Below are 144,179 nucleotides of genomic sequence, written 5' to 3'. Positions count from 1 at the left end.
CATAAACATTTATTAAAATAATAATAGTAGATTTTTAAGAATCCAACTTTATAAAAAGGAATTTGCTTCTTGTAATACCAGGATTATCCAAAATCATGGTATATTAAGGGAGAATGGGGTAAATTCAGTTGTAGGCTAAGTTCGTTTTTGTTAATAGCTTTATTAAAATGAATATAAAATTCAACTGTTTTTAAGACGAAAGTATTATGTGGTAACAATAATAATTTTTAAATTAACCTTCAAAACATTAATTTTTTTATTTTTGAATGTTAGAAAAAAATACTCATCACTTACAGATATGGATAATTTTTATAAAATTATACTTTTGATACATAAAAGTTTATAAAAACTATAATTTTAATATTAAAAAAGTCGTAAAATAAAAAAAATGTTTAAATTGTTATTGTCGGGTTAGTTTATGCGGGAAACTTCGTCAATATGTAAGACGCGCAAGTGAAATACGAAAAATGAAACTAGATGTGTTCTGGTAGGTTGTATGTATGAAGATGTCAAGTAGTTTCAGACAAATGAAAATTCGACGTCTTAAAAATTATATCAATTAAAAATTAGAAATAAAAATTCGGTTAACTGGAATTTCCATCATTTAAAAAATTAAATCACATAAAATTTGATTGAATGAGAGTTCTGTTAAATTAAAATTGTTTAAATAAAAAGTCATGTAAAAAAATGACTGTAAAATAAAGAATCCGCCAATTAAAAATTTGGTAGTTAAACATTTTGTTAAGTAAAAATTAGTATAAAAAGAAATTCTGTCAAATACTAATTCAAAAAATGAAAAATTCTTTAAAAAATAATTATATCGAATAAAATTCTTTAAAATGAAATTTCTAATTAATGATTTTTGTGCTCCTCACTCGAATTTTTAAGATGTCAAAGATTTAATACGTAGAACAAAATAATCAAAAGAGTTATTTTATTTTTACATTGAGTATAAAATTTTTTTTTAAATATTAAAACATTGTTGGTTACTAATAAATAAAAATGTCTTTTTATTCCCTGTAGGCAAAAACCATGTTGGTTCTACAAACGTTTTAAGAGCGTTTTTGGAACGGCCAGGGTTTTTTGGCCACTGGGCTGTTACTACAATTTATTTTTTCTTTTATCTCTCAAAACTTTAAAACTTAAAGTAAATAATTATTAACGGAAAAGAAAATAATTTTGAAAACACTTGCATTATAATTTATTAAATGTTTTTCAAAACGCATAATTTTAAATAATTTTTTTCTAATTCTTGAATGTCGTCTTCTCACTATAAAATAGTTTTTATACTTAAACAATGTAATTAAATAATTTTTTTTACTCTATCTTTTTTTTGGTCGAACTTACCCGACTCTCCCCTATTTCTTCAAAATTTATACATATAACAAATACGTTTTACTTTTATTCTTGTTATTACCAACACTTATCTCTCTTATACATTATATCTTTTGAGACAAATTTGAATGACCCCTACGTTACCTGTATTTCACTTGAAGAGACAACGACCTTTTCAACAGTTGCGTCCATAAGTTTGACTACCCTTTGTAGCTTCGTCTAAAATTTTGAAGATAAACAAGAGGCAACTTAATATTAAATAGAATATTCTAATAATTTTATTTATACAATTGTGCGTTAATTATTTAAACAAACAAGTTGTACATTTACGCGCACAGAAAAAAGTAAATCTTATATTAAGACAATTGTTAGTCTTAAATTAAATGAATCTTAAAAATCAAGATACTCTTAATTACCAGTAATGCTTTAAAATAAGATTCTCTTTTTACCGTATTGAAACTGGGAATTGTTGTCATCATTTTGTGAACAATATGATATTTCTTAGGCAAAAATTTAAAAAGGTTTAAATATATACCTTATATTTATAATAAAATGTATGTATAATTTATTATTTATTGAAGTGATATCAAATTTAAAAAACTATTTCCTACCTAAATTAATTAAAATTTAAAAATGAAGAATTTGTCAAGAACTTGTTTGTCAAACAATATCAGATTTCAATTAGAAGTTTTTCATACCCAAAATAAATTTTTTTTTAAATCATTAAAATTTATTGGCAATCCATACATACCACATACAGTATATAAAAACCTATACTTACACTTAAACTAGCTTCTAAGCAAGCAAAATCCATATTTTTCACTACTTGCTTTTTAGCCTGATTTACTAATTTCTGAAAGAAGTAACAACTAGGTATTAAAGAAATATGTATTCATGAGTAAATATAAATTTGAATTTCAATTACAACGTACAAGCTGTGCTTTTGCTGCTGCAGTTTCCTCTGTTGTCACTTTCTTTGGTTGTGTTTGGTTAGGAGGAGGGGCCTCCCCCTATTGAAAAAAAACACGTATAATTATACGTATAATTACACGCATAATTATACGTATTATTATACGTATAATTATATGTATTATTATACGTATAATTATACGTATAATAAGACATACGAATTTGAAACAAGAATTATACGTATAATAATACGTATAATTAATTATACGTATAATAATACGTATAATAATACGTATAATTATACGTATAATTATACGTACAATTATACGTATAATTATACGTGTTTTTTTTCAATAGGGCCACCTCTTCTGCAGATGGTGTAAACGGCTGCTTCTCTTTTTTTTCTCGCATGCCTCTTCCAAAATACTGAGCCACTGTCTGGGAAATTTGAGAAGTTGTTGGAGTTTTAATAATATTATCTATCTCCATCTGATAAATGTATAAAAAAAATGTTGAGTGTATTTCATACTTTAATGGTACATCATTTGATCCGTTATCGCAAGAGTTTAACCTTTAAACTGATTTAGCGGTCTGACAGACCGCTATTAAAACTTTCATCGCTTATAACTTTTTTTTAAAGTACAATAAGAACTTGAGCTTTTCAGTAGTAAAAATAAAAAAATTAAAACGAAACAATATAGAAATTGACTTTTTAATCATAAAAAATAAAAAATATATACAACAATTGACTTTACAAAATTTAAAATCAATAAAATAACATAAAAAAGGAATAGCGGTATGACAGACCGGTAAAATCAGTTAGTGTGATTTTTCGGCACGTATCAGTTTAAAGGTTAATTTTTAATGAGAACTTACAACTTGTATGGTAGCTGCCACAGTCTTCTCCGTCGACGCCTTTTTTTAAAATTTCTTAGGAAGGGCTTCCTCCTCCTCTGCAGACGGTGTAAATGGTTGCTTCCTTTTCTTTTTTCTCATGCCTCTTCCATGTTTCTCAGACACCAAATCTGTTTGAGACGTAGTTGGAGTTGGGATGATTTCATGCATCGCTATCTAATAAATACATGAAAAATAAACGCTTAAAATCTTGTTCTATTTTTTGAATTTAAGTGTTATTTTGAAGGGTATCTTGAATTTGTAAAAAGTGACAAAGTGCGATATAAAGAGCTTTAGATACCGTGACGAAACACGGTGCAATTTAAGGATTGTCGCTGGACTTTTAAGATAATAAAAGAAAGTTACCAAATTTTCACAGTTTGTTCTTTAGATCAAGTTAGGAGGTCATGATTCTTTTAGGAATTTCCCAAGAAGCACGTAATATAACCTCAATATCAAGGTAATATTACACGTGAGATTCGTAATATAACGTTGTAATATTACAGTAATCTTACAGCGATATTAAAATGTCCGCCTCAAGGTAATATTACCGGGAATATTACTGTAATATTAACAGTAATATTACAGTAATATTACAGACTGATTTGAGTTATTCATAAAGCATAAAAAACGTAAATATAAATATATATATATTTCGTACTTCACAACCATTCTTTATCATATTTGGAACTTCTCCATAAAATTTCAACTTAATCCATTCGGTATTTCACGAGAAAAGTTGCAGACAAATTTATATTGCAGACCTAACATTCACATAACCTTAAGAGGCTAGATGAATCACGAAAACAAGTTTATTTTATGCCAAGTTAGCTTTCTCATCTTGATACACTTATATTCAATATTAAAAGAAGGATTACAACTGAAATAGCGATCAATTTTACAAATATTAGTAAAATATAAACTTTATATACATGAATTGATTCATTTTCATGCCAGGAATATAGGTTTGACAAAATTTTCATAAAGAAAAAAGTTATTTCAAAAAATACGAAAATACATTTTTTCCAAATATAATTTATAGATTTTAACTAAAATAAAGACTTTATATAGGTTAATCAATTCGTTTTAATGAGAGAAATAAGTTTTTTTAACAAAAAATTATACTTAGTGTGAAAAAAATTTTTGTTAAGAAACGTATTTTTGAATTTTTGAAAAAGTGACATCAAAAATTATGTGGATATTTTTGGAAATCCTTGCGCCTGATTTTAGATATTGATGACTGTAATAAGCCTAAAAAATTTCAGGACAATCCATTGAAGTGTATTAGAGATAATTTGTACACAAGATTTTGTAACATATATATGTCGTAGGCGAATAGAAGAATCCGTCGTTTAGCTTAATGCCTAGGCTTTAAGCTGAACGCGGGCGAATAGAAAAATATACACGTAATAGATGCTTATTTCTTATTAGACTAGATTCATTTAGTCGTTTAGGTTAATGATTATTTAACCTAAACGCCCAAAGCGCGTCAGGCGAATAGAAATATCAAATATCTTATTATGAATCAGGATAAAAGACTGCAAATATTTTTCTCTGAACTGCAGTAATAATTTATGGTTATTAATTATAGTCAAATATGCACAAAAATATATGTAAGTCAGTCAGTAAACAATACTAAAATTACTTATGACAGCACGATAAACCTTGGTGACATCGTGAACTACAAGTTAATTTTAACTTGAAACAAATTTCGAGTACAAGCGAGATTTAAGGTTATTTAATAGAATACAAGAATGTTTTCTGATGAAAAAATCTAAAAACTAAAAAATAATCCGCGGATGACCTTTCAAGAAAAGTTACATTGAATGCTTTTACATTAGAAATGTATTGCACTTTTCATAACATTAACTATAATAATCTTGGTATTCATTCATTCATTCATTCATTCATTCATTCATTCCGTCCGGACCCCTGCTGGGTTTTCGGTGACAGAGAAAAGAACAAGTTATGGAGAGAGAAAGATATATCTTTATTTTGCAAATAAGGGTTCGCTTGACCTGCAATCTTTTAAAGAGGATTAATTAATAACTATGAGGACCCAGGTAATAATTTCTTTCTCCCTTTATCACGTGAAAAAACTATAAAGAAAGTCTAAAACTGAATAGGTAACGCATACCTTTCTTTCATACACCAAGGAATATAACATAAGTACTTCTTCGTTTAACATTGCGTTTCTCTATCTAGACAATTCAAAATGGCATAAGATCACTTTTTTTCAATTTTATATATTTTTGTCCACTTTTTGGTATTACCATATTTGAACTCCTTTCCACATAATGCATATATTCTATTTAAATTATATTGTGATTAAATAGAAAAATTTCAAGTTTTTGGAATTTGATACATTTTTCTTCTTTTCAAGGTTTGTGTTAAACAGTGGGACACCTATTATTAAATAATGAATATTTGTTTCAATAATAATATTCTGCTTCATACTTTATAAATATATATGTTTTGCATTAAATAACGTCAACAAATGTTGCAAAACACTTATATTTTAATAATATTTTACATTTTTATAATACGATGTCAAGTTTCATATAAAAAATTGTTATTATTTTTTTTACGTTTACAGTACTGCTGATTATACGTCATAATTTGGTCATAACATAAAAACAATTTGGAGGAAAATTTGAATAGTCGTTCTCTTATCAAGTGTTATTTTTCAAATGTTGCCGAACAATAATTGTAATAATTATAAATTTTGAATTTTTTAATGTTTTTTAACATAAAAAAATCACATTTTTAGTCGCTGTGTAAGTATAAATGCGCATGCGTATAGATAGTGTGTTGTCATAAACATGGTTATACATTTAAATTTTGGTCGAGTTTCTTTAGTAGTTTTTCAGAAAATTAAAGTGACCTACTGTTTAAACTGTCCCACTGTATATCACTCTCCCCTACCTGTATTAGAGCCCCAGAAAATTTTAATAAAAAATTTAAAAATTATTACCTGGCCCCTCAGAATTAATTTTCATTAACAAAGGCTCTATTGTCCAAGGATTGGTATTGTTTGTGGTAATTGTTCTGAGAGTCTAATACTGGTATATACATATTTTTTTTATTTTGAAAACAGAAAGAAAGAAGAGTAAGATTTGTAGGCGAAGATATTCTTATGTTATTTTGAATCCTCTAGATAGAGAAATGCAATATTAAATGAAAATTATATGTTATATTCCTTGATGTGAGAAAGAAAGATATACATTACCTCTTCAGTTTTTGACTTTTATCTTTATATTTCCTTGTGATAATTGGGATCTGAAATACTGCGATACGCCATCTGGTGTGAGCCTTGTTGTGGTGGCCATGTTTTCATTCCGTGTTTCTCTAACAAATACAAAAGAAAGAGATAAAAAACCAAGATGGTTGTCACAAGAAGGCTCAGGGGTGTGTCAGTTTCGCGTGATTTCTGATCCCAATACACGGAAAAAATTTCGAGACGTCGGACGTGCCGATGTCAATGTAAACTTACTGTACATTTCATTATGTACTCAGAGTTAATCTTCATTAACAAAGGTTCTATTGGCCAAGGGTTGGTACATCTTTATTTTTCTATATAATAAATGTGAAAAAAGAAATTATTACCTGGGTCCTCAGAGTTAATCCCCATTAACAATGGTTCTATTGTCCAATGGTTGGTTTTTTTGTGGTATTTGTTCCGGGGTTTTAATACAGGTATAAATACGTATATATGTTATTTCTAATGAACTACTGATTACTCATATAAGAGTGTCCTTTTTGCACTTATTGGCTGATCAGTAGTTACTGATTCATAGTTACTCATAGTTCTCTCATTCTTTTGGATATTTGGTAGTTTTATTGGATAAAATGCAAAATTGGTTATATTGGATTAAAGGAAAAATTGGTTATATTTAGTAAAAGGTAAAATTAATTGTATTGAATTAAAGGAAAAATTGCTTATTTTTAATAAAAGGTAAAATTGGTTGTATTGAATTAAAGACAAAATTGTTTATGTTAGAGAGAGTGAGCGAAAGGGTTAAAGATATTTAGATTTTCATAAATCAAAAATAAAATTAAACGAAGTATACTATGCACAACATAAAAGAGTATGTTATTTTAAGTGATAAAGATTTAAAAATTATTGACAATAGAAAGAAATTGTTAAATTACATGCATATGTTCAAATTTGAAGATTTATTAAGAAAAGATTCCAATTCTTTTTTCAATATGCAAAGTACTTTGTATGTACAAATGCTTGATTTTATTGTCCCAATTAGAGAAGGTGATAAAAATATTCAAATACTTTTTAGCGGTATTAACAATTATTGTCATTGAATTTGTGTCTATTACGATAGAGTAAGGCTTTATATTTTTGATAGCCTTAATAAGGGGTGTTTAAATGTGCATCAAATAAAATGTTTAATTAGATTGTTCCCTTTTAAACCAACAGTAGTTTTTGAAGCTGTTAATCAACAACCTTTTGTAGTGTTTAGTGTGAAGTATATGCAATAGCATTTGCAACATCTATATTATATCACGTAACGCCAAACCGTGTAAATTATGAAACTGATAATAACAAAATTTGAAACCATTTTAAGTCAATGTTTGAAAATAATCGTTTATATCATTTTCCGGCAGTAAGAACGTCTCACAATAGGAATTCGATAATAGAGAATGATTAGAACCGTCTTTTCATAAATTGAACTTAGGAACATAAAAATTATATTTTAAACTCTTGTTCTGTTTTTAATACTTTGCACAGTAATAATATTAACAGAGTTCTATTAACACAATATTTAAAAATTAAACATTCTCTAAATGACACTAGTGAAAAGAAAATAATTCGTACAACTGATAATAATGTGAACAAAATTTCACCACATGAATATTTAAAAATGAAGAATTTTCTGAGTAAAGAAAATGATAAAAAGATAATTCGAGCAATTAAAGAGAAGGAAAGAAAAAGGAAGGCAAGGCGCGAAGTTACATATGAGCAGAAAATAATAAGACAGGAGAATGAGAAATTGAGAAAACGTAATGGTAATAAAACAGAAATAAAAAAGAAAGAGCGCAAAAAAATTTGACATGCAAAAAAAAAGAAATTATCTATAAAAACTGAAGATGAAAAGAAAATACGCAAGGATAAAAATGTAGCATGTAGGAAAAGCAAAATATCAATGGAAACTCAAGATGAAAAGAAAGTGCGTCATGAAAATAATTTGTCATGTAAGAAGAAAAAATTTTCTACGGAAACGGAAGATGAAAAGAAAGTGCGTCAAGAAAAGAATTTGGCATGTAAAAACGATAATTGGAATAAAAAAACTGCAGGAGTTGCAATAATGTCTTTTAAAGATTTCAATGAAAGTAAAGTTCCACAGAATTATTTAGGTTTAATAAATGTCGAATGTAAGTTTTGTAATGCGTTACATTTTTTGTGTGAAAGACCGTCACATAGATAAATCACCGAGGAATGTTCCCGTAATGTCACAAAAATATTCCCGGTTGATATCAGCTTGACATTCAAGCAATATTTCGTGTTACTTGGGTAGTAGATCCTATATAAAGAAATTTTTTTTTACATTTCTAATATTAAATTTTTTTGAAAAAAAAATGAATAAAAAATATGGTTAATACACACCAGCAACGTAGTCGGCCGCTTGCGGACGACAAAGTTGCTAGTTAATTATTAAGGGTAAATACTTTCCCAGTGGGCGAAAAACCATGTTCATTCCAAAAAAGTCCTTAAAACGTTTTTAAAACATTTCACCTCAGCCAAAAAGTGTTCTATAATATTATTTAAACATCTATGTTTTTAAAATGTTTCATAACATTATTTGGCGGACATAAAACATTACAAAAATGTCCTTAAAACGTTTTTAGAACGAACATGGTTTGTGGCTCACTGAGTTACCCATAAATTATTATTATTAAACTTTATTAGAAAGTGTAGAGAGCGAAGAAAATTAAATATTGATGAAATATAAACAGTGGATTTTTGAAGAATCATAACTATATAAAAGAATGAAAAAAAATTTATCTATATAGATATGTTTTCGAAAGGTTTTCTCCTGCTTTTTCATATGGTCAAAAGTTTTCTTAAAAAATTCTAAATTTCCCCTTTTTTAAAAGATCAAAAATATTTTTGAAAATTAGTTAATAACTAATTGTCACTAATCTGAATAACAATTAGTAGGTTTTTTGAGTTAAGTAAACTTAAATTTTTTAACAGTATATTTTCTTACAGATCGCTAAATAAGATATAAGCAATGTTATCTGCAGATAAAATTTTTGCACTGTAAAATAATATAATTTGACACATCTATATCATTTTATTTAAAATGTATACATTTTGAATGTAAATATATTCAACATAACTTTTTTTAAAAAGCCCCTTACGCATTGTTTGTCTATTCACATGTGTAAATTTTATAAGCGTAAAATAAAATCGTCTAAAATTCTTTATAAATTAAACTTCCGAAATTAAAAAATGTAAATAAAAATTTATATTTATCCGAAGTTTTACTCAAAAGTATTTTTATTTGCAGCATTTCCTATTAAAAGAATATCTATACCAAAAAATACTTACTTTGAAATCTTGACATATTCACAATTTTGACACATTTTGTTTCTTTCGTCATGTTTGAATTTGCGGATTTTTTCTGCATGTAATATTATATATTAATTATAAAAGGTTCCTAATTTTTTTGCGTTATATTCCAAGTGGAAATGTTTCAAAAAACCATGTGAAATTCGCGTAGGTAAATGAAAATCCACGTAGATTTTGACAATTTATACATGAATTTCTACATGCATTTCCACGTGAACATTTTCACCTGGATTATTAAACGAACATGAAGCAGATCACGAATAACACATTAAAAACAAACGCCCCTGCCTCGACTTTCAAGTTTTTGAAAAAAACTTCGTTTTTTACCCTCCTGGCTCTTTGCGCCGCGACCATACCTCGTCTTCTCTTTGGGGTTCATTAAAAACAACCACAATACCACACATGCAGAATTAACTTAGTTGATTCCTCAATAACACAGTAAAACACAGAATATTTTGACACAGTAAAAACCTGGGTTCATTTTTTATGCGGTTTAAAATGAGCCAATGCTAAACGACATAGAACGTGGCGCCACCTACTTGACTCATTTTTGCTGCAGATCAAAATGATCCTGCTGACTGGATCATTTTGAGCCCGGGTTTTTACTGTTACATCCAAAATATACAGTGAAAAGTATTTTTGATTTTCCAGAAACAAAAATCTTTTAAAATGGGAAACTCGTAAATGAACGTTTCTTCAATATTTTTTACAAAAAAATGTTATAGTTTATGGAATTGAAAAAAAGCAAACCTTAAAGTGTTCAATATAAGCTATATATAATAATTTTTTTATATAAAAATATTACATATGCAGCGACGTTACAGGCGTTTAAAGTAGATCTTTGGTTTTGCGCCGTGCAGCCTACTGGTCTCAAATCTCAACCAACATCAAAAAAATAAACTTTTTATCGTTAAAATATACAAATACGCGTTACAAATGCAATACAAGAAAGTAGTATGCATTTGAAGTTCTACACTTATATGTATACTATAGAGACATTTATACTTGATACATTATATTAATAATGTATTATTAATTATCATTCTACAGATAGTAAACTAATTTTTAAAGCAAAAAAAATGTAAAGAAATTTTTTTTACGGAAACATAACTTATCATTCGTTTGCTCTTAATATACCTTTTTCCAGAGCGCGTCATACTTTGTACAAAAATAGTTAGGTTAATGTAAAATTAGGTGAGGAGGGGGATTGTTGATTGAAAAAATATCAGAGGGTTTCGAGGCAAAGACGAACAGTGATTAATCAAAAAATATTTCAAGTTGCCATGGTACGGTTTTCAATGGAAAGAACTACTATGGTAACGGTTACTATAACCGTTGACATGTTTCTATGGTGTATGATGGTCAAATGGAGGCCAAAGTGAAATTATAAGGGTACCAGCCTTGGGCTATGAAACTCTAAAAAGGGTTTTGTTTCTTTCTATTTCAGAACGATCCCCCCTTCTACGTAAAATATTTATTTATTTATATATTATATTATTCAATTATAAATTTTTTTAGTTTAAGAATAGAAATCAATTACAAAAGCGCAGTAGTATTATTATTATCATTATATAGAATAAAACGCAGATGTGTTACAATGAGAAACGTAGGAAGGTTGTCTGTTACACAAGAGTCTTGTTGGATTTAAATCATAAAACAATAAAAAAAACAATTTTAAGAATTTATTTAATTTAAAACTTAATTTTCTAAATAACTCAAAAAACAAGATTTTTTTAACACGAATTTAGTGTTTTAGGTGATATTACGAATTTGGATTTTGTTAAATGGGAAAAAAGGTGAAAACTGTACCCGGCTGAAGAAACTTGTACAAGAAAATGTACAAGTTCTTGTACATGTTCATTAATGCCCTTGTACATTTTCTTGTACATGTTTAAGTAATGTTCTTGAACAAGTTCAGCATCCGGAATTGAGACATATTCTTGTACCAGAACTTGTACATGATCCTGGTCAAGAAAATGTACATGTTCTTGTACATACTTTTTTGAGCAGGTTTCATGTTCTGGTACAAGAACATGTCTCAATTCTGGATGCTGAACTTGTTCAAGAAAATTACTTAAACATGTACAAGAAAATGTAAAAGTTTATTAATGAACATGTACAAGAACTTGTACATTTTCTTGTACAAGTTTTTTCAGCCGGGTAATGTCGAAATTCAACAAGCTTTAATCTTGTTGATATAATTAAGTGATAATTACTTTTTGCAAAAATATTTTGCATAAAAAATATTCAAAAATATCTATGTTAAGTATTATTTACTGTTAATTTACAAGAAATATGTGCACAATAAGATTTCAAAAAATATTTTGATTGATTCAAAAAATATATTACTTAATTTAAGAATTTTTTAGTTTAAATTATTATAATTGAGCCGCCGGAAAGTAAAAGGGCGCATAAAATTTGTACGGCCGTTCGAGTTGGCCCCTGACGCTTGAAAAATCGATTTAAAAAAAAAAATTTTTTTTATTACTACATTACTGGAAATTTTATTCCGCATCTTTTTTCTTCTATGAAAAAAATCTCTATCTTTTTCGGTTTTCGAGTAAATAAAAAAAAACTGGATTTTTAAAAAACACAAATTTAATTAAATTTTTCACTTCAACTCGCTCTAAAAAACAAAGTTATAAATATTTTTTGACAAAATTTACAGGAATTATAGTTTAAACTATTCTTAAGACGACAAACTTTGTAAGAATGTGATTTTTTTATTTCGAAAAAAGTTATGAATTTTTTTGTTTCACAGTGACAAATTTACGTTTCCAAATTTTCAAGGGCTTCGTTTATCTGAAAAATTTTCAGTCAGTGAAAACTTATCCCGAAAAAAATGTTCACTAGGTTCTTACAAACATTTTTGTAAAATATTTTTGCAATTAGAATAGCCGTTTACGAAATATTATTGAAAAACTATTTTTCGTCGAACGCGCGCGAGTAAACATAAACGACCTTGGCAGCCATCGCTGAGTACTAGCCGGCTCTACACAAACGGGAAGTTTTTGACTCGCGCGCGTTTGACGAAAAATAGTTTTTCAATAATATTTCGTAAACAGCTATTCCAATTGCAAAAATATTTTACAAAAATGTTTGTAAGAACCTAGTGAACATTTTTTTCGGGATAAGTTTTCACTGACTGAAAATTTTTCAGATAAACGAAGCCCTTGAAAATTTGGAAACGTAAATTTGTCACTGTGAAACAAAAAAATTCATAACTTTTTTCGAAATAAAAAAATCACATTCTTACAAAGTTTGTCGTCTTAAGAATAGTTTAAACTATAATTCCTGTAAATTTTGTCAAAAAATATTTATAACTTTGTTTTTTAGAGCGAGTTGAAGTGAAAAATTTAATTAAATTTGTGTTTTTTAAAAATCCAGTTTTTTTTTATTTACTCGAAAACCGAAAAAGATAGAGATTTTTTTCATAGAAGAAAAAAGATGCGGAATAAAATTTCCAGTAATGTAGTAATAAAAAAAATTTGTTTTTTTAAATCAATTTTTCAAGCGTCAGGGGCCAACTCGAACGGCCGTACAAATTTTATGCGGCCTTTTACTTTCCGGCGGCTCAATTTTGCTTTGAACCAACCAAATATGAATAGTAAATATTCACTAAACATACATGTTTTTCCCTGAAAGTTAGACCTCATTTGATAATTAAGTAAATAATTTTTTTTTGCAAAACTATTCTCCATATAAATTTTTTTGTCTATTATAGAAAAACATGTGCCAAAAATTATTTAAACAATAAGCATCTAAAATATTAGTAAATAATATTAAAACTAAAAGAACAATAACTAGAAAATAAATGATACACAAAGCATTCACTTCTAATGCAAACTAATGTTCTTTAAGGCTTCATTACATCCAAAATATACAGTAAATACTACTTTTTGTTTTTGGAGAAACGGAAAATTTAAATAAGGTAAAACTGTCTTAAACATAACCTATAATTTGTTTGCTTCTAAGATATCTTTTCTCAGAGCGCGACATAGTTTTAAACAAAAATATTTAGGCTAAACTATTTTTTACTTTTTAAAAAATTATACTTTTTAATCTTGAAAATTTTCTGTAAAATTTTTTCATGGCAATAAAATTCTTAAAATATTTTAAGTAAAAAATTATTTTCTTTAACAATTTTTTAATTAAAAAACGTTATTTAAATATTATTTATAGAAATTATTCGTTTTTAATACACAAGGGAAAAAATATGTCAAAAAAATTACTATTAAATGAATTGATTTTTATATCTTAAAAAGGTATACAATATTTTTTATGAATTCAAACAAATCAAATTCTGTTAAAAAAATTTTTATTGTATAATTTTTTTAATTAATTCTTAGTGAAATTATAAGTACTTTTGTTTGAAAAAATAGCCAATTTATAATAATCAAATACTATACAATTTAATCAGATTTAAGTTTATTTAATTTATAAATTAAAAGAAAAAATGTTTACAAAACTAAGATTTGTTTGTGGAATATATGAAAAATGATGAACAGTCAAAAGTAATATAAAATTTGCTAACCTTTCGCTCTCCTATCACTCGTCTATGCGGACTTTTTCACAAGTTTTCCACAAATTGGAAAAATTTTCTTTGTAACACGATACACTGATGCGACTGCACGATAAGTATGCACGTATCCAAATGACCGCTTCAGTTATCACACCACTTTACCCTGCTTCACATCTTCATAAGTAGGGGTGTATTAGAAGGCGCCGTAGTTGAAATGTAAGGCGCGGAGAAGACAAGAATCAATCTGTTTTCGGGAATGACCGCCTAATTCGCTACTATACTACGGTTCATAATCGCATTTCTACTTCTATGTACCGGCAAACTTGTTGCTCCCTTGCGGTGTTGTTTATACCTCGTTTTTTGTGCTCTATGTTCTTTGGAATCCTTTAACATCGTCAACTGATTGGAAAAAGGTTAGTTTTGAAAGTTGAAGAGTTATTCCAATAGTCAATAGATTATATTTATTTAAATGCAAGTAAAGAAAAAAAAGTAGAGTACCATTTAATTTCAAAAATATAACGTTTCATTTTACTATATATATATATACATGGGTAAAGAAAAATATAAGAAAGAGAAATACTGTTTTCATGAGTACACTTGCACTCAGGAGAATGAGTATATATATATATATATATATATGTGTGTGTATGAATGTCTAAACTATACACTAATCCAGAAATCCTAAAAATATAAAAATGCATAGATAAAATAAATTCAATGTTTAAATATTATATTAAATAATTAACAATATATAAATAAAATACCCTTTTACATTATCTTAAATATCAATAAATAAAATAATAGAAATTATTTTATTTTGCAAAATTATTATAAAAAATTAATTAATTATTTTAAAAGAAAAAAGTTTAATTATTAATAAAAATTAAAGAAAAGAAATATTAAGAAATGAATTTAAATCTAGAGAAATGGAATTTCGGAAATAATAGAAAGAGACAGAAGACATTCATAGATAACACTGTATAAGAATACCTAAGGAAAAATAATAGTAAGAGGCGAAAGATATAATTTCGAATATAAAGAAATTATTAATTTAATTCAAATTTAAAGATTTTTTATTAACAATATTAATAAAATAAATATGAAACAGTTAAATTAATTAACCATATTTTTCATTTTTTTTACATAAAATAATATAAATTATTTTATTTAATTGCTTAAAATAATAATATTAAAATAAAAATTATATGTTAAATAAAAGTAAAAATTATTTAAAAATTTATGGTAAAGGTAAAATTTTTGTCAAATTATTATTTTTTAAAATATTAAAGATTTAAAGAAATTACAGTAATAATTGAGAAATGATTGACAGCTGAACAATGGCATTGTTCTCTGTATACGTTACAACGGAATTAGAAAGAGAGAAATCGCTCTGTCCTTACCAAAATAATTTAAATATTATTGGCTAAGAAAAAAGGACGCCGCGAAAAATGCGATTAGAGGGAAAATTTGGCGGTAAGAAATATACAGCAAAAGTATACGAAGAAAGGTAGGAAGGGAAAACCGCGGATTGTCAAGCAATCAGCTGTCAGAGTCTCTCTAACACACTTACTAAATTTAAATATACAAGGGATATAGAGAAATTTGGGGGATGAAGCGTCTTCTCGAGTTAATAAATAGAGAAGGAGACCCAAATTTGGACATAATATCTGAGAGGCTGGTGTAACAACCGTTCCAACTCAGAATTATATAAGAAATAAAACATTTTAACAAATAATAAATTTAAATTCAATATTAGGAAAGTAGAAGAAACAAAAAAGTGAATAATCACTTTAATTGAAAATACATAATTCTACAAAGTCACGCCATGGAGAAAGACTTGAGGGGTTTCTGGTAACTCGGAGTACCACCTCATTATCTGGATCCTTAAGTGGTATCAAAAGCAAATCGTAAGTCTCTTGAAGATACATATATCTCAAATTCATTGCAATAGGCGATCAATTTGTTAATGTGTAAGATTCAATTGAGGAGCCGGATCGTAGAACCGATTCTTCGCTCGAACTCACGCAGAAGTATTGTCCGCCCCTCCACTATACCATCAAATTTTAAAACTCATAAATAAAATATTTAAAAAATATTATGTTATGCAGAAGAAAAAAATACATATTTTATCTATTTGAAACTTTTTTCTAAAATGTAATTTATTAGTACTAAAAAATGAAAACTGAAAAATTTTTTTTTCGAAAATAAATTACTTTTTAATAAATATATCGTCCTTTTTCGGTCAAATATTGACGAAATTTTGTGAAATTTTTTAAGCATACACAATATACACAACAGAAGCCTACAAGCTATAAAAAATAAGAAAAATCACATTATTTATTTATTAAAAAATTTTAAAAGACGTCATTTACAAATAGAGGAATTTCACTTTTCAACACAAAAAAGTATGCGATGAATTTTCAAATTATGAAAACTTCTCGCGAGAAAGTTTTTCCTTTACTAATCAGGAAGTTTTTCCCACAATTTCAAACTGATTCGTATATGAATAAAGAAAATACGAGGAAAATAGCGAAACCGTACTTTCGTTCGCAACGAGAATGTAAAAAGGCAGACATGTTTGTCGTCGCAACGTCGCGCGCGCGAACACACACACACACACATATATGTAAACAACTTGAGGAAGCCTTAGTTGCTGCTGTGTGTGTGTGTGCGCGCGTGTCATTGCGACGACAAACATGGCTGCCTTTTTACATTCTCGTTGCGAACGAAAGTACGGTTTCGCTATTTTCCTCGTATTTTCTTTATTTATATTCGAATCAGTTTAAAATTGTGGGAAAAACTTCCTGATTAGTAAAGGAAAAACTTTCTCGCGAGAAGTTTTCATAATTTGAAAATTCATCGCATACTTTTTTGTGTTGAAAAGTGAAATTCCTCTATTTGTAAATGACGTCTTTTAAAATTTTTTAATAAATAAATAATGTGATTTTTCTTATTTTTTATAGCTTGTAGGCTTCTGTTGTGTATATTGTGTATGCTTAAAAAATTTCACAAAATTTCGTCAATATTTGACCGAAAAAGGACGACATATTTATTAAAAAGTAATTTATTTTCGAAAAAAAAATTTTCAGTTTTTATTTTTTAGTACTAATAAATTACATTTTAGAAAAAAGTTTCAAATAGATAAAATATGTATTTTTTTCTTCTGCATAACCTAATATTTTTTAAATATTTTATTTATGAGTTTTAAAATTTGATGGTATAGTGGAGGGGCGGACAATACTTCTGCGTGAGTTCGAGCGAAGAATCGGTTCTACGATCCGGCTCCTCAATTGATTATGAATCCCTGTCCTCCAATCAATAGTTAATTTAGGAAATAAATAATTTATTTAAATTATTTATTTAGTAATTTTCCAGAGAAGTAAATAAGTTTTTCATTTATTTTCCGTTTGACTTAGATCATTTTAATATGTTGTTAAATTAATAACATGTTAAATAAATTTGCGTTTAAGGAAAATATCTGCAAAATTAATTTACTTATGATAGATTATTGAATTTAGGGAATAGGGAATTTGACCTTGATAGCGGTTAGGAATTGTCAAGTTTCTTTTATTTTATTTAAATTTTATTTTATATTTTTTTATAGATAAGCCTACGAGGTAATTTAGAATCTCAATTGAAGAATAACAAAATAGTTGGAGAGAAATTAAATAAAAAGGTGAAAAGTTTAAGCTAAACAATAAAATTATTTCATTTAATTTTATTCAGAACGAACTCACAATAAATTATTTAAACCAAAATAATTGATAAATAATTATATTAGATGATTGATTGCATATTTTATTTTTCTATTAATAATTAATATTTATTTTTTTTGTAAAGTAAAAATATTCAGCTTTGAAACGATAAATGACATTAATTCATTTATAAAAGTAAAAGTGAATAAGAAAATAAACAGCTGATCTACCGAATAATTACTGGAAAGATTCCTCTAATTTGGTAAACAAGCAACAAGTTTTCTAAAAATAAAATAAACATTTTACTTTTAACATATTTGTAGAAACAATAAATTTAAGGATTAGTCTAATTTAAATTACTCTATTATATCATTACAATCATATCTGTTGATATAGCTGGCACGTGTCTATTGTATCAAATAATTAAATTATAAAATATAATGTCCCTTTAAATTTAGACAATAGCCATTCTTTCTTTTGTATAAAGTTACGTAACGTGGGTGATTGATATATAAACATTTATGTTTGTGGTCATTCAACCACATTTTTGAACTTATTAATTTCTCAGAACCGAATCAAATCAGGGCTAAGATAGATAAGGTAAACACAAACACGTATAATAGTATATATCCCCGGTGTGAGAGTTAATAATGCTTCAAAGTAATAAATTAATGAGAAATATAACATGAGGAACATTTGTCTGCATGTATGTGAGTGTTTATGGATGTGTGTATGGTACCGCGTTTTGTATACAAATTATCTCAAACAATTGGTGTTCTAAAAAAAAATATTTTATGCTATGAATTTAACTTTGTTTATTATAAACGTATTTCTAACATTAAAATAAATTACTTGATCTTTATAAATTATAAATTTCACCTAAATTTATAAAATTAATCGTTACTTTTAACTTTAATAAAATTAAATTTTTCAATCTTTTAATATTTCTTTTAGTTTTAAATTGCTGTTAATATTTACTTAATTATATTAATATTTAATGTTTATTTTTTTTAAACTTATCTAGTTAATTTCCTTAATGTTTTCATATATCAAATGAACATATTATTCTCAAAATTGAATTAAAAAATTCATGGCATATCACATAAATTAGCAAACTGCAATGTTTCCTCCGCGAGATAACAAAGGATATCTGCTTAATATTATTATTACATATGTCTGCAGAAAAAAATTAGTTTATTATTTAGAAAGCTAATTTTCAGCTATGTGGAAGGTAGTAATTAATTGTCACAGCTCAATATTTTAAATGTAAAAATAATTATTAACTATATTAACTAAAAATTAGAAACTATCTACAAATAGAAATTACTTATTTACATCCTAGATAAATGTTATCTGTGACAGCTAAATTTTTTTTCTATATATGAATTATTTTCAGTCATGTATTTCTTACAATTTATATTTATTAAAGTGACAACATGTTGGGACATTTAAAATTAATTCATCCGGTATTGAAGATAAAAAATTTATAAATTATATTTATTATTAATATTTTTATTATTAATGTATTATTACAAATATTAATTTCATAAAAATTAGTTTTTTTTATAAATTTAACTCAATAATAGTTCTTTTTAAAAATGTTGTTTTACATAAATGTAAAACTTATTTTTATACTATAAATGTAGCGTTTAAAAAAACTATTTTAACGAAAATAATTAATTTTCGAAAATGAAGTTTTAAAATAAATTTTCAATTTAAAAATGCTAATGAATTGGCTCAAATATTCGTCTCTTCTAATAAATGATAATTTATTAAACCTCGTAAAAACATTATTGCATATTTGCTTATATTCAGATAATTATATAACTGTCATTTTTTAAATTTACATCCTTTTGGACAATTGTGCACAACTTTTAGAATGAAAATTTTTTTGATACTCAAAATTCGCTTATCGAAGTACACCGTAAACATATACATAAAAATGGTTCTTATTATTTGCGTTGAAAGCATTCCCCATCATTCTTAATAACAGTAATGATGGACTCTTGAAGCAAAAGTACTTCATAGGCGTTTCTTAGAAAACCAGTTACCAGTTTTTTACTTAAAATAATTTAAATTTAATAAATGGAGAGAGTGCTAAACTTGATCCCATTTATTTTTAAGGCCTAATCAGTGTGCATGATAATAGCTACACGGTTAAATCTTAAGCACTAATTCAAAGTTTTTTTTCAATTTTGCTTTATATGATGTATGATTTTTTTATAATATCAGTTTATAATATTTTTACAGCTAACTGCAATGACTGATACTCCAGTAGCCACTGATAGTGTCAGTAACCCGAAAGTTAATGTAGAAACGAATAGCCCTCCAACTGGCTCTAAGTCAGGTGAAGAAAATGTGAGTATTCTGGAATTAAAATGACTCTTTTTAGTCTACTAATAAAGAACCTTTTCTTTCTGCATTTTTTAAGATAAAAGAATAAAATAAAAAATCAGATTTTAGAGCTGATTTACAAACATTATAAATTTACTAAAATATTTTTCTGATTTAAGAAAGATAAAATTTGTTGAATGTAGAGGGGACCAAACTTGGTCTCGTTTATTTGTCAAGCTTAATTAGTGGGCGTGTTCGGAGTTAAACAGTTTAATCTGCAGCACTAGTTCAAAGTTTTTCTGGATTTTTCTTTCGACTTTGTAAGATTTTTTAAAAATACCAATTTATAATATTTTTTTACAGCCCGGTGCAGTGACTGATACTGGCACTGATGATACCATTAACTCGAATGATATTCTCGAAACAAATAGCTCTCCAATTAGCTCTAAGTCGAATGAAGAGAATGTGAGTATTTCTAAATTAAAAAGATTATTTTTAGGCTTCTTAAAAAAGAACAGGACTTTTTCTTTCTGCATTTTTTAAGATAAAAGAATAAAGTTTAAAAAAAACATATTTAAGGGTTATGTGGGAACCTCCCACGTGACCTAGTATGGGAAAATGTGTTTTGGTAGTATACATTTCACTCTGAAATGAGAAAAGATTTTTGTCTAAAATTTTGAGGGATGATAGATTGGGGCACAAGGAATCTCGCTGTTCTCCGAAAAATACATAATTTTGAGTTAAATTATTAAAAAATGATGTTTAAGAAGTGACATTTTTAAACGAAAATGAAAACAAACATGGCGGCGTATACACAGACGTTGCTTGAGTGTGTCAGTGCTCCAGTAAACAGCGCCAATTCGAGCGAGTGGCCGCTGAATGAACTATGATAAAACACATTATTTTTCTATTTATTGCTTTATTTTTATTATTTTCGCGTTAAGTTATAGTAAATGAGAAAAATAGCGAGATTTCTTATACCAAACTAAATCATTTTTCCAAAATTTTAACCCGAAATCATTTTTTATTTCAGAGAAAGTTTCAAACCACAAAAAAACGTCCTTTGCCCACATACCCTTAAAACCTTATTTACTAACATTATAAATGTACAAAAATATTTTTTTAACTTTAAAAAAATTGAAATTTATTGAATATAGAGGGCTCTAAACTTGGTTCTGTTTATTTGTGAGGCCTAATTAGTGGGTATTATTGCAGCTAAACAGTTTAATCTGAAGCACTAATTTTAAGTTTTTCTGAATTTTGCTTTCTACTGATTAAGATTTTTCAAAAATATCAATTCATAACATTCTTACAGTCAACTACCAAGACTAATACTGGCACTAATGATTCTAATGCCTTGAAAGAAAATACCGGAAGTCAAGGCCCTCCAAGTACCTCTAATTTGGGTGAAGATACTGTAAGTATTCCGGAGTCAAAAAGACTCTATTTACACTGAAAAAAAATTACTCTGATCAAATAAAAATTACGTTATTTAAGAAAATAATTTACTTGTAATATAATATAATAAATTTAAATAAATATCAAATAAATTTATCATTTATAAAAATTATTTCATTCAATACTGCTTGAGTAGCCAAAAGTTTTGCACATTTAAATGAACGAAATTTTTTTGCAACTTCTTTAAGTACGAATTTTATTACAAAATAATATTTTAAATATCTAAAAAGCAGATATTAATTTAATAATTTTTTAATTTGCTGTTTTATAATTTATAACCATCATAATTTTTATTAATTTATAGATTGAAAAAAATATTTAGTTCATTTGAACAATCAAAACTTCTTTACATATCAAAATCTATTTATTTCATCCAAATATTTTTTATTAGTTTTCATAGAATCATTTATTAAATATTGCGTTATTTCTATTAAATAAATTAGTTTTCTTGAATCAATCAAATAAATTTATTGTGTCAAATTATTTTTTATTTGTATCAAAAAACAAAATATTTGAGTAATATAAATAAAGGAATAGTTTCAAACAACACTATTTATATTCAAAATAAATATTTACTTGCTAGAAATATTCTTTTTTGTTTTCATAAAATAATGTATTAGTATTAAATACTGCATTATTCGCATTTAAAAAATTAGTGTAGTAGAATCAATAAAATAAATTTATTCTGTCAAATAATTTTTATTTGTATAAAAAATCAAATATTTGTGTAAAATAAATGAATACATTATTTTAAATAATTTATTATTTGTTAAAACTTTCATCTGTTTCAAATAATTTGATTTACTTAAATCAAACCTTTTTTTTATTGTGGAAAATGATAAGTTAACCATTTTTTTTAATTCCATTTCGGTCCAATTCTTCTTTGGTGGGGCCAAATTTCACCCAAAAATTAATTCTAATCTGCAAAATTCGGAATTGATAAAATTTGTATATTTAAAAAAAATGTTTTATTGATTCTTGAACAATTTTCAATTTTATTTATGTGCTGTTTTTGCATAAAATAATTTTTCTTTTTATTTATTATAATTGAGTAAGTTACTTAAATATAAACAGAAGTTTATGCGTCCAGATGAATGAAAACTAATATTTATATTTAAAGGCAGTTAATGTTTGTAGTATAATAATTAAAACTTTATTTATAAATATGTCTTATTTTCTATATTCTGTAAATTAGATTGCGTTCATTTTTACGATATATATAGAAAATAAACATTTACAGGTAAAAAAAATTAGATATAGATCGGGTCGCAGTGGAGGAGATGGTAAATTAGCTAGAGCAGCAGCATTTAAAGTAAGTTAAGAGTGTAAATCCAGGGTGTCTACTCACCGAGAATGTAAATTAACCAGGAAAAACTGGGATTTAGCCGGGAATTTTACGTCAAAACAGGGATTTTTCTTACTTACGTTTAAATCAAGTTTTATGAGTTTAATTATATATTAATTTTCTTTATGGATATAAAGGCTAGAAAAATAAGGAATTTTTTGAATGTTAGGTCATTTCGTTTCCAGGTCTACATTAAAAAGTTTATACCTAGTCAAGAGGTACAAAAAGCAATTTTCTGAGAAATTTTTCAAAGGAAGTTTTTGCATTAGATTATGTAACTTTTGAAGTAAAAGTAATATTTTTAATTTTGCAAAAAATATTGATTTTCGTGGTTGCTGCAATGATTTTCCCATGGCTTCTCTAAAAAAGGGTCTTACGGTGAGCAAGATATTTTTTCACTGGACAATCTGAAATAAAAAACAGCAAAATATTTGTTTAATATATAAGATCAAATCTTGTTTTTTAAGGAATAAAAAGTTCTACATTAACAAAGTTGCAGCATCTAAAAAAGTTTTTTTAATTTCTTTTTTTTAAAGCTGCTTTGTGTAAAAGCTTTGTGTAAATCTATTATTTTTTCATTCCTTCAAAAAAAACAAGATTTGATCTTATATTAACGAAATATTTTTTTATTTCAGATGATCCAGTTAGAAAATACCTTGCTCATCGTAAAACACCTATTTTTAGAGAAGCCGTGGGTAAATTGTCGCAGCAGTCACGAAAATCTACATTTTTATAAAATTACAAATATTGTTTATACTTTAAAATTTATATACTCCGATGGAGAAAATTCCATTCTAATAAATTAACAACTTTCTTAAAAGAAATGGCTTTTTTGGCCTCCTGGTATCATATGCTACCAAGTTTTATTTAAATTCGTTAGCTTACTCCGAAGAGATATCTATCCGTCCCGGGACTTTTGATATACCCTGTATAATGATTACTCTTTATTATATACCTAATCATTATTGTAATTGTGTAATAATTAAAAAATATTTTTTAGGTTACTAAAGAAGCAGAAAAGTTAAAAAAGAAAGAAGAACAGGAAAAGAAGAAAAAGAAGGAGGAAACGAATAAGAGAGAAAAATCACGAGATAGAGAAAGATCGAGAGACAGGAATGCAAGAAGAGATAGAAAAAGGTCTAGAAGCAAGAGCTCTAAATCAAAACAAGAACAGGACCAAGCACGATGTAAGAAAATTTTACAATTATGTATGCAGAATAGATTGGTTGTCATTATATTAATATATTTCCGGTTATTTGCAAAAACGTGACTTTTCAAATAAAATTTAAAAAACCTATCCTTCCAGATGAGATTTAAGAAATATTTGCAAATAATGTATGTAAATTACTTCATTTTCAAATAAAAATTACGAAAAAAAACTTGAAAAATAATTTTCGGGAAAATTTTCAACTTGATTAAATCTTTTTAATACTAACAATCCAAAAAAATAAACGTCATTTTTGCATTAGCAAATTTTGCAAGCCTTATCTGGAATTACAGGTTTCTCAATTCTTTCTTAAAACATGACGTTTTTCATCTGAAGAATCATGTTTTTGCACCTAATCGATAAGAATATACTATGAATATTTCAAATTAATAAACTATGCTACTGGTAATTTGTTATTTATGGTAATAGTTACTGGTGATATGTATTAAATAAATAAATAGTGAAGATAGATTATAAACAACATTTTACTAACTAAATTGTATTTTCTACCGCGAAAGGGATATTTTACTTTAAAATGGATAAAAACAACTTTTTGTGAAATTTTCGGAACCATAATATTTATTTACAAAATTTATTTTAGATGATATAGGGTCAGTTGGGGTAAATGGGGACAGCTTGTTATTATTAACCAAATTGACAAAAATGAAAAATTCATGTGAATTTCTGTTATATGAGTCAAAAATAAACCTGCAAATATTACCTTTTAAAGAAAGAAACTTGCGTAATTTGTGAAAAATGAGGATCGAAAATGTCGACGATCGAGGGCACCTCCAAAAAAGTTTATAAAATAATTTTCTCTAATCTTTGGTAATTTTTTTTAACAATTAGTAATATGAATTCTTAAACAAAAAATTTTTTAACCACAAAAACTGAAAGTCGAAAATATTATATTAATTTTTTATATGAATGATACACTTCATTTTTTTAACGAAATCTAAGTTGTTTCCAAGAAGAATATATAGATGAAAAAGTGGGCCATATAATGTTTCAACGTTAAAAATTAACATTTCTCACTACTTTTTGCTATTGGTAAAAAATTTTAATTTTCTCGTTTTAAATATTCCAGACCCACTTTTTCAGCTATATATTCTCACTGTAAAAATTCTAAGTTTTAGTTAAAAAAATAAAAATTTATTTTTGAATTTCATTTAACAAAGTCTTCTTAGTTAGTCATACATGCGATAAAAAAATTTTAAATTGAACGATATACTCCAAAATATACCAAAACGTCTACACCTTTCACACACTAAACATTAGTCTAAAAAAATTTTTTCTTTTATCATTTGAAAAAATATTTATAAAAAGAAAAAACGAATTTTTAAATTTTAATTATTTTTACTTGATAAACAATTAAATAAATTATTATATCAGACACACTTGGTTGCAAATTCAAAAACTTAAATTAAATCAAATTTTCTTCTTTTCAGATAAACCTAAATATTGGGAAAATGGGAAAAATAGAGGAGGATATCGAGGAAGCAGAGCAAATGGAGGAAATAGAAATGATAAAGAACAAAAAAAAAATCATTATAGTTAATAAGGGAGGAAACATATTTTGTTAAAATTGTATTTGAAAATTCAATTAGTTCATATTTTAAGGGGTTGGGTGGGTTTCAACTTTTTATTTTTTTTATTTTATTAAAAAATAGCTTAATATGGCTAGAATACTGTCCCACAATTCCAAATCGATTGGAGTTAATATTATAAGAGATACAGCCTTCGGAATTTCTTGAAAAACTGGAAAAGTCCTTGAATTATTTTTACCTTAAAAACCTGAAAAAGTTCTTAAATTTTGCATCAGGTACTGGAATTTTCATATTTCATGTAAGAATTTTTTTTCCCACCGCGTTTAGAAACACAAAATTGTAACCTTTTTTTGAATATACTCTTATGCAAAATTCAGGCCTCAAATTACACGATTTTTTTGACTCTTTTCAATGTATGAGACTATTTTTAACATAATTTAATAAAATGAGACATTTCCGACTTTTTTAAAATGTTTTTTAAAGAAAATACGACTTTATTAGAATAAAATTAAAATCGTCCAAAATTGAATTATTTAAAAAAATATTGATCAGAATTCTTCGCAAAATTAATTACATATTTAATAATTTTAATCATGTTCTCTAAAAATTCCAATATTTAAAATATTTTCGAATTGAATGTCCTTTTAAATGCAATTATATAAAATGCCTATGTAAAAAAAATTCATGAATTAAAATTGATGTGAGTTTCAATTATAAAAATTTCCTGAAATTCAATTATTTCTAAAAATTTTTACTTGAAATCTCCAAAAATTGATTTACTTCTAAAAATGTTAACTGAAACTTTTTCAAATTTCAATTATTTGAACATACATTTTTCTGAATAATATTGTTAATAAAGTTATTTGAAAATTTAATTATTTAAAACATTGTCTAAACTTCTGAATTCGAACAAATTAAATAAATCATATTTTGAACATTTTTTTAAAAATTATTTTTATTTGTCTTATAGGTACTAAATTGAATTTTTGACAAATTTGTCTCAGTTTAATTCTGAAATATTGTAATTTAAATTTCTTAAAAATATCCCTTTTAAGCATTTTTATTATAAGGAATTAATAAAACTTGTTTAATAATAATAATAATAATAATAATAATAAAATATTTACAAACTAATTGTTTATATTTAAATATTATAGAAAGGCCTTTTTTTAGTTTCCTGGTAATATAAATCGACGCTAAAATGACTTTTTTCTTCCTCCAAATTGGTTGCAAAGCCTGAAAATACAAAAATTTAAAAATATTAATTACTAATTATAACCTGGAAAAGCCCTAGAATTTTATTTGGCAAAAGCGCGAGACACCCTGCCTCTGAAACCCACCTAACCTCTTAACAGAAAAAATCGAATATTCAAAATTTTAATAAATTTAAAATTCTAATTCCAATTCTAAATTGTAACTAATTAAAACTTCAATTACGTTAAATTTTAATCAATAAAAAAATTCAATTCAGTTAGGGTACGCGACAAACGGTAGCTAAACTTCTCGGCTAAATGTTTTTCTTTCTGTTTCAAATACAATGTGATTACATCTATTCGTAAATAATTTATTTATGTATGTGAGATTAATGCTTTTTATATAATTAACATAATTTTCTTGAAGTACTCTGCCTTTAAGGATAATATTCTCATCACGCCACTCGCGTTTGACCCTCGAATAATAAATGTAATACTTATTACACATTATAATGAAAAAGTAAGTAGAAGAAAAAGACGATATTTATATTTTAAGCAATTCTATGTTTTAGCAAAAAAGTGTTCAATTTTACTCATATTTTTAGAAAAAAAATTGAAAAAACTTTTTGTTTGAAAAATGAGAATTTTTAAAATATTTTTAAATTCAAAATTTGAATATATTTTTTGTTTTCAAAATAAAGTTACTTTGTCTAAAAAAGGTATAACTTTTTTATTCAAACTCGAAGCAAAACATGTTAAAGAGAGAAAGGTTTTATTTTTACTCGCATTTTTCGAAAAAAAATTTAAAAAATTATTAATTTCTAATTATGATGAGAATGTAATAATAATAACCCCCCACAGCACCGAAAATTTCCTGAAAATTTCCTAAAGATTTATTTGCAAACTTCGGAAACTTTAATTGCAAAGTTTAGAGAAAATTGTATAAAGATTTAAATGTCCAATATGAATAAATGTTTGGCGTAAAACTTGAAGGAAGATTTAAATTAAATTTTCCAGAAATTTTCGACGCGAAAATTGAGTGAAGATTTAAATTAAAGTTTCGTGAAATGTTTGGCGTAAAAGTTGACTAAAAATTTAAATTAAATATTTATTACAAATTTATACCGAAAGTTGAGTGAAAATGTAATTTAAATATTCAGTCAATTTTTGTGACGAACATTTCCTAAAAATTTAAATTAAATTTTCAGAAAAGGTTGGACGAAAATATTTGTAAAAAATACAAAAATAATATTTAAGAAGTATTAATATTATTATTAATATTAATAATAATAATACATAGATAGATAGATAGATCTTTATTATTATTATTATTATTATTATTATCAATAAAAAAAATTTACTATCTAGGATTAAAAATAAAATAAATAATATACAAACATTGTTGCTCTGTTTTGATTCACATTGAATCAAGCACTGCATGCTTGTTGAGTAAGAACTTTTGAAAACAAATTATGGGGTGCTGGGGATTGAACCTACATTCGCCGCGCGCTAGCTAAAGACCCTAACCACTACACTACAGATATCTGGCTGAAAAAAAAAATCTTCCACACACTCTACAACTTACTGATAGACAAGTGATCCTACTTATCGACTGAAAAGTCGATAATATAAAGTTGTAGAGTGTGTGGAAGATTTTTTTTTCAGTCAGATATCTGTAGTGTAGTGGTTAGGGTCTTTAGCTAGCGCGCGGCGAATGTAGGTTCAATCCCCAGCACCCCATAATTTTTTTTCAAAAGTTCTTGCTCAACAAGAATGCAGTGCTTGATTCAATGTGAATCAAAGCAGAGCAACAATGTTTGTATATTATTTATTTTATTTTTAATCCCAGATAGTAAATTTTTTTTATTGATAATAATAATAATAATAATAAAGATCTATCTATCTATTACTATTATTAATATTAATAATAATATTAATACTTCTGAAATATTATTTTTGTATTTTTTACAAATATTTTCGTCCAACCTTTTCTGAAAATTTAATTTAAATTTTTAGGAAATGTTTGTCACAAAAATTGACTGAATATTTAAATTACATTTTCACTCAACTTTCGGTATAAATTTTTAATAAATATTTAATTTAAATTTTTAGTCAACTTTTACGCCAAACATTTCACGAAACTTTAATTTAAATCTTCACTCAATTTTCGCGTCGAAAATTTCTGGAAAATTTAATTTAAATCTTCCGTCAAGTTTTACGCCATACATTTATTCATATTGGACATTTAAATCTTTATACAATTTTCTCTAAACTTTGCAATTAAAGTTTCCGAAGTTTGCAAATAAATCTTTAGGAAATTTTCAGGAAATTTTCGGTGCTGTGGGGGACAATAATAAACAACTAAAAAAGGATAAAAATAAATAACAAAAATATATAAATTATATTATATTATTATGTATATAAATTTATTAATATTTTTTATTTCTATTAATAATTATTGTTTACTTACCTATCATGAGAAATTCGGATTCTCGCGACAAAAAGTGTATTAAAACATTATTCACAAATAATTAAGAACTTAACTTCAAACTGTAGCGCCATCTGTTATGTTCAGCTGAATCTAAAACTAACCGCTTACCGTCAAGCACTATCATGTGGTTGCGCGGTATTCAACATGGTAACTGGTCGACCAGTTATTACTACTTACCGGCAGTGCATTCTATATATTCCCTCGGAAAAATGTAAACATGATATTTTTTATTTATTTTAACAATAAGTGCAGTATTAAGTGCCAGTTTTTTTGTGTCAATTGTTGCAACAAATCATGCAGTTTTAATTGCATAACAATAAAGTGGTCAAATTAGTTGTTTCTTGTGTGTTTTTAACAAATCCCTGACTAACTTTCAAACCCCCTGAAAATAACACTTTTTTAAAAATTAATTTTGCAATAACAAAAAGTGTTATTTATATTGCAAAGTGGTCTTTTCTTTTGTTTAACAATTGTTTTTAAACAATCCCTGACAGTCCCTGACAAATCCCTGAGTTCAGGGATCTCTCAGGGATCACAATCCGCCAGGGGATTCACTGGAAAATGGTTGAAGTATCCCCTATTGAAAATCCACACATGGGAAACCACATGGGAAACCACATGGGATCCTATGTCAAAAACTATGTAAAACCCCATTCCCCATATGGGAAACCACATGGGATCCCATATAAAAACTCATGGGAAATTGGGACAGGAATTGGCATAGGAAAATATCAAAACGAGGTTCCTCCATGTCATTTCCTATGTCAAATCCCATGTCAAATATCATGTTAAATACCATGTTAAATACTAATTGAGATCCTTTATCACTTTTTTAAAAAATTTTCCCATGTCAAACCCCATGTCATTTCCCAAATAAAAACCTTTATCATTTTTTTGAAAAATTTTCCAATGTCATTTCCCATGTGAAATCTTTTATCATTTTTTTGAAAAATTTTCCCATGTCAAATCCTCTTTCGCCTTATCGAAAATACCCACATAGGAAAGCATATGGGAATCCACATGGGACACCATATTGGAATCCACATGGGAAATGGAATACGATTTCATGTGCATTCTTCCAAATGATAAAACAAATAGATTTAAGCATAGGAAATCATATAAGATTTCATATAGATTCTGAAATTTCAACCTAAGATTTCACATGGATTTACATATAGGAAACGATATAGGATTTTATTCGGGAATTTTTTAGTTGTCTGCTTTATGCAGGCAGCAGATTACAAAAAAAATTAATTATTTGATTAAATATCAAATAATAATACTTCAACTCATCTGAAAATAAAAAAAAGTTTACTTTACTTCTGCCTTAGACTCTCAGCTTTTATAGTATTCCAGACTGATCTCAACTGTGAGAGAAAATATTTTCACCATCTGGTGGTGAAACAATGAAACTATAATGACGATCAACATCTATATTGAAATTTCCTATGTCATTTCCCATGTGAAATCCTCTTTCATTTATTCGAAAAATTTTCCCATGTCATATCCCATGTGAAATCTTATCATTTTTTCGAAAAATTTTCCCATGTCATTTCCCATGTGAAATCCTTCATCATTTTTTTGACAAATTTTTCAATGACAAATCCTCTTTCGCCCTATCGAAAATACCCACATGGGAAAGCATATGGGAATCCACAGAGGAAATGGAATACGATAAAGGATTTCACATGGCAAATGACATGAGGTTTGACGTGGGAATTGATATGGGAAAATTTTTCCAAAAAATAATAAAAGATTTCACATGAGAAATGACATGGGAAAATTTTTTGAAAAAAATGATAAAGGAATTCACATGGGAAATGACATGGGAAAATTTTTCAAAAAAATGATAAGATTTCACATGGGAAATAACATAGGAAATTTCAATATAGATGTTGATCGTCATTATAGTTTCATTGTTTCACCACCAGATGGTGAAAATATTTTCTCTCACAGTTGAGATCAGTCTGGAATACTATAAAAGCTGAGAGTCTAAGGCAGAAGTAAAGTAAACTTTTTTTATTTTCAGATGAGTTGAAGTATTATTATTTGATATTTAATCAAATAATTAATTTTTTTTGTAATCTGCCGCCTGCATAAAGCAGCCAACTAAAAAATTCCCGAATAAAATCCTATATCGTTTCCTATATGTAAATCCATGTGAAATCTTAGGTTGAAATTTCAGAATCTATATGAAATCTTATATGATTTCCTATGCTTAAATCTATTTGTTTTATCATTTGGAAGAATGCACATGAAATCGTATTCCATTTCCCATGTGGATTCCAATATGGTGTCCCATGTGGATTCCCATATGCTTTCCTATGTGGGTATTTTCGATAAGGCGAAAGAGGATTTGACATGGGAAAATTTTTCAAAAAAATGATAAAAGATTTCACATGGGAAATGACATTGGAAAATTTTTCAAAAAAATGATAAAGGTTTTTATTTGGGAAATGACATGGGGTTTGACATGGGAAAATTTTTTAAAAAAGTGATAAAGGATCTCAATTAGTATTTAACATGGTATTTAACATGATATTTGACATGGGATTTGACATAGGAAATGACATGGAGGAACCTCGTTTTGATATTTTCCTATGCCAATTCCTGTCCCAATTTCCCATGAGTTTTTATATGGGATCCCATGTGGTTTCCCATATGGGGAATGGGGTTTTACATACTTTTTGACATAGGATCCCATGTGGTTTCCCATGTGGTTTCCCATGTGTGGATTTTCAATGGGGTCAAAAACAAAATTGATTAATTTGTATTTTAATTTAATTATTATTTAATTTTAACAATTATTAAAATGTCATTTTTCTTTTATTTTTAGAGGGAAAAATCTACGGAATCTCAAGACCACGCTGCTAGGATTTAATTTACTGAAGATTTGAAAATTAAGGATTTTCTAAATTTCAACCTCCGAGGGATCACCATCTACACCAAGGACTTCTATAAAAGACCCTCTTACAAAGAGCGTCTCAAGAATCGACTGTCTCAAAAGGGACTGTCTAAACATTTGAGTTTTTTTTTTTTATTTTCACCTCCTCATTCTTTCTCTCCCCTTTTTGTGTCTTTTTTTCTATAATCTTAGAAATGCGGATTTTACGCGATTTAAATGTACAATTTTGCTTCCACCCGGTTTAGTTTGTATTTCCAAATTATATTTATCTAAAACTTTAATTATTTTAAATAGGCCGGTATAGTGATCACCGAATTTACTAGTTCTATTTTCATTCGTTAAATAAACATATTCCCCTTTCTTAAAATCTTTTTCATTTAATTTAGCATCATAATATTTTTTACATCTTTGTTAGGCAGCTAACAATTTAGTTACTACCATTTATTCTGTTTCGGATATTTTATTTAATAATTCGTTCACATAAAAATCGTAGGTCAATGGTATGTGTTTTTCAGCAAATTCTGATGGGATTCGTGCTCTTTTTCCAAATATCATTTCATGTGGGGTTACTTTTGTTGATTCATGAACAGATGTATTAAAAGAGAATATTGCTGATTGTAACCAGCAATCCCAATCGGATTTTTCGCAATAGTGTCGTAAATATTCAATAAAAGTATGATGACTTCTTTCTAAAGCTCCTAAATATTGTGGGTGATAGGCGATTGATTTAAATTGCTTAATTTTAAAAAGTTTAGCTATGGATCTCATAATTTCACTTATAAATTGTGATCCTTGGTCTGTGTGAATTGCTTTGGGGCAGCCAAACAGACAAATAAAACCATCAACAAATGCTACTGCTATTGTATTAGCGTTAATTGTTGATAACGGAATTGTCCCTGAATATTTACTAAAGCAATCTTGCCATGTAAGAATATATTTATTTCCCGCTGTAGTTTCTGGCAAAGGTCCTACAATGTCCATTTGAATTTTCTCGAAAATTCTTGTTGGTGTATCAGTAATTTTCATAGGTTGTCTTGTTTTTACTCTAACTAATTTTTTTCTTTGACAGGATTCACACGTCCTAATATAATTTTGAACGTCCCTTCTCATATTTACCCAAAAATATCTTTCTTTTATTCTTTCTAACGTCTTCATTTCTCCTTTATGACCTCCAATTACGCTATCATGGCATTCTTCAATTTACTGTCAAATGTTTCTTTTATAAACAAATTAAAAACTCTATTATCCTTTTTACCTGAACTGAGAATATCACTAACTTTTACCAATATTTTTTGTAAATCCAACAATCCTGCTTCTTGCAATTTAATATTTTGTGGTGTGGAAATAACATAATCACAAGACATAAAGTTTATTAAGTTATCGTTTCTCATCCATAATTTTTCTTTTGACATTTGAAATAATTCATCGGGAATTGCCAATATTTGAACATCTTTCTCTTTAATTCCTTTTGAAAATTTAAATATTCCTTCAATTTCATCCCTATTTTCTAAACTATCATCAGAATCATTTGAACCACATTCACTCCATTTTTTCATTCTTTCTTCTGTCGATTCCTCTGTCTTATTTGTCACGTTCTGTCTATGGCCATGTATATTTGTCATTTCTGGTGTTCCGGAGGACATGCCATTTTCATTTTCCTTGGCATCCTCCCCTAACACAATCTTTTCAAACTCCGGCTTCTGAAAAGGGAAATTCTCATCCCTCTCTATGGGCCGGAAAGACGCCCCTGGCTGAGCCGAACCAGCACCTGACTTTCCAGGTGTTACCGATTTTATTTCCGGAAGCAACAAGGAGACATCCTTTTCACCCATATCTACGGTATTCAACTGCCCAATCAGAACCGGTGATGATTTACATTTAACACTTCCCTTTTTGAAGTAACCTTGACCTTCCTTTTCACTTGCACAATCGAAATTCCTTTTTCTTTTGATTGTGTCTGCCTTTTCAAAAAGGTATTTTTTCTTTAAATTTTTTGACGTTAGATTTTGAATTTATTTTATTTCTAGTATTCCAAGATCTCGGCGAGGATGGATCCATGTCCTCTCCGCTATCAATAGAAATACTTTGATTAATTTGATTCTTATAAATAACATTATACCCCTTTGAAATCTCTGTCCTTTTGTAAATTGTAATCGTATCGTCATTTTCATTGTTTTCGTCTATTTTCTTACATTCACCCTCTTTTCTCTTATCTTTTTCAATTTCAGTTCTCATCCTCATTTCTTCACTTTTCATTCTTTCAATTTCATTATCTTCCATTTCCCTACTTACATATTTAACAAAAACCCTTTCAATGAAATTTACATTTAATTTTCTATCGAGATCAAATTCTTGTTTTTTTTAATTTTCAATTAAATGTTCCTTTAACCTTAATTTTTTATCATTAGATATAGGATTTCGAAAAAGAGCATCGGCATTGGCATTTACCCTTCCTGGTCTGTGCACAATTTCGTAATCATAATCTTGTAATTTGATCTTCCACCTCGCCAATCTAGAATTTATTGTTGGATCTTTTAATTGATTTAGCCAAACTAATGCCCTTTGATCAGTCACGATTGTGAATTTATTACCAAATAAATAAGGCCGAAATTGTTTTATTGCATAAACTATTGCCCACAATTCTTTCTCTGTTGTACTATAATTTAACTCTGCTCCAGCTAAAGTTTTAGATGCATAAGCAATTGGCAAATCTTTCCCGATTTCCCCCTGACTTAATATTGCACCTATTGAAAAATCAGAGGCATCGGTCGTCACAATAAAAGGTTTATGAAAATTAGGATACTGTAATAAGGGTTACGTACACAGTTTTTCTTTTAATTTATTAAAAGCTGATTCTACCTCCAAACTCCAATTAAATTTTACATTCTTTTTTAATAATTGTGTCATTGGTTTTGCTATTTTAGCAAAATCAGGGACGAACCGCCGATAATAAGCCTACTACCTCCAGGAATTGTTTAATATTTTTACAGTTTTTGGGTTGTGGAAAGTTTTGAACAGCTTCGCCCTTTTTTGGATCTGGTTTTACTCCATTTTCAGTTATTACATGTCCTAGATAAACAATTTCTTTACTCAAAAAAGAATCTTATGTGACCTTCTTTTCCGCATTTATAACAAACCTTAATTTTTTGTTTATTCGGATATTCTCTTTTCATGTGACCTACTTGCCCACACCCATAAAATGTAAATTCTAAATTTCCCTCCTTTTTATTTAAATTTTCAATTTTTTCCATTTTTACTGGTAGCTCTGAAATTTTCTCGTTTTCTTTTCGAAATTCTCTTTCCCGATTAAATTTTCTTTTTGACATAATTCGAATTCTTGGGTTTTCGCGATAGGATCGATATTTTTGATTTAAATATGACTTGGAAATTTCAGGTTTTGATTCATTAATTTTATCTTTTACTTCTCTTGATAAGGTTTCTTCAAAATTTTCCTCCCACTCGGCCTTTTTAGCTATATTAATTGCTTCTAACAGATTTTTCGGTTTTTCTAATCTTACACGTAACGCTAATTCTTTTCTTAACCCCATCATAAAATTTTCGGTGGCAGCATCTCGAGCTGACTTTACCATGCCGATAGCCACTTCAGTGTCATTTTTCTCTTTAATTAGATCTATTATTTGATTTAAAATTTCTCCCACTCTACTTCCATAAACATGAACTGTTTCCCCAATTTTTTGTGCTACTCTGGCTAGCATTGAATTTAATTGTCCTATTTGTTTATATTCACCAAAGGTTAATTTTAAATATTTTAAGAGATCCTCTAAGTTATTTATTTCTTGAGTTTCTAAAGAGGATTCGGCATCTCCCACTATCCTTGATCTAATCATTTGAAATAAATGATAACGATCATTGGAATTAACCGAGTCCTCAGCAAATCGACAATTTTTTATAAACTTTGTTGGTTTATTCGCGCTCTTACTGTTTTATCTCTTATAGAGGACTCTTATGTAGTATATACATGCATTACACTCACACATCTATGATTCTCACACAGTCTAAAACGATTACTGTAACAAGTCAATTCAGTCAATTTCCTTTTATACGTTTATATTAAATAAATCAAGTATCTTCAAATAATTTCGTTTAATGTTCGTTATCCCACTCACGCTCGCTCCAATAGGTTATGGGCCCAGAGCTCTATTCGACGCAGTGTTGCCAGACTCGATTTCGAAGATTGCGGAAGCGCAGGCGCGAAAATGCGGGTTTCAATTTCAAAAAGCGGATTTTTTAAAAAATTGTTTTTAAAGATTATTTTAGTTACATATAGGTAAAAAACTAATAATTAAAAAGACTTAATTTATTTGTAAAGTTTTTTTCTTAATTTTTTAAACATAAATATTTATTTAAAAGCGTATGAAAAAACTTTTTTGTTAAAATAGAACCATTGTTTATTATTCACGTTTTATATGTGTATTATAAATCAAATGAAAACAATAAATGAATCCTAACATTTTAGTTTCATAATAAAGGTGTTAAATAAATTAATCAGATTGTTAATAATGTCTCACTGAATAAAAAATATATTTTCGTAGAATTTTTTTTACAACAAAACATAGATTTGTCACATATGTATATAGAATGCTTCAGATTTCAAACTTATTAATAGTATCACATTAATTAGTTTATAATTAACATACTACATTATTTAACTCTACTTATTCAGATTAAAAATACTTTATTTTACAAACATTCTTATAAATTCGTAAAATTCTTTCTTTTGGTTAATTTAAACACTTAAACAAAAACATTGCTTTAAGTTGCTTCACAAGCCTTTTACTTTTATGCTTCAGCAAATATATTATCAATATCATTTAACTCTTCTTCGTCTACTTATTCAGTTTAATAAACGTACAAATACTTTATTTTACAAACAGTCTTATAAATTCGTAAAATTCTTTCTTTTGGTTAATTTAAACACTTAAACAAAAACATTGCTTTAAGTTGCTTCACAAGCCTTTTACTTTTATGCTTCAGCAAATATATTATCAATATCGTTAAACTCTTCTTCGTTTTCTGCAACGGATCTATAAATATTTGAAGAGATCATTCTGTCATACATACTTTGGCGTGGTTGGAAAGCAATACAACAATTTCCACTATCACGAACAATTGTGTCAGCATGTAGCAAACCACATACAGTTGAAGTAATTAATTTGTTTCTTTTCTTTGTCTTGACATCGTTGATTTTTGAGGACACTCTTTCACAATCGGCGTTAGCGATTGAAATCGATAAAACTTCTAATGCAAACCAAGCGAGAGTAGAGAACGGCCTGTCTCCTATTTCATCCTTGAAAATGTTAACCTGAAAGATATAAGAATAAAAATGCAACAAATATACAATTATTTATGTAATTTTTAAATTTAAATTGATAAATAAATAGAAATGAATAATTTTAAAAATTTTATTTTAATTTATCTTTTAGAAAGATCAATAAATTTGCTGGAAATACAACAAACCTGGTGCCAGAAATCTTCGGGATTTTTTAGATCTCTCAAGTCTTGAAAATTCTCTCTTTGAAATGGCAGTGTCCTCCACTGATCATCTATTTCTTGCATTTTTTCTGAAATGAAAATTATTGTTTAATATTTTTTACTTAGATAATTTAATATCAGTAAATATTTACTAGTATATTATTCGTATTACAAAAAATGAATGAGCCCTGTTTACCTGCATCGTTTGGGCCAATTATTCGTGGCATCAGCACCATTAATGGTTGAAGAGAAGGTGTGGACTCTCTTTCCCTCTGCGACAAAGCAGTTGCTGGTGCAAATAATTTTAAACGCATCAACACGGGATCATCAAAGTCAAATCTGCAACAGTTAATTAAATAATAAAAAATATTATTTTTTAAAAATGATTTTTAGAATTATATATTTTATAAATAATTTTTAGATTAGTAAACGTAATAAATACCTTTTCTTTAACTGATCGCACAAAGTGATCAAAAAGAGGCGACATCTGAATTTAATGTCATGGACCACCTCTGGTCTTTGAATCAATTCGGGTAGAAGAAGCTGATTACTGACAGCAATTCCCAAATAAAGCTGGTTTAAAGGCAACCATTTCGATTCATCAGTTGGATAAATTTCATTGGCTGGTGTCGTGTGGATATAATTCCTCTTCATAAAACATGCCAACAAATCATAATAACTCTCATTCATTTTATCATGAACAACTGTGACAACCGACTTTTCTGACTGAAAGAGTTCATTCATGCTTGTCACTTTGGGTAAAACCCACTGTAAAAACAAATAAAACGCTTTGTCGCAGCATCATTTAAAAGAACATGAATTCTTTCGACAGATTCTAAACGTTCTTCAAACCACTTGGCATCAAAAAAAAGACGAAGAGCTTCCCATTGATTTAAAATTCTATTGATCACACTGGTCAATGAAAGCCACCTGGTTTGGCTAGGATGAAGCATTCGTAAAACATCAACCTCCACAAAAGATTGAAATTCGGAAAATTGGGCTCGTCTCTTGGCACTGGTTTTAAAAAAGTTATAAATGTTTCGAGCGAGATCTTCTGTAGAGCGTGGAAGACACTTGCAAGCTTCACTTGCGCAAAGATGCAAAGAGTGGCAAAGGCACTTGCACACCCGCAATCCTGGACACAATTCTGTCATTCTCGAAGCGACGCTATTATCGCCACCCATCATCGTGTTGCAACCATCAGATCCAAAGCCTACAACATTTGCAAATGGTATCTGATGTTTGTCAAATGTCTTTTTCATGATGGTGAATAATCTTCTTGCAGTTGCACCTTCCTCTGCCCCATCTGGATCACTCTCTGTGAAAACTTGTTGCAAATCCCAAAACCGAGATAAAATTTTACCGCAATTTTCAGCATAAAACCTCACCAAGATGCAAAATGTTTTTACAGATGAGATGTCTGTGGACTCGTCAACTAAAATAGAAAACTTGTTTTTTTTCAAAACAGAAACCAAATTTTCTTTTTCGTCGACGCCCAGTACATTCATTATTACTCCTTTCGTTTTCGTTCTTTTGCAGGAAATTCCTTGAACGATTTTTGAGTCAGGAAATATCTGCTTTAAAACATCCAGAAGATGGTCCATTTTCATAAATGCCTCATTGTGAGCAGCAAAGAAACCACACAATTTTAATTCTGCGTATTTCACTTGGTTTTCAAACTTTATCGCTTCCTTATTCTCCGCGTTGTTTGCCAGGAAGATTTGCATTGTCCTGATTTTACCTCTTTGCAGCTGGCAATGTGACGTTCTGATTTAACATGTCTCTCGATGTCACTTCTATAAAAAAAAGAATAATATTTTAAACAACACATTTAACAGTATGATGTTTATGATAAAAAACTAAAAATAACCTTTCACAACGAAACGAAGCAATCCTTCCATTGGCACTTGCAGGGCACAACTTGCACTGCGCCTTGTACGGATCTGAAGAGTGTGGCTTGAGGAAAGCAAATTCAGTTTGCAATTTGACATTGTAAATTGCAGGTGTGTGTTTCCTTTTAGAATGAATCTTTGACCTTTTTGAAGGAGTTTGATGTTCGTATTCTTCAGGCTCGCTTTCCTGATCTTCATCTTGGGACGATCTCATGCTTATAATCTCAAATCTATATTAAACAAATTAAGAGACAAAAAGAGGTTATGTTCGTTTTAAAATTTATCTATTTCATTTTCTTATTAATATAATACAGGAGCATTAAAAATATATTTTATTAAGGATATTTAAAGGAAATTCAAAAGTGTTTTTAAACTTACTTTCAAATTGTCTAACTTCAATTATATTTTAAAACGCATGTAGTAGAAAATAAGTTTGTACAACACAACTGACACATGTGCTCTTGATTTATTTCGAGAAACAGCTGATGAGAAACGACATCAAAGTGTTAGGGTGCAATCACACGCCCAGCATAAAATCCATTAATTTGATTGGTTTTCCACAAAAGAAGTCCAATTTAGGTAAAATTACGTACAAGTATAAAATAAAAACTGAGAGCTAATAAAAATTACATATTAATTTTATGTTTTGATAGTCTTTCGCCAAAATGCGGAATTTTTCGTGATCCGCATTTGTCAATGCGGATTGCGGATAAAGACCTTAAATTGCGGTGTAAAATGCGGAAATGCGGTGTATCTGGCAACACTGAAATCAATGGACACAAGAAGATCGAATGGCCCGATCCGATCTGATCCTTTCCATAAGTGCATCACAATTGAAACACATTCGCAATTGTGACACATCTCACGAAATATAGACAAAATTGAAATCTATTTACGCATCACAGGATCCGACGAGAAAGGCTACACTCCTGGAACAGCTGTTGTCATCGAAAATGCGAGAAAATGTCGACGTGCGCGACCATTTATCTCGGTTCATGAATATCGTAGACAACTTACAACAAATGCAAATTGACATAAACGGCGACCTGTTAACAATAAATAAAATTACATAGCCTGCCGAATAGTTATGCAAATTTTTGTTGTGCAGTGAAATCACGTGACACTTTACCGAATGTCGACAAATTAATCGAAAAGATTATCGAAGAAAGTTTTGCTCGCGAACACAAAAGTGACGAAAACACTATTGACGCTATGTTTGCCAAAAATCAACGCGCGAATTCGAAATGGTCTTCGAAGAACTCCGCGGGAAACAATCGTGAAAACAAACAAGATTCCGGCTCGAATAATCGGGAAAAATCAAAGTGCGATTTTTGTGGTAAAACGAACCACAGAACCGCGAAATGTTTTAAGCGAAAAACAGCGAAAGGTGATAATGCCAATGCCGTCGACGACATATTCCTCGCGAGTGAAATTACTGATCGTCGACAAGATTCCTCGTATAGTACCACGATGAGTGAAGATTGGTGCCTTGACAGCGGTAGCACATCTCATTTGTGCAACAACGCACATCTTTTTACCGATTCGCATGAAGTGAAATCCGGCGTGAGAATGGCTAGTGACATGACAGCCGACGTGACGGCAAAGGGTAACGTTCGTGTAATAGCTTCTGACGGGAAACGCGACAAAACTTTTATGCTACAAAACACGCTTTATGTGCCAACATTGAGCACCAACTTAATGTCAGTTTCGAAAATTGTTTACAGGGGTAATAGCGTTATTTTCACAAAAACGGACGCAAAAGTAAAAGATGAATTCGGTAATGTGAAACTCGTTGCAAGTCGCAAAGGTGATCTGTTTATCGTGCATTCTGAACCCGAAGTCGCAAATGCCAGTGTTGTGCAAAGTGAAAATTGTGATACAAACGAATGGCACAAGCGATTGGGACATTTAAACAGAAGAGATATGAATACTATGTTGCGGAAGGAAGCAGTGACTGGTCTAAAATTCGAAACAGACAGTGAAGTTCTCCCTTGTGACACTTGTTCTGCAGGAAAAAATACCCGTGCCCCTTTCCCCAAAGGAAGTCAGGGAACCTCTTCCCTTCTCGAAGTCGTGCATACAGATTTGTGCGTCCCGATGAGAACGCGTACTCAAGGCGGAGCTCGTTACCTTTTAACCTTTACCGATGATCACAGCCGATGGACGGAAATTTATCTTCTCAAGGACAAATTCGAAGTAACCTCGAAATTTATCAAATTCAAAAACGCTGCCGAGAACCACACAGGCTTAAAAATAAAAGCCCTTCAATCCGATAACGAGACCGAATTCCGTAACACGCGCATGGATCAAATTTTGCGAGGATCAGGAATAAAGAATCGACTGACGGCACCATACACTATGCAGCAAAACGGCGTTGTGGAATGCAAAAATCGAACTCTCATGGAACCAGCTCGATGTATGTTGATTGATTCCGGGTTGCCGATGTCATTCTGCGGGGAAGTAGTGACTTCAGCAAATTACATCAGAAACAGGTGCATCACCAAGTTATTAGGCGCTGTAACGCCACACGAAAAAAGGACCGGAAAACGACCTGATCTGAGACACCTCAAGAAATTCGGCACCAAAGTGTATTTTCACGATAAAACTCCGAATAAGGACAAGCTGAAATCACGTGGAATACAAGGAATTTTTGTTGGCTATGCCTCAGGCTGCAGTCCCATGGCAGCGTTTTGCGTTGCGTTTTGTCACTAGACCCTGAGTGTAAACATAGCAAACATATATCTGCATCTCTTTTACACTCATGGTCTAGTGACAAAACGCAACGCAAAACGCTGCCATGGGACTGCAGCCTCAAACGCGAAAGCCTATCGAATTTGGTCGCCTTCGGAGAGAAAGATTCACATAACTCGTGACGTCGTTTTCACAAATAAATATTCAACCACGAGTGATCAATTGGAATCAACATCTACTCGAGAAGTCGAATTCATTCCCCTCCACAATGCTTCCGATAACATCCCTGTTGTCAATGAACCAGCTGCAATTCCTGAAGCTCCTGCAGTCGCAAATGATCAGATACCTGAAAATCAACAGATAAGAGGACTTCCGTGGCTGGGATCGTGATGTTTGTCTAGCCATGAGTGCCACTGAAGTTCCCCTTCGAGATGCTCTGTCTGGACCAGATGGTGACGAATGGGAGGACGCGATCTACAGTGAAATCAAGAGCCTTGTCTTAAATCAAACATTCGAACTAGTCGACAGACCAAAAAACGAAAAAGTTATCAAGTGTCGGACTATTCTACGAAACAAATTCGGACCAAATGGAAGCGAAAGGATTTGCTCAGATGCCCGGGGTACAATTCTTCGAAACCTTTGCACCAGTCGCGCGTCTTAGCTCATTGAGATTAATGGTCGCATTAGCCGCGAGATTCGATTTAAAAATTACCCAATTAGATATCTAGACTGCATACTTGAACGGCGAGATGGATACAACGGTGTACACGGAGCAGCCAGATCTTCTACCTGAAATGCTCGAGAGAATCATCAAGAATGAAAATTCCGAACTTTCAAGAAGAGCCAGTAAGATGTTGAACCAGATGACTGACAACACCAAGGTTTGTAAGCTGAAAAGAGCGATTTACGATTTGCGCCAGGCCAATCGTCAATGGTACACCAAATTGGTGTACCATTGACGATTGGCCTTCTAGTATATGTATATGTATATTCTAGTATATGTGGACGACATTCTCTTGTTCTCGAAAAACTCGTCAAAGGTAAAACTAATCAAAAATCGACTTTCCAGAGAATTCAAGGTCAAGGGCCTCGGGGAAGCCCGACATTGTCTTGGGATAGAGGTGACATGTTCCAGGGAGAGTATTTTCTTATCGCAGACTACCTACATCAAGGAAGTTCTGAAGAGATTCAAAATGGACGGCTCAAAACCTGTCAGCACTCCAATTTCCGCGGGTACCAAGCTGACCAAAGAAGCGGATGATCGTTCACAGGATACCGCGTTCCCATACAGGGAATTAATAGGCGCATTGATGTACGTCGCTCTGGGTACTCGTCCTGACATTGCGCACGCTGTTAGCGCACTTTCACAGTTCAGCAGCAACCCCAAACGAGAACACTGGTCTGCAGCCAAGCGTATCCTTCGATACCTTCAGGGAACCGCTGATCAAGGTTTGAAATTCAAAAAGGGATATACTGTTTTGAAAGCTTATATGGACGCTGATTGGGCCAACTGCGCTGTCAACAGGCGATCTTATACGGGATCCGTATTCATCTTGAACGAAGCCGCAATTTCGTAGAAGTCACGAAAATAACGTACAGTCGCTCTGTCCTCTACAGAAGCGGAATATATGGCCACATCGCAAGCCGCCAAAGAGGCCATACACATCATCAGTTTTCTCAAAGAACTGGGACATCCGGAACTCGCCAATGTTATCGTGTTCAATGATAATCAAGGGGCAGGAAAACTCGCAGAAAACCCGGTGCATCATTCGAGATCAAAGCATATTGATGTGAGACATCACTTCATTCGCCATGCATTAAAGGAATATCCGATCAAATTGGTCTACATTCCCACGGAGAAGATGTTAGCAGACGTACTCACGAAAGGGCTACCAGGACCAAAACATAAGGAATGTGTTTTCAGAATTGGTGTTTCATCAAACAAATGACCTCAGTGCGCGATTTCAGGGAGAGTGTTGGTGTTTGATATTCGCGCTCTTACTGTATTATCTCTTATAGAGGACTCTTATGTCGTATATATGTGGGGGTTGGCCAATGGATGTCTCTGCCATTGGTCAATACCCATGTGCTCTCTCACAAGTGTAGATGTTGCTTGGCGTGTAGCATATATACACGGTCCAACTCTCACTTTCCCATGGTCGTATAAGGCAGGTTTCCCACTACGCAGCCTTACTGATGAGTCCAGTAGTGGGGACCGGGACGAAACGACTAGTGGCTTCCAAGCTACGCTTATGGGTAACAACACAGTTGTTCCCATATTGGTGACCACCGACGGGCCGCTTCGTGTGCAATTCTTCTGCGACGAATGCGATTGATGCTCGAGTTTAGGGGTCGCTCACACTGCTCTCGCACCTTTCCTCGCACCTTGTCACGAAGCGGTGAGCACTGTAAAACAGATGCCTTCACTGTCCCTCGCTCGCAACGCGCTCCGTCTCTCTCTTTAACAAAAACTATCCTTCTGATACGTACTTTCCGTACGACTTTTCAATTTTCCTTTCGTTCCAGCTCCTTTAACCAATCGTATCATCTACTTCGATGATACTAGGGGGGGAGTATGTGGGGGTTGGCCAATGGATGTCTCTGCCATTGGTCAATACCCATGTGCTCTCTCACAAGTGTAGATGTTGCTTGGCGTGTAGCATATATACACGATCCAACTCTCACTTCCCCATGGTCGTATAAGGCAGGTTTCCCACTACGCAGCCTTACTGATGAGTCCAGTAGTGGGGACCGGGACGAAACGACTAGTGGCTTCCAAGCTACGCTTATGGGTAACAACACAGTTGTTCCCATATATACATACATGCACTACACTCACACATCTATAATTCTCACACGGTCTAAAACGATTACTGTAAAAAGTCAATTCAGTCAATTTCCTTTTATACGTTTATATTAAATAAATCAAGTATCTTCAAATAATTTTGTTTAATGTTCGTTGTACCACTCACGCTCGCTCCAATAAACTTATTTACTGACACATTGTGACCATCAAACTCTTTTGGTAAAAACTCAAGAGCTGCTTTAAAGGGAGGAAAATTTGTTCTAAAATTTTCTCTTGTAATTACTGAATTTGATTGATTTGATTTTATTTCATTATCTAATATTGAGGTTGAATTACCTTCAACCTCCCATAACCCAGAACCAGGACCCATATACTCCATAACTGATTCGCTACTTTCGCTACCGTGATTCTCTCTTCGCAACATTTTTGTTTTCTTATATTTAGATTTTTATTTTCTTTTGATTGCAAGAAGTTTACAATTACAGAGATTAATCGACTTACCCCTTGAAGTTTTCTTTCCTTTTAATCCTTACACTTTTAATTTTTCACTTCCCTTTTCACTTAAAATTTTCTTTTCAAAAAATAATTTTTTTTTATTTATTTACGATATATATACTTTTCACTTCCGTTCACCAATTCCTCTTCTTCTTCGATCACCACATTTCCTCTTTAATTTTCAAAGGCTGCTTTCGGTTGAGTCTCCTTAATTGATTTTTTTTGTACAGTTCACTAAACTTGGGGATCCCCGCTCTCTGGACTCAGTCGTTATCTGCTTCTTTCTCGATCTGTCTCTTTTAGATTATTGATTTATTCTTACTTTTCTAAGAATGATTTTTCTTCCTTCTTCCAAATGCACAACTTCATATGTTCGTCCTTTAAATTTTCTTCTTTTTACGACAATAGTAATTGTTCGTTTTTTCTCAAGCAAGCTGATTTTCATCCCACTTCTGACACCAAAATTTTCTTGTAACACACCGCGAAACTTCCAAACGGAAAGTAAAGCGAAGTTCAAAATGTACAATGTTTGTCCAAAAATTTTAGCTTTATAATATTTGAATTTTGTTCCTTTCAAATTATCAACCGTAGGTTTCTTTCATCATTTAGATCCTTAAAAGGATCCACTTGCTTGAGTTAGGTAGGTTTATTTTATTAAATAAATAAGACACTGATTTTTAATTAGAAAATCAAAAATTTATTCAATTGAATTGAATTGAGTCTTGTTTAAATACGTTTTATTTAAACTTAGTTTAAATATTCTTAATTTATAATCCTTTTTGACAAATATTAATTATAGATTCAGTTTTAATTTGAACTTTACGAGTTTATTCTTTTGCGAAATTCACGTTAATTTGCTCGACAAAATCTGCGTTCCCTCCTTATAAAATTATGTTTTTATAGTCAATTTTCCACTCTTAATTTTAGTTCCTTTTCCCTTTCCATAAGAAATTTTCCCAGTCATATTTCTATCTACAAGTTGTTTAATCCCGCCCTCGCTAATTGATTGGTCTATTTTTTAAGCAGACCGTTGCAACCGTTCGTAACTGTCATAATTTTTTATGTGGAACACCTGCACAAAATACGCATTTAAAATTGCGTATTTTGCTAAATTTATGACCTAAAATTAGTTTTACTTCATTTTTTACTTAGATAACCGTCATTTAACGACTTAACTTACGCATCAATTTTAACTTGTTTACCCTCTTTTCCCTTTTATGTATTGATTTCTTTAATTTAGTATTTTATTTTCTTTTCTCAAAATTTTCCAGGTTTACAAATTAAAATTGTTGCGTTTATTTTAATACATATATATATTTAAGTATATTTTAATTATTTATATTTATTTTTCTTAATTTTCAAAGAACCTAAATTTAAGTTTAAATTTACCGCTTTTATTTTTAATTAATTAACTTTCAATTAAGACTCAATTCTCTGCAGCAATCATTATTAGCACTCGTATTCACCCAGAACAATTTTCTAGCAAAAGGGGAAACTGCAGAAAAACCCTTTTTGGAGTACTTTTCTATATTACGTAATTATTAACTTTAGTTAATTGTATATTTGTTTTGATTCAAAAATAAAATCTTCATATCAAAACAATCAAATAATTGTTTCTCTAATTTTATTTTTCAAACAATTTGCATTTATTCTTGCATTCCTTTTATTATTCAAATAGTTGATTAATTCTCTATCAACTTCTTGCAATAAATCAAATTTAAATTTCTTATTTAGAGTGCAAACTCATTATTTATTACAGCACTGAGTAACAGTGATCGGGGCGACTTATTTAAAAACCTCGGGCCTGAACATCACTGATCCGTCACTGTTACAAAATGAACAGAGGCGGCGGCAGGCCCAAACACTCATCTTGGGACAATTTGATTTACTATTCATTGAAATGTTGCTCCTAGTGTCGGCAGGTTCTGTTGACGGTTGCTTAAAAACATTTGGTAGATTCCAGATGGTAGGTGTAGCAGCAATGGGAACATTTGTAGATCCATTTTGGCATATTCTCCTATTAACAAATGCAGTAAGAAAATTAGACAATAAAATTTAATCTTATTTATTAAAATAAAATTATAAAAAATAAATATTATTCGTCTTTTGTTTAACATAAAGAAAAATGTTATTAGCAATATTTTGCTAAGGGAAAGAACTAATAATACATCATTTTCATAAAAAAACAGGAATTAAGATTTAAAAATAAATATGTGGAAAATATAAGTATAAAAATATATACAATAAATTAAGATTATTCAGCAATAAAAACATACCTGTGTTTTTCCAACCTTTCAAGACAAACATTTTTCATTTCAGTTTTTACAAATTAAACAATTTATCATGATTTTATTGTCTAATTTTTGTGCGCTCAAAGTTCAAGTCCTTGTATGGAATTGAAGTTCTTTTTTTTGGAGCCATTTTAAATTCGTTGTATTTTAATTATTTTATAACAATCACAGGCACTAGGCAGGCCACAAGAAAGAACACAAGAATAAACAATAATCAATCCAATAAGGGCAGGCCTGAATAAGGGGTTATGTTTTGCTGCACTCCGCGTGTTTATCAGACGCCATATTTAAAATGTAAATTACCCGAGTTTTTTACTGTTTTCTACGTAAATTACTTATTTTACGTAAACAACGTCAACAACCTCGAGTTACACGTAACTGCACAACCCTGATAACAGCGAACTAAATACGCAATACAATTATATTTCTTCAATTGTGTGTGTACAATTGGTAAAGTGTGTTGAAAGTTACGATATGTTATTTGAAACTATACCGTGATTCGCGAGTTGCAATACTAGATAATCGAGAATGAAATTTTATATGACTAAAGGATCGCGACAATGATCCTCAGTCGTCGACAAGTAGTTTTTTCTGATTTGTAAATTGTGAAGTTTTATGCAAAGAAAAGTTGAAAATTTTGGGAGGGAAGATCGACGTTTTGATTTTTTTTGCACAGAAGGGCACCAAGTTTCTTGATTGGTTCTTTTGAGGAAAAACCCAAAAAGGTGGAGAAACCTAAAATTCGAGTAACCTGGTTGGTTTTCCATAGGAACACCCACAAAAAAAGGTGGCGTTGATACCACTTTATGAATTTTACAGTAGATAGACAAATCTGAACGAAAATGTTCTATTCTAATCCCCTGAACGTAGTCCCTTCTTTTACAATGGTCATATAATTTAGAAGTACCCTTCTGTGAATTAGAACTTAACAATTGATATTTTGTATACTTTGCTCACAATTTTATAATATTTATTTAAGATAAATATAAAAATAATCCAAAAATTTATGTTAGTGTTGTAAAGTGTACTGTTGTATTCTTAACCTAAGTACTTATTATAATTTCGACAAATTCACTTTATTTTTACAAAAAAATATGAGTTGGAAAGCAACAATTAATTATTATTTATTTTTTTTTGTTGAAAATTTTAATAGCAGTTCTATTATTCGACTTATTTCTTAAAAATATATTTAAATGTCTCGAACGCTGCCATCTGTCGGTGCACTTCATCAACTTGTGATTTGCTGTCGGTATATACTGTTCCAGTATACATTGTTTTAGAACTATTAATCATTTAATTTTAATAATTATTAAATGATAATTTTACTTTTTTATAATATAATTACATTTTTCCACTTTTTTTTACTACTTTTTACATATTATTTCTCTATATTTACTTTTCTTTTTGTTAATATACAGACAAAATCTTTACCAGTTTCATAAAAATATACTTCACTGTAAATTTTTTTTCACTTACCCAGGTGGAAAAGATTCCGCGGTAGCCGCTAGTGGCTACCAGTAGTCACTACCTGAAACTTTTACACCTGGGTATTTTTCAATAATCCAATATAAATAGGGTATCTTTTGATTCACGAACACTTTATCTATACATTTTGATACTTACCAACTCTGGCGGATTGTATGATGCGAATACTCCACGAAATTCGTGGAACACGAGATTGAGATTGAAATTATGTCTAAAATGTATAAAATATGTTGTAAATTCAGATGTTCATTACATGAACATTTTGCTTCCTCTTTACGATCAGCAAAAAAATTTGCTTCCTCGTGAAGAAAGCAAAATTTTATTGCCAAAATGTCAATTTTTGATTTTTTAACTTTCATTAATTCTTTAAATTTACTTCAAATGTATACTTTATATATATCGATCGATTCGTCTTGACGCAAGGAGTACAATTATTTCATATATAAACTTCAATTTAAAAAATCACAAAATTTTATAGCCAAAATGTGAATTTTTGATTTTTTAACTTTCATTAATTCTTTACATTTACCTCAAATGTATACTTTATATACACCCACATAGCACAGTATTTTGCTGTAAGGCTGTGGTAAGGGTTAATCGTATGGCTTGTAAGGTTACGCGATAGAGCTGTGGTAGACTTAAGGTGAACTCAAAAGTTCTGCCCAGATGGTAAGCTTACAAGTAAAGGTTAAAGTAAACTTACATGTAAAGGTTAAGGTAAGGTTACATGTAAAGGTTGTGGTAAGGTTACATGTAAAGGTTGAGGTAAGCTTATGAGTAAAGGCTGTGGTAAGGTTATTATTAAGTTGTAAGGTTGAGGTAAGGTTGTGGTAAGCTTACAAGGTAAGGCAAGTATATTCAAATAATAATATTAATAATAAATAAATATTCAATAAAAAAATTTTTTTTTGCCTTATTCTATTTTGGGAACCTATCATTTCGCAGAAAATGTTGAAAACAAATTTGGGAGGAGTAGGATTTGAACCCGGGACTGACGTATATACCTAACAACCTAACCAACTGAGCTAAACGGGGAACTGACAATGTGAATATTAATCTTGCTTTTAAGGAGTTGATTATCTTCTTGGTTCCACTTTAAAAGTGAGAATACTTTTCTCATTATCAGTTCCCCGATTAGCTCAGTTGGTTAGGTTGTTAGGTATATACGTCAGTCCCGGGTTCGAATCCTACTCCTCCCAAATTTGTTTTCAAAACTTTCTGCGAAATGATAGGTTCCCAAAATAGAATAAGGCAAAAAAAAATTTTTTTATTGAATATTTATTTATTATTAATATTATTATTTGAATAAAACTTGCCTTACTTTGTAAGCTTACCACAACCTTACCTCAACCTTACAACTTAATAATAACCTTACCACAGCCTTTACTCATAAGCTTACCTCAACCTTTACATGTAACCTTACCACAACCTTTACATGTAAGCTTACCTCAACCTTTACATGTAACCTTACCTTAACCTTTACATTTAAGCTTACCTCAACCTTTACTTGTAAGCTTACCTCAACCTTTACTTGTAAGCTTACCATCTTGGCAGAACTTTTGAGTCCACCTTAAGTCTACCACAGCTCTATCGCGTAACCTTACAAGCCATACGATTAACCCTTACCACAGCCTTACAGCAAAATACTGTGCTATGTGGGCACTGTTAGAAAAATCTGTATTAGATTTAATATACATGCGTATGAAGCGAATATGCACTACAGGTATTTAAATCTAAGATACATGTATATTAAATTTAAAGTGACAACATGGCGGCTGTAGATGCCTATTTCACCAAACGGTCAATATTTCCTTGATATTGAAAATTTATTTGAAATTGAAACAACAGTGCGTAATTCTTTAACTATTGTGTTGTTTATGTCCAAATAATGTTTTATAAGGGGAAAATTTTTCAAAAAAAACATTCTAAATACAAGAATTTTAATACTTATATGTGACATCCCTGTCGGATTGGGAAAACCGAGTTGTAACCGAATTGGGTTACGATTCGGTTACGTTTCGGTTCATTGTGAAATATTATCGTTAATCGACGAAATATGTAGTAAATAACTATTAGGAATGGTTAATATACATTTAGAGTGCTTATTTATGCAATAATAATAATAAATTAAGATATAATTAATTAATAATAAGTGTTTTAAGTGTACAGTGCATACAGTTGTTGAATTACCATATATATGTATATTACCATAAGCGGCAGCTGTGATACGCGCGTTAAACCCTAGATGGCGTTAAGGATGACTTTGTGAATGAATTTCTAAAATTAAGCCCTTGAGTGTCAAATGTGTAAGTGAATATATAAGTTTTAAAAAAATAGATCAATTTATTAAAACAACTTTTTTGATTTGTACAAATATAAAAAATAAACATTTTTTTTCTTTATATAATTTTTTTTTCATCAATAAAATGAGAAACATTAATTTTGACATAAAAACACTTTTTTTCCCTAAAAAAATTTTTTTTTCTGAATAAATAATTTTTTTTCTCAATGAAATGAGAAACATTAATTTTGACATAAAAAAACTTTTTCTCATTAAAAAAATTTTTGTTCGGTATAAAAATTTTTTTTTTTATATTTGTACAAATCAAAAAAGTTGTTTTAATAAATTGATCTATTTTTTTAAAACTTATATATTCACTTACACATTTGACACTCAAGGGCTTAATTTTAGAAATTCATTCACAAAGTCATCCTTAACGCCATCTAGGGTTTAACGCGCGTATCACAGCTGCCGCTTATGGTAATATACATATATATGGTAATTCAACAACTGTATGCACTGTACACTTAAAACACTTATTATTAATTAATTATATCTTAATTTATTATTATTATTGCATAAATAAGCACTCTAAATGTATATTAACCATTCCTAATAGTTATTTACTACATATTTCGTCGATTAACGATAATATTTCACAATGAACCGAAACGTAACCGAATCGTAACCCAATTCGGTTACAACTCGGTTTTCCGAATCCGCCAGGGATATTTAGGTTAAGTACTATAAATGTCAAATTTTATGCATTTTTACAATGTAAATTGATTTAAACTTGTATTTACATGAAAGAAATTACTTTGCTTTATTAATAAAAACCTTATTTTGTACACAAGAACATGTATAAATTGAGTAAAATGCAATTTTTTTATTTGAATTTTTTTCAGTAACAAAATTTAATATACTTTGTATATGAATTACACTCTAATATACCAGTTTCTTAAATTTAAGTACTTTATGTATATTAAAACTACAAACATTTTTAACAGTGTATATATCGATCGATTCCTCTTGACGTAAGGAATACGATTTTATTATATATAACCTTAAATTTTTCTATTTAAAAATTTTTTCGATTAAAAAAATATTTTTGGAAAAAAGACGAGAAAATTTTTTTTTGGGGTATTTTTCAAAATCCTTTGGTCAGATTTGAGATATTAATATGATAAATGAGCCTACCAAATTTTATCTTAATCCATTAAAACCTATTAAAGTTATCTTCTAAACAAAAAAGGGATCCACACACACCCGCACACATACATCCGCACAATTGATCAGGATCTCATATAACATGTTTCTATAGAGAAAAAAATTTTTCCGACACTTTGAAAAGTTTTATAAACGAAAGGACTACAAAGCTTCCTCCACGAGGAAGCAAAATGATAAAATTGAGAGTATAATTATTAAAATAAATAAGTTTTATGCATTTTAAGATGATTATTATTAAATAATTATAAAAATTTAATGTATTTATTAATTTCAATCTATTACAGTTTATTATCAACATTTTTCGATAATCAATACAGCCGCGCTTTTTAGCAGGTAGGTAGCAGCACTTTTTTTTTCTTTTCTTTAAATTTTGCTTCCTCGTGGAGGAAGCTTTGTAGTCCTTTCGTTTATAAAACTTTTCAAAGTGGCGGAAACAAATTTTTTTCTTTATAGAAACATGTTATATGAGATCCTGATTAATTGTCCGGATGTATGTATGTGTGTGTGGATCCCTTTTTTGTTTAGAAGATAACTTTAACAGGTTTTACCCTCCCAGTAAAAAAAAAAGAATTAGGAGTAAGCGAAAAGAATTGGTGGTAACTTAAGCTGAATGCGGTTTGGCGAAAAAACCGAATTGGAACGTTACGGTGAATTATTTTTTTCTTAACGTGAATTCTTTTCTCTTAAACATTTGAATTGACGTTTGTTTATTCGAGTTTGCATTATAAATGAATAAGAATAAATGATTCGAAGTCTAAAAAACCCGATTTGGAATAAGAAATGTATAATTTTTTAAAAAGAAATAAAAGTGAAATGTAATAGATTTACCGACAATTTTACCATGTGAGTAATACTCATATGGTAAATTTATCATATGAACACTACTCACTTGATAAAATCGTCGGTAAATCTATCACATTTCAATTTATTTCTTTTTAAAAAATTATATATTTATTATTCCAAATCGTCTTTTTTAGACTTCGACGCATTTATTCTATTCATTTATAATGCAAACTCGAATAAACAAACGTTAATTCAAATGTTCAAGAGAAAAGAATTCACGGTAAGAAACAAATAATTCACCGTAACATTTCAATTCGGTTTTTTTGCCAAACCGAATTCAGCTTAAGTTACCACCAATTCTTTTCGCTTACTCCCAATTCTTTTTTTATTTACTGGGGCTATTGAAAAAAAACACGTATTATTATACGTATATTTATACGTATTATTATACGTATAATTATATGTATTATTATACGTATAATTTTACGTGTTTTATTTCAATAGGGTAATGGATTTAGATAAAATTTTGTAGGCTCATTTATCATATTAATATCTCAAATCTGACCAAAGGATTTTAAAAAATACCCAAAAAAAAAATTTTATCGTCTTTTTTACAAAAATTTTTTTTTAATCGAAAAAATTTTTAAATAGAAAAATTAAAGGTTACATTTTGGCAATAAAATTTTGCTTTCTCCACGAGGAAGCAAATTTTTTTGCTGATCGTAAAGAGGAAGCAAAATGTTCTTGTAATGAACATCTGAATTTACAATATTCCCATTTAAAATTAATATTTTTCACCTTTTTCAGAATAAAAATTAATTTCTTCCACAAATATTTTTGATTAAAAAATTAATCGTTTTTAGCAATATTTTTTATAAAATAATACATTTTTTTCATTAATAATTCCATTTAAAATTAATTTGTTTCAATTTTTTTTTGATAAAAAAATTAATTTTTTTCACCAATATATTTTTTTAAAAAATAAATTTGTATCACCAACATTTTTGATAAAAATAGTTATTTATGATACAAGTGCGCAAAGTGAATGATTATAAGAGTGTGACGTTTGTAGCACGAGGCGAAGCCGAGTGATGCAAATCACATAAGTATAATCAGATTTACGCACGTGTATCATACAACATTTTTTGCAACACCCACCTCTAAAGTTAAATACCTATTATGAGGAATTCCAACTCTCTATTAGAATAATTTCGATTGTATAGAATTGAATAAATCAATCGAAGATCAAGAAAAATATCATTAAGCAGGAGTGTATAAATGTAAAAGAAAAGTTCTTTTTTTAATTTTGTTTGGATGGTCTAAAACAATCCTTATATTATGTGAGAAAAATTTCGGTGAGTTAAGTAAATTTCAGTGCGTAAAGTGAATAACTTTACACACCAGTAGTATGGCTAGGAGAGTTCTAGGACAGGTTCTGATCTCGGCTAAGTTACCCCCAATCGGTAAGGTAGATTCCTACGTTATCAGCAGCTGGCCGAATTCAAACCCGGTTGGTAAGGTAGGAATCTGTTTTACCGACCGAGTTAGTTAACTAGCCACCCAATAGATGGCGCCACTAGCGAATTCAAATCTGCTTGGCGGGAAATTAAAAAATTTATTTGTGAATTCAAATTTGCTTGGCCGTTATTTTGTTTTACCGACCAAGTTAATTGATCGATACCCCAACAGATTGCGCCACTATCGATTAGCCTAACTAGGCTATATGAATTTAAAATTTTATTTGAGAATTTAAATTTGCTTGGCCGCCATTTTGTTTTACTGACGAAGTATAGTTTCTGTTGTCACCGAGAGATGGCACCACTAGCGAATTCAAATCTGCTTGGCGGGAAATTTAAAATTTATTAGATAATTTAAATTGGCTTGGCCGACATTTTGTTTTACCGACCGAATTAGTTGAGCGGACACCCAACAGATGGCGCCACTTAATATTATTTATAAGTTCACTGTGTTTTATTATTTTAATATATAGAACCACGTAATGTTAATTAAATCTGTTTTACTGACACATAAGCGCCATCTATAAATTATTAAACATAATTAATAAGTACAATATGTTTACCAACATATAAAATAGCGCCACCTATAAATGGTAAATTGAATATTTTTAATCAATCAAACAAATGACGCTGTAAGGTAAGTAAGTTTTATCAACTAATTATTAATTGTTTAAATATAAATTAGTTATGTTAATCCAATTAATATAATAGTTAATTCATAATTATCTATAACTAATTATTATTTCATCTACTTGTTTACTATAATTTGATATATCATATAATTATATTTTAGTTATTATATAAAATTATTTATTAAGGTAAATAATAATTATTATAACTTATTAAAATATTAATTTATTCTCAACTTTAAAAAAAGCATACTCAAATTGAAATTCGCGTTGCTTTTACTTGCGATATTCTCGAATCGTTATTTGTGCCAGCCCTGAGAGAATTTCAAATTTTTAGATTGGTCAATTCTTATAGAGAAAAATTAATTATTTTTTACACTGAAATTTATAAGAAAAATATATCCTTTTTAACATTTCGAATTAGAATTAATAATCAGTCTTATACCATTAATAAATTTAATATTTAATAAATATTTTGTTAAATTTATTTAAGAAATTCATGTTTGTTCTTCCCTGATTTCCATACAATTTTATGCGTGGCGGGAATTTTTAAGTTCCAAATTCTTAAACGTTTTAAATTTATTATTTCATATGTTTATAAAAGTAAAATTATAAGATTATAGTGAATTCAATCTTATCTTAATGTATTTGTTTTATAGTAAATAATAAACAGTGTTTTTAAATCAAAATTATGAAAATAGTGAAACATGTGGGATACATTTTAATTGTGCCGCTCCTGAGCCACCATGTTAACACTTAACACAACCTTTCACGCAAACGTTAAAAACATCGAAACTAGAAAGAACGTGTTCAACAATGGTAATTAATATTTGTTTATTAAAATCACCTTCTAATAAAACCATTAATAACAAATTAATAAAACACTTTTTACAGAATCCAAATATAATCGCACTTTGCAGGTGTGTGCAGATTAATTGTCGTTTCAGACAATTACAAAGGAGATACAGACGGCAGGTAATGTAAATATTGATTTTCTTTGATCCTTACTCTTTATACATCCAAGTCAAAATTTTGTCAAAAATCTTGTAAAAAATATTCTATTATTAGTATGTATTAAACTTTTTTTTTCTAACCTCTTTTATTGAAAAAATCAATTGAATTTTCACTATTTCTCTGTAATTAATTTTGTCAAAAATCTTGTTAAAAATATTCTATTATTAGTATGTATTAAACTTTTTTTTCTAACCTCTTTTATTGAAAAAAACAATTGAATTTTCACTATTTCTCTGTAACTTTTCTTGTCAAAAATCTTGTTAAAAATATTCTATTATTAGTATGTATTAAACTTTTTTTTCTAACCTCTTTCAGTAAAAATAGTTTATTTCTCTCTTTATAATCTATTTTATTAAAAATCTTGTCATAAATTAATCTTTTATTCAATTTTTTTTCAGATTAACTGTAACCCAAGACTTATTGATATGGGAGAAATGGAATACAATCCAGCTGTGCCAGGGATTTTTAACAGGAGGAGAAATCGGTGGGATCAACAACCAGAAGTCATTCCTCAGCAGGCAGTAGAGGAAAATATTCCAGTTGTTGCTGAGAATAATGGAGATCAAGCTCTATGGATTCGCATAAGAACACATCCACGAATCATAACATCAGTACGTATACCACCGGTCGAACAAGATATTCAACTGGAAGTGCAACCACCGGTCGAACAAGAAATTCAACCGGTAGTGCAGGCGCCGGTCGAACGAGAAATTCAAGCAGATGTGCAACCACCAATCGAACAAGATATTCAACTAGTGCCCGCACCTCTTGTTCGCCCAGTGCCTGCACCTCGTGTACGCCCAGTTCCAACACCACGTGTACGCCCAGTTCCAGCACCACCTGTTCGCCCAGTTCCTGCACCACGTGTTCGCCCAGTTCCTGCACCACGTGTTTACCCAGTTCCTGCACTACGTGTTCACCCAGTTCCTGCACCACGACGTGCCACAGAAATAGCCGCTCGTCATCTCAGACTAACAACTCGCCAACGATTATACAGGGCTATGAGAGACTTGGCTACAGCGTCCTCGAAGAACAGACGCTAGTTTCTCTTTTTTATTGCATGCCAATGTTAATTTTACTTTATTTTTTGTTTTTTTTTTTCATTTATATATATATTTTTCTATTCTTTTCTAATGTTCAATTTCAAACTTAAATTCTTTCAGTTTAATCTTTGATACTTTTATTTTAAATTTTTAATCATTCATGTCATGATCTCAGATTTTAATAGGTTTTTCAATTGTTTTTTCTCATTTAAATAAACCTTTTTTTTGTTTTCATTATTTTTTAATCATTTAATAATCTCATATTTTAATAGTTTTTTCAATTGTGTTTTTTCTATAAAAAATTGTTTTTGTTTTTATTTTTCTTTTGATCATTAAATAATCTTAGATTTTAATAGTTTTTTACGTTTTCATTTTTTCTCAAACTTTCATTGAGCTCAAGTTCTTTTTTTGTTTATTTATAAGGTCAAATCTCAAATTTTAGTAGGTTTTTTCAATAGTTTTTTCCTTAAAAAAAAAAATGTTTAGTTATGTTTTGTAAACTGTTTTATGATTTTTCCTATTTATATATTTTATGTTTCATTTTTTTTTGTAAGCATGTAAATGAAAACTGATATTAAAATATAAGTATTTTTTTAATTTAAATGTGTTTTTATTGGGTTTTTAACACATTTGTTAATTTAAACTCTTATTTAAATAAGGATAAGGTTAAAAAAGATGTTAATTTATGTAATATGAATTTATTTTTAATAATTTACTATTTGCAATACAATTTTTAATTAATTTAATTATTATTATTAAATTGATTTATTAAGTAAGTATATTTCATCTTTTATTTATCACTATTTTATTTTCATCTTTAATTATTTTTATAATTATGATAAAACTTTAAATTCAAAATTCGCGCGGTATTTGCAACGCTGTAATTTTACTCAGTCGCCACACGCTGTGGTGGGGTTAGTGCACATGGTGGGAAAGCGGTCCATAAGTGTTTGAGCTCCATGGTGTAGAGCTCATTTCCAACCGTCGCACTGTCTCGAGCGGTCTACGATGGAGCATTGGTGCAACTGCTACAACTGCACGATGAGGAGGGTGTCCATGCACAACGTAAGTATTAATGTTCAGGATATTAATTAAAAGGTGCTTATTAATTTCTTTAGTTGCAGAATCCCAACCTGGAGTTGCCACTCCCGGAGACGCCTCCAGGTACTCCACCGCGATACCCGTGGCACCGTCCAGAGTCGCCACCACCGTTTGTGGAGCTGGAGTCTCCGAGAACCCCACCAAGAGATCCTTGGTATCGTCCGGTGACACCAACTCCAGAGGGTCAAGCGCAACCACAGGCACCGACTCCAGAGGGCCAGGCGCGACCGGTTGCCGTCGTGAGGCCTTGGCAGCGCCCGCTGTGGGGTACGTCCTCCAAGGTCGCCAACCCCAGAGGCTAGGGTGGAGACACCAAGGTCCAGGGTGGAAGCTCCAGAGGCCAGGGTGGAGACTTCAAGGGCGCCGACTCCACCACCCGGCCCAGAGAGAAGGCAGCAACGAAGGCAGCGACGAAGGCGTCATCGCCGCCAAGCTGCCATTATTTTAAATATTAATATTAATTTTTAATTTTTAATAAAAGTACATTTTTTGATATATCCGTATACATTTTTTTACGCATGCGCGAATGGGTTAGGGTAAATGTAGGAGTGAGGGTAAAAGTCAGAGTGGGGATAAACGTTATACTGCACATGCGCGAAATTTCGGGCATATATTTTGGATCGCGAGCGTCATTCTCTCTTCTGTTCGCAGGTGTTCCAGCAGCAGCAGTCTCCCTTGCCATTTACTAACTGTCTTTTTTGATATTTATTGTATTTATTGTATTATTTGATATTTTTTTGATTTTTATTGTATTTTTTTGATATTTATTGTATTTATCTTTTATATTTCTTAGGTTAAGTGTGTTCTTTTCTAGGTTAAGTATTTTAATTTTAAGTTTGATAGCTTGTAAGTTTAATTTTAAGTGTAGAGATGAAGCGGAAGGCTAGATCCACCGATGGACCGCGAAAACATCCAAACTATAAGACCATCCTCGATGACTGTGACGTCACGATTCCACTTATCAAGGAAGCTCTGGAACTGGTGCCAATCCTCAGAGACGTCGACTAAAGACGATCATTTATTGAACGATGGATTGCAGAATGCTCGAGACATGAAAATCTGTTGTCGAGCATTTTGAAATCGATGTATTTTACACATCAAAAGCAGAGATGTGTGAGCATTCTGCAATCCATAATCAGATTTCGCGCTTTGTTTGAGTCACATGTTGTAGATGGCTCTGGAATCGGTGATCCAGACATTAATAAACGCGTTCGATGGGAAGAATGTGAGAGTGCTTTTGCGTGCAGATTGTACACTAATGCGATCCTGAATCTTGTACATATTGATATTAGCGCGTTTTTACACGATGCGTCCACACTTTTCCAGGATCACATTAGGGGTGCTCTAAACAAACATGGCGCTATCTTGGTGTATGGTGTTCTCATCACACATTTTAAAAGGGTTGAGAATGGTGAGGAGGTCGTTAAGCCTATACCTTTTGGTTCTAAGGCTAAAAGTATTTTCCCCACCACTCTCTTAGATGATTGGTTCAATGAGAACATCAAACAACCAATCTTGCGCAGCGTTGAAGAGTTTTACACAAAGGGTTCAAATTGGAACCTTCATTCGATTATAAGGTTAGAAGTCAATGTAAACAAGTACAATCCGATGCGCGCGAGCTCATACATTGACCTACCTCCACAGATTAAAAGAAAGCGAGCATGTATCAATGTGCAAAACAATCATGATAATGAGTGTTTCAAGTGAGCACTGCTCTCAGTCCTGCATCCTGAAGTATCAGACCCTAAACGTGTAGAAAATTTAAAAAATTTTAAAGATGAGTTAAATTTCGAAGGGATTGAATTCCCAATAGCGTTAAAAAATGTCCCGAAATTTGAAAAATTGAACGATGTTTCGATTAATGTCTTTGGTTTATCAAAATATTACGGGGACTTCTCAGTACATTCTCTTCACCTCACTGTGGAGAAAAGAGATAAACATGTAAATCTCCTATACGTTGCGGATATGTATGCGGATGAGAGTGTTGAAGAAAATGTAATATGCGATGGCGGTGATTTTTTGAATTTCCATTAAGTATGGATAAAAAATTTACCTGCGCTAGTATTCAAACAATTGTCAAATCATAAAGGTAAAAAGCATATCTGTGATAGATGTCTACACTATTTCTATTCTGTAGAAAAACTTAATGCACACATTGAAGATTGTAAGAAAGTGAATGAGTGTAAAATAACGCTACCGAAGCCGAAAGACAGTATTATCAAGTTCAAAAACTATAAAAATAGAGAGAAAGTACCGTATGTGATTTACGCCGACTGTGAAAGTTTACTTCTTCCAGCTGATGAAGATGTAAACAATTTGAGTAAGACTGAAGTATTTCAACGCCATAAGCTATTAAGCATAGGCTATTATTTGAATTGTAGCTACGACGAATCTCAATCTGTTTATGTACCATGTCCGAAGCATGAAGCTGATCCAGCTAAATGGTTTGCTGGGGAGTTAAAGCAGATTGCTGAAAAAATTGATGAAGTATTTAAAAATCCGATACCAATGACTGCATTAACTCCTCAAGAAATCAGCGGTTTTAAGCGAGCGACAATATGCCATATTTGTCATCAGAAAATAGCAGAAAGCGATAAAAAAGTCCGAGATCATTGTCATCTTACTGGCAAGTATAGGAGTGCTGCGCATGAGTCGTGCAATTTAAATTTTCAAGATTGTCAAACGATCCCTGTAGTGTTCCACAATTTAAATGGCTATGACGCCAATTTTATAATTCACGCGATTTCTACGAGCTTTGAAAGTAAAATTGATCTCCTCCCCATTAACAAAGAGAAGTATATCGCCTTCACAAAACATTTCAAGGGGAGTAAGGTCAAGTTTCGATTCATTGACTCTTTCAGATTCATGGCATCATCCCTAGAAAAACTCGCATCCTACTTGGACGAGTATAAAATTGTAAATGCCGTTTTTGCCAGTACGGTGACTGATCCAGATAAAATGAAGTTATTAACTCGAAAGGGTGTTTTCCCCTATGAGTACTTTGACTCAAAAAGTAAGCTAGATGAGACAGAATTGCCTCCGAAAGAGAAATTTTACAGTACTCTTTATGATGCCGGTATTTCTGATGAAGATTATGAGCATGCGCAGAAAGTTTGGTCCGAATTTGATTGTCAAAATTTCTACGACTATGTCCACTTGTACATGAAAACAGATTATTGTTACTTGCCGATGTCTTTGAAAACTTCCGCGAACAATGTGTTATTGCGTACAAGTTAGATCCTGCACACTATTATACGACTCCAGGTTTAACTTGGGATGCTATGCTCAAGTACACGAGTATAGGATTACAACTTATAACCGATATTGATATGATTATGTTTGTTGAGTTGGGTATCAGAGGTGGCATTAGTCAATGTTGCAACCGCTATGCAAATGCGAATAATCCATATATGGAGAATTTCGACAAAAACGAAGATACAAGCTATCTCATGTACTTCGATGCCAACAATTTGTATGGCTGGGCAATGGCTCAATCGCTCCCTTATGGCGGTTTCAAATGGGTTGAAAATGTTGAAGACTCTTTTAATTTTCATGTACCTGACGATTCCCCTGTTGGGTACATCCTAGAAGTTGATTTGGAGTATCCGAAAGACATTCATGATACTCATAAAGACATGCCATTCTGCGCTGAAAATAAGAAACCTCCATTGTCAAAACAGGAGAAATTGTTAACCACTCTCATGCCTAAAGAAAAATATGTTATTCATTATCGAACGCTAAAACAAGTTGTGGCAAACGATATTAAAATTGTGAAAATCCACCGTGTCTTACAGTTTAAGCAATCAACCTGGCTTAAACCGTACATCGACTATAACACAATGATGCGAACCAATGCTAAAAATGAGTTCGAAAAGAATTTGTTTAAGCTTATGAACAATGCAGTGTACGTCAAGACGATGGAAAATGTCCGCAAACATGTTGACATTAAACTCGTCACAAAATGGTTTGGCCGCTATGGAGCTGAAGCTCTAATCTCCCGCCCAAATTTCAAAAGTCGAGCGATTTTCGACGAAAATCTGGTTGCTATTGAATTGCGCAAAGTCGAGGTACTGCTCAACAAACCCATCTATGTAGGGTTAAGTGTGCTTGATATATCTAAGACGCTAATTTACGATTTCCATTATGGTCACATGTTGAAAAAATACGGCGATGCTTGTAAACTGCTGTATACCGATACAGACAGTCTTATCTGCGAAATCAAGTGTGAAGATATTTACAAAGACATAAAAAAAGATATTGACAAGTTTGATACATCTGATAATCCCGCGAATAACGTCTATGATATTCCGCAAGTCAACAAAAAAGTCCTCGGCCTCATGAAAGATGAGTGCAACGGCAGAATTGTAACTGAATTTGTTGGCTTGCGGAGTAAGATGTACAGTGTACGGGTCGAAGATAAAGATTTTATTAAAAAAGCTAAAGGTGTTAAAGCCGGCGTTGTTAAAAAGACAATTCAATTTGATGATTATGTAAAATGTCTGCGAGATTTTGACATTCAAACTCGAACACAATATAATATTCGATCGCAGCTTCAAAATCTTGAAACTGTGAAGCAGGTAAAAGTAGCTTTAAGTCCACAAGACGACAAGCGGTATTTGTTACCGGGGAGTACTGATACTCTACCGTGGGGTCACTATGCGATCCCAAATCTCGACGATTTGTAAATAGTTGATAAATTCGAGAAAAAAATGTCGGGAAATGTAAAGGCTGTGATAAAAGAAATAAATAGAACAATTGTATTTTAATTTCATGCGTTTTTTATTTAAAAATTCCTTACATATATACATTATAACATTAATTTAAAATTGATTTAACATTGATTTAACATTGATTCAACATTGATTCAACATTGATTCAACATTGATTCAACATTGATTTAACATTGATTCAACATTGATTCAACATTGATTCAACATTGATTCAACATTGATTCAACATTGATTTAACATTGATTTAACATTGATTCAACATTGATTCAACATTGATTCAACATTGATTCAACATTGATTTAACATTGATTCAACATTGATTCAACATTGATTCAACATTGATTCAACATTGATTCAACATTGATTCAACATTGATTTAACATTGATTTAACATTGATTCAACATTGATTCAACATTGATTCAACATTGATTTAACATTGATTCAACATTGATTCAACATTGATTTAACATTGATTCAACATTGATTCAACATTGATTCAACATTGATTCAACATTGATTTAACATTGATTCAACATTGATTCAACATTGATTTAACATTGATTCAACATTGATTCAACATTGATTTAACATTGATTTAACATTGATTCAACATTGATTCAACATTGATTCAACATTGATTCCACATTGATTTAACATTGATTTAACATTGATTTAACATTAACTATAAATTATACATTTGCTTTGTCTTCCCAAGTGTTGTGAGAGTTATCGAAACCAAGCCACTTGACAAGAACTTTGTTTCCACGTGTCCTGAGAATTTTCTCAACAAGATAAATGTCTGAATATTTCACTTTTAGAAGCTCCTCTTCATAGAATCCTCCACTGATGGGTTGATCTTGGTAATCCTTGAGTTTGTAAGTCACAGGTTGAGTTGATTCCACTTTATCAATTGTAAATATTTCAGTAGTCCAATTAGGAGTATAACCTTTTTCGAAAATATTTTTATATTTGCTAACTCGCACTTTGTCACCAATTTTAAATTTAGATCGTCTTAACGGAATTTTTCTGAGCTTCGAGATTCGATCTTTTGAAATATCAACATGTTGTGCAGTAACATCTTTAGGCTTCATTCCAATTGTTCTATGTTTTGTGTCATTATAAGTAGAAATGAGGTTAGGTAATATATCATACCACTTGTAATTTCCTCGTAAACTGAATTGCATCCACATTTTTCTTTTAAGTGTTCTATTAAATCTTTCAACAATAGATGCTTTCAAGTTACTGTATGTTGAATAAAAATTAATTTTGTACTATTTCATTAAAGCTTCAAATTGAGAATTGTAGAATTCTTTACCTTTATCGTAATGAAGGTTCTTTGGAATAGTCCTTTTTCAAATATGAATTTCATTGCGTTAGTCACATCTTTTCCATTTTTACTTTTTACTGGAACAGCCCAAGCATACTTGGATAAAATATATATGACTGTAAGTAAATAATTGTAACCTTTATTTATTTTTGAATAAGGTAGCATTTCCACTAAATCTGCTTGCCAGGTGTCATCAATATCACGCATTTCTACGCGACGGCGATGGAAATTTTTTCTAGCCTGTGTATGAAGTTTAGTAACTACTGTTAACTTTTTATCAGCCATCATTCTTTAATAAATTTAGCTGCATTAAATATAAATTTTGCTGTGATTCAATTTGTTTTAGTTTTTCGTTAACTCTGTCTTCAATAATTTCTTGCCACGCCGTTACACGAGTAATGAGCATACGCTCGTTTGGCCCCTTGTATCGAACCATATTTTTCTTTATAAGTGCAGGCATAACCTCGTTTGACAGCTACTTGCAGCTATTCAAAATGGCCGACTCCCTCATTGTGCGCGCGGACGATGAGCAAAATGTTTTGGCCACCGCTTAACGGTGAGCAAAATACTTTGCTCATCGTCCGCGCGTACAGTGAGAGATTCGACTATTTTGGATAGCTGAAAGTGGTTGCCAAACGAGGTTTTTGCATGCACGTATAAAGAAAACTAGTTTTTATTTCGTTTTTTACAATGTTTTGTGCAAGTCTTAAATTTACTGCATCATGCAGTTCTTCAGCGTCCTTAACGTTACAAAGTCTTTTATTATCTACATCAAAGTGTCCACTTGAATTAACTTTAAATCCAACTCCAGTAGGTCCACGTCTTGCTATTACTGTTCCTCCTTGACTGAGAGGATGTCCGAACAGATCAATGCTCATTATTGAAATGAATGACATTTACTAAAGCACACCTTAATATATGATTTTAGCCTCACGTAATTCCTCAATAATTGACATAATTTCATTATTATGACTAGTATTACCAGCTCCTTGAGATGCCATAAGTAATCGAAGACGATCAACCAATTCATTTGGATCATCCCAATAAATATAATCTGGTTTAAAACTTTTATTCGCAATCATAAATTTAGGTAGTGAACTACCACTTATAGATGACTCTTTTGTAGAAGGAAATAATTTTGATATAATATTCATGTATTTAAAACTTTTATCTCTATGAATAGAGTTAGAGGAACTATAGGTTTTTTTATGTGCATTGGAGGTGGTAAGAATTTGTTTATAACTATTCATATCATGTTCACTAATGTATGATTTTTCAGGTTTGTTTTTAAATAAAAGTTCTAATAACCCAGAGGTAATTTTAAAACGTTTATCTTCAATATCTACAATGTGATTTTTAAAGATTATGGTTTTATTACCAATCATAAGGAAACCATCATTAGCTTTGCGTACTCCATATATCATATCCAAACATTGTATTCTATTATGTTTTATCAAAAATATATATTTACTAACTAATTTATCAATGTCAGATCCGGGTTTTAGTGTTTCACCATCATCAGTACTCATATAATTTATATCATCATCACTATCATTTTTATCAGATGCAGCTTTATTTTCAATCTCTTCTTTCTTTTCAATATTAACATTTTCATGTTTATAATCTGTCAAGTTAATAATTTTTTGTAAAGGTTGAACTACTGGTTTAAAGGTTTCATTCAAAACATTTTCGACAGCTTCCTTCCCTAATTTTAACATTCGATGCTTCCGTCTAATTGCCTCACTAGCTTTAGCAATTTGACGTACTCTTTCTCTTTATGAAACATGTTGATATTTCAAGTTTTAAAACAACACTAATACTATTTTAAAAATTATCGTGTATTTATAGTGCTAGAAAACTGTCGAATCCTTTTCTATATCTTCTATCATTTAAATTAGAATCTTTATCAATTACTACAAAGCCATATTTGTCTGAATTCCAACATGTTGAACATAACTCTCGAAATTGATTAAATGTCATGTCAGTATTAACATGATCATCATACACATGTCTTAAATTTTTCTCATCTTGACGAAAAAGAACTAATAAATTGACATTATCACGTACTAAATGTTTAGGAATTCTAGCATATGTTTGACAGAGGTAAAAACAATTAACGTCAACATGTCTACCCATACAAAAGAATGCCCTTACATTGTCTTGCTTTTCACAAGCAATATCGTCAAATATAAATATTGAATTTTGTTTTGCATCTTTAGGAGCAATTACTTCTTCATGATCACTAAATGGTAAATATTCAACTCCATCAACGTTACTCACAACTTGTTCTAAGAACTTATATTTTGGTTGTTGTAATGATTTTGAGTATAAGTAAATGTTGTCAAATCCGAGACCATTAGGATCTAGAATTAGAGACAGTAATACATTTGTTTTTCCACAATTTGATGGGCCACAGAAAATTGCACGAATACTACCTGATAATAAACTACCATGACGCTTAACTTTCTTCTCTTGTTGTTCAACAATTGAGTCCAGATTTACGACTGGCAACTTATTAGGTTGTTCCTTGAATCGCATCCTGATGTAGATTGTTGTAAAAGGTATAAATACAGCGCTTATATAACCTTGCAGTCATTCTATTTTAAACTTTCATAGAGTAAGGTATGATTATTCATCATCGCTCTCGAGGGAAAGGTTTAGTCAATAGTCTTATAAATTAGTTACCATTTGAATTACATCTGCCTGGTTATCAATATTGTGGACCAGGCACAAAGTTACTAAAACGTCTACACAAAGGTGATCCGGGTATTAATCTTCTGGACGCCGCTTGTAAGGAGCACGATATCTCATATTCGAAAAATCGAGAAAACGTAGAAGCAAGAAACGTTGCTGATAGAGTTTTAGCTAAGAAGGCGTAGGAACGTGTTACAGCAAACGATTCCAGTATAGGTGAAAAAGCTGCTGCTTTAGCTATATCTGGTACTATGAAAGTTAAATCAAAATTGGGTATGGGAGTTAGGAGAAAGAGAAAGTCAAAATTAGGCTTGGGTGGAAGGAAGAAAAAAAAGATATCTTCTAAAAAACTAACTGCCCTCAGAAAAATTGTAGATGCAGCTAGAAAATCCATAATTCCTGGTAATGATGCTCAATCAACAATTAAAAGTGCTAATGAAACTGCTCGGAAAGCTGTTAGAAATGCAGGTGGTAAAAAGAGAATTTTAGTACCGCGCATCTTGCCTGTACCTTCGAAAATTGGTGGTTTACTACCATTAATTCCAATTTTTGCTGGATTAAGCGCCCTTGGAGCACTTACTGGAGGTGTAGCAGGTGTATCAAAAGCTTTAAATAGTGCAAGTGCAGCAAAAGATAAATTAAAAGAATCTCATCGCCATAATAAAGCAATGGAAGATATTGCACTTGGTAAAGGTCTACATTTGAAACCCTATCGACAAGGATTAGGTCTTCATTTAAAACCCTTTTCAAAAGGATCAGGACTTCATTTAAAACCTTATCAAAGAGGACAAGGAATAAAAAATTGTTCAAAAAAAATTTTTTTTTGATACTTCCTAAACGAGCACTAACTGACTTTGAGTTGCTCAAGTATGTTAAAGACTTGAAAATTTCTAACTTTAGAGGGGTTTTTATGCGAAATGAATTGCCCACAACAGGGCCTCGAAAAAATGAATCAGCTATTATTAATTTAGATGATAAAGATGGTTCTGGAACCCATTGGGTTGCATATATAAAAGTTAATAATAAAGCTGAATACTTTGACAGATTTGGTAATCTTCAACCACCATTTGACCTTGTTAGTTATTTAGGTTATAATACTCTAATACAATACAATCATAAAAATTATCAAGATTATGATACTTTTCATTGTGGTCATTTATGTCTTAAGTTTTTATGTGGATAACTTGAAATCACACAAAAATATATTCTATATAAATGATGGTATTTATATAACCTAATCAGTTTATAAAAAGTCATCATCATGGATGAATCGTTAACTTTAACTATCTCTGGCAATTCATCTATTCTGGAGGCTGAATATTTTCCACCAATAGAACTATTACCTAATAGAAATTATGTACTTGGCTTAGTTGAATTGTTAACTTTCAATTCAATTCCTAATATTGATGAGGGTAAAAATAAATTTTATATTGATAATCAAGTAATTACTATACCCCCTGGTAGTTATGAAATTGAAGATATTGAAAAATATATTCAAAATTCTATTGCAGATGGAGTTAAAAGTATAACTATAAAACCAAATAATAATACCTTACGTAGTGAAATAAAAAGTACTCACAAAGTAAGTTTTAAACCTAAAGATTCTATTGGTGAATTGTTGGGATTTACACCACGAGCGCTAATAGCTAATAAAACTTATACGTCTGACTTACCAGTAGCCATTCTCAAAATAAATGCTATTAGAATTGAATGTAATATTACTACTGGTGCATACATTAACAATAAAAAGGTACACACAATTCATGAATTTTTTCCAGTTGTTCCTGCAGGATATAAGATAGTGGAGGTACCATCACACGTCATTTACCTTCAGTTGCCGTGAAGACTATACATAATATTCAACTACGAATCATCGATCAAAACGGAGATTTAATAAATTTTCGAGGTGAAACTATAACCATTCGATTACACGTTAAATCAGTGTAATGGGTATTATATTTCATAGAAAAACTGGTGGAAACTATATAAACGAGTCACAATGTCAGAAATCATCCAGTCTTCATTCAGTTCGCAAGAGGCTAACACCTCAGAATTTACGTTTCCTGAAGCAGCTCAGTCTACGAGTTTATCAAGAAAATCAAAGAAAGAAAAACTAATAATTCACATATTTTTCTTTTTCTGTTGTTGTAATAAAAATGGAAGAGACTTTAAATATTCTAAGTCCAGTAAAATATGATAATTCATTAGCACATTATGAAATTCATGCTCATCAACCGTATGTTTCATCAGCATTTAATAATAGTGATGAGATTCGAATTGCAGTTCAACATCAAGATTTATACATTCTTCCCTCTAAAAGTACATTACATGTACATGGAAGATTAGTTAAAACTAATAATAATGCTGTAACAAATACAAAACTAATTAGCAATAGTATTTGTTACATGTTTAATGAGATTCGTTATGAATTAAATGGCGTTGAAATTGATCATTGTAAAAATGTTGGTCTAACGACAACTATGAAATCTTACATTTCTCAAACACCTAATCAGATGATTTATGCTGAGAATGCAGGTTATCTTGACTTTGATGATGCTAGTAGAGTAACTAATACTGATGGATATTTTGATGTAAATATACCACTAAATATAATTCTTGGATTTGCTGAGGACTATCGAAAGATTGTTGTAAATGCAAAACATGAACTTATTTTAACAAGATCTCGTACAGACCTTAATGCTATAGTTAACATTGATGGATTACAGCGAGAAGAATTCAAAATTGTAATTAATAAAATTGAATGGATGATTCCATATTTATTTGTTAGTGATCGACAAAAAATTGAATTACTAAAATACACTGATAAAGATTCACCTATAACGATGAGTTTCAGAGCATGGGACTTGTATGAATATCCTATGATTCCTGCTACACTAAACCATATATGGACTGGAAAAACCTCAACTCAAGTTGAAAAACCTCGATATGTTATTCTTGGTTTTCAAACAAACCGAAAAGAAAATCATACAAGGTATGCCAACATTTTTGATAATTGTAATTCAACCAATGTAAAACTTTACTTAAATTCACAATACTATCCATATGGTAGTTTAAATTTAAATTTTAATCAAGGTCAATTTTCTATTCTTTATGATATGTATTGTAATTTTCAATCATCATACTATGGAAAAGAACCTGAGCCTTTGCTAAACAGAAATAACTTTAAAGATTATGCACCACTAGCTGTCATAGATTGTTCAAAACAAAACGAATTTTTAAAACAGTCATCTGTAGATGTACGCCTGGAATTTGAAGCTAGTGATAATTTTCCCAATAATACAGCTGCATACTGTTTAATAATTCATGATCGTATTATCCAATATACACCAATCAGCGGCGTTGTGAAAAAAGTATCATGATTGGTGGTTGTAATAGCCAATTAGAAGAGAGGAAAAGGTGTTAGTGGTGGGGAGGAGTGACTATAAAAGGAGCAGTTCTATGCAGCTTGGGTCATTCCTATGTTACAGATATCATGTCGTACGTGGTAGATATCCAATGTTTCAAAAGACCCTACAACGAGTTTGTCATCAAGGAGCTGGCTATTCTACCTCTTCAAGAAGATCCCGGCTGAAAAAACTTGTACAAGAAAATGTACAAGTTCTTGTACATGTTCATTAATGAACTTGTACATATTCTTGTACATGTTCATGTAATGTTCTTGAACAAGTTCAGCATCCGGAATTGAGACATGTTCTTGTACCAGTACTTGTGCAAGATCCTGGACAAGAAAATATACTTGTACAAGAAAATGTACATGTTCTTGTACATGTTCATTTATGTCTTTTAAATTAAAAATTAAAAACTTTATAGACTGCGCAGTAGTTTTCTTAAGCCTTTACAGCTGCGCAATAATTTTTAGCATGCATAAGTGAAGAGTCTTAATAATTATAACTTATTAAAATTTCAAATTTTTTTCAAAAACATTTTTAAACAAATGTTCTTGTACAAGAACATAAACGTGTTCTTGTTAAAGTACTTGTACATGAAATCTGCACAAAAAATTTGTACAAGAACATGTACATTTTCTTGTACAAGTATATTTTCGTATCCATGATCTTGTACAAGTTCTGGTACAAGAACATGTCTCAATTCCGGATGCTGAACTTGTTCAAGAACATTACTTGAACATGTACAAGAAAATGTACAAGTTCATTAATGAACATGTACAAGAACTTGTACATTTTCTTGTACAAGTTTTTTCAGCCGGGATGCTCATCCATTGGTCTACCTCTTCGAGCCGCCATACGCCTGGAGTCGATTACCAGCAAGATACAAATGTGAGAATCGATAGCTGACAAATAATTATCATGGTATCGATTGGGCTGCCGGCGACATACCATATGAAGAATTACAACCTATAGTAAAAGAAGTATTAATTGGTACACCTACTGTTTACGTAAAAGGTTTGGAAAAACAAAGATGGCTGGAAAAATATACTTTAAATGTATTTAATTTAGATGATTTCAAATGTCTATCATTAAAAAGTTTAGATGTAGATAATTCATCTACATGTACAAACCACACACGTAGTTTTAGCAATTGCGCTGTTAAAAATGTATGTAACCTACGAAATTGGTTGATACAACCATCAAATGTACTAGAAATAATATAGAAAATAATTATGAAGTTGACAACGATTGTACATTAAAAGACTTTTATAATGATTGTGAAAATTTTATATGCAATGAATAAATGTATAAAAATGTATTTAAAATGTTTTATATTAATTTACCCTACCTTCCTATTACCTTTATTATATATTTAAGCTATTTTTAACGAGTTTAAGCATGTATAAACTTGTCTTATGACGTCACAAAGTGGGTGTGGCTAACTTCGGAGTGGTGGGGGTATCACGCATGCGTAGAAAAAGTAAAAAAGAACTGCGCATGCGTACAAGAAAGAGTGGGGGTAAATAGCAAGAGTAGGGGTAAAAGTCTATTGCTCATGCGCGAGCAAAATTTTAGAGTATAAATATAGGGTCCATAAGCATTTTTGCTCATTCTTCTTTTGTTCACAGTAGCAATGGATCTCACTAAAATCAATGCCATTGGTCGCATGGACGCTTTTCTACCTACGAAGCCGCTTTCCGAGCTGACTCCTGGACATAAGTATCCTATAACGAAGATCCAGGTTGTCAACACCAAGTATGGTGTCAAGGTCGTCGTTGAGGTAGATAAAAAGTTCAATACATTCCTACCTTCAAGATTTGTACCAATGTTCACTGATGACTCGATGTGCTTGGACCAAATGCAAGAAGCTATTAATTCTGGACAATTGCGGCTTAAGTATATTGGTGGTCCATACAACCATATTGAATTTAAAATAAAACAAGTGTAAATATTGTATATTGAATATAATAAATGTATAATATCTTATTTACGTTGTATTTATTTCAATACCTCATTCGTATTAAGTTAGAATTAAGATTATATTTAGGTTAAGTTTAACTTTCATAATTAATAAGATAATTAATAAAAGATTGTATTAAGCTTACTTAATATATAATTTTTTTATTAACTTGATGGTAAATAATCATTAAAGTAAAGTGGTGCCATCTTTTAAGTGTTTCACATCTAATTTGGTCGGTAAAGCAGAGCATCTATTACCAATAAACATTTTACCGCCAAAATTAAAAAATTCTTATAGCACAATTGACCTAATCGACAGTGGCGCCATCTGTTGGGTGTCCGCTCAACTAATTCGGTCGGTAAACCAGGGATGGGTAGCCCTCTGACCAATCCAATTTAAATTGTCAAATAAATTTTTAAATTTCCCGCCATTTGAATTCGCTAGTGGTGCCATCTCTCGGTGACAACCGAAACTATACTTGGTCGGTAAAACAAAATGGCGGCCAAGCCAATTTAAATGAATTTTCAAATTTCCCGCCAAGCAGATTTGAATTCGCTAGTGGCGCCATCTGTTATTTGTCCGCTCAACTAATTCGGTCGGTAAAACAAAATGGTTGCCAAGCAAATTTGAATTGTCAAAAAAATTTAAATTTCCCGCCAAGCAGATTTGAATTCGCTAGTGGCGCAATCTGTTGGGATTTCTACCAATTAACTTGGTCGGTAAAACAAAATGGCGGCCAAGTAAATTTGAGTTGTCAAAAAAAATTAAATTTCCCGCCAAGCAGATTTGAATTCGCTAGTGGCGCCATCTGTTGGGTGGTTAGTAAAATAACTCGGTCGGTAAAACAGTTTCCCACATTACCAACTGGGTTTGAATTCGACAAGCTGTTGATAATATAGAAATCTGCATTACCGACAGAGCAGTTACCGACTGTGGGTAACTTAGCCGAGATCAGAACCTGTCCTAGAACTTTCCTAGCCATACTACGCACACCGTTTGAAAAAGAGCTTCTTTACACCCAATTTTCGGTGTGTAAAATTTAACTTTAGAGGTAAGTGTTGCAAAAAATAAATTTTCTTTATACGTGCATGCAAAAACCTCGTTTGGCAACCACTTTCAGCTATCCAAAATAGTCGAATCCCTCACCGTACGCGCGGACGATGAGCAAAGTATTTTGCTCATCGACGCGGGCAGAATGAGGGAGTCGGCCATTTTGAATAGCTGCAAGTAGCTGTCAAACGAGGTTATGCCTGCACTTATAAAGAAAAATATGGTTCGATACTCGTTGCCTCGCGAGCGTATGCCCATTACTCGTGTAATGAGCAAAACGCTCGCTTGGCCCCTTGTATCGAAATATACTATTTTATCAATATAATTGATAAAGTAAATTAATTTTTTTCACCCATTTCCGTTTAAAATTAATTTTTTTTTAACAACATTTTTGATAAAAAAATAGTTTTTTTCAATATTTTTGATAATATATTAATTTTTTTGATTAAATAATAAATTTTTGTCACCAATATTTCTATTTAAAATTAATTTTTTAAAGGTGCTTTTATACCTCAAATTTCGATCAGATGAACATTATTTCTGGACCGTGAAAATGCGTGAAAAGTCATTTTCACGGCGGGTATTTTTGAATTGTTTTAAACAAAAAATGTTTTTTTTTAATAAATATAATATTAAATAATTGTTTTAATATGTAAGAACACTTTAAAATAGTGATAGAAAAATGATTTGATTAAAAAATATAGCAAATTTTGCTTTAAAACGTTTCTGCTACAAGAAAGTGTAAAATGACGATGTTTGTGAAATGGTTTGTACAGTGTACATGTTTCTTTCAGTTATTCGAAACAATTAGTTGAATTTAAATTTATTTGATAAACATTTCAACTTACCGATTTATTTTCAGCACTCATTATTTATTACAAGTTAAAAAGAAACGACATAACATAAACAAAACTCTGAGAGACACTTACAAGGAAGAAGCACTGTACAAACATTTTAAAGCACAATTTGCTAAATTTTTTAATCAAATCATCTTTCTATCACTATTTTAAAGTGTTCGTACATATTAAAACAATTATTTAATATTATATTTCTTAAAAAAACATTTTTTGTTTAAAACAATTCAAAAATACCCGCCGTGAAAATGACTTTTCACGCATTTTCACGGTCCAGAAATAATGTTCATCTGATCGAAATTTGAGGTATAAAAGCACCTTAAAACTTTTTTTTTTATAAAAAAATTGTTTTTACAAATGTTTTTGATTAATATATTAACTAGCAACTTTGTCGTCCGCAAGCGGCCGACTACGTTGCTAGTGTGCATTAACCATATTTTTTATTCTTTTATTTTCAAAAAAATTTAATATTAGAAATGTAAAAAAAATTTCTTTATATTGGATCTACCACCCAAGTAGCAAGGAATATTGCTCGAATGTCAAGCTGATATCAAGCGGCAATATTTTTGTGACATTCAGGCGATATCATAATGTCCTCTTCACGGGGACATTCCTCGGTGATGTATCTATATGATCTATGTGACGGCCTTTCACACAAAAAATGTAACGCATTACAAAACTTACATTCTACATTTATTAAACCTAAATAATTCTGTGGAACTTTACTTTCATTGAAATCTTTAAAAGACATTATTGCAACTCCTGCAGGTTTTTTATTCCAATTATTGTTTTTACATGCCAAATTCTTTTCTTGACGCACTTTCTTTTCATCTTCCGTTTCCGTAGAAAATTTTTTCTTCTTAAATGACAAATTATTTTCTTGACGCACTTTCTTTTCATCTTGAGTTTCCATTGATATTTTGCTTTTCCTACATGCCAAATTTTTATCCTTGCGTATTTTCTTTTCATCTTCAGTTTTTATAGATAATTTCTTTTTTTTTGCATGTCAAATTTTTTTTTGCGCTCTTTCTTTTTTATATCTGTTTTATTACGATTACGTTTTCTCAATCTCTCATTCTCCTGTCTTATTATTTTCTACTCATATGTAACTTCGCGCCTTGCCTCCTTTTTTCTTCCCTTCTCTTTAATTGCTCGAATTATCTTTTTATCATTTTCTTTACTCAGAAAATTCTTCATTTTTAAATATTCATGTGGTGAAATTTTGTTCACATTATTATCAGTTGTACAAATTATTTTCTTTTCACTAGTGTCATTTAGAGAATGTTTAATTTTTAAATATTGTGTTAATAGAACTCTGTTAATATTATTACTGTGCAAAGTATTAAAAACAGAACAAGAGTTTAAAATATAATTTTTATGTTCCTAAGTTCAATTTATGAAAAGACGGTTCTAATTATTCTCTATTATCGAATTCCTATTGTGAGACGTTCTTACTGCCAGAAAATGATTTAAGCGATTATTTTCAAACATTGACTTAAAATGGTTTCCCATTTTGTTATTATCAGTTTCATAATTTATACGGTTTGGCATTACGTTAAATAATATAGATGTTGCAAATGCTATTGCATATACTCCACACTAAACACTACCAAAAAGTTGTTGATTAACAGCTTCAAAAACTACTGTTGGTTTAAAAGGGAACAATCTAATTAAACATTTTATTTGATGCACATTTAAACACCCCTCATTAAGGCTATCAAAAATATAAAGCCTTACTCTATCGTAATAAACATAAATTCAGTGACCATAATTGTTATTACCGCTAAAAAGTATTTGAAAATGTTTATCACCTTCTCTAATTGGGACAATAAAATCAAGCATTTGTACATACAAAGTACTTTGCACATTGAAAAATAAATTGGAATCTTTTCTTAATAATTCTTCAAATTTGTACATATGCATGTAATTTAACAATTTATTTCTATTTTCAATAATTTTTAAATCTTTATCACTTAAAATAACATACTCTTTTATGTTGGCCATAGTATACTTCGTTTAATTTTATTTTTGATTGATGAAAATCTAAATATCTTTAACCCTTTTGCTCACTCTCTCTAATATAACCAATTTTGTCTTTAATTCAATACAACCAATTTTACCTTTTATTAAAAATAAGCAATTTTTCCTTTAATTCAATACAATTAATTTTACCTTTTACTAAATATAACCAATTTTGCCTTTAATCCAATATAACCAATTTTGCCTTTTATCCAATAAAACTACCAAATATCCAAAAGAATGAGAGAACTATGAGTAACTATGAATCAGTAACTACTGATCAGCCAATAAGTGCAAAAAGGACACTTTTATATGAGTAATCAGTAGTTCATTACAAATAACATATATACGTATTTATACCTGTATTAAAACCCCGGAACAAATACCACAAAAAAACCAACCATCGGACAATAGAACCTATGTTAATGGGGATTAACTCTGAGGACCAAGGTAATAATTTCTTTTTTTACATTTATTATATAGAAAAATAAAGATGTACCAACCCTTGTCCAATAGAACCTTTGTTAATGAAGATTAACTCTGAGTACATAATGAAATGTACAGTAGGTTTACATTGACATCGGCACGTCCGACGTCTCGAAATTTTTTCCGTGTATTATCACAAGGAAATATAAAGATAAAAGTCAAAAACTGAAGAGGTAATGTATATCTTTCTTTCTCATATCAAGGAATATAACATATAATTTTCATTTAATATTGCATTTCTCTATCTAGAGGATTCAAAATAACATAAGAATATCTTCGCCTAAAAATCTTACTCTTCTTTCTTTCTGTTTTCAAAATAAGAAAAATATGTATATACCAGTATTAGACTCTCAGAACAATTACCACAAACAATACCAATCCTTGGACAATAGAGCCTTTGTTAATGAAGATTAATTCTCAGGGGCCAGGTAATAATTTTTTAATTTTTTTATTAAAATTTTCTGGGGCTCTAATACAGGTAGGGGAGAGTGATAAACAGTGGGACAGTTTAAACAGTAGGTCACTTTAATTTTCTGAAAAACTACTAAAGAAACTCGACCAAAATTTAAATGTAAACCATGTTTATGACAACACACTATCTATACGCAAGCGCATTTATACTTACACAGCGACTAAAAATGTGATTTTTTATGCTAAAAAACATTAAAAAATTCAAAATTTATAATTATTACAATTATTGTTCGGCAACATCTGAAAAATAACACTTGATAAGAGAACGACTATTCAAATTTTCCTCCAAATTGTTTTTATGTTATGACGAAATTATGACGTATGATCAGCAGTACTGTAAACGTAAAAAAAATAATAACAATTTTTTATATGAAACTTGGCATCGTATTATAAAAATGTAAAATATTATTAAAATATAAGTGTTTTGCAACATTTGTTAACGTTATTTAATGCAAAACATATATATATTTATAAAGTATGAAGCAGAATATTATTATTGAAACAAATATTCATTATTTAATAATAGGTGTCCCACTGTTTAACACAAACCTTGAAAACAAAAAAATGTATCAAGTTCCAAAAACTTGAAATTTTTCTATTTAATCACAATATAATTTAAATAGAATATATGCATTATGTGGAAAAGAGTTCAAACTTTATGGTAATACCAAAAAGTGGACAAAAATATATAAAATTGAAAAAAAGTGATTTTATGCCATTTTGAATTGTCTAGATAGAGAAACGCAATGTTAAACGAAGAAGTACTTATGTTATATTCCTTGGTGTAAGAAAGAAAGGTATGCGTTACCTTTTTAGTTTTAGACTTTCTTTATAGTTTTTTCACGTGATAAAGGGAGAAAGAAATTATTACCTGGGTCCTCAGAGTTATTAATTAATCCTCTTTAAAAGATTGCAGGTCAAGCGAACCCTCATTTGCAAAAAAAAGATATATCTTTCTCTCTCCATAACTTGTTCTTTCCTCTGTCACCGAAAACCCAGCAGGGGTCCGGACGGAATGAATGAATGAATGAATACCAAGATTATTACCCAAGAAGCACGTAATATAACCTCAATATCAAGGTAATATTACACATGAGATTCGTAATATAACGCTGTAATATTACAGTAATCTTACAGTGATCTTAAAATGTCCGCCTCAAGGTAATATTACCGGTAATGTTACTGTAATATTACGCGCTACTATTAAGGTAATATTACAGTAATATTATACCGTAATATTAAGGTAATATTACAAGAGAAAATTACAGTAATATTATGGGAACATTTCTTTATGAAAAAAATCTACCCATCCAGGGAATCGAACCCCGAACTCAAAGCACACGAGTCCAGAGTTTTACCAACAAGCCAAATTGACTTATAATATATTTACGTTTTTTATACTTTATGAATAACTCAAATCAGTCTGTAATATTACTGTAATATTACTGTAATATTACCATTAATATTACAGTAATATTCCCGGTAATATTACCTTGAGGCGGACATTTTAAGATCACTGTAAGATTACTGTAATATTACAGCGTTATATTACGAATCTCACGTGTAATATTACCTTGATATTGAGGATATATTACGTGCTTCTTGGGTATAGTTAATTTTTTTTGATAAAATAATACATTTTTTTACCATTATTTCCGTTTAAAATTAATTTTTTCAACTTTTTTTTTAATAAAAAAATTAATTTTTTTCACCAATATTTCCGTTTAACAAATAAGAGTTATTGATTATCGACAAATGAAGGGTAGAATGACAAAAGGGGTGAAGCGCCAATTCACTGTTTTTACAGGAAGTAAAAAAACATTTTTAAAAATTTTGTAGGTCATTTAAAAAAACTGAGAAAACCGTTTCGATATATTAGTATGTTTTAATAAATAAACAACAATTTGTTGAAATAAACCTCCATATTAACGATAAAATTAAAAAAAACTGTGGTGCCTTGAGGTTATATCAACTGAGCACATTTTCTTTGAGCATTAATTATAAAAAAATATACAGTTTAAAGAAAAACTGGAAAATTAGTTTCTTTCTATGGAATCGACGAAATGAATAGAAAAAAAATTCCTTTAAAAAATTGTTTGTTTTCAAGAAAATTACGAATTAATTGCTTGCTTTGGAATTGAGCAATACTTTCATCTTTAAATTCAATTGTTCACTTAGTATAATCATAAAAATATTTAAAAATTAATAACAAAATTATTTTAAAATTGTTTAAAATTGAAAATATATTATTATTATTAATTTTATTAATTAAAATATTATTAAAATAAAATATAAAAATATAACCTAAAAAAATAATATTTTTGATCAAAATTGAACAGATGGATAAAAATGTGAAGAATGAAAATTCATAAAAACATTTCACCTTCATATCGTTTCTTTTTAACAATATCTTTTTTATTAATAGATTTTTTTCCGCATCTGCGAGGCATTTTCGATTTGTAAAAAGCAATGTTTTTAAATTTGTTAAGTCGTTATGCATAATATTAATGACTCACCACTTTCTTTTGTTTTTCAATCAGGTTGCAATAAAGTAAATTTGAGGCTATTTTATTAATTTAATTTTTATTAAAAACTGATTTAAATACGCAATAAAAGAGGAAATCCTTCTACAGAAATGTGTAAATGAATTTTCTTGATTTTTTTATGCAAAAACCTCATTTTCGATAAATTGGCGCTTGACCCCTTTTGTCATTCTACCCTTCAAATGTTGATAATATAAACTGTAATAGATTGAAATTAATAAAAACATTAAATTTTCATAATTATTCAACAATAATCATCTTAAAATGCATAAAACTTATTCATTTTAATAATTATACTATCAATTTAATCATTTTTTATACATTTTGGACAGAATTTCAATTTCAATCCCGTGTTCCACGAATGTTCCGCGAACTTCGTGGAGCATTCGCATCATACAATCCGCCAGAGGCGGTAACGAAAAAAAACAATGCCAATTCTACAAAGTCCTTAACGCTTTAGCCGTTTATACATGTTCATAAAACTGACTAAAAAAATTTAGTTATGCAAAAAACACGATGAAAAAAAAATTGCTTAGCTGCGAGTCGAGTGCACGCCGTCTGTAAACGTGGGTCAAATCTATCCCAGTGAAAATATTTAAGTTTATTGTAGCTGCCAATAAAGGACTAGGATCGTCACCTTTGGACGTTATAGTACCTACTCTTTCCTACGTTACTTTTTTAGGTGAAGATAGCAGCAGGTTGTAATCGCGTTTTAAAAAGATATTTACCTAAACAGTTTTGGCTGGACACAAAAGACCCACGTTTACATACGAAGGGTTAATTGAATCATTCTCAATTGTGATCAATCGATTATTTCTAAAGGGGAACAATTTGTTCCCTGAAAACCCTCGAGTAGTAATTTTTGTGAGCGTAGCTTAACTTTTTAAAGTGTTAATTTATGTTTTTATAACTGCAAACTTTAAACTCATTTTTCTCGAAATAGATTTTTCTTAATGGGGGCAAGAATTGGTTTCACAGTTTTTAAGGGATTTACTTGAAATTTGAACTGCAGTTTGAGGATACTATTCTTTATGGAAGTACTAAATCACAAATAATAAGTTGAACAGATATATGGCCATAAATAAGAAGAAGAAGTATCCTTGTACTACTTCCTGGCTATATTCGATCCTCCATTTTCAATTTCTGAAATCTGAACTTAGATTTCTGACCCCAAAAATGATAAAAACCTTTTGATTTAATTCATTTGATTTTATAAATTTCGTTAATGTTTTTAATTTAGAAATTCCAAGTTTTATGACTTTTTTCTAAAATTAAAACCAAAAATTGAATCGAAGTCAATAAAAAAATAAACATCTTATGAATGTTCTAATGTTTTTATTCATTAAGTATATTTAAAAAAAATTTACATTTGTTATAACTTAGGGCAGGTTTCTTTAAAAATAATTTTGCAGTCAAAACCTATCAAAAAAATCAATCGTAAATTCAACTAAGGTCAGATGGGGAGAAAATGAATTAAAGAATTCCAGGATAATTATTAGTAATAGCAAAACTATAATAATGATTTAAATACAATTATCCAACGTAAATATAATTTATTGTAATAAAATAACTTAGAAAATTATATTTAAACATGTTGGTCTAATAAATACAATGATTATAAAATCTAGTTGAATTTTTTGTACAATTTGTTGTTAAAAGCGAATAATCATATAATTGGATTAAGTAACTTTTTCAAACGACATGTTGTATTATTTAATAAAATGTTAATATGGAAAAGTTTAATTTTAAAAATTCATTTCTATAAAATTTTAAATAAAGTTGTTATACATTATAAAAGAATTTATCACTAGGCCTTAGAAAGTAATTTTGTTTTATACTTAGTAGCGAAAACGGTATAAAAACCACTGCATTACTTTCAAATTACATTGAATTGATGTGAATAAACATAAAATTTTCATACTGCATAAATAAGAAGTAGTATAAATACAAATTACAGTAATACAATTATTAACAGTTTGTTTTTTTGTGTTCTAATTTTTAATTTAATAAAAACGTTTCAACAAATTATTTTTAAATATAGTAAAGAAATACAATAGGTATCTAATACAGTTTAGTAACATAAGTATTGAAATTTACTTTTAAAAAAAAATTTCGAATTGCAACTAGTACCTAATAAAAGTATAAAATACGATTTTCTTTTAGAAAAATTTTTGACGCAGATTATTGCGAATTATTTTCTATATTTATCAATTTTTTAGAAAAACGGAAGAAAATTTCGCAGGTTACAACTTTTTGTAATTATTTTTTATAATTAATTTTCAAATAATGCTACACTGATAAAAAATTTGTGATTCAAATAACAAGTTACTTATTTATATTTTCAAATAAATTTTTTTAAACCAAATAATTTTTACATTTGATTTAAATAAACTATATTTGTACAATAATTGATTGATTGAAATAAATGTTTATTGAATAATTGTGAAATAACTGATTATTTGAATTAAATTTTTTTCAGTGCATTAGATCTTCGTATTGACAGTTCTTATAATTTGATTAATACTCTCGACAGATGTAATTTTGCTTCAATTATTTTCTACCTATGTAAGTCACGTTTCAATTTTCGAAGTACTATTTAGTTAATAGTTTTTTTTCCTACTGTTCCATTTTGAGATTTACTGTCCTATTAAAAATAAGGACATCTTCATGCTCTTAATTACTCTATATCACATTCTCTTTCTGTACCTATCCTCTTTTTTTGTCTCTATTCTCAGCCTTACTTTCAGTACAAAACATTATTTTTAAGTCTCTTTAGAACGATCATATCACAATGTTTCATTTTCATTTTCATGATTAAGTATCATTAATCGCTTTAATCTTGTTATAATTGTCCCATATCCGTATAACAAACTTAACTCCTTTTAATGGAATTAAAAATTACGTTCAAATTTTTATCTTCCTATATTTCAGTCCAAATATTTCCTTTTGATTCCTCCATTTATACCTGAGGCTATTAATTTCTCTTTTAGTTCCTGATAATTTCTTAGTCGCGATACTGCATATTCCTGGAAAAAAATGTTTTTTCATTAAAATAAATTTTCTGAAGAAGAGTTGGTACCGACCCGAAACGTCGACACATTGATTTTATTTTTATAATAAATTAATAAAATATTTTTGACCAATAATCCTGTTATAAATCTTATTAATAAACTATAACGGTCACTAACTTTATATATGAATAAAATAAATTTTCATTTATAATTTTATTAAAAAAAATCAAAATATTGATTTAAATTAAACAAACCAATTTTAAAAATTTATACGTAATTTTTCTTAATTATTGCATTTGTTAGAAAAAATGTTTCTTTATTACCCAATATCCAAATGGAATATCAGATGTTTTTGCGTTGACAATTCCCCACAATCCCCAAAAAAGATGAGTAGCCAATGAGAAAACTTTAATTTCTGACATTAATTTTTCTTCCTCAGCTTCACCTTGTTTTCCCATCCTCTTCAAATAACTCCTGACGAAATTCAGCTGTTGATAAAAAAACATTATTAAAATACAATCAGAAAAAATTTCAGTCTAACTATTGAATTTTTTCCTCAAAATTTTTGTTCAATTCAAAATAATTTTACAATTTTAATTTAATTTTTTCTAATTTTAGAAAAATATGTTCCCGAACATTTGAAAAATTATTTTTATTAAGTTAGAGAAACGAAATAATAAGATTGTTTTCCTTTTTCGTTTCTAAATAAATTAAATTAATCAATTCAATTTTTTTTCTACAAAACTAAATAATAATAATTAAAATATAAATTTTTGTCTCTATAAAACAAAAATTATAGACTTATCATTATAGAAATGAAAATATATAATAAAGTGCTTTGTAATTAATAATAATTGATAGATAAATTTTTTCATGGCAAAAAATACCGAAAAATCATTACTTCTTAAAGTTTTCTTCAATGAAAGTGTTGGAAATTACATTTTTCGTTAAAAATAAATATTTAAAAAATATGATAATATAAGGAGTTACGCCCATAATTGGCACAGAAAAAATAAAATCTAATACTTAAAAATTTTTTCCTACTAATTAATATTTAACAGAATTTATGTCTAGCAAAATTTTAATAAAAAATAATTTTCATTTAACAAAATTGCTCAAATGAGCATTTACAAAAAAACAAGTTTTTATTCCATATCTTAAGTTAAAAATAAAAAAATTTGTTTTAAAAATCCTTTTTTACTTTTTATCACTTTAAAAAAATATGATATGATTAAATGATTTTTATGTTCAATGAATAAAATTTAATAAAAATATCAATCCATTATCTTTTATTTTTTAACGCTGGATTGTGAAAATGTTGCCACGAAGGTTGAGGTAATATTTCGGCATTTAAAATCAAGAGAAAAATTTTTTTAATAATAATTTTCAAATTTTAATATATGACTTTAAATTCGTAATCAGCGACTCCAAAGAAAATTTGAAAAACAATTGTCTTCGAATTCGAAATCAATATCTTCGAAAAACTCCGAGTAACAACCTATAACTGAATTTAATCAATTTAAAAAATTTTTTGACGCAATATCAAAACGTTTACAAGTTAAATAGTAAAGAAAAATTTTAATCTCTTAAAGTTAAAACTAAAAGATTTCAGAAATATTCGATTAATTGAGAATGAAAAGACACAAAATTAAAAAGCCAATGATGACAAAAGCTCGAAATAATATTAAAATCATTGTTTTTGAAAATGACCCTATTAAAAATTCCCACATGGGAAACCACATGGGATCCTATGTCAAAAACTATGTAAAACCACACTCCTAAACAGGAAACCATATGGTTTCCCATATAAATCCCCAAGGAAAATTGAGACAGGAATTAACCATAGAAAAATATCAAAACGAGGTTCCCCATTTCCTATGTCAAATCTCATGTCAAATACCATGTTAAATATTAAATGAAATCCTTTATCATTATTTTGAAAAATTTTCCCATATCAAACCCCATGCCATTTCCCAAGTAAAATCCTTTATCATTTTTTTAAAAAATTTTCCCATGTCAAACTCCATGTCATTTCCCATGTGAAATCCTTTATCATTTCCCATATGAAATCCTTTATCATTTTTTCGAAAAGTTTTCCCATGTCAATTCCCATGTCATTTCCCATGTCATTCTCCATGTGAAATCCCTTATCATTTTTTTGAAAAATTTTCCCATGTCAATTCCCATGTCATTCCTCATGTCAATTCCTATGTCACATGGGAAATAACATGAGAAAATTTTTCAAAAAAATGATAAAGGATTTCACATGGGAAACAACATGGGGTTTGACATGGGAAAATTTAAAAAAAAATGATAAAGGATTTTACTTGGAAAATGACTTGGGGTTTGACATGGGGAAATTTTTCAAAATAATGATAAAATATTTCATTTAATATTTAACATGGTATTTGACATGGAAAATGAGGAACCTCGTTTTGATTTTTTTCTATGTCAATTCCTGTCTCAATTTTCCATGGGGATTTATATGAGAAACCATATGGTTTCCTATATAGGAGTGGGGTTTCATATAGTTATTTCATAGGATCCCAAGTGGTTTTCCACGTGGGGATTTTCAATAGGGGAGTAAATTATTAAATAATAGCACTTTGGAAAATACTAAAAAAATTGTGTTTTGAATAGAAAAAAATATTTTTCAATCAATAGTAAAAATAACTACAATGTCATGGGATATTAAATCAGAATCTCACATTTAGAGATTAGATAGTACATCAGCTTGACCAATTTTTTTTCTAATTTTATTGGACGAAGCTATTTGTACTTTTTGCGGCCATTAACAAGAGCCTCGAATTGCAGTTGCGCATTGTTTGTCACGCCAAAAGGTAGGTAGTAGTAGTTAATTGAATTTTGCGGATTAAAAATTGACTATTTTGAGAGTGCGTGTAGAGGTACTCTATTTAATGTTGAAGAGGCGTTGATGCCGCACTGGTCATCAGGCCATGATGAAAAGGCATCAGTTCCTCGGGTTTCCACGCACACCGCAAGTCGTGTTCCAGAACTCAGGCAGTATCAATTGCCCCCCAATTTGTCGAATGGTGGTCCTGTGAAACTAATACATACACACGCAACACACGCCAAGGTGTCCTACCCTCCCCTCAATATATCAACCTGAACCTGTCGCTTTTTCTATGTTTTACTTTTTTTAAACTTAAATTTAAAAAAATATATCTATTATTTATTTTTAAAAAAGCATAGCAAAATTAAATTTAGTGGAGGGTGAAAATTTCCCAACTGGGACACCTAAAACTGACTTTTAAAATTTTAACTATTTTTTTCATAATCTATTGCAAGAAGCCGAATTAAAAACATTCCTGAAATGCGTTTTTAAAAAAATTAATTTTTTAATTATTTATTAACAATTGAATATTTTGTTACCTTTCCACTAAATTTGCAATAACTCTGTTGCTTGTTAATGAAATTTAATAAAATTTGGTGAGTATAAAGAAAAATGATGTCTCTTTGAAATGCAATAGAAATTTCAATTGACCTTTATTGTTAATGCAAAAAAAAATTGTTTATTTAATAAACAAATGAATATTTAAACTACTTCTCATATGTTTAGGAAAAAATTTCAAAAACCACATAAATCTACACTTTCTCAACTTTAATTTAAAAAAAAATCTTAGTACCTTTAAAAAATGAGTGAATTACGCGAATTTGAAGAGCGACGTACAAGCGCCGAAACAGTCACCACTGCCGCGCGCAGCGCGCTACTACGCGTCGATGCCTATTCTCTGTTATCGAATTATAGACTAGAACCACATTTTTCAATAGCAGAATTTTTATTTAACCGAATTTTTTTAAATAGAATTGTTATTAAAGTCTAATTTTTATTTAACCAAATTCTTATTTAATTAAATTTTCGCAAAACCAAATTTTCATTTGGCCAAATTAGTATTAATATAAATTATATTAGTATAAATTAGTATCATTCGATAACAGAGAATAAGCATCGACACGTAGTAGCGCGCCGCGCGCGGCAGTGGTGACTGTTTCGGCGCTTGTACGTCGCTCTTCAAATTCGCGTAATTCACTCATTTTTTAAAGGTACTAAGATTTTTTTTTAAATTAAAGTTGAGAAAGTGTAGATTTATGTGGTTTTTGAAATTTTTTCCTAAACATATGAGAAGTAGTTTAAATATTCATTTGTTTATTAAATAAACAATTTTTTTTTTGCATTAACAATAAAGGTCAATTGAAATTTCTATTGCATTTCAAAGAGACATCATTTTTCTTTATACTCACCAAATTTTATTAAATTTCATTAACAAGCAACAGAGTTATTGCAAATTTAGTGGAAAGGTAACAAAATATTCAATTGTTAATAAATAATTAAAAAATTAATTTTTTTAAAAACGCATTTCAGGAATGTTTTTAATTCGGCTTCTTGCAATAGATTATGAAAAAAATAGTTAAAATTTTAAAAGTCAGTTTTAGGTGTCCCAGTTGGGAAATTTTCACCCTGGAAGAATCCAGACTAGCGTCGTATCTGGAGCAAAAAAAACGTCTGAGGACAAATTGATTTGGAGGTAATCATTTTTTTGCCTTAGTGTATAGAGTCTTTAGCTAGCGCGCGTCGAACCCGGGTTCAATCCCAGTTCCTCCAAATTTATTTTCATATTTTTCTCTAAAATACTAGAAGTCGAAAAACAAGCAAAGCAACAATGACATAAATAAAAAAAAATTCAAAATTTTGCTTAATTTTCATTTTCTGTGACAGCCTTTATAGGATCCTACGTAGGAAACTATATGGAAAACTATATAGTTTCCTGTAACATTGCCTGAACCAAATTCGTACAGTAATGTCGTATGTTGTCTGAAAGCATCCTTAAACGCATCCCACGTAAGATCTTACAAAGGATCTTATGAGGATTCCTTATAGATTGGTTTTAAAGGATCACACGTGGGAAACTTTGTAGGAATTTTCAATAGGAAACACTCCGAGATTTCTTTGCAAAATTTATTTACCTTTAATCTTAAAGAAATAAGTAAAAAAAAGAAAGTTATCTTCAAACCTATTTATCCAAAGACGTGTTTTTTGCCGCAATAGTCCAAATTCTATGCCTATAAATTTAATATAAAAATCTTGAGCATCGATCATTTGCGCAGAATTCTTTACGAAATTAAAAACAAACATAGAATATTGGAAAAATAAAATGTGCATTTTTACCACAAAATGATCACTATACTAGTCGAATGTAGATAAAAATATGTAAGTAAATTTTCAATGTGACTTATTTTTATTATTAGAATGCAAATAATGTTCATGTTTTAAATGCAAATAATTTTTATCACATTTAGAAATAATTTTTAGTAAAATTTTTTGAAAAAGGTTGTCGAAACAAAATGAATTTTATTTTTTCGTTAAAAAGAATTCTACAAATGATTCATCCTCGAATGAATACAAAAAGATTTACAATAAATAATGATATATTCATGATATATGCAATGAATAGCAAACTACAATATGAATGATATAAAACTTGATTATACTTAATTTTTAAATAAAAATTAGAAATGAAAGTTAAAAAAAACTGTTTAAACTGCTTTTTTAAAAAATAAATTCCTAATTTAGAGATTGTAAATTGTAGTGATTGTAAATATTGACTACTAAAATTGATAATATTGATCAACAAGGTTGCAGTAATTGGAAGAAGTGTTTATCTTACCGAATCTTTTTACTTTTCTCCCAACCCCCCCTTTTGAGACTTACCTTTTGCTCTCTTGTGGGTGCATATCCTCGTCTCTCGATAAAGAAGGGAAGATTATCCACTTTATAATCATACTGCCATTCAGCAAAATGATTTGCAAGGTCAAAACCTCTATAATTGTAGGAACAATACTCAAAATCAATTACTACTAGATCTGATTTTGAGGAATTTTGCCGTAGAAGAATGTTACCCTCCTGTAAATCATTATGACAAAACATCACAGGATATTTTTGCTGATGCACTAATGATCTGAAAAAGAAAATAATGCATTAAGTATATAACATCACTGAACAATAAAATTTAAAGTTTAAAGTTAATACCCAAGAAGCACGTAATATATCCTCAATATCAAGGTAACATTACACGTGAGATTCGTAATATAACGCTGTAATATTACAGTAATCTTACAGTGATCTTAAAATGTCCGCCTCAAGGTAATATTACCGGGAATATTACTGTAATATTAACGGTAATATTACAGTAATATTACAGTAATATTACAGTAATATTACAGTAATATTACAGACTGATTTGAGTTATTCATAAAGCATAAAAAACGTAAATATATTATAAGTCAATTTGGCTTGTTGGTAAAACTCTGGACTCGTGTGCTTTGAGTTCGGGGTTCGATTCCCTGGATGGGTAGATTTTTTTCGTAAAGAAATGTTCCCATAATATTACTGTAATATTCTCTTGTAATGTTACCTTAATATTACGGTATAATATTACTGCAATATTACTGTAATATTACCTTAATATTAGCGCGTAATATTACAGTAACATTACCGGTAATATTACCTTGAGGCAGACATTTTAAGATCACTGTAAGATTACTGTAATATTACAACGTTATATTACGAATCTTACATGTAATATTACCTTGATATTGAGGTTATATTACGTGCTTCTTGGGTAGTAAAATTAGCATCTTGGGGTGCATTTTCTCATAAGAATCATTAATTAGAATATTTATTTTAAATAATTAAATTTTTTTTCTAATTTTTATTAGAAATAATTATTTTCTAAACAAAATTTTCAATTTTCGAATTAAAATCTAACAGATTTTCTTTTTATACGAATTTTTAAATAATAATACTTTTTAGCTACTGAATTTTTGTTTGGCAGAATTTTTATTTTACAGTCATTTTCTATACATGATTTTTTATATACAAGAATTTTAATTCAGAGAATTTTGCCTCATAATTATAATAATAATAAGAAATAATATCATTTCTTTTATTCAATAAAAAATTGTAATTTATTTATACTTTTAAAAATTATGCAAAATTAAATTATTTCTTGGAAATTTTTTAAATTTTGACAAATTTTTTATTTTTTAAAATTATTTTTAAAATTTTGTTTATGTCTAGGTGATACTTGAAAGTACAAAAAATGTATCACTAATTTGGGTGTTATTAGCACGTATTTTATGCTTTACCATAACGAATTTTATTTTAAATCGAATAATATATTAATATAATATGCAATTTCCAATTTATATGAGTAATTCATTACCTTATTTAATTTACTATATTTCCCTTAAATAAAGTTTAATTAATAACAATATTTTTCATAATGTTTAAACCGGAAATTTGTTGCCATAAATAAATAATTAATGGAAACGTAATATATTAATTTATATTAAAAAATTTTTTAAGTTGAATTTACATTATTTTAAATAAGTGCGCGCAACTTTACTTCGGCCAATCTGGTCGTGCATCTCATTTGAATTTTATATTACTTTCGATTTTCGATTAATGTCTTTTTTTAGAAAAAATAAATAATTTAATTCCTAATTTAGCTACAATAATTTTTAGAAATTTCGAATCAATATATTCAGTATTTAAGAAATGAAAAAGCTGACATGATATCAAATAAGTATCATTTGACCTAAATGATTTTAATTCCCCAAAATAGATTCTGACATATTAAAAAAAAGAACAAGAAACACAATTTAGGTATGAATAGAAAAAAAGTGACTGGTACTTACTTGTACCATTTGATTTCATGTTCAAGTTTAAGTGACTTGATGGCCTTAACATTGTCAAGTTGAAGAGAATCGATATCTTCGACATTCTCCAGTATATCTGTAGCTATATTCAACCACTTAGTCATTGTTTCCCAAATCCACGAGGGCTCTTTGCTAATAGGAACTTGCATTTTGTGGATCATTGCCATTTTTTCAACAATTAATTCACTTAATATTGGATCAGACAATTCTTTTGTAAGAAGAGGACGAGCAGGGATGTATTCTTCAATTCTACCACCAGGGAAGATACCATGAAGTTTTGGACCAAGTTGTCTTTCTGATAAAAGTGTAAAAATAACTGATTCAGTTATGAGACCCTCCAATGCCCTCTCTCCATGAACTTGGCCATACAATCGTACCAAAACTTGTTTGGGTTCACCACGAACTGTATTCGTGCCTTCTGGTAGTTGAACATTATATAACCAATTGCTTAATCCGCCACTGTAATGGAAAAAAGATAAAATTTTTTCATTTTCGTTTTTTGAAAATTTAACTTCAACTATTATAAATAAACAAAAATTGTCATACATTCAAAATGTCAATTAATTTTTCAAGTTTTGATAAAATAATTTTTTCTTAATGATTTCTGGTTTCGTTACTAACTTTAAAATAATTCTTTACTATTTTATATATGGAGTGCATGATTAATCTATGACAATCATTTTTAGCATTTTCATTTTCAAGAATTTTTTTTGATGTATTTATTTTTCAGGTGAATTTTTATTTTTCGAATTAGAATTAAACAGAATTTATTTTCGAACAAATTTTCACTTATTCAAATTTTTATTTAGAAGAATTCTAATTTAACCGAATTTTAATTTAGCATAATTCTTATTTAATAGAATTTTAAACGATTCGAATTTTAAATGTTAGCATGTCCAATTCACCAAATCTTCATTTTTCAGATTTTATTGTTACGAATTTTTATTTAATAAAATTCTTAAAGCGATAAATCTTAATTTGTCCGAAATTGGAAATAACAAAACAAAAAATTGACAGAAATTTTCGGCGTTTTAAGAAATCTATCAAATAATAATTCGCACAAACAAAAATTCAGACAAATGTAGATTCGGTGAACTGGAAATTTGGCCATTTAAAAATTCGAATCACTTTAAATTCTGTTGAAAAAAAAAATTGAAATTAAAATTCGTTTAAATTAGAATTATGTATGTTAAATAAAAAATTGTGTAATAAGAAATTTTATAACAATAAAAATTCGGTACCTAAAATTTCTGTAAGGTAAATATTTATTTAAAAAAAAAATTTATTATTTTATATTCAGGGTCAGTTGGGGTAAATGGGGACAAAATCCATATTTTTAACAAATTACATAAGTTTCTTCCTTTAAAAGGTAATATTTGCGTTTTTTTTAGTTGTTATTTACATTCCTAGGATTAATTGTATGCAGCAGAGAAAAATTTAGATAAGCTTTAAACGCATGAAACTGACTGTCTCCATTTGCCCCAAAATTTAGAAAATTTCTTAAAATTTGGGGTAAATGGGGACAGCTTGTTATTATTAACTAAATTGACAAAAATCATAAGGAATAAGAAAAAAATTTTGTATGATTTTTAAGTTTGTTTTATTCAAATGCGAAACAAAATACTGAAACAGTTTGACTTTAATTTTCAAGTTTTTATGCATTAAGCGATAGCTTGAATTATCTTGCTGCCAATTGTCAAAATAAAAGCTTGACAATACTCAGAACCTCTTGTAGGTGATCTGAGGTTAAAATATTGACGTTGAACTTAATTTTAAAACTGTAAATTAAGTTCCAATACCTCTTCTCCTTATTTAGCTCCTGTCACCCCTATTGAAAAAAAACACGTATAATTATACGTATAATTATACGTGTTTTTTTTCAATAGGGACTATTTACCCCAACTGACCCTAATATATTTTTAATATATATAAATAAACTTCGACAGTCACACGAAGAGCACCGAAAAATATGACAAAATCTTTTATTAATCGCAAGTTAAATTTTTTTAATTAATTAATGAATAAAAATTAATAAGTAATTACAGTTTACAACAAAAAGCAAAAAAAATAAATATCCTGGTAAAAAGGTTATACCTTGTAAGAAGACTTGAATTAAGAAGAATAAAAATACCAGCATATTTTTCCAATACTCTAAAATTAGGCAGAATACTTGAAAAATTAATTTTTTTCTATTACAAAATATAATTAGTATTCCATTAGCGGAGCATATTTCGTAAATTTTTAATTTTAACAATTTTCGTTAGATAAAATTAAGAAACAATTAATTTTTAATTCTTTTAATAAGAATACATCTTTTATTTGTTTAATCCGATAGAATTCGACCTTCGGAAGTCTGTGAAGACAACCAATTTTGAAAATGAAATTGAAAAAGAATTAAATAGGGGAATATACTCAGGGTTGGACACTTCGATTTTCTTAAAATAAGAACACTAGCGCCTTCTATGCACGGACGTGGCGAAGTTTCCCGTAGTGAAACCTAACTTTTTGTGTCTTCACATTTTTGGAGGATCAAAAGTAGCGTCTGCTGTGACGTCGGTGCATTTATAGGAACGAAAAAAGTTTTGTAAGCGATGTGTTTAAACATAAAAAATGAATAAAGAAAACAAGAAATCGGTAAGGTAAGTTTATTGCATGTATTGTGGGGTTCATGATTGAAGAAAAAATGAAGTGTAAAATCGAATCGCAAAGTATGTCTGGTTATGGTTAGCACAATTCGAAAATGTTACTTCTACTTAGGGTTGGACACTTTATACTCTCAGGGTTGGGCACTTTGTTAATTATGAATTTGACACAATTTATAAATAAATATACAAATAAACATTGACTCACACACACAGCACATATTCTGCCAAAGATATTAGAAAAATAATAATAACGTTAAAAATTAACCTAAAAATCGTTTTCAGTAACGTTATAAATAATATTAATTGTCAATTATAAATAATAATAATAATAATAATAATAATAATGTATAAATGAAAAAATAAAGATAAAAAAACGTTTTCAATAACGTTATAAATGTTATTTTATTTTTTTAACCACAATTCGCTTCGATTTTCACAAAGTGTCCAACCCTGAGTATAATGTCCAACCCTGACGAGATTTAGTTTTTTTTAAATGATCAGAACTTTTATAATTTTAGACCAATCAATTTACGATCTGCAGCAAAAGTGTTCCTCTTTTGTACATCTTTCTAACAATATAACTCAATTGACTAAATTTATTTTTTTAAAAAGATTATAAACAAAGTCCAAAACGGTGTCCAACCTTGAGTATATTCCCCTATTAAATTAGAAAAAATCTGAATTAATTCCTTACAGTAGAATTAAATTTTACTTTTTTGTTTATGTAATTGAAAGAAATTAAAAAATAGTAAACTCCACTTTTGGAATAGAAAACAATAAATTAATTTTATTGATTTCAAAAGAAAATGTTTGGTATTAAAAAATTCTTTTTAATAAAATTAAGAATCGCCCATTTTATACTTTATTTATCTAAAAAAACTTTATTGCAATTAAAAAATTGCGAAATATATTCAACTAATAAAATATAAATTGTATTTTCGAATAGAGAAGAATTAATTTTTTCAATATTATGTCCAATTTTAGGTAATTAAAAATAATATAGAATTTTCGGGATTCAATATCGAATAAATAAATTTCATTATATTAATGGTTCTGAAACATTAGTAAAATATTTTCAAATATTTCCTCAATTTAATACATTCCTATTTTTTGACTCGTAGAAATCGATAAATTTCGTTTTCTTAGGATAAAAAAAGTTTCTTAATTAAGTGATTTTAATAATCTTAAATAATATTTAACAATAATAATAATAATAATAATAATAATAAAAGTAATAATTTTAATTATCCTCGAAAATGTTATTGTTTTGCAGGATTTAAAATTTTCATAAGAACCAAATTTTCATTAACTCTTAACGTACCTTATACGTTTAACAACAATGTTATCCGGGGTGACGTGTTTCCAAACTCCATGTAAATGTTCACGACAGATTCTCGCAGCTGTTGCTCTCATCTCTGGATTCTTATCTGACATCTGTAATGGAAAATTTTTTATTTTTTTTATTTGAAACAAAATTATAACAGAACTGCGTTATTTTTAGTTTTATATATAAAATGTCATGGTCACATAAACTGCAAATTGCTAAAGTTAGATTAAAACCTTGCTTTATAAACGTTTATTTATAGATAAATTATTTATTATTCTACATGGTTTAATTTCTTATAAATAACTTTTATTTCTTAAAAAAAAATTATATTAACATAAAAAATTAAAAAATGATAAATACAAAATATAAAAATATAGAAGCAAAAAAAATGAATTATAAATCTAACAAAAAAACTAAATTTATTCAATTGTAAAAATAAACGTTTTGTTTAAATTAAAAAATTAAAAAATAATCTTAAAGAAATAAATTAAATGAAAAGTATTTTTTAAAAACTTGATAAATCCATTTTTAAACATTTTTTTGAAAACATAATTTACAAATAAAAAAATAAATATTTCTATAATTCAACATATTATTGACAAAAATTATATTTAAAAAAAATTTCAAAATAGATTTACCAGGTTTTAAAAAATTGGTCCTCAAAAAAATGTTCGTAGTAATTATTTTTATGATAATTAACTATAATCCATTATTATTAATTTTTATTTTTGGAGGTATAATCACTGCTAATAATTAATAAAATATCTACTAGGTTTTATGTAGTTGCATAGTTGACAATATTATGCAAAAAATCAATTTTTTATGCATTAAACATGAAATCATTAATTACTATAAAAGTAATAGTAAATACGAAAAGAATAAAATACTAAATTTAAATTATTCTAAACAAAACATAAATTAAGTTAACTGTAGAACGAAATGCGTCACCTGCTAAATATTCTCAGAGAGGATAATAATATCGACAAAGAAATAATTAAACTTAATAATTGCGAAGGCAATTTTCCATGATGATTCGTAAATGAAAACTTGAGTAAACTGACATTTAAAGGTAAGCAATCATGAGTTTGCGCACAGCTAAAAGCCGATCAATATTCTCTCGTCACGTGTACTTATTGAAAGAAATCTGGTAAGAGTGCACGCGATAAAAAATAATAATTTTTCTTTACACTATAATTTTATTGCAAATTTATTGGACAAATAATTATACATTATTATAATAAAATAAAATTTTTTTTCATAATTCCGAGTCAATGAAAAATACTGTTGTTATAACGTTTCGTATATTATGCTGTCCTCATTTATTGACATCGAATGATTGATAAATTTTCTAATATTTTATTAAACTTTACTTAGTGATAAATACAATTTATCTATTATATTCGCGTGCCATTCCAAAAAAAATTACTTAATTTCCTAGGACCTTCACTAATTTAAGTCAAAACTTGATAATATTATATTTATTCATACAAAGTTCCATAAAATTAACTTTTTATGGGGCGCATAATTATCCTATAAAAGTCATTAGTTAAAATTTTCATTTTAAAAATTTTTTATTCTAAAGAATTTTTCTTTACCCAACTTTTTATTAAAAAAAAATTCCAACTAGGACGAATTTTAATTTAACAAAATTCTCATTTAACAAAATTTTATGTGATTCGAATTTTTTAGTGCCAGAATTTCCAATTCACCGATTCACAATTCACAAGATTATTAAAATTGACCAAGCAGAATTTACCAAGAAAATCATGAGTGGTAAATTTAAAAATTTAAGTCGAAATCTTTCTGTCGATTGTTTTTTCGTCCATTTGCAATGACTGAATAAATGAAATTGAATGAATGAATGAATGAAAAATTTGTTAAATTGAAATTCTGCTTAATTGAAATTTTTTACATGTTCATGAAAAGAAAACTATAGTTAATACAAATGCGATGTTGACCGCGTGTATGACTGCTCTAGTAGCATCCCAAGAAGCACGTAATATAACCTCAATATCAAGGTAATATTACATGTAAGATTCGTAATATAACGTTGTAATATTACAGTAATTTTACAGTGATCTTAAAATGTCCGCCTCAAGGTAATATTACCGGTAATGTTACTGTAATATTACGCGCTAATATTAAGGTAATATTACAGTAATATTGCAGTAATATTATACCGTAATATTACAAGAGAATATTACAGTAATATTATGGGAACATATTATATGGTAATATCAATTTAAAAAAAAAAATTTCCCACATACGGGGCACGGAAGCTTAATTTCTGCTACACTGTGAAGGGGTTAATCGTAACCGTAATCTAAAGTATTTTTTAAATAGGTTTTTTATAGAAAATTGTAATAACAATCAATTTTTATTGATAAAAAATCGACTTAACAAAAATATTTCATAATAGGCTAGGCTTGTTGAATGTGGAATTAAGTCAGCTTTCGATTAGCAGCTTCAGAATTGCCATACATTTATCTCTTTGTAAAATATTTCATTTTTTCTTGTTAACATTAATTAATTAATTAATATCTCGAGAACCAAATGAAAGGACATTTGCATATTTGTGCTGACAGTATACATTTTAAACTTTATAGAAAAAAATGAAAAAGAAAAAAATTACCAATTTTGAAAAAAAATCAAAAAAACTTTTAATTTTCAAAAAATGTGTCAAATAATTAAATGAGGTTAGTTTTCTGTTTTATTCTGACAACTGAAAAGGCTGAAAGTAGTTTGTATGTAAAAGAATTGAATTTTTAGTTTCTTAAAAAAAATCTCTTTTTTGAAAATGACCAGTGTCTGGAGAATCAGCAATATATGAGTGAAACACATATAATTTACATTAATCTTTCTCTGTTTGAATATTATTCTTATTTTTAGTTCCTGCATTAAAAGCGCAGTTTACACTTTGGCTTTTAATCAAAGATATATAATTACATTCTATTTTGCGAATTTACAAGTGAATTAAATTCCTAACAGAAATGTCGATTAAAACGTTTATTTAAGCAACAGCAATTTGAGTTTTATATATTTTAATTGTGCAATATTTAATATTGTTTACGATAAACATTAATTGTTTTATAAAATGACTTTATAATTGAATACATATTTGTAAACTTACAAAAAAAAGATTAATAAGTCATAGGATTAGGAATAGATAATATTTACTTTTTTTGCGAGTCAATTTTATGTACAAATAATCTTAGAAAATATTCATATAATATATTATGTATTCTTTTAGGGTTCCGTACTCGGTTCGGAACCCTACTAATATCGGTTTTTTTGAAATCGTGTACCCCCCCCCCCCCTAGCGGCCACACAAATTTATCTGGAGGGCTGAAAATTAGTACACATATGTATTTTCGCGTGTAGATTATAGGAAAAATATAGCGAACTTGATTAGAATTGATTAACATAGCGTTATCAAGGAAAAACCATGAATTTTTACGAAAAATGCCTAAAAATGACTATGTACCCCCCCCCCCCCCCTAGCGGCCACATCTTTTGACATAAAGAGCTCAAATTTGGTACACTTACGTATTTTTACGTGAAAATTACAGGAAAAATATAGCGAACTTGATTCGGATCAATTTACATAGCGTTGTCAAGGAAAAATAAAAAATTTCGAAAAAAATGATTTATTCTCCCTAGCGCACACAATATTCAACCCAAATTGTTCACATTTGCTGTAAAACTGTATTTTTGCGTGAAAAATACAGGGAAAAAATGTAAGCGCGATTTGAGTTGATGATCAATTTTTATCAAATTTTTGAAGAAAAATGATAAATTTAATAAAAAAATGTATTTTTCCGCAAAAAACGAAAAAAATCGGACAAGTGCGAGTTACACTCGCACTGAAATCGAGGGTTCCGTACTCGAAGCGAACTTAATTGGTATAAAAACAAATGTTTAAAAAATATGTGTTGTGTATTAAATAATATATGTGATACAAAAATGAACAATTTAAAAAAAAAATTTAAGAAAATTGTTCCTCCTTTGGTATAAAAACAAAAAAAAAATTTAAATTTGTTTTGTATTTCAAATAATATAAGTGATACGAAGAGGAACAATTTTCTTAAATTTTACAAAATTGTTCCTTTTTGTATCACTTATATTATTTGAAATACAAAATAAATTAAAAATTTTTTTTTGTTTTTATACCAAAAGAGGAACAATTTTCTTAAATTTTTTTTTAAAAATTGTTCATTTTTGTATCACATATATTATTTAATACACAACACATATTTTTTAAACATTTGTTTTTATACCAAATAAGTTCGCTTTGAGTACGGAACCTTCGATTTCAGTGCGAGTGTAACTCGCACTTGTCCGATTTTTTATTTCAAATTGCAACTTATATTCCAATAATTTTGTAAATTTTTTCAACTCCAAAAAGTTTCTTCAGATAGTATAAAAAATAGTTGGTTTTTAATTCCATTAATTTAAGATTTTTTTAATCTAAAATAATTTTTTCCAAGGTCAATAAAAATAAAAGTTTTCTGCTCCAAAAGTGAAATTGATTTATTAATTTTCTAATTTCATTAAATGTCATAAACGAAAAAGTAAGGTGTAATTCCACTATTACATAAGGAATAAATTTAAGTTTTTTCAATGACATTTAATTTAAATTCCTTTTTAGTTTATAATTTTAAAAGATTAATTTTGTAAAAAGGGAATTTCCCGAATTATTTAAATAGTATTATATTTTTCATTCCATTTTATTCCAGCCTTGTTATCAGGTTGACATCTGAAGCATATTAAAGAGAAAAGCTTTTTTATTTTTGTTTACAATTCCACATAGACCTTTTTGTCTGCAAATGTTTAAGTAAACATGGTTATTGCGACAAATCTCTATTTACAATAAAAAATTAATAAACAATTGACTATTTTTAATAGTTTTATTATTTTGTGATATTTTTGGAGCCAAATGCGTGTGTGCACGAAGTTTAAATTAAATTCAATATAATATATTTATTAAAGGCATGACGATTTATCTTTTAGAACTTAATGAAAGTGTAAAAATAAAAATTCTTTATTTTTCATCAATATTATCTGTAAATCATTCGCCTATTTTTTACAAATTAAAATTTTTAAATTTCACTATGTACCACACATTTTGTAAATTATAGACTATTCATCTAAAATAAAGAAATTTTTAAAAATTTTATAACAATTTTATTTTTAGAACTCTTTCAATAAAAAATAATTAACTATTATTTTTTAATATTATTATATCATCAATGTAAATTTAATATGGGTTCTGTTATTATTAATCCTAATTTCACAAGACATTTTTATCTGTTAAAGAATGAAGCACTGTAATTCCGAATCGATTTATTATGCAATCAATAATCTTGGTTTCAGAAAAACTGACGATTGTCAAGCTTTTTAAATTTGAATATATGTAGGTATATATAATATATATACATATATATTATAAGAGCATACACATATAAAATAATTATATAATATTTCTTTAAAGTAAAGAAAGATAAAAACAAAAATAATAAATAGAAAAATCCTCAGTGTATTAAAAATTTTCTGAACATATTTCTTAAAATTGTTGTGAAATCTTCGAATTTTCTTCCACACATACAGAAAGTATTGTAATAACAAATATTTTCAAATTCTACTTTTTCATACATCTTCCTACTTTTTTGGTATTAGATTTTAATATAAATTTGATTATATGTGACCTGGATAGTTAAAAGGGACCTTACGTCCGAAAAAATCTGTTTTTTTTATTCATTAATTAATGAATCAATAAATAATAATATAACTATTATATATCTACTACAAATTTTTTTCAAGTTTTTTCATTCCTTAATAGAGTAATATACTTAAGGAAACTTTTTTCTTAAATCTTTCTTAGAAACTATGCTTTCCCCATTTCCCCCATTAATTTTAGGAAATTTTATAAATTTTGGGGTAAATGGGGACAGTCAGTTTCATGCGTTTAAAGCTTATCTAAATTTTTTCTGCTGCATAAAATTAATCTTGGGAATCTAAACAACAACTTAAAAAAATAAACTCGCAAATATTTACTTTTAAAGAAAGAAACTTACACAATACAATACGTCATTTTTGAAAAATAGGGATTTTGTCCCCATTTACCCCAACTGACCATAAAAAGAAATTTCATTCAAAAAATGAAAATTCGTCTAAAAAATAATTATTTCTAATAAAATTCTTTAAAATAAAAATTTTAATAATCGTACGCCCCAGAATTTTTTTGATAAAAATGTTTAAAATAATTAAATTTTAAAAGAACTTGATGAAAATTATTTGAATTAAAACAAATTAATTAATATTATTCAAAGTTATTAATTTGGTGAAGAATTTTAGAAAACTTTAATAATAATTGAATTTTGGAAGAGTTACAATTCGTACAAAAAAAGTCATAGGTATTTTGTTTTTAATTTTATTTTGTAAAATAAATCAGAAAAAGTTTTACAATCAGAGGCATGGCCCAGTGTGGTTTCCAGACAAGATGAACAAAATTTTTTTAAATGCTCATGCCTAATTTTTTTCAATAATAAATAATATATAATATATTTTATATAATTTTAATAATTAATAATGAATAATATTAAATTATTAATATTTAGATAATATTTACACGATAAAAAATAAATATAATAAAAAAATAAACATAAAAATAAAAAACAAAAAAACATTTTTTAAAGAATTTTAGTGTTATTTAAAAGAATAAGAATAAATACCGTAGAAGGTAATTCTTGGACACCGGGTACATTGAAGATCGTAAGGTTCTACTCTTCCCGATTTTCACCCGAACTAAAGAATACGACAGGTATATCGAGTCCGGTGTTCAAGTTGATTTTTTCTTTCCCCACCACGTTCTTACAACGATACTCTATCATTAAATGTTAACATTTTGTTTACATTTTTTTCTATTTATTTCACAAAATTTATCTTATCAAATTTATAAAAAGTGCTGCTACTTGCATCTATTTTTTTGGAATGAAGAAAATATGATTTTAAAAGAAAATACAAACTTATGTTACATCATCAGAATTTCCATATTTAGATGTCAAGTTCATTCACTAAAAATAAGTTGGTACCGGTTACGGTGCAAAAACACTGATCTATATATTTTTTTTACTAACAAAAAAAACAAAAAAAAAAACAACGACATAGATCAGTAAAGTATTACTCATCAGATAAAATTATCATAAAAAAAATATTGCACAATTCATGGAATTCATATCAATGTCTGAAGCTTGGTATAAAGTAAATAAAATCTAATAAAATAATTATAAATTAATTATGAATTATATTAACATTATAAAATTTTAAAACTTTGACAACTAATTTTTATAATACACATACCTTGAAACTGTCCATTTTAAATAATCGTCGAGCCACTGACATAAAAATTAATAAGTTCACTTTTTTTTCTTTTTTTTTTTTGGAAAACAAACCCACTGTACTTGTTTAAAAAAAAAAAACAATATTTCACATGCAAATAAAAATGGATAATACTTTCGATTAATAAAAAATAATTCAAAAAGATAAAAATATCAATTCAAAAAACAATTTTTTTCAAATTATTTACTTTTGTTTTATTATTATGTATATAATAAAGTTCAATGACCGAAGAGTAATTCTTGTGTTAATAGAAAATTAATTATAAATGTCCAAAACTAATTTCTCAACAAATAATACGTCCAGTTCATTCTTGTCACGGTAACAGAATGAAAGCCAGGGAAAACCAACGCAAGAGTTAAAGTTAGCTCTGGGTAAATGGTATTCCGACTACGAAGAGGGGAGCCAGAGGAGCATTATTATTCGTAAGATTTTATGGTAGGAAACTTCAAAAATCTTCGTTCATCAAGACAGTCATTGGTCCGGATTTTTTTTGCAGAAAAGTTCATTTTTAAAATACTGATTCTACAAATTAAAAGAAGATTTTAAGATTTTTATTTTTAATTTTTTTTTAAATGTAAGAAGAAGATTATTTTCAATACTTTTTAAATAAAAAAAATAATTTAATAAATTAACATTGAAAAAAATACATAAAAAACACAAAAACAAATAATTTTTTTGAAAATGTTATAATATTGAAGGCAGATCAATAAAAATTTTAATAACTAAATTTTTTTAAGTAAATGAATCATTTTTTTAATGAGTCATTTTCTCAGTATTTACACACATAAATTATATTGCAAAAATACATATGTTCATTAAAAATTGTCCTTATTGTTTTTTTCTTAAATTTTTGAGTTTCATTGTCACTACAGCAAAAAGCATTTTATTATTAAAATTTATTTTTTAGTAACGATTAATTGAACTTAAATTTATATTAATTAATCGATAATAAATCTATTTAAAGTAAATATAATTTTTTACATAGAAGAATAAAGATAACTTATCACATTAAAAAATCTTGTTTACCTACCGTCTGCTCTCAAGAAAACACGTTTCAAGCCGAAGAATTAATTATAAAATATATATTGTGGAAATCAACAAGGTACGCCTTGATTTGATTATTATGCTTATAATTTGCAAATTATAAGAGATGCAAAAGAATTTTTTTCGTTTTAGATAATCGTTTACTTGACTATCAAATATATTTGTTTAAATATAGAATAATTACATAAGGCTGCAAAAAAAAAAAAATTTCCGTTGTCAGAGATCGGAAAGTCATTTCCTGTAGTTTTTGGTGCGCTGAATCCTATAATCTGGCAACGAAAACCTCCCATCACGTCAGAATTTTCAGAAAAGTGGGGGTAAAAGTCCCAAAAATAACGTTTTGATCAGTTTTTGAAAATTTCTACCAGGTAAATCCGACCTGCTAGAGACTTGTCACAGAAGTCAAATTAAACCTTGAAATCTGTACTTTACGATTAAATAGCGATATTGACGACAACAAAATAAATACCATTTTGCATTTTTAAAAACTGATATCATATCCGTAATCCGCGTCCCCGAAAACCCCCGAGTGACAAATTCCAAGCGAATCCAAGTATTTCTGACATGATGGGATGTTTTCGTTGCCAGATCCCACATAGCACGACTTCTTGCTGTGAGGTTACTATAAGGATATCTGTAGGGTTTGTAAGGTTACTGTATAAGCCTGCAGTAAACTTGATGTCATCTTAAAACTTCCGCCTTACAGTAAGCTTACACAGTAAAGCTAAGGTAAGCTTACACAGTAAGGTCGTGGTAAGTTTACATGGTAAGGTTGTGGTAAGCTTACACGGTAAGGTTGTTGTAAGCTTCCCGTAAGGTTACTGTAAGGTTGCTGTAAGGTTACTGTTAATATAAAGTAATATGAAAATATATTAAAAATAATTATATTATAATATATATTATATTATAAATTTATTATAAATTTTTTTGTATAAAAAATGATATATTTGGTAAAGTACTTTATGAACCCCAATAGGGTTTGTCAAATAAAAGTTACTGCGCAGCCGTATGTGCCATAGAAAACTACTGCGCATAAATATTAATAAATTTTATTTATTAACAACATTCTATGTTTACAGTAACCTTACATCAACCTTACAGTAACCTTAAAGGAAGCTTACAACTACCTTACCGTGTAAGCTTACTACAACCTTACCATGTAAACTTACCACGACCTTACTGTGTAAGCTTACCTTAGCTTTACTGTGTAAGCTTACCTTAGCTTTACTGTGTAAGCTTACTGTAAGGCGGAATTTTTAAGATGACCTCAAGTTTACTGCAGGCTTACACAGTAACCTTACAAACCCTACAGGTATCCTTACAGTAACCTTACAGCAAGAAGTCGTGCTATGTGGGATTAGGATTCAGCGCACCAAAAATTACAGGAAATGACTTCCCGATCTCTGACAACGGAATTTTTTTTTTTTTGCAGCCTTGTGTTATTATTCGAATTAATCATTTTTGTCTTTTGAAGTAAATTTTCTTTTAATTGATTTAAATAATAATTAATTGATGAAATAAAAATACACTATATATAGTCAAGTAACCGATTATATGAAGGAAATAATTTTTTTCAATACATATAGATACTGTAACGCGATTATTTTATCATTGCGTAAACAAGGAGCAATGTTTACTAACAACTGGAATTTTTATTGTTTAAATAAAATAAAATGTTTATTTTGAGATGGAAATTTGAACAAAAAAAATTTTCATGAACGAAATTTTTGTTTAAAATTAAAAAATATGTAAAATAAGACGAAAACGTAAGAGATTTATTAAATTATTTAATTATGAATGTGAATAATAATTTTTCAATAATTTTTAACCTATTTTTTAAACATTTTAAGTTTCAAATAAAGAGTTAATGTATTCAGAAGTCTGACAATTGTTTTCTTTTTACCGAAAATGATTAATTTTATTTTACTATCGGCTATATTATATATTTAATTTAGTTATATTTTAATATCCTGTTTAAATTTTTAGATTCCGACGTTTCTGAGTCGATATATCATGTCAACCAGATTCTTACCCTCATAACACAATATATCTTGGGATATATTGATAATATCCCGCAGATATCCTAGGGATGTCCTATGGATATCAAAAGGATCTCTTAACGATATCCAAAAAATCGTCGGTTTGGATATCCCATGGATATCTGAGGATATCTTCTGGATATCTCTATAGACTTTCATAAATGTCCTCCAGATATCCCATAGATATCGTCAGGATATCCCACAGATATCATCAGGATATCCCATAGATATCATCAGGATATCCCACAGATATTTTCAGGATATTCTCAGTATATCTTATGGATGTCAAAAAGATATTCTCAGGATACTGTTTTTAAAGTCATTATGAGACTACGAGTAAGAATATTCTGTGAATTAAATTTTATATAAATAAAATAAAATGCAACTTGTTTTTCGAGAAAGTTGTTTAATTTGAAAAATTATTAACTAATTTTTTCTCATTCGTGATTCATTCCTTTATTCATATGCTTAATATTGTCAGAAAATAAATTGGCTTTAAACAATATAAATTCTTCCCCGTAAATAACGAATAACTATTAACATTAATTATACATTAAGTGCATGAGTTTATTTAAAATCTTTGAAAAATGCGTTTCAAATCTTCATTTAAAATAAATTAAAAGCTCATAAGATTTTTCTTTTTATTGTATTATTATTCATTATATTAGCTTAACAATGTTAACCTTTAAAAATATATGTTGAGATATTAAATATCCCGTGAATATCCTAAGAATATCCCACGGACATCCTGAGGATATCCCATGGATATGCTGCGATATAATATCCAATAGATATTTTGTGGATGTCTTAGGGATATTCTATGGATGTCCTGTTGATGTCCCACAGACCGGCGGTTTGAATATCCTAGGGATATGCTATGGATATCCCAAGATATCCTGGGGGACCATTCTAGGATATCGACCATTGATATGGATATCCTAGGGATATCCTTTTGTTATGAGGGTGGGCTTCCTTTTCAACCGACATTTTGTCACCATAAATTAAAAAAAAATTTCAATTGAGGGTTCACATACAATAAGGGGATACGCATGAAAGTGAAAGTCCCCGCGTACAGCGATTCTGCGGCTGCGCGAGGGGCTAACGAAAATACTGCGCGTCCCCTTATTGTATGTGAACCCTCAATTGCTTTAATATATGTGATGTTCAGATAATACATAAAAGTTTTCAATAAATTTCTCTATTATTGTTTTCAAAAATTTTAATAGTATTAAATTATTTTTACAACTTTCTGACAATAATTTAATTTTAGAAAAATTTTAACATAATTATGATGTTGACAGGTATATTATTAATATAATCTTAAACTTTTTTTGAAATATCAGCATAATTATTGAAATTTATACCAGTTTTAAAACATCAAACAACATCTCTTTAATATAAAAATATAGAAAAATTTTATTTGGAATTTTTTTTATGTAACTGAATTTTTAAAGAATTTTATTAAAATTACCTTTCGGCCAGAACGTCCGAATACGTTGACGATAATGATACACTAACTCACTTACATACTGTTTTAAATTATGCAATTGTTCAACAGTTGTCAACATTTGTCGATATGTAATATCTTTTATCCCAACATTCTCTGTCTTTTCGGTATAAAATATAAATGACAAAATAGTGAATATTGTAATCATAATTGACACAACATAATCCATTTTTCTCGGCATTTCAAGTGGCGGCGGTTATGTTGTCAATAAAAAGAACTTAAAACCAAACTAAAATTTGGTTTTAATTTATGTTTTTCTTATCATCATCACTTTTTTGGTGGAATTTTTTCATGGGGTTTTCATTGTTGTTACCGCTAACAATCGAACAAACAGTTTTACAAGTTTATTAAATCTAAAATTTAACTTAGATAAACTGTTTTGCTGTATTAGCTACTTTATGATCTGCCTCAGCTAAAATATCACTATATAACATCAAACTAATTTTTCTCTGTGTATAAATAAATGATAATGGTAAAATTAGAAATACATTATTAATTTATTACTCCACGACGCAGAAAGCGCGCTATATTTTATCTAGTTTAATATAATAAATAAATTTTTTTGGAGAAGTTTTTGTTGGAAAAAAAAGTCGTTGGAAAACTGATTTTGGGAAAAGTGTCCTACAATCGAATGTCCTAATTTTAATAAATTTAAATACAATCTAACAGCAACAGACATTTTAGAATACCGTTGAACATCTTATCCGTATCCCGAAATTTGGATATCCTCCAGGATGTGCTCAGGATATATGTAGATATCCCTGAGATATCCTACTCTTCGGTTATTTCTATAACAACCGTAGGATGTCTTGAATATCCGGGTGCTGTTAGGGAATTCATTTAAAAATAATAATCTTAATTATTTAATATAATATAATAAAATATCATAAGTAATGTAATTATCCCAGGCAGAAATCGACGACCGGTTTGGTACTGGGCCGGTGTCGAAGGCGGACTTGCCGGTACCGGCGGAAGTCCTGCATTTCCGCCGGCTCGAAGCCGGTCCAGTCAAAAATGATAACTCGATTAATGTCCGGCCCAGTCGTTTATTAGTACCGGGCCGGTATTAATAAACAACCGGTATGGCATCAGACCGGAACTAATATTCAACCAGTTCGGTACCGGGTCGGTATTAATAAACAAACGGTGCGGTATCGGGCCGGTACTCATAAATACTGTTTTAATGCCGGTTTAAAACCGGTAACACGACCGGCGAATTACTGGAGCAGTGGAAGTTTAGGTACCAGCTCGGTATCGACATTCACACCGGCTCGTAGCCGGCCCAGTCAACAATGATAACTCGATTAATAACCGACCCAATCGCTTATTAATTCCGGGCTGGTAGTAATAAACAACCGGTGTGGTACCGAGCCAGTTAAACAAAAAAATATAAAAAGATTATAACACTTTTCTGCTGGCGTAATGCTGGCATGGTATCTGTTTATTACATTATGTACATATGTGTATTATTATTAATTTAATTAATTTAATCATTATTATTTCTTAATTAATATCAGTATATAGAATGCTGAAACAGAGTTATAATTAAAGACAGCATAAACAATTAATTAAAATTTGAAGACACAAGGAATTGAACTACGGACCCTGAGGCTGCAAAGTCGATGCCACATCCACTAACCTAAACCTGCTTGTGAAAAGTAACTGCAAAGTGAGCTTATCAACTATAACTGCGGGTAATTTCAAACTTTATTAAACGGAATACAAATAATTTTACTAAAAGTTAATAAAATTTGTAGACTAATTCTATTAATAAATAATAAAAAAAATATATATATAAATAATAAAAAATACTAAATGAAGAAAATCATAACCGGTATAGTATCAGCCCAATATCGACCTGATAAAAATAAAATAAATAATAAATATAATAATAATAAAATAAAATAGAAAGTTAAAAAAATAAATAAAAATTAGGAGAAAATGATTTTTTCTTTATACGTGCATGCAAAAACCTCGTTTGGCAACCACTTTCAGCTATCCAAAATAGTCGAATCCCTCACTGTACGCGCGGTCGATGAGCAAAGTATTTTGCTCACCGTTAAGCGGTGGCCAAAACATTTTGCTCATCGTCCGCGCGCACAATGAGGGAGTCGGCCATTTTGAATAGCTGCAAGTAGCTGTCAAACGAGGTTATGCCTGCACTTATAAAGAAAAATATGGTTCGATACAAGGGGCCAAACGAGCGTTTTGCTCATTGTATCGAAATATACTATTTGCGAACAAAACAATAAATTACCAATATACAAGTTTTAATAATTAAGCATAGATTTCTTTATAATATGTTTAATTGTACATTGCAAAAAAGTACATTAAATACAATTATTCATATTTTTTGCTTTAAAAAATATAGAACAATAACAACCGAAATAAGCAAAGACAACTCAATGTTCGTTCAACTCAATGTTGTAAAACAAAAATTTTTCATTTTGTTATTGAGTTCTTCGGAACTAAACGAAAAAAAAATTAAAACTAAAATCTACGTAAAATTTCTAAAGCACAGACAAGATAATAGAATTACATAATAATCTTTAACTGCTTCGAAGCAATAATAACTTAATGTTGATAAAACAAATTATTTTTTTCTGTTCTGTAGTTTCTTCGCAACTAAGCGAGAAGAAATGAAACTAAAATCTAGGTAAAATTTTTAAAACACGTCATTGAGACGAGATAACAGAATTGCAGAATAAACATTAATTGCTTCAAAACAAAAACAACTCGATGTTCATAAAAAAAATTTTTTTTGTTCCCTAGTTTCTTTGGAACTAAACGAGAAAAAATGAAATTGAAATCTACGTAAAATTTTCAAAGTGCATTATACAGGCGAGATAATAAAATTACATAATAGAGATTTTACATCTTCTATTTTATTGTTCATGTCGTACAAAATGCTTCTTGTAGCACTCTCGATTTTTTTTGGAAATTCTTCTATTAAATTATGTAATCCTTCAATTACATTCTCTAATAGTACTGAGATTTTTGAAACCTGTTTCCTTAGGTTCTGCATTTCAACTGCAATAAAAGTTTTCATATAATTATAAATCATTATATAAAAAATAATATTAAGATTAAATTTTATAAATTATTATTATTGTTTATAACAAAAAATTAATCTAATTGTAAAAAGATGCAAAATATAGATGATCTCTCCTTCTTTAAGATTTTTATCCTTACTTTTAGAAACCTGTTTCTTTAAGGTACAACCCACAAAAAGACTAAATTTGTAGTGGGGAAAAACCTTTAAAAACGTATGTTTGCGTAAGTCAGTCAATTACAAAAATTTTGCAGTCATTCAAAATTCTACAGTCAGTCAAATTTCTCAATCCATTAACTCCAAATTCTAAAGTTATTCAAATTTCTAAATTCATTCATTCCAAATTCTAAAGGCATTCAAATTCTAAAGTTATTTAAAATTCTTTATTTTCAAGTTATTTTTACAAATTTCAACTTTTAAAAAGTTTAGTGATTTTTCTACAATTATTACCAAATCAGAAATTATCAAAGGAGGACGAGAAATCGAATATATTTTTGCATCTTCAGTGAAAATTATCAATCAATTAAAAAAGTAAGTTTTAAAATTTTTTAATTGCTATCTTCATTTATTTTACTTTTTGAAAATTTCTTTCTTTAAATTCTGTCAAAATTCCCAATTCCTAAGAATACTGCCTTATTCTGGGTATTCTTTAATTGTTTTTAAACTCTTGTGAATCCTAAATAATAATAACCTATGATTCCTAAGTTTTGTTAATGCTACTTTATAAAGTTGTAGCTAACAAACTTTAATCCTTTCTTGTGTATTCTTTATTTTTCAATTTTCTATACGAAAATTCAATAGAAATAAGAATAATCAAAATCTATTCCCAAGCTATTGAATGAGAATCCAGGCTTAAAATTGTAATAAAAATAAATTTCTGTAGCTATAATTTTAATTTGAAATATAAATTTTAAATTATTATTATTTGTTATTAAAATGTATAAAGCTTATTTCTGTTATATTACGTAACAATATCTTTTCCTTTTTTTGGTAGAGGTACTGAAACATTTCCAAAAACAAGATTTTTTTGCTCTTTGACTCTGTTTTTCTAAAAAACTATAGCTGTTAGGAACTTTTGTCTAGCGGATTGGTAATAAGCAGAAAAAAACTTATTGACATTTGCCGCACCAAAATCAGAATTGTCATCTGTAATATAATTATTAATGTAATATAATTAAATTAAATTATATATTCTATTACAAATAATAAATTATGCAGTGGTACGACGAAATAAAATAATATAAATTTGATCCAAGAACAATATTTAATTTTTCACTGTTTTACACATTTGTGAATCTTATTAAATAAGAATATAATTAGTGTATGTCGCGTACAACTCTGTGAGAGAACCGGAAGTAGTGTGGCGTGTAAAATATCTAAATCGAAAATATATGAAAAAGGAAGAGGGAGGCGCCGTCTATATTAGAATAAATGAACAAAAAACGGGCGCGAATTACATATTTTAATACTCTCCCTTAATTTATGACCTTTGTTACAAAATTATTATTTTTTCGTTTTTAATTTTAAACCAAAACCAGAAAGACAATTTCTATACTTTGATCCGCAAATTCCTTTTGTCAACGCATCAGCGATCATTTCCTCCGTAGGCAAGTATCTAAGGTCGACTGGATGTTCTCTTAAGACTTGACGGATAAAATAATATTTTATGTCGATGTGTTTCGACTTGAATAATAGATTGGATTTTCAGCGAGTTTTCCAGTTCCTTGGTTGTCGTTGAAAATCGTCACCTTGGCGAGTGTAGATAATCAAAGATCTTTTAGCAAACTCATAATACAAATGGCCTCCTTTGCTGTGTCTGTGATGGCCATATACTCAGCCTCTGTCGATGATAGCGCAATCGTGCGCTGTTTGCGCGATTCCTAAGATACAGGGGCTCCGCCAAAAATAAAAACAGAACCGCTGTATGATTTTCTGTCAATCGAACAAGTTGCTCAATCAGCATCTGTGTAGGCGATCAATGGTTTTTATTGTCATTTATAAATTTCAGGATCAAGTCCTTTGTCCCTTGTAGATAACTGAGCACGCGCTTGGCAGCTGTCCAATGTTCGTGCCTCGGATTGTCGTTAAACTGTCCCAGCACACTGACAGCGTGCGCGATGTCGGGCCTTGTCCCAAGAGCGGCGTACATGAGAGATCCTACTAATTCTCTGTAAGGGAATTTTTCATCATCCTTGTCATCGCTTTGAATGTTGGTGTACTTTGTCCCGGGTGTGAGAGGAGTGTTAACAGGTTTGCAGTTGCTCATGGAAAATCTTTCAAGGATTTCCTTGATGTAGCCAGTTTGAGATAGCGATATGCTCTCCCTGTCCTGATGAATCTCGATGCCCAAACAGTACTTCGCTTCGCCGAGATCTTTGACCTTGTATTGCTTGAAAAGATTCTATTTGATTTCATTCTGTCTTCTCCTGTTATCTGAAAAAATCAAAATATCGTCCACATGAACAATAAAAAAGGTTAAATTTTTCTTGTTGACATAGACGCAGCAGTCAAAGTTCGTTGGAGTCTAATCCATTTTTTGAAGAGTTGAGTCCAAAGCAGCATGCCATTGGCGTCCGGCTTGACGTAAACCGTATATCGTTCTGTTTAGCTTGCAGATTGTGGATTTTCCTTTTAATTGATTCAACATTTGTTGAGCTCGTTGAGAAATCTTCAGATCAGAATCGTTGATCATGCGTCTGAGTATTTTATCCAGCAATTCCGGCTGTTCCATGTGAACTTCGGTGTCCATCTTCCCATTCAAATATGCCGTCTCGATGTCAAGTTGAGTGATGCGAAGATTTAGCTTTGCAGCTAAAACTACCAACAATCTAAGTGAACTTAGGCGGGCGACGGGGGCAAATGTCTCGAAAAAATGAATTCCATGTACTTGAACGTAGCCTTGGGCGACGACGCGTGCCTTTCTCCTATTCAATTGCCCGTCAGGTTCGAATTTGTTCCGAAGTACCATGCGGCACTTGATGACCTTTCCATCTGACGGTCTGTCAACAAGATCAAAAGTATCGTTTAATATTAAACTTCTGATCTCTGTGTAGATGGCATCTTCCCACTCGGTGCTGTCGGATCCTGTCAATGCTTCACGAAATGGAATTTCACATGCACTCATGGCGAATTCAGCACTCTCACAACCTTGAAAATCCTCGTCACTTGAATCGGTAGAATTTCCTTGTTGAATGTTTTCGGGATGATCGTTCCTTTCGTGTATTTCATCGTGGGACTCTTCCCCACTGGAATGAATGGATCCATCACGTACAACATTTGGTCGTACATTTTCATCTATCATGACACTGTATCTCTTGAATGGTCGTGACGGTTTTCCGCTTTTTATTTTCTTAGGTCTGCCTGCTCCTCGTCGATTCTGGATCGGGATTTCTAGGTTGTCCATGTGAGGAGCATCGTTTACGGGAGCCTTGTTGATTCGAATATCCGTATCCTGATCAATCACTGGATCGTAGAAGAATTCTCTTTCTTTCGCAACAACGGAATTATTCTGTATTGTTTTCGTTGATGATTCATTCATGAATCGAACGTTGCGTGTGATGTGCATCTTCTCGTCAACGGATCCCTAGATTCGATAAGCCTTGCTGGAAGTCGAGTAACCAACGAAAATTCCCTCAAGGCCGCGAGTTTTCAATTTGTCCTTGCCCGTTAATTTGTTGAGGAAGTAAACCTTCTCGCCAAATTTTCTAAAGTGTCGAATGTCGGGACGTTTTCCCCTCCATCTCTCAAGCGAAGATTTAGTTCCCAGTGGCTGCGTAACGCACCCGTTTCGGATGTAGCACGCCGTCACAACAGCCTCGCCCCAAAGTTATCTAGGCAATCCAGAGTCGATAAGCAACGCGCGGGTTCTACCACACGGTGGTCAGGAAGATATTTTAAATGAAGTGAGAATGAAGAGAAAATCTGTTTACATAGGCTTATTGGATACATAAAAAGAAAACAAAATCACTTTTTTTACCTCTTTATCTGATCATTTACAGATTTTACAGCACTTTAAAAATTCTATTTTTCAAAGAATGTGGAAATTGACGCTATGTCAAAGTGTTTTGATATATATGTTATAACGAAATTATTAAATTAATTAAATGTTGTTAATTAATAACCCCATTTTAAGTTACAAAAAGATAACCCAACGTGATAATTGTTAGACGCCAGCCAATTTTTAAATGGAATTGGCAAACCAGAAAAATCACAAATTTCACAAAATAACCCCAAAACTCAAATTAATCAAATTAAATCTCATAGGAGATTCTGTCGAGAACGAAAGTCGCAAAAAGGGACACGACCCTTGAGACACGACACAACAAAATTGGACTTACCCACGACGACATAACCAGCACACAGCTTCCTCTCAGCAGATCCTCGTGGTCGGAGAAAACACGCCACAGTCGGGAAAATGGGCTGATTAAAAAGACACACTTTCACACTTCTTTTTCTTTTCTTTTCACACGCTACTACACTCCTCTAACACACAACAAAAGAAAAACTGAAACTCAAAAACTAATTAGTACCTCTGTACTCTCTTACTCGCGTCGATGGATATACTCATTGATTTTTTGTATTGATTGCCTTCGTCTCCGCCTCGTTCCGTAGCTGGCCGCCGTGATGGCGCCACCTCCCGGACTCCTGCGTTGTCTCAGCTCCAAACTCCAAACGCGTGAAACTCAACCCGAGTCGAAAATTACCTTGTGACGAATTACTTCGTCACAATGTTAAACTTTACATTGAGTTCATTCAAAAGATTATTTAAGTGATTTGTAAAACAGAAAGATACAATACACATGATATATTTATAATCCTTTTTATAATTATTATTCTATTTTTCTATTTACAATAAATTTACAAGTATTACTTCAATTTTTAAATGTATGATATACTATTCAAATTCTTGAATGGTCTATTCATGAAAAATATTGAACAATTCTCTAGAAATATACTGAAGTAACAATTAGAGGAATATATATAAATAATTACTTTTGCATTTAAATAAAGAAAATACATTTATAAATATAATGATAATAATGAAATTACAGCTTTCTTTAATTGAGGCACCCAATCGAACAACCGGTCGCGATCTCTTAATAAGAAATGAATTTATTACGTACCCAGTAAAAAAAAGAATTAGAAGTAAGCGAAAAGAATTGGTGGTAACTTAAGCTGAATGCGGTTTGGCGAAAAAACCGAATTGGAACGTTACGGTGAATTATTTTTTTCTTACCGTGAATTCTTTTCTCTTAAACATTTGAATTGACGTTTGTTTATTCGAGTTTGCATTATAAATGAATAAGAATAAATGTTTCGAAGTCTAAAAAAACCGATTTGGAATAAGAAATATATAATTTTTTAAAAAGAAATAAAAGTAAAATGTAATCCCACGTGAAAAGATTACCGGTAAACTCTGCGAAGTAGCTCCGCGGAATTTCCGCGGATTTTCCGCGAAATTTCCGCAAATTTTTTTTTTGCATAATAATATATTTATGTTATTATTTAAAATAATATAAAATTAAATTGTGTATATTCTACTTAAAATTACTTTTTAATTTTTAGTTAACAAGTGAGAGAAGACTTTGACACTAATTTTGTTAACAAAAAATTGAAAACTATAAAAATAGGTTCACGGTTATAGCCGGTAAAGATGTATGTATTTTTCTTTTCTACTTAAAACAGTAATCCCAAAATTGATATCAGATTATTGCATTAAAGAGAGTTAAATATATAATAGATTAAATAGTTTTTTACTTGTATTTATTCTTTTTATAAGACAATAATAAAATTCATTTCATATAAAAATTTTATTAATAAAAAAATAAAAATGCATTTGCCATATGATACTGATTTCTATTTATTTAATAAAATTTATTTCACTCATAATATATTTTAATTTTTAGTAGGGTTAAATTAGGTTACAATTAAAACTTTCAGAAAATAACTTTATAATCTAAATACAGGTTATAAGCTTTTAAAAAGGTTTGGAAAAAGAAATGATTTCCCGGTCGTTACCGTTACTTATTGATGGCTTCGTAATATGAAAATTTTATACGACATGTTTAACTTCCCCAAAAAATTGTATTCTTGCTGCTGCCTAGTTCTTGAGTGACATCGATTTGTTATTCTTCTAATGCTTCGTATTTTCATCATGTCTTGAAATGTTAAAATCCTTAAAAAATCCTTACCGATTGTAACCACGAAACTATCCTAAAGGTTATATTAATCAATATTTTTTTTTCAAAAAATTGACGTGTCTAACAGTAAATCTTGTCTCAGTTGTTAACTAAAGTATAAAACGTAATTTAAATAGAATGTATTGAATTTAATATTATATTACTTTAAATAATAACGTAAATATATTATTATGCAAAAAAAAATTTGCGGAAATTTTGCGGAAAAACCGCGGAGCTGCTCTGCGGAAATTCCGCGGAGCTACTTTGCGGAGTTTACCGGTAATCTTTTCACGTGGGATAGATTTACGGACAATTTTACCATGTGAGTACTACTCATATGGTTAATTTATCACATGAACACTACTCACTTGATAAAATCGTCGGTGAATCTGTCACACTTCGCTTTCATTTATTTCTTTTAAATTATATATTTCTTATTCCAAATCGGCTTTTTTAGACTTCGAAGCATTTATTTTATTCATTTATAATGCAAACTAGAATAAACAAACGTCAATTCAAATGTTTAAGAAAAAAGAATTCACGGTAAGAAAAAAATAATTCACCGTAACGTTCCAATTCGGTTTTTTCGCCAAACCGAATTCAGCTTAAGTTACCACCAATTCTTATCGCTTACTCCCAATTCTTTTTTTTTACTGGGTAGCAAACGCACGCCAAACGTTCAGCCGCTCGCGCAACTTTAAAGTTTAAACGTTCACCATTTTGTTATTAATTGTTCAATTGCATTGTAACTTTTCAGAAAACTTCTTTAGACCTTAATGAACAACTTTCTCACTGGAAGTTTGTTGCTGGTGAAAATTTACGAAAATTCCTTACAGGGTGAAAATTGCAATTCATGAATTTTGCAATGTCTCATTTAAAAATTAATAACTTTTTTATTTTTAATCAAAACAACTTTTTTCTTTTTTTATTCACTCGTAAAATATAATAACACATATTTTCGTTTTTGTTTCATTAAGAAATTCCTAAAATTGTCTGAGCTGTCGCGAGTTGCAGTCAAAAAAACAATGAAAATTTTCTTTTTTTTAAAAACAGTTTTTCTCTTATATTTCAAAAACGGAAAAGATGAAAAATTTCTTATTAAGAAAAAAAGATGCAAAAATAAGTTAAAGGAAATAAAGATGCGCCTTTTAATTTTCTATAAGGTAATATATTTAAAAAATTAAAATTTTGAATTTTAATTTTATTGACATTTTCGTACGCTGACTGGCTTTCGAGCGTCCGGCCCGAGCTCGCGACCGGTTGTTTGATTGGGTGCCTCAATTGAAGTGCATATTACGGGTAATTTTTAGCATTTACCTAAATTACCTTCTTTACCTTTCATATTTATTCCAATGCACTAAAAATTCACAATGTATGGATTCACCTGTTTGTTCTGACCAAATTCCCAGCCCATCACAATGAAGAAAACGAAAACAATCTTGAAGGTGTTCCGAAATCACGTGAATTTTCAGTGTTGTTGAACATTCTATAGGTTTATACATTGTCTTAAACTCCATTATGTTTTGAGCTAAATCTTTTCCAACTTTTGTTGCTGAAAAACAACTGGAAACGACTTTATCCATCGCTTTAAATGCGTTTATGTAAAGTAGCAAGCGAAGCCTATCAACGTTGGACCAACAACACTGAAAATTCACGTAATTTCGGAACACTATCAAGGTTGTTTTCGTTTTCTTTATTGTGATGGGCTGGGGATTTGGTCAGAACAAACAAGTGAATCCATACATTGTCAATTTTTAATGCATTGGAATAAATATAAGGTAAATGCTAAAAATCACCCGTCATATAAAGGGTAGAATGACAAAAGAGGTCAAGCGCCAATTCACTGTTTTTACAGGAAGTAAAAAAACATTTTTAAAAATTTTGCAGGTCATTTAAAAAAAACTGAGAAAACCGTTTCGATATATTAGTATGTTTTAATAAATAAACAACAATTTGTTGAAATAAACCTACATATTAACGATAAAATTAAAAAAAAACTGTGGTGCCTTGAGGTTATATCAACTACGCACATTTTCTTTAAGCATTAATTATAAAAAAAAATATACAGTTTAAAGAAAAACAGGAAAATTAGTTTCTTTCTATGGAATCGACGAAATGAATAGAAAAAAAAATTCCTTTAAATAATTGTTTGTTTTCAAGAAAATTACGAATTAATTGCTTGCTTTGGAATTGAGCAATACTTTCATCTTGACCCCTTTTGTCATTCTACCCTTCATATGCACTTGAATTGAAGAAAGCTGTAATTTCATTGTTATCATTACATTTATAAAAGTATTTTTTTTATTTAAATGTAAAATAATTATTTAAAAATATTCCTCTTATTGTTACTTCAGTAAATTTCTAGAGAATTGTTCAATATTTTTCATGAATAGACCATTGAATAAATTGAATGGTATATCATACATTTAAAAATTCAAGTAATAATTGTAAATTTATTGTAAACAGAAAAATAGAATAATAATTATAAAAAGGATTATAAATATATCATGTGTATTGTATCTTCCTGTTTTACAAATCACTTAAATAACACAGCCCCACAAAAAAAAGTGTCATGTACTTTTGACCGGAATACCCTAACCCTATGTATTTTGACGCGCTGAACACGAATCCGAAGTCCGTTTTGCTCCATCACGTCAGGATATCTAGTATGTCCGATAGAAGTCCATGTTGGATATGCCATTTTGAATTTTTCAAATCTGACATCAGATTCGTAATCAGCGACCCAAAAAACCCCCAGATACACTATTGCACATTAATTTTTAAAAAATTTCGTAAAATAATGTCCCCCTACCCAAAAAAAATTCAGGGGGTAGTTCCCCCCATAAATCAGCTTTTGGGGAAAAACAAAACATACGTGTCAAATTGTTTTTAAAAAACTACAAAACTGTTAAGTTTCAGAAAAATCGTCGCATGGCACTTCCCTAGTGTTACTTGTCAGCAACTTAGAAAACCTGTAGATACCAAATTTCATAATAATACAATTTTTTAAAAATAATTCCTTAATATTGAATCATACATGTCGAATTTCGGAAATCTGACATCAGATTCGTAATCAGCGACCCAAAAAACCCCTAGATACCAAGTTTGAAGTAAATCTTAAAATTTTTTCAAAATTCGTCCGCCATATTGAATCCGCCATTTTGGATTTTGAAAATCTAACTTCAGATTCGTAATCAGCGACACAAAAAACCCCCAGATACCAAGTTTGAAGTTAATACATCAAATTTTTAAAAAAATCGCCTACTTCTCAAAATCCGACATGTTTTTTGAGGTTAGAAAAAAATCCTGACGTGATGGAGCAAAACGGACTTCGGATTCGTGTTCAGCGCGTCAAAATACATAGGGTTAGGGTATTCTGGTCAAAAGTACATGACACTTTTTTTTGTGGGGCTGTGCAATCTTTTGAATGAACTCAATGTAAAGTTTAACATATATATCTAAACACTTTGACATAGCGTCAATTTCCACATTCTTTGAAAAATAGAATTTTTAAAGTTCTGTAAAATCCGTAAATGATCAGATAAAGAGGTAAAGAAAGTGATTTTGTTTTGTTTTTATGTATCCAATAAGCTTATGTAAATAGATTTTCTCTACATTTTCATTTCATTTAAAGCTCTTCCTGGCCACCATGACCAAGGTCCGATTCTTTCTCTCTGCAATCTCATTTTGCTGTGGCAAAATTGGATTCCTGAATCCTTCAATAGGCGGTCCATTTTCGAATTAAGAAATTCCTTTCCATTGTCGGATTGGAGTGATTTTATTTTCTTACAGGTATGCGTTTCTGCAAAATTTTTGTACTCGACGAATTTGTTGACAACTTCGGATTTGTTACGCAGGAAATAGACTTCCGTCCATCGACTGTAGTCATCCGTGAATGTCAACAGGTTACGAGCTTCTCCTTTTGACTCTGTCCTCATAGGACCACATAGGTCTGTGTGTAAGATCTCGAGTAAATTGGATGCCCCTTGACTTCTTTTTGGAAACGGTGCACGAACGATCTTTCCAGCTGCACAAGTGTTACACGTCGAGTTGTCACTGTCGAATTTGAACTTCATCCCGATAACCGATTCATTTCGCATCATTAGGTTCATGTCACTTCTATTCAAACGGTCTAATCGTCTGTGCCACTCAACTTCATCACTTTTGACATTGTCGACGGTGTTTGTAATATCTGATTCGGTTTTAACGAGAAGTAAATGAATTTCACGTTCCGCGGTAAATTTTAAAATTCCATTCTCGTCTTTTATAAGCGCGCGATTTTTTGTAAAAAAGACACTGTGATTTTTATCCACGATTTTAGCCACTGAGAGCAAGTTGGTGCGTAAATTCGAAACGAAGTGTGTGCTTTGCAAAAAAAGAGATTTGTTCGTGTTGCCATTAGAAGCGATGATCTGAACGTCACCTTTAGGTGTCACTTCCGCGGTCGCGTTGCTAGCGAGCTTCACTCCACTTTTCACATCGCACGAGTTTGTGAAAACTTGCTTGTTTTTGCAAATGTGCGCGGTCGAACCACTGTCCAAACACCATTTTTCGCTGGACACGGCACTAAAGAAGGAATTATCACGAGACTGATTATTATCATCGATCACGATAAAGATATAATTTACTGCGTTGGCATTTTGTTTCACACTTCTCTTCTTCTGAAAGCATTTCGATTCTTTGTGGCCGATCCCCCACAGGAGCTACACTTTAATTTTACGCGTTGGTTGGAACTGTCATTATTTTTGTTTACACTATGATCACTAATACCGCTTTTTGCATTCAGATATCGCTGCTTAGCGAACATTGCGCCACCACTGTCTTCGACACTGTGTTTTCTTGCGAAACTTTCTTCAGTGATTTTTGTCATTAATATATCGACGGAAGGTAACGCATCACAAGATTTGATGGCTCAGCAGAAATTATTGTAACTTCTTAGCAAGATATGAAGGATCATGATCGTCGGTAAGTCGCCATTTATCCCGATGTTCATCTGCTGAAGGTTGTCGACAGTGTTCATAAATCGCAACCCACATAGCACGACTTCTTGCTGTGAGGTTACTGTAAGGATATCTGTAGGGTTTTTAAGGTTACCGTGTAAGTCTGCAGTAAACTTGAGGTCATCTTAAAACTTCCGCCTTACAGTAAGCTTACACAGTAAAGCTAAGGTAAGCTTACACAGTAAGGTCGTGGTAAGTTTACATGGTAAGGATGTGGTAAGCTTACACGGTAAGGTTGTTGTAAGCTTCCCGTAAGGTTACTGTAAGGTTGCTGTAAGGTTACTGTTAATATAAAGTAATATGAAAATATATTAAAAATAATTATATTATAATATATATTATATTATAAATTTTTTTGCATAAAAAATTATATATTTCGTAAAGTACTTTATGAACCCCAATAGGGATTGTCAAATAAAAGTTACTGCGCCGCCGTATGTGCCATAGAAAACTACTGCGCATAAATGTTAATAAATTTTATTTATTAACAACATTCTATGTCTACAGTAACCTTACATCAACCTTATAGTAACCTTACGGGAAGCTTAAAACCACCTTACCGTGTAAGCTTACCACATCCTTACCATGTAAACTTACCACGACCTTACTGTGTAAGCTTACCTTAGCTTTACTGTGTAAGCTTAGTGTAAGGCGGAAGTTTTAAGATGACCTCAAGTTTACTGCAGGCTTACACGGTAACCTTACAAACCCTATAGATATCGTTACAGTAACCTCCCAGCAAGAAGTCGTGCTATGTGGGAAGAGATAATCTTGAACGTCGTCATCTTTGGTCATTTTTTGTAATAATAACTGCTCAAGCAAGGTGGCCTTCCGTGTGGGCCCCTGCGAAGCGTAAATTGTTTTTAACCTGGTCCATACTTTAAATGATGTTTCGCAATTCCGAATATGTTTGAGTTGCGACAAACTAATGGAAAGTATGAGATCTGCTTTTGTCATCTTATCCTCGGAGGTCCATGTATCGAGAGCCGCTTGTGCATTGACACGAGCTTGGCCTTCTCCGACAACAAAATGAAATTTCACTCACGGAAAAATTTAAAAAAAAGGTTTATATTGTTCGATGCGAAGAACACGAATCAAACTCACTATAATCGAATTTTACCGAGAAGTCATGAGAGCACTGCCGGTCACAATTTTATGACGAGGTGAAGCGCTCGTTGACTAAGCGTCGGTTTTTTTAATGCCGCGATCAAAGCGATTCGTCAAAAGATATTATGAGTCCACCTGGGCCCATAACCTATTATAAATTATGGAGTGGTACGACGAAATAAAATAGTATGAATTTGATCCAAGAACAATATTTAATTTGTCACTGTTTTACATATTTGTGAAGCTTATTAAATAAAAATATAATTAGTGTATGTCGCCTATAACTCTGTGAGAGAACCGGAAGTACTTCTTCTTCTTCTTTTATTCATGGCTTTTTGCTATGCAATTAGCCAGATCTAGCAACATATATATGTTTAGTTAGTGGCAATATTTATAGTTGTTATTTGATTGGTGATTGAGTTTCAAAAGTCGTATTGTTGATATTACTATGTAATATAGTGTTACGTAGGCGGCATAGATAGTGTGTTAAAATCATAGATATTATGTGTATTGTAAGGCACATATCACAGTCCATAGTTGAAGCACATGAGAAGCAGCAAGACATAATGTTTGAGGTATCGTTCATTGGTTGTTCCAAAAGAAATATGTCCAAGCTTGCATAAGAGGAGTGAGAGGTTGAAAAGCATAAATGTTGGAAGGGGGCTAGGGTACATAACATATATTACTTATATGGCGCGAAATTTAAATTAAATAATCATTTTTATGTTTGAAGAACTAAAAAAAAGATTAATCTCAATAATGTTCTCTTCGGATGTATTGAATATTAATTTGTCCAATGATGTTATAACACCATCAGTAATAGGTTCGATTGTATTTGTATAACCGAAAAATCTTGGCCTAGCATTTGAAAATAGGTGACATTAATTAAGAATATGAAAAAAGACCTCTCAGGTCCTCCGCATAAACATTGTCTAGGAATTGTCCAATTCATTCGATCAAAATGTTCGGTAGTGCAAATATCAGATGATCTTAGTCTATTAATAAGACATATTAGCCTTCTGTGATGTTTGCTGAACCCAGAAAACCAAGGAAGGGCAGTCTTGGAATTCACATATTGCAGGTATCTATTATAGGAAGCAGTGGGATAATTACAGTTATATGGCCAGTTATGTTTACATGTGGAGTGATAATCATCACGCAAATATACAAAGAGATCTCTAATTGGTATTTCAACTTTTTTAAGGAAAGGAAGGATTGAAGCTCTTTTTAGTGTTTGATCTGCAACTTCATTTCCCACAAGACCACAATGCCCTGGGATCCACATAAATTCAACTTTTTTGGTTTAAGTCAAACAAATATTGGAGTTGCGATAAAATACGGTAAGGAAGAGAAGAGTGATTTTAAGTTATTCTTTTATTTTCAATTATATTGATAACATCTAAAGAGTCTGTTAATATGACTGCCTGTGGATATTTGTTCAGTTGTGAGAGGACTTAAAAGAGAAGGTAAAGCGAGACCAAAATCTTCTATTATATTAAGTTAACAAATTTCGAACAACGACACCGACCCCGTGACCACGACACCGTCCTTGAAAAATCTATTTTCAATTATTTTCAAATAGATCAAAATACTTTGCATACATGCTTTTAGAAAATCTTACAAACTATTTTTATATAACATCTTTTTTCAATTTTAAGATAAATTTTATACAATATTAATAAGATATCAATTTAAAACATAAATTATATATATAATATACATAAACTACAATAAGTAAACAACAATAAGTACAATTTTAACCGAGCGAGCGAGGAATACATCGCTAGTTATTATGATTTTGTGGGATGTAATATGCAAGACCAATATTTCCATTTTTCTCGTTAAAAGACCCATCAGTGTATATGTGTGTGTATCCAATATAATTTTCAGTTAGAAAATCCTGCAATAATTGGTTTCTTTGTTCAGATTTCTTTAAGGTGTGACCAAAAGTAGTATCACAGGTGACCTTTAGTTGGTGCAAACCCTAATTAAAATCAAAATACAAAGGTTTCCCAGGTAAAGATCCCAAATTCATTAAAGGTGCAACACGAATATAAGTAGAAAAGATATCAGAATTATATATATATAGGGTTTGGTTTTTTAGTTTGCTTAATTCGTCTAGCTAATACTTTAAGTTTATGTTTAATAAGATTCTCAGACCATGCTAAGGATCTTAGCATGAATTTATTGCACAAATACTTACGCCTGTATTCAAGTGGTGGTTCAGCAGATTCTGACAATAGAAAATATCTTGGAGTAGATGACATGCAACCTAAGGATGTTCTGAGAGCAACATACTGTATTCTATCCAACCTTGAAAGTTCTTTCTTACTAGCAACAGCAAATAATATGGCACCCCATTCAATGGGGATAATAATGGGGGATGAGCCCCAAGAGACTTTAGCTAATGCTTTAAGTATATTTAAGGCTTTAGCACTTTGCAATACAATGTGCGATATGTGTAGTGACCAGTTTAATTTAGCATCTAAAATTACACCGAGGTATTTAACATTATTTTTAAAATAGATTATTTCATTATTTATATTCAATGTAATTTGATTTGGATTATAAGTTTTACGTGTAAAAAAACATAGTTGAGATTTGGGTACAGAAATGTTCATGCCTATAGATTGTAGCCAAGGGTTAAGTAGCGTTAAAGAATTCTTTATAATCTTCAGACCTTCCTCGTAGTCTCGATAATCAGTGTAAAGGAATACATCATCAACATATATGCCAACCTTGATATTGGGTCCAACATGATGTAATATACGGGTTGTATAAAGATTAAACAAAAGGGGTGCAAGTACTCCACCTTGTGGAACACCTATTCCTGCGATGGATGGTTCTGTTTGGTCAGGAGAAAAGTAGAGGTCTCTTCTTGTTGTAAGAAAATTAACAAAGTTTAAAATTCGTGAAGGTAATCCAAGTTCCGTTAATTGTTGAATGAGAATTTCAGGTACGACACAGTTGAAAGCACTCTTTATGTCAAGCGACAAAGCCAAATCCGATTTGCCTACATTTAACGCTTGCATAATATCAGTAGTAACCATAGCAACACAGTCTATAGAGGATCGTGTTTTCCTGCATCCATATTGGCGTGACGGTAGCCATCGATGATGTTCAACTAAATATTCAAAACGAAAATGTACCATTTTCTCTAAAAGCTTACATAAATTAGAGGTTAGAGATATTGGACGGTAACCTTTTCCACCCGGTTTAGGGATAAATGTCACTTTGGTTTCTCTCCACTCATCCGGGAATTCTGAGTACTTATACATTAACTATAATATAACTATAATAATTTCCATATTCATTCATTCATTCCGTCTGTCCACACTTAAAGTTAGTCGTATTTTGTTCCTTTTGTTTTTCTAAAATTTTGACAATTCTTGATTTCGTAATATTTTATGGTTAACGCGACGGATATTTTTATTCATCGTCATTAATTAAGTCATATGCTAAGTATCAGTTTAAAGTAAAAAAAAATACTGTTCATTGTGTGCTGCACCAGTATATTTCCTACTTGGTATTTATAGAAAAAAAAGTTTCAATTATAATATAATTTTTATTATTATTTATAAATTTATTATATTATATATACATTTTTTTAAATATAATGATTATTACAGATAATTAGAACATTTTAACTTATAATTATTATTTCTTTAATTATTTTTCCATTATTCATTATTATTTATTATATATTGTTATTCATAAATTTATTATTATTAATTTGTTTTTATTATTAATTATTAAATTGTTATATTTTTAATCTGTAAACAATATAAAAATAGTTTGCTTTTTTAAAAAATTCTCAATTTGATATTAATTTTTAATTTAATTTTCTTTTTGATTACATAATTTTTTAATATTTATTAATTATCAATTAATTAAATTTTTTGAAAAAAAACATAAATTTAAAATTTTTATTTGCAACGAAATATTTATAGAAAATACAAAAAAATATTTAGCAAAACTAATTTTTTGTAATTTCAAAAATTATAAAAAATCATCTATCATTGACTTTATAAAAAATATTTATTTCTAAAAATTTAATATTTATATTCTAAAATTTTTACTTAAAAATCTTTTTTTTTTTACTATCAATTCACAAAAAAATGATCTTACTCGTTATATATACATTCTGTCAATAAGAAAATCCATTCGTCAGTATAATATCTTTTATCCCAACAATCTCTGCCTTTTCGTATACAGTATACATAAGTGACAAAGAATATTTTAATCATAATTGACACAACATAATTAATTTTTCTCGGCATTTCAAGTGGCGGCGGTTATGTTGGTGAAACTAGAATTGATTTATCAACATTTACAACGCAAATAGTAACTATTGGTTTTAATTTATATTTTTCTTATCATCACTTTTTCGATAGGTTTTTTCTTGGGTTCTCATTGTTGTTACCGTCAACAATCGAACTAATAGTTTTACAAGTTTATTAAATTTAAAAATTAACTTAGCTAAATTATTTTTGCTGTATTAACTAATTATGAGCTAACTTAACTAAAAAATAACTATTTATATAACATCAAACTCATTTTTTTCTGTGTAGAAATAAATGGTAACGTGAAAATTAGAAATATATCTATTATTAGTTTATTACTCCACTGATGCAAAATTATTATTATTATTATTTTAAAACAACCATTGCAATGAAAGTTGGACGCGCGCTTGCAATTTTGCTAGTATTATTAAAAACCCTAAGCAATAGTTCTAATTCAGCTTTAGTTAGTTTTTTAATTATTTTGTAAGAAATGAGATCCATACCCGAAGAGGTATCCTTAGTGCAAGAAGTAAGCGCTCTGCTTAAATCATCCATACAAAAAGGGAGGTTCATGATATTTTCCATATCTAAGTCATCAGCATATGGTATTGTGACGGGAGGTAAGTCAGGTCGAGCAAGTTCATTTTGAAGACTGAGTAATTCGGGTGAGTTAGGATCATTATATATCTGGGTTGATTTTGCAATGTTACGAGAATTGAAAGGTCTGACCACACTCCAAATGCGCTTACTTCCCATTGAAGGGTCAATAGAATTACAAAAGTTACGAAATGAATCACGTTTTAGATCTCTAAGGGTTTTTTTAACCTCGTCATCAATTCTACAGTATTCTGCTAATGAATCTGCTGTCTGATTACGAAGGTATTCTTGGCGTGCATCCCGGCGTCTCTTGATTGCGTCCTTGCAAGATTGATTCCACCAAGTTGGTTGAACCATGCTCGGAGCATACTTTGCAGAGGGGCGAATAGCACCCGCATATTCAAGAGACGCCGTGATAGCCTTTACAAGTTCACTATATGCTTCTTTAATGAGTCTCGGTGTATCAAGTTTTTCATTAATTGAAGCTATGTGAGTATCAAAATTGCATCCAAATTCATCCCAATTAATATCTGAAATATTATATCTGCAACCATAGAATTTAACACAAGATGGAGTGAGATAAAGATCCAGTAAGACCGGGAACTGATCAGAGCCATAGCGTTCTTCATCAGCAATGACTTCAGCTATATTAGCAATAGCTGAAGTAGATAGTATTAAATCTAAAACACTTGAAGTTTGATAATTTGGGTTTAGGTAAGTGCCTTGCATATCATTTAATATAATAAATGGAGAAGCCTCCAAAGCTGGATAGAAATTTCGACCATTTCTATTAAAAGTCGTATAGCCCCATAATGGGGCATGTGAGTTGAAATCTCCACATAAAATAACATGATTATAAGCTTGTGTAAATATAAAAAATTCACTCCACTGTACAGTAGTGACATTTGAATTGGGTGGTAGGTAAAGCGAAATAACAATTATTTGTCCCATAGAAGTTTGTATGCCAATGGCAGTAAGTTCAACAAGATTATCAAAAATGCATGGAATGATTATTTTAGAAATTTGCAATTGAGATTTACGGAATATTGCCGTGCCACCTCCTCTTCCAGTAGTTCTATCACCGCTATAAGTGTTAAAGCCTCTAAATTCCCAAGAAATGATATCAGGATTGAGCCATGTTTCCGTGACACAGAATACATCTATTTCTCTGTCAAAGATTAATGTTTCAGTTTCAGTTTTTTTATTTAATAAACTACGTGAGTTCCAAGTGCACAGTCTTAAACCTCTGGGGGTTGACATCTTGTATAGTAACAATTATATATAGCTGAGGCATTCTTCGTCAACGGGACCCCCATGCTCTCCAAAAATGGTTTATGTTTAAATTATCGGGCATAAACTTAAAATGTAGCTAAAAAGAAATACTTTTAAATGCCGAATGGCACTTTTTGAAATTTCAAAATGGCGGCTGAAATATGGCGGGCGAATTTTCAAAAATTAATTTAATTCGCTTGAAACTTGTTACTCGGGGGTTTTTGGGGTCGCTGATTACGAATCTGAAGTCAGAATTTCAAAATTCACTATGGCGTATCCAATATGGCTGACAAATTTTTTAAAAAGTGATTGAATTTGCTTGAAACATGTTACTCGTAGGTTTTTGGGGTCGCTAAATACGAATCTGAAGTCAGAATTTAAAAATTCAATATTATGGATCCAGTATGGCGGACCATTTTATTTCAATGTAATTTTTTTAATGAAAATTGTTACTAAGAATGTTTTAGAGTAGTTGATTTACATAATAAATGTTAGTAACTGGTTTTTAGGTTAGCTGATTACATAAATATAAGGTCTATTTTCAGCAACTTGTTCTAAATTATAATTTTCTAGAAAAAAAATGTACTGATTTTTCCTACTTAATAATATACCTGAATATTCTCAAGGTATTGATTCTCGGAAAATTCCCTAGAAAATCCCGGATTAGTATCGGAAAAATGGATTCCCGAGAAATTTTTTGTAATTTTCGTAAAGTTTCTGGCGAATATTTTTATATAGAATTGAATGTCACAAATATTACTTTTACGATTTTTCATATACTAACTTGGTGCTTTGTAATAATGAATATGATTTTAATTTTGCAAGCTTATGACATAATTCTTCAACAAAATCTTTAGAAGAAATTGAGTATTTTAATCAATTTGCATCAACTTTAACTGGTATTTACACAGGACATTATTCTGCTATTAATGTCTCTTTCATAAAATTCAATACAATTTCATACTGTTGCATTCGTTGATTATTGGCGTATCTTAGTATTATTTTTGCTAAAATCTTTTTGCAGCATTCATTTACTTTGCTTTTCTATAGAATTATTTAGAACAACTAAATTTCTTAGCAAATTTTTTCAAACTTCAAGACTATGGAACAACAGTTAAAATTTATAATCTCTGCGCATCATGTAACCTAAAATTCAAAAATTTTTATTTCAGTCCATCTATCATTTCTTAAAAATTAATTTCTTCTTTTATTCTTTATTTTAAATCATCAGAATTAAAACACGAAGTTGTAGAAGTGCTTCAATTGAATTTATGGTCTTATTTTCATTCTCTTTTATAACTTCATTCTTATTTCTAAACGGAATTTTTAACCCGGCGAGTATGAGGCGCGAAACTGTTACTCCGCCTATGTGGTGGGCATAACATGTCCTGACTGTAAAATTGCTATTAGAAGTTAGATTTTACTATACAATTAAGTTAATTTTTGGTAGTATATTATAAAAAGGTATCTAATATATACACTACGATAACTCCAGCTACTCGAAGTGCCAAAAGGCCAGAATGAAAATTATAGGAATTAATATATTTCAAGTAAATGTGGGGCATGACATGCCCAACCACATACTCGCCGGGTTAAAAATATATAATCGTTACAAATTTTTTAACCTTCTGGAATATTTCAAAAATTAAGTTTCCGATTCTTTAATCGGAATATAATGAATGTTTATTTCTCAAGTTGTCAATTTTGAAATTCTGACATCAGATTCGTAATCAGCGACCCCAAAAACCCCCGAGTAACAAGTTTCAAGCGAATTAAATTAATTTTTGAAAATTCGCCTGCCATATTTCATCCGCCATTTTGAAATTTCAAAAAGTGCCATTCGGCATTTAAAGTATTCCTTTTTAGGTAAATTTTAAGCCTATGCCCGATAATTTAAACATAAACCATTTTTGGAGAGCAGGGGGGTCCCGTTGACGAAGAATGCCTCAGCTATTCTTATTTCTGTTTAAATTTTTTAAACTTAAGTCATGTAATTATGATTCAATAACATGACTGTAATCGTTTTACATTTTATTTTATTAAATATGGTCGTTACCAACAGTTCCCCAAAATTTAAATGGTCCCGCGGTATATGCTAAAATAATCCGCCAGACGGCGTAAGTCAACCGCATTTCGAGCAGACGACAAAACCACGTTTTTGGTCGTCGCCAAAAAAGACCAGAGCGAAGCGATCCGTCGCACGAAACACTTATTGTAACGCCGTTAAAGGTAACCTTTCTGATTTGTGTGTTGTAGAGATAGAACTGTTTATAAAATAATAAATATATTCTTTTTAAATTATATTGTGGCTTAGATTGTGTGCATTCCTTTGGATAATTTCCACTACAGATAGCAGGCCAACTTGATTATTCAACTTCAATAATAGCATCATTTTTGGTATGTTCAGTCGATATTATTTATCTCGTCTATTTCAAACTCGCTTGCCTGTGGAATCGCTCATTGTTGCTGCTGCTGTGGATGCACCCACATGTTTGGAACCACGTGGGAATTTTCTTTGTGAAATTTTGTGCCTTCCGAACGAGTCAAACCCTTAAATTTCTCATTTTTATTAAATCTTGATTCGGGTTGCCACATTTATGGCGCCCAACGTAGTTTTTCTTTTTTACATTACCGAATCACAAAGACAGTTCCTACATCAAACAATGCTTTTAATGCTTAATTAATTTTCCTTTATATACTATGTACAATCGCTTTCGCTCTCATGGCTATCTTCGAAAATATAAACATGCCTAATTGCTTTTGCCTAACATTACGCTAGCTTGCTTTTGCTTTCATTATTATTATTATTAATATAAAAATTGAAATTTTTATTAACAATGTAAAATTTATCGACAATTTTGTCTACTATGGGTGATATCCGCGTTTAAAAAAAATTTTTTACACTATAGTGGCACACAAGCCACTACATAGAGCGAGTCTCCAGGTTCAAAACACAGCTGTGTTTACATTAGTAACTTGGCCCTGTCTCTTATCACAAGTCGTCTTTTCTAACATAATTCCTCAAATATTCTTTCATTATTCAAAAATATTTGAATTTCAATAAATTAAAATAAAAATCTTTCAAAACTTTTTTTAATCAAACAAAATTAATAATGAAAATTTAAGAATAAAATTTAATTCAATTAAATAAAACGTAATTTTTAATTAAAAAAAACAAAAATTTTAATTAAATTAATTAAAATAAAAATGAACTCAAGACAAGAAAATAAAAAATAATAGTGGACATGACAAAAAAAGACAACTGAAAAACGACTAACAATAGACCTCTAACACGCTCTCAAATTCAATCAAAAAACAAAATGTATCGAACACCCCCTAACCAGGAAACCAGTCAAGGTTCTCCCTTACAAGAGAACCAGGAGGGCGACGCTGCTGCCCTTGCTCCGCCTAACAATGTACCCGGTGAAACACAAGGCGCTTTTTCCACAGCGCCAATCACCTCTGCCGAAACGTTGCAAAGCGCTTCAAGTTCCCTTCTCGACCCTCCCAATACTGGAACTATCCCTAAAATAATGTTCACAGCACGCCGCGGTAGACCGTGAAAATCAAAGAAAACCCCAGTTAGTCACACCCAAATAAAACAAGTTTTCCAACAATTAGAAATATCTAATACAAATCAAATTAACCAAAACAATCAATTTAAAGCACATATGCAACAAATGTTCGAACGACATCTTGAAGAATCAAGGCAACAAACACTATTTCCACAAACGGAAAACCGTCGAGAATTAAATTAGTTGAGAAAAGAAACGACCACCGCGATAAATGAACTCGCGCAAAAATTTTTCAATTTACAGACAAGACAAACGCAATCTCCCTGGCATGATTCGCGATGGGAATCCATTGATAGGCCGTATCTTCCTTCCGGAGGAGGCCCTCCGCAACTTACGTCACTACCCCCCACCATACCGACAACCACGGTAACAACAACGCGCCCAACAAGCACAGCGTTAGGTACAAGACCCGTTGCAACAACCAGCTCCTCCCTACTGAACTTCGATACCCCTTCTCTCGGAGCATCTTTCCCCTCTCGTACCATCCGATTCGACAATCAGCCAAATTATTTGGGGCAAACATCTACATCGTTTGCCCCTGCGGTTATACAACCACCACGGACACCACCGGTTAACACCATTGCCCCACCCCAACCAGCCCCCAGGAATACAGTACCCAACTTACATAAGATTATTAAATCTTGGGAACTGAAATTCCCTGGAAAACTGGATGCTGACGAATTCTTGAATGAATTCGAACAAAAACTAACCGCATCCGCCATTAACCCAGATGACGCGTTAGCAACGTTATCGCAAGTCTTCTCAGACACCGCGTATACTTGGTTCGCGACCTTCCGAACGACTTGGCGAACGTGGGCTGAATTCTCAGCCAAATTCCGGAAAACCTTCAGTGACGCAAATGACGACCAACAATTAACCAATAAAATTCAACGCGCGGTTCAACAAGAAAATGAAACCGGTATAGAGTTCGTCATCCGAGTAAGCGCACTGTATAATAAATTGCAGGAAAAAATCCCAGAAAAAAATCAACTCGATAAAATTTATTCTGCTCTCCACTCCGAATTGATGTTACAGTTCGACCGCGATAGTTTTACCACTTACGACGGTCTTATAGATAAAATTCGGAAATACGCGGAGAAAATTGCTACTATGCAAATTGCAAATAAATTAAGAGAAATCGATTCCAAAAAAACCTTGTAGTACACGCGGTCAAAATCAGTGAAATGCGATTGAAACTCAATCGCCACCTGCTGATCAGGAACCACAACCCCCCGCGTCTCCGGAATCAAAAAAAGAAAATAAACCAAAACAAAATGTAAACAAAAAGATAACAAAAAGTCAACCGGAAACTAACTTGAATAAAATAGAAATTTACAAAAAACAATATAATACACTTAAACAAAAATTATATATCGAAAAAACAAATAATGATAATTCAAAACCCGATAACGAAAAAAACAAAAAGCAGACCCCCTCTACCCCACTGCCAACCCGTAGATCGCGCCGACGCTCTACTTCTGGGTCTTCACGCTCCTCTCGCTCTGCTTCGTCGCAAAAAGGGGGGGGGAGAAACGTAGATCGTCCGCACGTAAATGTAGGGACCGTGACGATAAGTCACAAAAGAAAGACGGTCGCTACAATAACCATCGCGGCGGGGGTGGTTACAATAACCTCGGTCGTGGCGGTAATTGGAATGGTTATGGTCGAGGTTATTACTATAACAACGGTTATTACCAGAACCATCCACAATTTCCGCCTAATTACCAACCAAATTATCAAGGTAACACTCACGGGATGCATCCCACTCCAGGGCCACATTCACCCCCGAGTCCTTATGAACAACAATGGTATGGCAATTACAGTCGCGATTTTCCACCATTCGGTCAAAACTCGCCTAACTCATCGTCAAAAAACGACAAGGATGCCAGGAGAGAATAGATCTCCCTGGCGAAAAATCAATTAACGATAACGACAAATACGGACAAATAAATACGGACAAAAATTTGATTTGAAGTGACAATCCATCTAACCGCGATGCAGTTGACATAAACGCAACTCCGAGTAACAGTCACATTGCTCGGAATCCAATGCATATTCCCCGAAATGCATTAACGCTTAATCAAGCGTATGCGGGTTGGGAATATACTAGTGATTCTGAAAGCAGTTATGACCTCGAAAATTACTTTGATTCTGAAACGGAGTACACTGACTCAACACAGTCAGCTGGAGCAGGCATATCCTCGCTTACGTCTCTGCCCTTGAGAAAGCCAGCAATAGGCATATTAGCCGAGGCTGGAAAATTCAAGCGCCTTGTATACAAAGGGCCGGCATTGCCCTTTCCGTCTCAAACGCGTAATAGTATCACTACATTGATAAAAATAGGCGGTAAAGAATATACAGGTCTTCTCGACACAGGTAGCGATCGCACCTTCATGTCTGGAGAACTATATGACCAATTAAAAGAATTCACAATAGGTGAACCAGTTCTCGACGGAATAACGCGCGCCGGCGTCCAGCTCGCCCAACGCGACCACGTGGCCGCCCCCCGTTATTCTGCGAAATTTAACTTGCAAATAAATGATTGTACCGGCGAATTTTGGTTTACAGTCCTCGATGGACTCACAACCCCCATAATTTTCGGAATGTACCTCATAACCACGTGGAAGGTCGTTATAGACACCACCCGCGGTAATTAGTCCATCGATGGGTCTAAATTACAAAGCCCATAGGTCCAACCTCTACTTCGTACAGCGGCCTAAATTCAGTTCAATTAATCGAATTAACGAATGAACAACGGAAAATTCTCGATGAATTTATAGACAAAAAATTATCTAATTTCACCGCGTCTACCGGAGTTACCGATTTAACAACACACGTTATCGAATTAATCGATCCAACACCGTTTAAGTTAAAACCGTACCGGCGTAGCATGGAAGCAAACAAAATTATTAACATTTCCAGCATCAATATCGCGTATCATTTTGGCCAATGATATGGGGACTAAATTTCCCAATATTTTCATTAGGTGCAGCACACTTCAAGAAAACCAAGTACGGTGGTGGGATAAATTCCGAGTAACGCTGATTGTTGGGTGGATTAGATGCAGTCCAGACATCTTGTAAGTGCAATTGACTTTGTGCTTGAGCTATATCAAGAGGGAATTGGGAGACAGGCTCATTTGGTTTTTGCTTTTGAATTTGATTTTCACTTTTATTAGAATTATTAGCTTTAGATAAGTTAAAAGTTTCTTTAGCTTTTTTCAAAAATTGTTGATGGTCTGAAGTGGATGAGGTACCGGATGAAATGATTAAGGAATGTGCCCTTTTTGGTTGATCAGTGCGTTCAACATCATCATCCATTGGAAAATCATCATTTGAATTATCACTAAACGACTCGTATATGCCTGTACGAGTGGTCAAAGAGGATTCATTAGTCGTAACATCCATTATAAATTTTAATTTGAATAATTGTTAAGAAATTTTAAGCATTATTTAATTATTTAGATAGTCCAAACATCAAAATTTATTTATTAGTATTATATAACATTAAAACTAGCCTCCCCGAAATATTTTAACTTCAAAAAAAATTTTTTAACAAAGAAAAATTTTTTAACAGAAATAATAGTATCAGTAATACATAGTGTGAGATAACGTATTAAACAGATAAATGTTTTTTAATTCAGAATATTTCAATTTATTTGAGTAATATTATTTCTAGTTCTTATTTTAATTGTATTTAAAATTTGAATTTGATATTAGTTTATTCTATATATATAAAAGTTTGACAGGTTAGAACAAGGTCAATTTGTGTATAAGGTAATTGAATAGTTATATTTGAATATTTTTGAGAAAAGAAAATTATAAGGAAAGCAAGCTGTAAATATATATTTTGTAGAACCGGAAGTAGTGTGGCGTGTAAAATATCTAAATCGAAAATATATGAAAAAGGAAGAGGGAGGTGCCGTCTATATTAAAATAAATGAACAAAAAAGGGGCGCGAAATACAGATTCTAATATATTCAAAACGGAGAAATAATAATTTAATGATTATATAATTTACTTAACAATTCAAATAAATTAATAATGCAATACACTTTCCACGCACATGTAGTATCGTTTAATAGTTAATTTAATTTAATTACAAAGACAATTAACTGCATTCGAATAAATAAAATGCGTCAAAAATAAAAAATGAATACGCAATACACAAACAATAAATAAGGTGAATATACCTATATCTCATTTAAATCTTGTATGAGTTAAATAAACACATCTGATTCCTATTGTAAATTCTTGTATGAGATCCCGCATAATATCACTTATGGTTTCCCATATGAGATACTACATGAGATCTTACATAGAATCCCACATGGGAATATGTAGTAGTTACTCTAAATTTGAATCAGTGAAAAAGTCTCTGGTCTCAAATCAGTCGCTAAATTCTAGCTATTTGAATCAGTAACATTTCACTGATTTTCAGTGAAAGTAATTGATTCTCCAGTGAAATGTCAGTAAGTGACAGTGAAAACCACTGATTCAAATAGCTAAAATTTAGCAACTGATTTGAGTCCAGTGACTTTTTAACTGATTCATATTTAGAGAGTATTTAAAAAAAAGAATATGAGACATATTTTAGGTTTTAAACACAAAATATTTTTCATATATATTTTTATATAAAATGAACTTAAAATTTTGTCCGATTTTACGTATCTCTTACTATTTTTGAGATATTCACAAATCTTATTTTTCAAATTTCGACCCCATGAGGGAGATCCTATATTGTATTAAAGAATATCTCCAAAAATATAATTAGAAATAGAAACATTTTATCATTCTAAAGAAGAGAAGTCATGCAATATAAATAAAGAAAATAATGTATTAATCTAATTTCTCAGGTAAACAAAATTTGATAAGAATAGTACTTTCTGAAACTTACGTCAATTGACGTCAATAATCCCGGTGTATAACTATATCAACTACATAAACTTAGAATCATAAATATATTCATACAATTTTAAATTTTAGAGAATTTGAGATAATTTTAATTGAGACGAATAAAGATGTTCTAAAAATCAATTGTAAGAATTTTCATATAAAAGAATTTCAATAGATATAATTTTCATTGCAGCATTTTATTTGTTCGAAATCTTATTTTGCAAAATTTTCATCAAACCGATTTTCTATCTTTCAGAATTTTTATATAACCGAAAATTTACTTCACAGAATTTTTATTTATTCAAATTTTTATTTGTCAGAAGTTTTTTTGGGATAGGTATAAATTCTGTAGAATGAAAAACATTTTTTCTCTTCTAGCGCTATTACATTTGTAAAATTAATATTTGTTGAAAAAACTTAAGGCACTCTCACACCTTTTTGGCTGCCTGCCTGCCGGTTACCTTGGCAACGCACGAGTGTGAGTGAGACAGAAAATTTGAATATTCAAATTTTTAAATTTTCTGTCGCACTCACTCTCATGCGTTGTCATGGTAACCTGGAGGCAGCCAAAAAGGTGTGAGAGTGCCTTTATTCTTAGAATGACCAACATGAAATAAAAACCATCAGAACTTGACACCCAGATAACAAAATGCTTGAATAGTGCAAACATAAGGAGTCGCATACGTGCTAATTAATTCGCACTCAGTGATCACATAGTTGCATGCTGATGCGTCATCCATGGACGATCCTATGCGTCTCTTACATGAGTTCGCATTCAAGCGAGTTAAATGCGATCCTTGTGCATCCTTGTACATTTGAGGTTAGAAACATCAATTGATCATTTAATACTTGTTATATAATACAATAAATATTATAATTCTGTTAACATTTTTTACTACTCTAGTTTTTTATTAAAGTGAAGAATCATATTTATATTTTTCTTTTTCTAAGCCAAACTCAAAAAATAACCTAAAATTATGCATGCACATGACCACCACTGATATCGAGGCCACCATTGGATCACTAATTTTATCAATAAATGTTGATTAATCGAACTTACCTCTATAGATCACAACACAAAGATATAAACACATTAAATTATAAATACGCACGATTTATATAAAAATATGATATTATTCTTACCGTTTCTTATCTTATGAATTAGTTGACATAGACATTTTCCGGCTGTCAGCTGACTCAAGTGCATTACGCGCCACCTACATTCGGGAACCTGAATCAGACGCGGGAATTTTAATCTATTCGATGAATTAAAAATATCTAATTGGAAAGGAGGCATCAATTACACAGCCATTTCGAATTTTTGAAATCAGACATCAGATTCGTAATCAGCGACCCAAAAAACCCCCAGATACACTATTGCATATTAATTTTAAAAAAATTTCGTAAAATAATGTCCCCCTATAAAAAAAAATTCAAGGGGTAGTTCCCCCCCATAAATCAGCTTTTGGGGAAAAACAAAACATACGTGTCAAATTGTTTTCAAAAAACTACAAAACTGCCAAGTTTCAGAAAAATCGGCGTATGGCACTTCCCTGGTGTTACTTGTCAGCAACTTAGAAAACCTGTAGATACCAAATTTCATAATAATCTGACAATTTTTTAAAAATAATTCCTTAATATTGAATCAGACATGTCGAATTTCGGAAATCTGACATCAGATTCGTAATCAGCGACCCAAAAAACCCCTAGATACCAAGTTTGAAGTAAATCTTAAAATTTTTTCAAAATTCGTCCGCCATATTGAATCCGCCATTTTGGATTTTGAAAATCTAACTTCAGATTCGTAATCAGCGACACAAAAAACCCCCAGATACCAAGTTTGAAGTTAATACATCAATTTTTAAAAAAATCGCCTACTTCTCAAAATCCGACATGTTTTTTGAGGTTAGAAAAAAATCTTGACGTGATGGAGCAAAACGGACTTCGGATTCGTGTTCAGCGCGTCAAAATACATAGGGTTAGGGTATTCCGGTCAAAAGTACATAACACTTTTTTTAGGTCTGTGAAGATGTCAGAACCACTTTCATAAAAATGAATTTTTAATATGCCATTAATTTGTTAAACATGTTAAAATCATGATTATTACTAGCCTATAATTTAGTGCTCAATTAGTGCTCAAAGATTAACATATAAAAAAATTTATTTATTAATTATTTATTTAAAAAAAGACACTAGTTCGGCTGAGTGAACGTTCCGCTGGCCGGACTACATCAGAAAAACATGTTAAAATCATCAAAATCATAATTATTACTAGCCTATAATTTAGTGCTCAATTAGTGCTCAAAGATTAACATATAAAAAATTTTTTTTATTAATTATTTATTTAAAAAAGACACTAGTTCGGCTGAGTGAACGTTCCGCTGGCCGGACTACATTAGAAAAACATGTTAAAATCATCAAAATCATAATTATTACTAGCCTATAATTTAGTGCTCAAAGATTAACAAACGAGAAATAGGATATTGTGCATGTAGGGCTATATTGCGCTATTGCAATATGGCTTTATTGCTATACTGCGATATCGTTCAACTCAAAATGAAACGACAGCGGATTCTTTTGAGTACACAAAATTAGCATTTCAAGTCCGATAGAAAACTTAAATCGATTTTGGATACTGAAGGGGTGGTTTTTAGGGGAGGGTCATCGAATTCGTATGAGGTTCTTTTTCAAAGCTTATGTGAGTAGAAAATTTTAAGCACAATTTTGTTTGTAAAACAATAGCTTTCCAGCTTCAATATAAAGCTGTATTCGATTTCGATTACTGAAGGGGTGGTTTTTAGGGGAGGGTCTGAGAGTTCATATGCAGTCGTTTTCAAAGCTTATGTGAGTAGAATTTTTTGTACAACTTTTTGGCAGATAATTAGCATTCCAGGTCTAATATAAAGCTTGATTCAATAACAGTTAGTGAGGGGGTGGTTTTTAGGGGAGGGTCTGGAGGTTCGCATATAGTATATATTTAGTTCCAAAAAAATTTCTTAGAATTTTCCGTACACAAAGTGTTCTTGGAATATTGTTTAGGCAAAAATTCCATAGAAAAAAAATTATATTAAAAATCCAAATATCTTCAGTCTTCAAGCATAGCTTGATGAATGGACATGGCTGCGAAAAAGAGCTTTCCAAAACCCGGGAGGAAACCAAGTATTACGAAAAGCGATTTAAAAATCGCTTTTAATAATTGGAAGTCCAAGTTATTTTATGATGAAGAAATGACAAAATTAAAAAGTAATGATGATGAAATTTGGGAGAAATTTTCGGATGCGGTAGGGAAAAAGATGCAGGCAAAAACTTTGCATAGTCGCGTTTGCGAATTAATAAAAGAGAAACCGTGTTCGCTTATAAAGAATGAAGAGAGTGAAAGTGAAAATTGTGAAGAGAGCAGTGATAGTGGAAAATGGGAGCATGATAATTCTCAAAATTTTACTATATATAGTGCCAAAAAAAATTATGAGGAATTGCTCATAGAAAAAATCAGTAAAAGAAAAGATTAAGGAATTAAGAGTTAAGGACAAATAAAGAATACATTAGAAAAGGATATCGTCTGGACCCAGGAAAATGGGAAAACTGGATTTCCAACGAAATTTGGGACGCCACTAAAATTTCCTGTGGATTTAACTTTCGTGTCAATACGATAAGCACCGATGGCAATTTTGGTACCATAGAAGGTAAGTTAAAATCATCAAAAAGTTTCAATGTCTATTTTAAAAAAACTTATTTAAGTTACATAACTTAGGGGCCATACTTAAATTATTTAACTGTTTTTTTTTAATTTTACCCCCCCCCCCTGTAACACATTTTCTTGTACATTCACGACATTTTTTTAATTAACTCTCCCTCCTCCATGAAACGTTACATTATTTAAATATGGCCTCCTAACTAACTTATCCAGTTATTAAATTGACTTAATAATACTTCGATTAATACTTACTTCGATTACTTCGATTACTTCGATTATACTTAATATACTTCGAATAATTTTTAAGTTAGGAAAATTCTTAATCTTAAAAAGCTTTTTGAACAAAAGTTTAACTTAAAAATAAATTTTCAAAAATCATTTGAAACTATTGTTTGATTAAAAATTTAAGTCGAATTTTTAATTTTAAAAATTTTTAATTAATTGAAGTTTTAATTGATTACCTAAAATTTGGAATAATTATATTGTTAATACATTCGAATATGGAAAAAGTAAATTTTCAATATAAACTAAAATTTAAATTAGTTGAATTTTTAATTAATTAAAATCAGAAATAATTAAAATTTTAATCAGGGTGTCCAGCAAAACTTGGGAAAAAAATTCCCTGACTTTTCCCTGACTTTACTACTACTACTACTACTACTACTACTACTACTACCCCAGGTGAAAATGATCCTCACGAATGACGAGTGGAATTCGTCCGGAATTCGTCCAAATTTCCTTAAGAATTCGTTTAGAATTAGTTCAGATTTCCTGTCGAATTCTGGAAAACGCCGTGTGGCGATTTGAAACAGAATTCGTCCATAATTTAATCGGAATTTGTGCGACTTTGATAAGAAAAACGAATACAAAAAAATACTGCATACTATTCGGTCGGAAAAGTGGGCGGATATTTTTTTAAACAAATTTTTCATCCAAAATTCCGTTCGGAATTCCTATCAATTTCTTATAGGAATCGACACAAAGTTTATATAAAGAATTCCTTAGTAATTCGCACGAATACCGCATACTATTCGGTCGGAAAAGTGGGCGGATATTTTTTTAAACAAATTTTTCAGCCAAAATTCCGTTCGGAATTCATATCAATTTTTTATAGGAATCCACACAAAGCTTATTTGAAGAATTCCTTAGTAATTCGCACGAATACATCATACTATTCGGTCGGAAAAGTGGGCGGATATTTTTTTAAACAAATTTTTCAGCCAAAATTCAGTTCGGAATTCATATCAATTTTTTATAGGAATCAACACGAAGCTTATTTGAAGAATTCCTTAGTAATTCGCACGAATACATCATACTATTCGGTCGGAAAAATTGGCGGATATTTTTTTAAACAAATTTTTCATCCAAAATTCCGTTCGGAATTCCTATCAATTTCTTATAGGAATCGACACGAAGTTTATATAAAGAATTCCTTAGTAATTCGCACGAATACCGCGCACTATTCGTTCGGAAAAGTGGGCGAATATTTTTTTAAAAATATTTTTCATCCAAAATTCCGTTCGGAATTTCATTCATTTCTTAAAGCAATCCACACGAAGTTTATTTAAAGAATTTCTGAGTAATTCGCACGAATACCGCGCAATATTCGTTCCGAAAAGTAGGCGAATATATTTTTAAAAAATTTTTTATCAAAAACTCCGTTCGGAATTCCTATCAATTTCTTATAGGAATCGACACGAAGTTTATATAAAGAATTCCTTAGTAATTCGCACGAATACCGCGCAATATTCGGTCGGAAAAGTAGGCGAATATATTTTTAAAAAAACTTTTCATCCAAAATTCTGTTCGGAATTCCCATCAATTTCTTATAGGAATTCACACGAAGTTTATTTAAAGAATTCCTTAGTAGTTCGCACGAATACATCATACTATTCGGTCGGAAAAGTGGGCGGATATTTTTTTAAACAAATTTTTCATCCAAAATTCCGTTCGGAATTCCTATCAATTTCTTATAGGAATCGACACGAAGTTTATATAAAGAATTCCTTAGTAATTCGCACGAATACCGCGCAATATTCGTTCGGAAAAGTAGGCTAATATTTTTTTAAAAATATTTTTCAGCATAAATTCCGTTCGGAATTCATATCAATTTTTTATAGGAATCCACACGAAGCTTATTTGAAGAATTCCTTAGTAATTCGCACGAATACCGCGCACTATTCGTTCGGAAAAGTGGGCGAATATTTTTTTAAAAATATTTTTCATCCAAAATTCTGTTCGGAATTTCATTCATTTCTTATAGCAATCCACACGAAGTTTATTTAAAGAATTTCTGAGTAATTCGCACGAATACCGCGCAATATTCGTTCGGAAAAGTAGGCCAATATATATTTTTAAAAAATTTTTTATCAAAAATTTCGTTCGGAATTCCTATCAATTTCTTATAGGAATCGACACGAAGTTTATATAAAGAATTCCTTAGTAATTCGCACGAATACCGCGCAATATTGGGTCGGAAAAGTAGGCGAATATATTTTTAAAAAAACTTTTTATCCAAAATTCTGTTCGGAATTCCCATCAATTTCTTATAGGAATTCACACGAAGTTTATTTAAAGAATTCCTTAGTAATTCGCACGAATGCTGCATACTATTCGGTCGGAAAAGTGGGCGGATATTTTTTTAAACAAATTTTTCATCCAAAATTCCGTTCGGAATTCCTATCAATTTCTTATAGGAATCGACACAAAGTTTATATAAAGAATTCCTTAGTAATTCGCACGAATACCGCGCAATATTCGTTCGGAAAAGTAGGCGAATATTTTTTTAAAAATATTTTTCATCCAAAATTCCGTTCGGAATTTCATTCATTTCTTATAGCAATCCACACGAAGTTTATTTAAAAAATTTCTGAGTAATTCGCACGAATACCGCGCAATATTCGTTCGGAAAAGTAGGCGAATATATTTTTTAAAAATTTTTTATCAAAAATTCAGTTCGGAATTCCTATCAATTTCTTATAGGAATCGACACGAAGTTTATATAAAGAATTCCTTAGTAATTCGCACGAATACCGCGCAATATTCGGTCGGAAAAGTAGGCGAATATATTTTTAAAAAAACTTTTCATCCAAAATTC

The 144,179-nt window shown here is 30.0% G+C and overlaps 5 protein-coding genes across 9 annotated transcripts; 2 read left to right on the top strand and 3 right to left on the bottom strand.

Moving 5' to 3' along the window:
• Nucleotides 1–14,463: 14,463 nt before the first annotated feature.
• Nucleotides 14,464–26,484, top strand: LOC127285364 (serine/threonine-protein kinase prpf4B-like). 2 transcript variants are annotated; one of them, XM_051311341.1, is made up of 7 exons: nucleotides 14,464–14,662; nucleotides 20,195–20,302; nucleotides 20,642–20,743; nucleotides 21,594–21,695; nucleotides 22,977–23,048; nucleotides 24,082–24,268; nucleotides 25,737–26,484. In XM_051311341.1, the coding sequence occupies exons 2-7, from the start codon at nucleotides 20,204–20,206 to the stop codon at nucleotides 25,844–25,846; spliced, it is 672 nt and encodes a 223-aa protein (XP_051167298.1). In that variant the 5' UTR covers nucleotides 14,464–14,662; nucleotides 20,195–20,203; the 3' UTR covers nucleotides 25,847–26,484. The 2 variants fall into 2 exon arrangements, with proteins under 2 accessions (XP_051167298.1, XP_051167299.1); XM_051311342.1 differs by lacking the exon at nucleotides 22,977–23,048.
• A 12,182-nt stretch (nucleotides 26,485–38,666) lies between these two features.
• LOC127285371 (uncharacterized) lies at nucleotides 38,667–39,931 on the bottom strand. Its single transcript, XM_051311352.1, has 2 exons — nucleotides 39,788–39,931; nucleotides 38,667–39,713 (listed from the first exon to the last, which is right to left on the bottom strand). The coding sequence occupies exon 2, from the start codon at nucleotides 39,642–39,644 to the stop codon at nucleotides 38,667–38,669; it is 978 nt and encodes a 325-aa protein (XP_051167309.1). The 5' UTR covers nucleotides 39,645–39,713; nucleotides 39,788–39,931.
• Nucleotides 39,932–59,036: 19,105 nt separating this feature from the next.
• LOC127285422 (uncharacterized) lies at nucleotides 59,037–59,560 on the top strand. Its single transcript, XM_051311424.1, has 2 exons — nucleotides 59,037–59,136; nucleotides 59,190–59,560. Exons 1-2 carry the CDS (start codon nucleotides 59,080–59,082, stop codon nucleotides 59,472–59,474), a joined length of 342 nt encoding a protein of 113 aa, XP_051167381.1. The 5' UTR covers nucleotides 59,037–59,079; the 3' UTR covers nucleotides 59,475–59,560.
• Nucleotides 59,561–64,592: 5,032 nt separating this feature from the next.
• Nucleotides 64,593–65,093, bottom strand: LOC127285369 (uncharacterized). Its single transcript, XM_051311351.1, has one exon. It carries the CDS (start codon nucleotides 65,091–65,093, stop codon nucleotides 64,593–64,595), a length of 501 nt encoding a protein of 166 aa, XP_051167308.1.
• A 16,939-nt stretch (nucleotides 65,094–82,032) lies between these two features.
• On the bottom strand, nucleotides 82,033–114,985 carry LOC127285365 (choline/ethanolamine kinase). Of its 4 annotated transcripts, none has more exons than XM_051311344.1 (6): nucleotides 114,818–114,985; nucleotides 95,435–95,547; nucleotides 91,448–91,927; nucleotides 89,460–89,706; nucleotides 84,052–84,216; nucleotides 82,033–83,743 (listed from the first exon to the last, which is right to left on the bottom strand). In XM_051311344.1, the coding sequence occupies exons 1-6, from the start codon at nucleotides 114,827–114,829 to the stop codon at nucleotides 83,645–83,647; spliced, it is 1,116 nt and encodes a 371-aa protein (XP_051167301.1). In that variant the 5' UTR covers nucleotides 114,830–114,985; the 3' UTR covers nucleotides 82,033–83,644. The 4 variants fall into 4 exon arrangements, with proteins under 4 accessions (XP_051167301.1, XP_051167300.1, XP_051167304.1 ...); XM_051311343.1 differs by lacking the exon at nucleotides 114,818–114,985 and adding an exon at nucleotides 102,800–103,170; XM_051311347.1 differs by lacking the exon at nucleotides 114,818–114,985 and adding an exon at nucleotides 102,172–102,315.
• Nucleotides 114,986–144,179: the final 29,194 nt, after the last annotated feature.

The sequence above is a fragment of the Leptopilina boulardi genome, unplaced genomic scaffold (assembly GCF_019393585.1).
Source record: "Leptopilina boulardi isolate dan_hultmark-lab unplaced genomic scaffold, ZJU_Lbou_2.1 LbouV2_332, whole genome shotgun sequence".
Classification (NCBI taxonomy): Eukaryota; Metazoa; Arthropoda; class Insecta; order Hymenoptera; family Figitidae; genus Leptopilina; species Leptopilina boulardi.
This window is presented reverse-complemented; position numbering and strand designations above follow the sequence as displayed.

Bases quoted from the DNA above. Each gene is read 5' to 3' on its own strand.
- LOC127285364 (XM_051311341.1), top strand. From the start codon at position 20,204: ATGACTGATACTCCAGTAGCCACTGATAGTGTCAGTAACCCGAAAGTT. The intron at 20,303-20,641 runs GTGAGTATTCTG...ATTTTTTTACAG, and splicing joins CTAAGTCAGGTGAAGAAAAT to CCCGGTGCAGTGACTGATAC. The intron at 20,744-21,593 runs GTGAGTATTTCT...ACATTCTTACAG, and splicing joins CTAAGTCGAATGAAGAGAAT to TCAACTACCAAGACTAATAC.
- LOC127285371 (XM_051311352.1), bottom strand. From the start codon at position 39,644: ATGCAAATCTTCCTGGCAAACAACGCGGAGAATAAGGAAGCGATAAAG.
- LOC127285422 (XM_051311424.1), top strand. From the start codon at position 59,080: ATGGAGCATTGGTGCAACTGCTACAACTGCACGATGAGGAGGGTGTCC. The intron at 59,137-59,189 runs GTAAGTATTAAT...TAATTTCTTTAG, and splicing joins GGAGGGTGTCCATGCACAAC to TTGCAGAATCCCAACCTGGA.
- LOC127285369 (XM_051311351.1), bottom strand. From the start codon at position 65,093: ATGTGGATGCAATTCAGTTTACGAGGAAATTACAAGTGGTATGATATA.
- LOC127285365 (XM_051311343.1), bottom strand. From the start codon at position 102,841: ATGTCAGTGGCTCGACGATTATTTAAAATGGACAGTTTCAAG. The intron at 95,548-102,799 runs GTATGTGTATTA...TTTCCATTACAG, and splicing joins TTAAAATGGACAGTTTCAAG to ATGTCAGATAAGAATCCAGA. The intron at 84,217-89,459 runs GTAAGTCTCAAA...TTTTATCAACAG, and splicing joins CACCCACAAGAGAGCAAAAG to CTGAATTTCGTCAGGAGTTA.